Raw genomic sequence first — 142837 nt, forward strand, 5'->3', positions numbered from 1 at the left:
TGTGTATTGTTTTCTTGAAAAATTTTTTCCATCAAAAAAGCAATATGTACAGCGGTTTACAGAAGATGTTCAAGCAACATGGAAGTCTAATCAGTAAGAATGGCAAGTCCTTACAGCATCTTCTTTCGGATGCACATTTAGGGTGTTGGGGTTTCAGGGCCCCAGGAAGCAACATTCTTTCTAGCCTGAATCTTGAACCATTTAAGAATTAAGGTTAATACAGATGAGGCCAGGGGCTCCTGAGTGGCTCAGGCTTAGGTTAAGCGTTGGACTCTTTGATTTCAGCTTGCAGGTTTGTGAGTTTGAGCCTCGCGTCGGGCTCTGTGCTGACAGTGTGGAGCCTGCTTGGGATTTTCCCTTTCTCTCTCTGCCCCTCTACCCAGCTTGTGCTTTCTCTCTCTCAAAATAAATAAATAAACTTTTTAAAAAAAACGTAAGACAGATGAGGCCAAATATCACTTTCATGGGTAATAAAGTCAATCTTGGATAATGTGGTTTATACTTACAGGCAAGAGGGTTTTCTAGCACCGAACTGCAGAATTACATAGACCACCGCCCTGTCACTGGTGATACTGGCTCACAAGGGCAGAGTTGACCTGCAGTGACAGCCTGGCTACAGCAATCCAGTGATAGGCTCTCTGCAGGTGGGGGACCTGTCAAAGGCAAGGGAGGGAGGGGGGAGGTGCAGAACCTCATGCCAGTCCTTATCCTAAATGTGTGAATCACATAGAGCTCCCCCACCGGTGTGTGTGTGTGTGTGTGTGTGTGTGTGTGTGTGTGTGTGTCTGTGTTAGGGGGAGGGCGTTACTGAGCAGGTAGAGAAGGTCAGGAGGGTTATACTCATGGCTGCACTCCTGGAGGAAGGAAATATCAAGGTGGGGCTAAGTGTTCCTCTTCCACATACATTATGTCCTGTTCTCTGGTCCTGTGACAGTGCTTCCAGAAACATCCCTGCATATATTTCATTGAGTCTTTGGGTGAGTATTTCTGGGGCCAAAGTTCTTAAAAATGAGCTCATGTTCATGTATACTTTAGGCGGATACATACAGGGCATTTAGTATGGAGCTGAGAGCTGAAAACATTTTTTCCCCTTTTATTTCTGCTGTGATTTACCAACTGTACCTTTATCAATAGCTTCTTTGGGTAGGGAAGGCTGCTAAGGGCTAGAATGTGTTGTTTTAAGAGCGAGCAGGTTAGCAATCCGACCAGAGGTCAGTCACAGAAAATCAGGGTTAGTTATGGAAGTGTATGCAGACCCAGGCTTTTCCATCTGAACTGCTGAGTCGCATGTACCTGGCAACAGCACTGTCTTCTGCATCCTCAATGCCCTTCTCTGTCAAATGGGCATAATATCTCTAAAGGGGTGGGGGGGAATTCAAGGAGCTGATGTGTACTTAAAGTGCTGGGAGAAAGGGTAAGATAGGAGAGCCAAGAGGAAGGGAGTGGGCACCAGAGCAGAGAAAGAAAAACTTGAATCTAGACGAGCCATTTGAGGGTGCCTTGTACTGAGAGGCTAAAAGCCAGCCTCCAGGCCCTCTGGGCACTCAGACTCAGGGTTGAGCAGGCTACTGAGAAGACCTGCCCCGTGCTTAAATAGCTTCTCAGGGACACCAGGAAGCCACCAGGCGGTTCTCTTCAGCACAGCCACCAGAATTCCTGGGTGTGCCACAGGGTCCCCCTGGGTCTCACCTGGTCACCCAAACTTCCCCTGGGTGACAGCGCCCACGGGCGTGTAATGTCCTACAAGGAGCGTGCACAACTTTAATAATGAATGAAGAAACACAAAGTGAAAATCAGAAATAAAGTGCCAAGTAGCTGACCCACCCAAGTAGATGCAAAGGCATTCACGGAGCACCCGCTGTGCTATACCCACAGAGCACAGGCACAACCTTCTTCGTCCCCTAAGGTGGGTCTCGTTAGCCCTGAGACTCAACGAGGTGGCAGCAAGGTTGCGGCAGGGCTGCCCCAGAACTTCGAGAACTTCGAGAATGCTCTTTCCGGACTCGGGGGTGCTGCAGCGTGGAAGGCTAAGCCAGCATGCCCTCTCCCGGTCTCCTCCGCCCCCGCCCCGGGCTGAGCTTGCGGGAGCCGGCTGCAGCCCCCACCCCCGCCTCCTCCCCTGAAGCACCCCCCCCCCCCCCCGCCTCCTCCTCTGTAACCTCCGCCCCCCCCCCCCCGCCTCCTCCCCTGCAGCCCCCCCCCTCCCCCTCCCGCCTCCTCCCCAGCAGGCCCGCGCGCCGGCTCCCTGCCAGTCGCGGCCGGGTGGAGGAGCGCGGGCGGGCGGCGCAGCGTCCTTATCAATGGGCTGGGCGGCTTAGCGCGCTGCCACCTCTTCCGAGGAGAAGCAGTCCCGGGGCTCGCCGCGGCTTAGGTGGCCCTGCCATGGCTCCTCCGGCCGCGGCTGCAGGCCGGGGCGCGGGACCCTGCGGAGGGCGTTGAGCCCCCGGGCCGGGGGTGCGCACAGGTGCGCGGCCGTCGAGGCGCCCACGGGGAGAGCGCGGGGCACCATGCGTCCCCGCCCGCTGCTGTTGCCGTTGCTGCTGCTGTTCGCCTGCGCTGCGCACACCGTGAGTACCGTGCCTCTCCGCGGATACCCTGCGTGGCGGGCGTGGAGGGGCGCAGATCTTCCTCGATGGAGTGGGAACTCTAACACCCTGTCCCCAGCAAGGATCATCCCTGTCAGCTCCTCTCGCTATAGCCTTCTCTCCCAGGATAAAAACAGCAAGTGAGTCGGGCCAAGGCAGCTGTAAGATAAACCCCCTCGGCCCCCCAAGCCACCCCTTCCTCCAGGCTGCACTTCGACGGAAACTGGAGGCGCCCTGGCGGCGCCTAATGTGTTCTGGGCACCCTCCATCCATAGTTCATTGGAACCTTACAATCGGCTGATATTGTCACCCTCGCTTTAGGGTCTAGGAAACCGAGGCTCTTGGAGGCCAAAAATCTTGCCCCAGGAAAAGGCGATTGGAACCCACATCCGTCTGCCCCAAAGCCTTGACATTTACACACACACACACACACACACACACACACGCATGCACGCACACGCACACAGGACTGCAGAAGGGAAAAACCTCAAAAAGCTCTGGCTGGAGCTTCCGGCTCTGTGGTGGGAGCATTCGCAGCTCCCTCCCTCTCCTGTGGGATTTGGCTCCCTAAAGTCTGCACGTCTGGAGAGTTCTGGGAGTAGCAGTCTCCGCAAACCCGGTCCAGGGAGGAGCTGGAAAAGAAAAGAGAAAGGCAGAGTGGGTGGCTTGTTTTCCTTTCCCACAGAAACTCCTGGGAATCCGGGGTCTCTCCCACTGGGATTTGCGAATGAGAGAGTGGCCGTACTCAGACAGGCTGGATGGAAGGAATAGGGAAGGGGTGTAGATTCCAGAACCACTTCTTCCTCCCAGCATTACCAACTGGCCCTCAAGGCCTCTGTGCCAAGAAACTCCCCAGGAAAAGTGCTTGGGGACCCAATTCTGAGTCTCCAGTCTGTGTCCTGGGCAAGTCCCTCCTGGTATCCAACGACCTTGCCTTCGGTAGTCCTCTCCTGTTTGACTGTAAGAAAAACCTTTGCTTCCAAAGCTGATGGGAGTGTTGATGCTCAGGAGATGCCCCCATCTTTCTGGCAGCTCCGTGACATTCCAGCAGCAGTAAGTTTGGAAGGGTGGAATTTGGGACTTTCGTTCCCATCTCCCGTGTAACCGCGGAGCCTCTTCTCATCAGTGGCAGTGCTGGTACTGGAATATGCTAGAACAACAGTACCCACTCATTAATCTGAATTCCCAGTTTGAGGAAATGCCACCTGGGACACTGGGGACAATTCAAAGCCTCTAGGTATGTTGTTATAAAGAGCCCAGGGATGGGAGAGGCAACAGCTTCCTCCTTGTGACCTTTCCCACCTCCTTCTTAAGTATTTGCAGTAACCCTGAGGTTGTCAGAAGAAATCAACAGGTGTCTGGGCTTCAGGACCGAGGGTTAACTTTTTCATCTCAAAGGGACCCCTAGGGTATGTCAAGAATAAGCAGTGGGGGAAATGAGTCTTCAGTGTGCCTTGGAAGGCTGCTTCCTTATGCTCTGGTCCAATTCCCTTATGGTACAGATGAGCAAACTGAGACCCACAGAGAAAAGAGACCTGCCCCAAATCTGCAAGTTAGTGGTGGAGCTGGGATTAGAACCCAGATCTCTTGATTCTCACTCATCCAGGGCCCTCTCCCTTATGTCGTCTTAAATGTCCTTTTCATACACTCATGTACCGCCTTGTATTATAAGATGGTTTCCTGTGTGCAAGTCTTGGTCCTCCGGGTGTTTTCTGGGCTTATCCAGACCTGAGGTCTCATACTTCTTGGCAAGAACTCCTTTAATAAATAAGAATGGAGCTGACCTACTTTGGTTGGAGTATTTCCCAGGCTTTGAAACCCTGCTTACCTTCTGTTTTTTTTTTACTCTGAGTGGTCACACATTTGATTTAGACTTTTAAGGGCATTCAAACAATTTTTTTATTCATTTGCCCCTCCCCCTTGAGGGAGATCATAGGCCTCTTCCTAATGGGCATTAATAGGCCAAATTGTTGATTGTCACTCCCCACCCCAGTCCCTCACCTTGCCATACAGGGAGGTGTCAGGGGGATCCCTTGCAAATAGAAACCAGAAAGTGATGATGGTTGAAGGGGCCAGTGTTCTGAGACCTCCATAGGACATGTGGGCCACACTCCCCTTTGCTATCCCAGGCCCCGTGTATCTCATGAGGGCTTTTACCCAGAATGATATTGTCATTATTTACTAGAGCATCTGTCCTCCTCCTCCCCAATAAACACACCCTGAGATTTCTTTCTATTCACTCTCTGTCCGTAGAGCCACCCCAGTGTAAGGAGGAGCCCAATGAGTCTGTGTTGGTTGAGTGAATGGGTGAATGAATGAAGGAGTGAAAGAATGAAACAGTGATACCCAAAAGGAGTGTCGTAAGCTGTGGCGCTTTCCTATTAGCAGCGAGTAAGAAACAATGACACCCTGAGGACAATTGTTGCTTACAAAATTGTGCATAAGCGTGTCAAGCAAATAAAAAATAGCCCTTCAAGGTCCGGTTTTTTAATCCGTGGCGTCTGGCAAGCTGCCAACTTGATAACCTTAGTGAGTTAAAATCAAGTGAGGTTTCTTGACACCCCTAATCCCGGATACTAAAGCTGAGTTTTCGGCGAGGGGTGCCAGGAAGGGGGCTATGCCCTCCCTCAGCATGGAGGAAGCGAAAGGGTGGGAATAATGGAGACATGATGGAGAGAGGGGAGCCCCCCAATTCTTTGTTGTGGGGGGCTGGCCTGTGCCTCGTATGCTGTCTAGCACCATCCCTGGCCTTTACCCACTAGAAGCCAGGAGCATCTCCAAGTTGTGCCAACAGAAAAATCTTTCCAGACACTGCCCAGTGTCCCCTGGGAGGCTGAGAGGGCAGAACTGCCTGCGGTCGAGAACCACTGCCTTGAAGGTTGTCCTGTTTCCGGGGAAACGCGTTAGCGGAACTACCAACAGGTGTTCATCGCGTGTTGGATTCGGGGCAGTGGGTTTGGTGACAGGGAACGTGGGCCGAAGACAGAACAAGTGTACCTGATGAAAACCCACTTCCCGACAAGACTTGCACCGAGACTGGACTTGATCTTCTCCAGCCTCCCTCCCACTTTCCCTCCTGTCTCCATCCCGTCTCCGTTGATGGCTGAGAAACAGAAGTCTTGGCACACGGTGTTCCTGCATCCACAGGCTGACAAGCTCTGTGGCAAGCCGGGGAGCAGACTTGTAGGAAGGCCTGCAAGGGTCCCCTGAGGGGTCTGGCTATTGATAACTCCTCAGAGGAGGGTCCCTGGGATTTTCTATGTACCTGAAAAATCACTTTCTCATTTTCTGGGGAAATATTTGTGGATTTCTTTTGAAATCTTTACTCTAAAATTAACGTGAATGACGATGGTGATAACGGTTTGCCTTTTTTGAGCACGTACTTCACACCGGATACTCGGCCAAGTCCTCGCCAGCACGATCCAATGTCATTCCCACATCAACAATTGGAGCCTTTGGGGCCCCCGGGTGTCTTGGTCGGTTGATCGTTGGACTCTTGTGTCCAGCTCAGGTCATGATCTCATGGTTCGTGCATCAGAGCCCCACATCTGGCTCTGTGCTGACCCTATGGAGCCTGCTTGGGATTTTCTCTCTCTCCCTGCCCTTCTCCTGTTCATGCTCTTGCTTGTTCTCTCTCTCTCTCTCCAAATAAACTTAAAAAAAAAACAAAAACGATCATAACCTTCATTGTGCAGAGGCAGAAACAGAGGCTCAGAAAGAGGTGAAGCCATTTGTCAGGGTCGCCTAGCCAGACGTGATGTGAAGACCCAGCCCAGGGATTCCTAACCAGCACAGGCATCTGGTCCCAGAAAGAGGCCTGCACTGGTTTCTGGTGCCCAAGGGGCTGTCATAAAATTCTCTCCCAAGCCTATAAATGACATTAATTTCAGTTTTATCTAATCGTGTTATAAAACATAAAACAAATATTGAATTACACACAGCATTTTATTGAGGCGGGTAGAGATGAGCTTGGGGTCACAAAATCAATCAAACAGGAGGTACACTTCTCAAACTGGTTAGGGGGGTTCCTTCAAGAGATTGCGTATAAGAAGGGGAGGGGCAGAGAAAGAGAGAGAATCCCAAGCAGGCCCCCCAGTGCCAGCGCGAGCCCGAGGCTGAGCTTAAACCTAGAGATCATGACCTGAGTCAAAACCAAAAGTCAGCCGCTTAGCTGAGCCATCCAGGCACCCCTAGGAGGCTGCTTCTCTTAGCTTTGACATCACCTTTCTGCATTCCCATGGAGCCCACCTCCCTCCACCCTGTCCCCCAAATCTCTGGCCTATGACTTCCTTCATGCCATGGGAGGGCTCAGCTCTCTTCCTGGCACCCCTCGCTGAAAGATCAGACTTCGTAACCAGAGTGAGAGTTCCCCGCCACAGTGGGACCCCCAATGTCCCTGATTTGCTCCTTGCTTCCCTGCCCTTAGCAAGCTGAGGTTCCTCACCGCTGACCTTCACTGGGGCTTTGGGACAGCCTGCAGCCCGAGGAAAAACCCACAACACTCAGATCCTATCGACTTGCTTACATTATAAACAGAGGGCTGCTGAGCATTCATGTGGACTCCAGAAAATAATAATACCTGGGGCCCAGCCTCAGCATTCTGTGTCTGACCAATTCCAGAGGGCATTTGGGGAAGGGACACTCCTGCTTGGCCATGTCCTGCAGTCCCAGCCCACCATACTGCCAGGGTTTCCAAGGTTTCCAATCTTCTCCAGAATCCCCACATGTCCAACATCAGTCCCTCCCCTGTGGGCTCTCCATGATGTCCATGGGTCATCTCATGTTCCTGACGTTACCAACCTCTTTCATTTTCAATGGACAGGCTTGCTTCCTATTTCCTGAAAGTCAGAGAATGAACTTACTCTGACCAACACCTTGCCCTCATAGACGTGACTAAATTGTCTGCCGCTCACCACCCTTGCCCCGTCCCCTTCCCTCCCATCTGTCTCAGTCATCTTGGGCTGCCATAACAAATTACCACAGATTGGGTGGCTCAACCAACAGAAATTTATTTTCTCATGGTTCTGGAGCTGGATGTCCCAGATGAAGGGCTGGTAGGGCTGGGTTCTGGTGAGACCTCTCTTCCTGCTCTGTCCTCATCTGAGTGGGTACAGAGAGACAGAGTGAGATCTCTGGTTTCTCTTCTTGTAAGGACACTAATCCTATCAGATCAGGGTTTCACTGTTATGACCTTAACCTTAATTACCTCCCTATAGGCTCTATCTACAAATATAGCCACAATGAGGGATGGGGTTTCAACATATGAATTTGGGGGGGACACATTCGGTCCATAGCACCATCCGAGTGGAAAAGAGGCTCTCCTGCTGCCTGTGTGGCCAGTCCCTGCCCCTGTGCTCCCAATCCTCCCACCCCAATCCATGGGGACCCCAATCCATCCTGAGATTACACAGTGAAGTCACTGTGCCCAGTCTTTACTGTCTTCCTCTTACCTGGCTGTCCCCATCAGCTGGTCAACTTGCCATGGTCTGTCCACCTGGTAAAGAGCCCTCCCTCTGCACTCTGGGCCTTCTAGCCACAGGTCCACTTCTGCCCCCTGATGGCCAGTTACTTGGAAGAAGCATTCATGATGCCTCCCCTTCCACTGATTTCTCAGCCCACTGTAGCCTGCTCGTCCATCACCGCCCCCCCCTCCCCCCCCAACTGACATCAGTCTCTTCATTTTGTGTGGCCTTCATTTTGCTGTCTTCACTACACGCTTTTTGGCCCTGGTCCTACCTAGGGTGACCGCATGATTTAGGAGAGAGAAGGAAGGTTGTAAATAATGATGAGACAGCAGGCATACACCCAAGTGTCCTGGGCAAAGTGGGCATGGGACCCTGGCCTCTCAGAGGCCTCTGGTGTGGGAACCTCCCTCCTCTCCACTCGCCCTTCTGCTCTTCACAGGCTCCTGGTTCCCATCCTGGGCCCCTTGCTGCCACTTTTGGTCCCCTATGATCTGGCCGCTGCCTTCACTGTGTCCTTTAGCTGTCGGCCTCTCTGGACCCTCTTGGACCATGAACTTCAAGAGTAGGAACTGTGTCCCATTCACCTTTACGTCTCCAGTGATGAATCAATTGCTGTCCATAAAGTAGGTGCCCAGTGAATATTTGATGAAATTCTGCATTTTGAACTGGTTGTACGATAATAAGTTTCCTCTTCTTAGTTCTCATTGTATAAACTCGACTAGTATTGTATCTCCTTTTACTTGAAAAAATTGAAAAAAATTCTTTCCAGTCTCAAGTTGGCAGGCAAGTAACTGTATCGTAAAGTGTGTACGCAGAGTGATGCTGAGTTTCTTCACCTTCTTCAGAATTCTACAGAGTTTTAGTTTATCTCCTCCCACATTTTACCTTTTCAGATTCAAGAGTCCAGAGTTAAACTAACAGAACTCTCGCTTGATATCTTTCCTCCCTTATTTTGCTTAGTTATTCTCTCTCGCTGCAGACTGGATTTTTCTCTCGCTTTCTGAAGGATAGAATATGGTTGCCCCATAATTTTCAAGATTACATGCTTTAGGAGTGGGAGAGGTTGACCTTGATCCCCCTCCCTATACCAAATATCCAAGAGAGGAAAGTGCATTGTCCCAAACTGGGTTAAATTTCCTCTAATAGTCTGATCATTGAGATGGGACCTCACAGCATATCTCAGGATGAAGAGATCTTCCCAGGGAGGAGTTGTTGGCTAATAGGTTGAGCAGACACCTCAAAATATGTCTACCATCGGAGCAAATCCCCCTAAGAAATGGACAGTGGAAACTCTTCACAATCATCAAGCCATAGGTATGAACTTATATACTGTAGTGGGCCAGCCATGATTAACTACTAAGTGACATTCAAAGAGTGATACTTGTATAGAGACATTACTAGGTACATAGTCTTAGAACGTTTACAATGCAAGTGACTTTCTAAAAAGAAATTACTGTAGGTTATACCCAACGAAGCCGAAACTGGATCTAAAATATGAGATACAGGGGAGCCTGGCTGGCTCAGTTGGTAGCACATGTGGCCTTTGATCTCAAGGTCGTTAGTTCAAGCCCCACATTGGGAGGCTAGTTTTAAAAAATTAAAAATAGGGGCACCTGGGTGGCTTCGTCGGTTAAGCATCTGACTTCAGCTCAGGTCATGATCTTGAGGTTCGTGAGTTCAAGCCCCATGTCAGGTTCTGTGCTGACAGCTCAGAGCCTGGAGCCTGCTTCCGATTCTGTGTCTCCCTCTCTCTCTGCCCCTCTCCCGCTCACTCTCTGTCTTTCTCTGTCTCTCAAAAAAACAAATAAATGTTAAAAATTTTTTAAATTTTATTTTTTAAACTTACATCCAAATTAGCATATAGTGCAACAATGATTTCAGAAGTAGATTCCTTACTGCCCCTTACCCATTTAGCCCATCCAGTAACTCCTCCCACAATCCCTCCAGTAACCCTCTGTTTATTCTCTATATTTAAGAATCTTTTATGTTTTGTCCCCCTCCCTGTTTTTATATTATTTTTGCTTCCCTTCCCTTATGTTCATCTGTGCTGTGTCATAAAGTCCCCATATGAATGAAGTCATAGGATATTTGTCTTTCTCTGACTAATTTCACTTAACATAATACCCTCCAGTTCCATACACGTCGTTGCAAATGGCAAGATTTCATTCTTTTTGATTGTTGACTAATATTCCATTATATATATATATATAGACCATATGTTCTTTATCCATTCATCCATCGATGGACATTTGGACTCTTTCAATACTTTGGCTATTGTCGATAGTGCTGCTATAAACATTGGGGTGCATGTGCCCCTTCGAAACAACACACATGTATCCCTTGGATAAATGCCTAGTAGTGCAATTGCTGGGTCGTAGGGTAGTTCTATTTTTAGTTTTTTGAGGAACCTCTACACTGTTTTCCAGAGTGGCTGTACCAGTTTGCATTCCCACCAGCAATGCAAAAGAGAGCCTCTCTTTCTGCATTCTCGCCAATATCTGTTGTTGCCTGAGTCGTTAATGTGAGCCATTCTGACAGGTGTAAGGTGGTATCTCATTGTGGTTTTGATGTGTATTTCCCTGATAATGAGTGATGTTGAACATTTTTTCATGTGTCAGTTGGCCATCTGGATGTCTTCTTTGGAGAAGTGTCTATTCATGTCTTTTGCCCGTTTAGTCACTGGATTGTTTATTTTTTGGGTGTTGAGTTTGATAAGTTCTTTATAGATATTGGATACTAACCCTTTATCTGGTATGTCATTTGCAAATATCTTGTCCCATTCTGTCGGTTGCCTTTTAGTTTTGCTGATTGTTTCCTTTGCTGTGCAGAAGCTTTTTATTTTGATGAGCCCCAATAGTTCACTTTTGCTTTTGTTTCCCTTGCCTCTGGAGACATGTTGAGTAAGAAGTTGCTGTGGCCAAGATCAAAGATGTTTTTGCCTGCTTCCTCTTCGAGGATTTTGATGGCTTCCTGTAAAAAAATTTTTTTAATTAAAAATAAAATAAAATAAAGTAAAATAAAATATGGGATACAAAAAAGTGGAGTTTACAAAGGACAGCAATGGGCAGATCAGTTCCACAGTTCTGAAAAAGAGAGGATTTAGTCCGGAAAGTCTAAGGACTCCTTGAAGTCAGTTCCAAAGAGGTTCATAGACAATATTCCACAGAGCTGCTCTATTCAGAACCTTGGAGTGCAACTATGCTATGTAATTGACAAGGTGAAGGCTTATGGATTTTGTGATCAACAAGAAAAAAGAAAGTTGACTTAAAATTCTAGGAAAAGACAAAGGTATATGAAACATTTTGCAGTCTAAATATTTAAAAAGCCAAAGTTTTGACATGATTACGCCAATATTTTTAAAACTCCAGATGTAAAGATGGGCTGAACTCAAAGTCTGAAACTGAAGAGGAAAGTAATGTAATGTGTGTTTCTGTTTGGTTAATTAAAATAACAAAGGGGTGGCTGGGTGGCCCAGTAGATTAAGCCTCCCCTCCTAATCTTGTCTGGGTTTAGGTCAGGATCTCACCATTCCTGGGATTGAGCCTTCTCCTACCCTCCCCTTCACCACAGCATGGAGCCTGCTTGGGATTCTCTCTCTCTCTCTCTCTCTCTCTCTCTCTCTCTCAAAATAAATAAATACATTTAAAAAATAATAAAAATTTTAAAAAGTACAATTTGGTAAATTTTTTTTCTGATAATCTCTTACTGAATTTATGGGGAATACATATTTTTAAAGGTGCTTAGTTCTGAGGTGCTATTTGGTTTTTTAAAAGTGTTTATTTATTTTTGAGAGAGAGCATGAGCAGGGGATGGGCAGGGAGAGAAGGGGACAGAGGATCCGAAGTAGGCTCTGTGCTGACAGCAGTGAGCCTGATGCAGGGCTCAAACCCAAAAACCTTGAGATCATGAACTAAGCCCAAGTGGGAGGCTTAATGGGCCAAGCCACCCAGGCGCCCCCTGAGGTGCTGGGTTTTTTTTTTAAGTTTTTTTTTTAACGTTTATTTATTTTTGAGACAGAGAGAGACAAAGCATGAACGGGGGAGGGTCAGAGAGAGAGGGAGACACAGAATCCGAAACAGGCTCCAGGCTCTGAGCTGTCAGCACAGAGCCCGACGCGGGGCTCGAACTCACGGACTGTGAGATCATGACCTGAGCCGAAGTTGGCTGCTCAACCGACTGAGCCACCCAGGCGCCCCCTGAGGTGCTGTTTTTACTACCAAACAGCATCCCATTCTTGGCACCAACTATTTTGGTATTTTCTGCTCAAAACATTTCACTTATGACACTAAATATATGGTTTTTTTTTTCCCCTCACATTGACAATCAATTCCCCAACTCTCCAGATACCAGCTGGGTGTTCTAAAATTCAATTCAGTTCTGACTCTAAGCACCTGGAATTAGCACAGACCCTACAGGTTGAGGACAGTCCACAAGATGGTTTCTACTTCAGACGCCAGTCCCAAGCCTGGGCCAAGTGCACTTCTGACCAACCAGCTGTACTTTGGGCGCTCCCGTGACCTCCTCCTTGGAATCGATCATTTGCTAGAAGGGCTCCCAGGACTCAGGAAAGCACTTTACTTACCATTACTGGTTTATTATAAAAGGTACAATACAGGGACAGCCAAGTGGAAGAAATGCAGAAAGCAAGGAAGGGGACACGTGGAGCTCCCAGCATCTTCGTGTATTCACCCACCAGGAAGCTCCAAACCCTGTTATATAGGGTATTTACAGGCTTAAAAAAAAAAGTTCATTTATTTATTCTTGAGAGAGAGAGAGAGAGAGAGAGAGCAAGCAGGGGAGGGGCAGAGAGAGAGGGAGACAGAGGATCCAAAGCAGGCTCCTCATGGTCAGGAGAGAGCCCCACGCAGGGTTCGAACTCACAAACTGCCAGATCATGACCTGAACTGAAGTCAGATGTTTAATCGACTGAGCCACCCAGGCGCCCCTACAGAGGAATCATAGGCATGATTGTTGAAATCACTGGCCATTGGTGATTAACTCAATCTCTACCCTGTCTTTCATCTCCTGTGGCCAGAAGGGCAGCCGGAAGTGCCAGTCTCTAACCACCTGAAGTGGTTATCTCTGCTGAAGTTATCTGCGCAACACCCCCCCCCCCCCCCCAGCCACCGATCATCTCATCAGCATTTACAAAGTCACTCATCACTTCGGAGATTTGCAGGGTCTTGGAAGCTCTTGTATTAGAAGAGTCAGACCAAATATTATAACAAAAGATGCTTCTCTCACCCCTACTGCTCCGGAAACTACAAGCGTTTTAGGAGCACTCTGCCAGGAGCCAAGGATGAACACCAAATGTATATTTCTGTTATATCACAATGTTACATGAGGACATCCAGTTTAAAATGGCAGATTATCCACAAGTGTTTATCTGCTCTTCACTTGGGAGCATCCTTAAAATGATAGTAAAGGAATCACAAAGGTATAAGCCCACAAAGTCAAAGAGAACAATATAAGACAACAATGAAGCAGAGATTTCAAGAAATCTTCAGGAATGAAACAATGGTAGCAGTCTGGGAAAAATAACAGTCTACATCCCTGCACCGGGTGGAGGGGGATTGATGACAAACTGATCGGCCTGCATCGCCCTGGAAAGTCTCCAAGCGTGGAGGAGAAACATAAATCCTGACTGGGGGGACCCTCTCAGCCTGATTATTATTATTATTATTTTTATAGCAAAGGCCACAAACTGTTCAGGCCCACAGTGGTTCCAAGGACCTCTTTAGGGCCTCAAGTGTAACTATGGCATTGATTGCAACACAGGGAATATAGCCAATGGTATTGTGACAGTGTGGTATGGGGACAGAGAGTATCTACACTTGTGGCGACCATAGCAATAAGGTACAGGCTTGTGGAATCATTATATTGTGCACCTGAAACTAATGTAATAGTATATGTCAACCATACTTCAATTGCACACACATATATATGTACCTACATATATATATGTAGGTACACACACACACACACACACACACACACACAGAGATACATATGTATGTATGTAGATATGGCATTGAGGAAGGCCTCCAGTGTGAAAGCAAACAAACAGGAGAAAGGAACTTAGAGAAAATGTCGTCCATGCAGAGAGGAGGAAAAGATCACGTGACTACAATTAATATCCTGATATACAGTTCTTAACAAGGATACCAATTTCAAGAAGAGGGAGTGTGGGAAAGAGGGTGCTGGAGAAATGGAATCACCAGAGAGTAGGAAAGGCTGCCTGGAAAGTAATTGTATGATGAGGACAAAACATTTATTAGGAAACTCAACAGCACATCAGGGTGCCTGGGTGCCTCAGTCGGCTGAGCGGCCAACTCTTGATTTCTGCTCAGGTCATGATCCCAGGGTTGTGAGATGAAGCCCTGAGTCAGGCTCTGTGCTGAGTGTGGAGTCTGCTTAAGATTCTCTCTCTCTTTCTCTCTCTCTGTCCCTCTCCCCCACTCATGCTCCCTTTCTCTCTCTCTCTCAAATTAAAAAAAAAAAAGCATATGACACAACGGTAGAAGAGTCAAGAAAGGTGAAAAGATTAGAGGGTCCATCCATGTTGCCCATTATTCAAATAATATGAGTTCTAGGAAGACAGAATAGAGAAGATGAAGGGAGGAAATAATAAAATAAACCACATAACATTTAAAAAATTCCAACACAAAGAACACAAATCTTCAGATAGAAATGGCCCCTGAGTCTCTTAACCAATGAATTAAAAAAGGACCATTTCCTCAAGGAATTTAAAAGCGACTAAAAACAGAAAAATCTGAAATATTTCTACAGAGAAGAGAAAAGTCACATACAAAAGGTTTGGGAGCACAGTTGAGTATCTTGTCAATACAGGAAGAGAGAAGGAGAAATGCCTTCAAGATCTGGAACGAAATTTATTTTCAACCTAGAATTCTCTGCCCAAATTATTCATTTGATAATTAATCAAACTAATAAAAGCTTCTTCACTCATGCAAAGATTTCAAAGTTTATCTCCTACTTACACTTTCTTAGGCGGCAACTTCTGCAAAACGAGGAAGTGAAGCAAGGAAAAAGATGGGGAATCTACGAAATCAAAGTCTAGCCAGAAAAGTTGGGGGGAGGGTACCCCAAGCCACAGCCAGGCATGAGGCCCAGGTTGACACAAGAGGAACGAGGACCGGCAGAGAAGTCTCTGGAGGTAAGACAAGTACAACCGTTGATAGATGTCCCACGGAGCTGTTGGAGGACTTAAAAAAATGAGCCATATGTACAGAGAACGCTAATCAAATGAAAAAACAAGGTAATAATTGACCTCAGGAAAAACAAAATGTACGAGAAGAGACATAATCATTTTACATGGCTAGACTCAGCAGTGGACGATACTTCAGAGTCAAAAGAAAACGTTATAAATACACACCATTCATTTCACTAAAAATTAAATCAGCAGAAGTATATGTAATATATGGGGGAAAGAAGTATATGTAAGGAGATTTAAAAACATCTACATCTTTGTCTTCCATAACAGAGTTTTGGATAATGTCTCAGATTAACAAACCAAGAACTAGTAGTATAAGAACATAATTTTAAAATATGGAGGGGCGCCTGACTGTCTCTGTTCATGGAGCATGGTCTCGGGGTTATGGGTTTGAGCCCCACGTTGGGTGTAGAGATTACTTAAAAATAAAATCTTGAAAAAATATGGAGATAAAAAGGAAAATAAACAGCTAAAAAGAGTTGAAAATGATTGCCTCCGGAAAGCAGGTAAAGGTTAGAGAAGGGAACTGCTGTTTTTCATGATAATTTCTTTGGCACTAGTACAAGTAAAAGAGGAAAAAAAAAGCATGTACAAACACAAACTCAATTTTTTTACAACTGTTTAAGGGTACTTTTTAAGGACTAATAGTTCTGGTTTTGAGGAAAGTTTTAGCAATTCTCTAGTCTTCATTTGCTGTTTCTCCTGTGAATTTTGAGTAAAATTATATTTAATAAGTATACAGAAATATATGAATAAATATACTAATTTTCAGCTACTAATGGCTACTAATTTTCCGCCCCCCCCCCCAGCTTTTCTGGGTTAATTTAGATGGTCAGGGGGCTTGTGTCCCATTTATTCTCCCTCTGATGCCTCTACCAGCTGGTTCCTCCATTGAACACACTCTTCTCAGCCACTCCCAGATACCCGAAGGGCCCCTTTTCTTCTCTACTGGTCACCATCGGGGGCCATGGGCTCAGTCCTTTCAGCAGAATGCTTTTGCTGTCTTTAGCGGGCATGCCACCACAACCCAAAATTATTTTGGCTTATTAAGTTTTATTGGAAGGATCGAGGGTGAAAGAACTGTGGAATGAGCCACTTCACACCCATCAGGGTGACTGTTATGAAAACAAAACACAAATAGGGGCGCCTGGCCGACTCAGTCAGTAGAGCATGCAACTCTTGATCTCAGGGTCCTGCGTTCGAGCCCCACATTGGGGGTAGAGCTTACTTCAAAAAAAAAAAAATACAGTGGATAAAAAACAAAACAAAACAAGGGTTGATGAGGATACGGAGAAAATGGAACCCCTGTGCTTTGCTGTGGGAATGCAAAATGGTGCAGCTACTATGGAAACCATTTGGTGGCTCCTAAAAAAGTAAACATAGAATTACCATATGATTCAGCAATTCTGTCTCTGGGGATACACTCAAAAGAATCAAAAGCAGTGATTCAAAGAGATATTTGCACACCCATGTTCATAGCAGCATTATTTATAATAGCTAAGTGGTCGTAGCAACCCAAACACCATCCATCAACAGATGAATGGAAGAACAAAATGTAGTGTCTATACACAATGGAATATCATTCAGCTAAAATGGAATGAAATTCCAATAGATTCTACAATGTGGATGAGCCTTGAAAACATACTAAGTGAAATAAGCCAGGTATGAAAGAACAAATATATGATTCTACTTACATGAAATACCTACAATAGGCAAATTTGTAGAGTCAGAAAGTAGACTAGAAGTCACCAGAGGCTAGGGAAGGAGGGAAGTGGGTAGTTACTATTCAATGGGTATGGAGTTTCTGTTGCAATGCTGAAAAAAATTCTGGAAATGGATAGTGATGATGGTTGCACACCATTGTAAAGTACATTATAAATGTACTTAATGCCACTGACTTGTACACTTAAACATGGTTAAAGTAGTAAATTTCATGCTATGTATATATCACTACAATTTAAAAAAAGGGTCAGTCGGTTAAGTGTTCAGGTCTTTTTTAAAAAAATATATTTAATGTTTATTTTTGAGAGAGAGAGAGAGCAGGGTAAGGGCAGAGAGAAGGGGACAGAGGATCTGAAGCAGGCTCTGTGCTGACAGAGATCTCAACACGGGGCTGGAACTCATGAAGCATGAGATCATGACCTGAGCCAAAGTCGAACTCTTAACCAACTGAGCCACCCAGGTTCCCCCATTAAACATCCCCCATTAAACAAAGTCTTGATCTCAGGGTTGTGAGTTCAAGCCCCACGTTGGGCTCTGCAATGGGCATGAAGCTTACCTTAAAAAAAAAAAAAAAAAAAAAAATATATATATATATATATATATATATATATATATATATACGTATATATATATATATATATATATATATATATATATATATATATATAAAGCTAAACTGTCCTCTGATTATTATTCTTAAAAAAATTTTTTTTAACTTTATTCATTTTTGAGAGACAGAGACAGAGCATGAGCAGGGGAGGAACAGAGAGAGAGGGAGACATAGAATCCGAAGCAGGCTCCAGGCTCTGAGCGGTCAGCACAGAGCCCGATGCGGGGGGGCTCGAACTCACCAACTGCGAGATCATGACCTGAGCCGAAGTCAAACGCTCAACTGGCTGAGCCACCCGGGTGCCCCGTGATTATTATTCTTTCTATAGTCCAGGGTAAAACTGCCAAGGAAGTTGAACTTTTCTTGGAGAGATGTTCCCAGGATAGGTGTTCTGTCATTTCTAACCTTGCTCCATTGCTCTCAAGAGTCCACTCTGTGGGAGTACTCCTTTCTTTAACCCCACAGTGCAAATCGCCACCCATTTGGTAGAAACTTCAAATCCCTAAATCATGCACCTTGGTGCTGCCTCAGAATCTCTTTCCTACCGTGTGTCATGCATAACAGTCACAAAAAAAGCTCAGGGATATTCAGCAATAAGGCTTTATTTCTCTCATGGTGTTCGCAAGTCAACTAGGGTTTGATTGATCCAGGCTGGGCTCAGCTGGCTTGGCTCCAGTCCCTGGGTTGGGTACAGGTCTGCTGCACGACCTGCAAGATACCCCAGGTGGCAGAAATGCAAGAGAGCAAGCACAGCTGTGCAAACATATTTTGAGCCTCTCTTCCTATCAGATCTATCTAATATACCAGTGACCAGTCACATGGCTAGGCCCAAGGAAGGAAGTATACTCCACCCACCTTGAGCTCATATGTATAAACTCCTATACGGAATTGGGACTGATAATTCTGACTACGATATGCCTCTTTCCCTGTCCTTGACAGTAAATCTCCTAAGTCTGTTACGAGTTACGTTGTCAACGTTAACACCGAAAGGATGCTGTGAAGTGTGGAAATTCACAAGTGCAGTCCCCCATGGGTTTTGTCCTCTGAATCTGGCAACATAGTCAAGCCTGAAGCATTGCCCTCATCCCCACGATTGAATATGGCTCATCACCGTATCCACGCATGAAAGGGGGAAGCATGTCCCTTTTCTTTTATGGGCACGAGATTGCGCTTGCACACGTGTCTTTTGCTCTACTCCATTGCTAGAACCTAGTCATGTGGGTGCACTTTAGTTGCAGGGAAGCTGGAAACTCTAGTCTCCAGATGGGCAACCATATGCCCAGTTAAATTCTGATTGCAGCAGAGGAAGAGTAATTATTAAAGAGACAAAGATCAGTCTCTGCCAGAGAGGTTGCAACTGGAGGTAGGAATGGGAACAGAGCCACGGAATTAAGTATCTACCTTCCTCTATATATTTACATATTTTTAAAAGTGTATTTATTTTGAGAGAGAGGGGGGCGGGGAGAGAGAGAGAGAGAGAGAGAGGGAGAATCCTGAGCAGGCTCTGTCCTGTCAGCACAGAGCCCCGATGTGGGGCTTGATCCCACAAACCTTGAGATCATGACCTGAGCCAAAACGAGGAGTTAGATGCTTAACCGACTGAGCCACCCAGGGGCCCCTACAATGTAAACTTTTGCCTCTGAGAGAATTGTAGACTGTAAGAAATAATGCGGAAAGATCCCCCGCATAGCCTTTTGTCAGTTTCTCCCATTGATAAAATCTTTCAAAACTATAGATAGTACAACATTACATTGATGCAGTCAAGGTACAGAATATTTTTGTTACCCCAAGAATCTTTCATGGTGCTCTGTTACAGTCACAGCCACTTCCTTCCCACTCCCGTCCCTTCGTTAATTCCTGACCACTAATTTGCTCTCTCTTTCTATAATTTTGTCATGTCAAGAGTTCATACAAATAGAATCATATGGTATGTAACCTTTTGGGATTGGCTTTTTTCACTCTGCATACTTCTCTGAAGATTCATCTCCTTTTTATTTTTTTAAATGTTTATTTATTTATTTGTTTTTGAGAGAGAGAGAGAGAGAGAGCACACAGGAGAGGGGCAGAGAAAGAGGGAGACAGGAGACAGAATCTCAAGCAGTCTCCTCTGCACTGTCTTCGCAGAGCCAGATGTGGGGCTCGAACTCATGAACAGCGAGATCATAACCCGAGCTGAAATCAAGAGTTGGATGCTTAACTGCCTGAGCCACCCAGGCAGCCTTAGTTTATTCCTCTTTATTGCTGAGTGGAATTCCGTAGTATAGATGTGCAGTGATCTGTGTAATCATTCACCCATTGGATAAAAACCTCTATAAAGATTCGCGTATTTGTTCTTGCATGAATGTAAATTTTCATTTCCCTGAGATAAATCGCTGGATCACGTAAAAGCTGCATGTTTAGCTTATGTAAAACACTGCCAACCTGTTTCCCAGAATGGCTACACCATCTTACATTCCCACCAGCAACGTATGAGTGACCTAGTTTCTCCACGACCTCACCAGCATTTGTGGTTACTAGTTTTTGTATTTTAACCATTCTGATAGAGTATAGTGATAACACATTGTGGTTTCAATTTGTGTTCACTTAATAGCTAATAATTTTGGAAACCATTTCATGTGCTCATTTGGCATCTGTATATCTTCTGTGAAACGTCTCCTCGTGTCTTTTGCCTATGTTGTAATGATATTGTTTGTTTACTGTTGAGATTTGAAGGGTCTTTATGCATTCTAGGTATTAGTCCTTTCTTGAATATGTGAATGCAAATATTTTCTCCCAGTCTGTAGTTTGTCTTTTCATCTGCTTAACATGAAGTAAAAGGCTTTAAAATTTTTTAAGTTTATTTATTTATTTTGAGAGAGAGAGAACCCATGCACTTGCAAGCAGGAGGAGGGGAGAGAGGGAGAGAGAGAGAGAGAGAGAGAGAGAGAGAATCCCAAGCAGGTTCCACACTGTCAGCACAGAGCCTCATACGGGGCTCGAACTCACAAACCATGAGATCATGACCTGAGCCAAAACCAAGTGTCAGACGCTTCACTGACCAAGCCACCCAGGTGCTCCTTTTAAATTTTTATGAAGTCCACTTTACCTGATTTTCCTTCTATGGATTGCGCTTTTGTTGTCACATGTAACCCTGGAAGTCTGTTCATGCTTTGTTTTGTTTTTATTTTTTAATTTATTTTTTAGGGGCATTTGGGTGGCTCAGTCGATTAAGCATCCGACTTCAGCTCGGGTCATGATCTCATGGGTTCGTGAGTTCAAGCCCCGCATGGGGCTGTCTGTTATCAGCATGGAGCCCTCTTCGGATCCTCTACCCCCTCTCTCTGCCCCTCCCCAGCTCGCTCTTTCTCTCTCTCAAAATATATAAATAAACTTTAACAGAAAGTAATTTATTTTTTAAGGATTATTTTACCGTTTCAATTTCACTTTTTATTTTCGTAAGTAGGCTCCATGCCCAATGTGCGGCTTGAACTCATGACCTCAGGGTCAAGAGTCGCATGCTCCACTGACTGAGCCAGTCAGGCCCTCCAAAGTCTGTGCCTTTTTATTTTCAGTTTAATTTTTCTCTCTGTTGAGCCCTCCCACTGAGCTTTTCTACTTCAGTTATGGTCTCTTTCAGTTCTAACTTCTACATTTGATTGCTTTATATCTTTCATTTCTTTGCTGAAACTTTCCTCTTTTTGCCAAGGTCTATATTTCTACAGTTGTTCCAAGTGTGCCTGTAATTGCTCACGGAAGCATTTTTATGATGGCTGCTTTACAACCTTTGTCAAATCATCGCAGGTCCCTGTCACCTCAGTGTTGGCATCTATTTTTTTTATTATTATTTATTTATTTTTGAGAGAGAAAGAGAGAGAGAGAGAGAGAGTGCCCAAGCTGGGGAAGGGCAAAGAGAGAGAGGGACACAGAGCATCTGAAGCAGGCTCCAGGCCCCAAGCCATCAGTGAAGAGCCTGACTCAGAGCTCAAACTCATGAACCATGAGATCGTGTTCTGAGCCCAAGTCGGACGCTTAACCGACTGAGCCACTCAGGTGCCCCTAGTGTTGGCATCTGTTGATCATTTTTCATTCAGTTTGGTGTCAACCTTAACGTGATGAGTGATCTTTGATTGAAAGCGGGACATTTCGGGGGCACCTGTATGGCTCAGTTCGTGGAGCGTCGGACTCTTGATTTTTGTCTCAGGCTGTGATCTCGTGGTTCGTGGGATCAAGCCCCACATCAGGCTCTGTGCTGACAGCGCGGAGCCTGCTTAGGATTCTCTCTCTCCTTCTCTCTCTGCCCCTCCCCTGCTTGTGCTCTCTCTCTCAAAATAAATGAACCTTAAAAAGATTAAAAAAAAAAAAGAAGAAGAAAGTGGGGCATTTTCTATGCCGTAGGGCTCTGGGTCTTACTTAAACCTCTTTGTGGGCTTTTTCTGATGAGGAAGGGGGTGGATGCTCCCTCATTTCTTCCAGGTGCAAATAGAAGTCCAGCTTCCCCACTCTGCCTGATTTGACACTGACAGAGGAGGAAGGGTCCCCCTTACTGATGAGTGAGGGGTGGGACTATGAGCTCTCCACATGGTCTCATAACACTACAGTGGGGGCTCCCGTCACACTGGTGATGGTGAAAGTGCCGAGTGTCTGCCAGGCCTCCTTGTGTTTAGAGAACCTTCCTTTAGCCACTCTTTTAGGGGAGGATGCCGACAATGTGTTCTTTGAGTTTTCCTTCCCTGAGAATGTCTTGACTTCCCTTTCATTCCTGGAGGTATCTTTTGCCGAGTATAGGATTCTGGGTGGGCAGTTCTCCTGCAGCACCTGGGACACCATCCCGGTGGGGAGATGAAGGGGACCTCCTTCCTTCTGGGCTGGGGGGAGAGTCCAGTCTCCGCTGGCATCACGGGCTGGGGGGACTGTGTTACCACACAGCAGGGATGAACGCGCCAGCTCCTTGCTTGGCCGTCTGAGACACCGGCCTGGCAGGGAGGCTGGGGCCCTGTGTCACAGGCTGGGGAAAGTGGAAGTCCTGGCTCCCCAGCTGACCACAGGCTTTTCTGTGGTGTTTGGCTGGAGTGGGCAGTTATCGCCTATACATTTTCTGTCTTGCTAGACTTCCTCTTTCCTGGCCCTTGGCTAGAGCAAGCAGGCTTTTGTTGGGGCTTTTTCCTCTGCATCCAGCTGCATTTCCTTATTGCTGACTTCTTCAGCTCCAGGAATGGGGTATATGGGGTGAAAAGAAACCTGACAGAACTCACCACTTCCTTGGGTCATGAGGTCTTTAGCCACTTTGCCTTCTCTCCACCTTCCAGAATCTTCTAATGCTTCTTTTGTATATAACGTCCAGGGTTTCTTGTACTTCGCGGGAGCAATAGGAAAAACATACATGTGCTACATCTTCCAGAAGCCCATCCCTTTGTTTTCCGTTATACTTAAAGCTGTCGCAGAATCCTTCTATATAAAGCTTTTGCCACGTACGGGGTGGATTCTCAGAAGTAAAGTCAGTCGGCCAAAGGGTCTGGACATTTTTGTGACACTTAACATATGCTTACATATATACACTTAAAAGATTGTACCTGTTCACACTCCCTCCTGCAGCCTCACCTTTTAAGAGTAATGTTAGCTTCAAAGTGGCACCGAACAGACTGTGTGCCTACTTGAGACCTTTGGCGAACTAATGGCAGCCTGCCAACCTGCAGGTGGATTTTTCCACTCAAGCTCATCTACCGCCTCCGCTGAAAAGCCAGAGGGTGGTGGTGATGATGGGCTTCCGCGAGGACCCGGAGAGAACGCCACAGGGAGACAAGGGCACGAGTATGCGGGGCTGCGTGCCAGTTCTCCTGACAGTGACTATATTCTTAGGGAATGTTTTAACATAAGTGTCTAAATATAAGTCATCACAAGCAAGGTGATGAAGTCATGTGTTGTATGGTCAGGAATGAGATGGAAACTTAGGGGTGATGAACGGGGAAGGAATGAATTTTAAGTGTATTTATTTTGAGAGAGAGAGCGCGCGCGCAGGGGAGGGGCAGAGAGAGAGAGAGAGAGAGAGAGAGAGGGAATCCCAAGCAGTCTCTGTGCTGTCAGCACAGAGCCCGATGCACGGCTCAGACTCGCAACCTGTGAGATCATGACCCGAGCCGAAACTAAGTCTCGGACACTCAAGTGACTGAGCCACCCAGGTGCCCCACATAATATGATTTTAGTGCTGGGCAGACACAGATGGTCCTGCAACAGCTCTGTTGTGGCTGACTGTGGGCTCCGTGCCGGGGGGGTGATGTGTGTGTTTCATGGGGATCACGGATCCAGTCACGTATCGTCAGGGAGTAGCTGGAAGAGAGCAGCTGCTGACAGCTGATAGGTGCTTTCTGACTGCATTAGTGAAGGGTCATGAGATGTGGAAGACCCAAATTAACAGAGAGATCGTCAGATTATTTATGTTTGCGTTTGGAATCGTTTGAATACAGTGCTACCTTAGGTGCCCTTCTCTGGCCCAGAGCTTTTGTTTATTTGGGCCATTTTGGAGCATGGCCTTGTCACCGGGGACTTCTCCCCCTGTTCCATTATGTTGACATTTCCATCCACAAAGCATTTAGTGCAGGGGTGACAAGAGGGTTTAAGACTTGGTCCTTGACCTCTTGGAAGGCCGGTTTCTGAAATTCGGAACCTTGGGTATAGGACCTTGGTCACATGCCCTAACTACTATGGGCCTCAGTTTCCTTTTCTGTGTCTCTTTATGGGGTTATTTTGATGCTTAAGTAAGTTAATGTATGCGAAAAGACTCTAATATTAAAATTCCATACTCTGTAGGGGTGCCTGGGTGGCTCAGTCGGTTAAGCGTCCGACTCTTCGTTTTGGCTCAGGTCATGATCTCACGGTTCATGAGTTCGAGCCCCACATCGGGCTCTGTGCTGACCACATGGAGTCTGCCTGGGATTCTCTCTCTCCCTCTCTCTCTGCCCCTCCTCCGCTCTGTCTCTCAAAAGAAACAAACAAACAAACTTTAAAAAATTTATAAAAAAAATTCCCTACTCTGTAAAAAGTAAAATAAGGGTTCAATTCATTGGTGTTTTGAGTTGTTCCTTCCTTCCTTCCTTCCTTCCTTCCTTCCTTCCTTCCTTCCTTCCCTCACTCACATATTTATCAAGTGTCAGGCACAAATGGAAGAATGGAGCCATGCTCTGGAAATCTACTCTAGGAAGAGCTAGGAAGCCAAGACTGTGTGCCAGTCCTTCTTGTCCAACACATCCCTCCGTCAGTGTTTGCCTGGGGTGGATATATGCTCTCATCTGGGGAACAGGGAGATGGTTGAATGTAGGTTTCAAAGACCCTTGAATCAAAACTTAACTTGCCAAGCCTGAGAAATGAATATGTTGGAATAAACGAAGTCCTGCAGACTAATAGTCAGGTGCCCAGAAAGTAAGGAACTCACCGGGCTCGGGTGTCCTTGTAAACTCAAGGGCAAGATTTGCAGGGGACAAGCTACAGATGGTTCGAGCATCCTGGCCGTCCCAGAATTCAGTGGCCTGAATTCTCTCCCAGGAGTGGCTGCCTCTACCTCACTGTGAAGAGCTCCCTGCTGGATTTTGCCCTCCTCAGTTTGAATCCTCACTGTCTAGCCCCACTCGTGCTCACAGAAAGTCTCTTTGTGGTACAGTGGAGTTAGTGGCACGGATGTGCATTCTTGGTTTTGGACTTGCAGGTGGGCGCCCTCCCCCGACTGTGTGATGTGCTCCAGGTGCTTCGGGAGGAACGGGACCAGTGCCTGCAGGAACTCTCCAAAGAGAAGCCGGGAGACCCGGGTGTGGAGCAGCCGGCCCCAGGTATGTGGCCTACTTTAGTCCACTCTTGGACATGCATTGTGGCCAAACCCACTGCGGTACAGGAGGCGGGGCCAGCTTGGGGACACAGGGGACGGGACTGGCTGTATTCATTCAGACAATCAGCTGGGGGGAAGGGTCGGGAGTGATCCTGGTGAGCGGTTGACTCACACCCAAGAAGCCACATCAACACCACTCACCGTTTCTCTGGGCTTGTGGATACGGCCTGTGTTTTCATTCCACCAACTTCTGCATCATGACTTCACCAAGGGAAGAGTTTGGTGAGAATTACAAGTCAAGGAAGTGCGCCTCTTACCCATTCTTTCGCCTCCTCTGACAAGTTTGTTGTGTGTGGTAGTCAGAGAGGCTGAGAGGGGTCAGAAAAACCTGGGGTCCAAAGTTGGCTCACACTCGCTGGCTGTGCAACCATGGACAAGTTATTTAACCTTCTGAGCCTTGGTTTCTTGATCTATACAATGGAGGTGATAATGTCTACTTTGGATTATGATGGTAAATGAGATAAAGTATGTTAAATACTAGTGATTCTTAAATATTATTAATGTTGGGGCGCCTGGGTGGCTCAGTCGGTTAAGCGTCCGACTTCAGCCCAGGTCACGATCTCGCGGTCCGTGAGTTCGAGCCCCGCGTCGGGCTCTGGGCTGATGGCTCAGAGCCTGGAGCCTGCTTCCGATTCTGTCTCCCTCTCTCTCTGCCCCTCCCCCATTCATGCTCTGTCTCTCTGTCTCAAAAATAAATAAACGTCAAAAGAAAATTTTTAAATATTATTAATGTAAACATTATTATCATTAATCATTTAAAAATACCATTAATTTGATATTTTATACGTTAATTTTATTTTTATTCTGTTTTTTAAGTTTCCCTCTTCTAAGGATAAGGAAGGGTGCAGTATTAAGAAAAGAATCCATTATAGGTCTTCAAACAAAGACTTGTACGTGCATATTCATAGCACAACTAGTCTCAATGTCCAAGAGGCAGAAACAATCCAAGCGTCCATGGACTGATGAATGGAGAAAAAAATGTGGTGTATACACACAATGGAACATTATTGAGTCTTAAAAAGAAATGATGGGTTGATACATGCTACAGCATGGATGCATCTTGAAAACAAGTTAAGTGAAGAAAGCCAGTTACAGAAGACCATGGATTGTATGATTCCATTTATATGAAATGTCCAGATCGGGCAATCCATACAGACAGAAATTAGATTAGTAGTTGCCTGGGGCCAAGGGGAGGGAGAATGGGGAGTAACTGCTGAGCAGTTCCCTTTTGGTGGTGGTGAAAATATCTTAGATCTAGATAGAGGTGATGGTTGCATGATACTATGAATGAGTTAAACACCACTGAATTGTACCACTTTAGAATGGATAATGGTTAATTTTATGTTATATGAATTTTTATTTTTATTTATTTATTTTTTTAAGTTTATTTATTTTGAGGGAGAGAGAGTGCCAGCAGGAGAGGGGCAGAGAGAGAAGGAGAGAGAGGATCCAAAGCAGGCTCCACACTGTCGGAGTGGAGCCCAATGTGGGGCTTGAACTCACGAACTACGAGATCATGACCTGAGGCGAAATCAAGCGTCAGACACTTAAGCGACTGAGCCATCCAGGCACTCCAAGGGTTGTATGAATTTTCAAATGTACTTTATTTTTTAGAGCAATTCACTGCAAAATTGAAAAGAAAGTGCAGAGTTCCCATACACTCTCTGCTCCCCACTCAAACACACAGCCTCTTCCCCCATTAACATCCTGTACCAGAGTGATACGCTTGTTATAATCGTTGAACCTGCATTGACACGACATTATCACCCAAAGCCCATAGTTCACATGAGGATTCACTCTTGGTGTACATTCTGTGGGTCTTGACAAATGTATGACATGTGTCCACCATTATAGTATTTTCTGTGCCTTAAAAATGCTCTGTGCTCCACCTGTCCGTCCCTTTCTCTCCAACCCTTAGCAATCACTGATCTTTTTATTGTCTCCATACTTTTGCCTTTTCTAGAACATTGTACAGGTGGAATCCTACAGTAGTATGTAGCCTTTTCAGATTGGCTTCCTTCACTTAGCCGTATGCATTTAAGTTTTTCTCCGCTTCTTTTCATGTTTTGATAGCACGTTTCTTCTTTTTCTTTTTTTTAATTTTTTTTTTAACATTTATTTATTTTTGAGACAGAGAGAGACAGAGCATGAACGGGGGAGGGGCAGAGAGAGAGGGAGACACAGAATCTGAAGCAGGCTCCAGGCTCTGAGCCATCAGCCCAGAGCCCGACACGGGGCTCGAACTCATGGACCACAAGATCGTGACCTGAGCTGAAGTCGGACGCTTAACCGACTGAGCCACCCAGGCGCCCCGCACGTTTCTTCTTAAAGTAGAGTAATATTCCATTGTCTGGATGTAGCACAGTTTACCCATTCACTTACTGGAGGACATCTTGGTCACTTCCGCATTTCGATAGTTGTAAATAAAGCTGCTGGGTGTGGACACAAGTTCTCAACTCGTTTGGATAAATACCGAAGAGCTTGGTTGCTGGCTCATGTGGTAAGAGTACGTTCAGTTTTGTGAGAAACTGCCGAACCATCTTCCAAAGTGGCAGTGCGGTTCTGCGTTCCACGAGCAATGAAGGAGAGTTCCTGTTGCTCTACATCCTTGTCAGCTTTTGGTGTTGTCAGTGTTTCTTTGTTGTCTTTTTCTTTTTAATTGTGGTAAAATACATATAATATAAGATTTACTGTCGTAATCAGTTTTAAATTTAAAACATCTAAACTTGGGGCGCCTAGGTGGCTCAGTCGGTTAAGTGTCCGACTTCGGCTCAGGTCACGATCTCGCGGTCCATGAGTTCGAGCCCCGCGTCGGGCTCTGGGCTGATGGCTCAGAGCCTGGAGCCTGCTTCCGATTCTGTGTTTCCCTCTCTCTCTGCCCCTCCCCCATTCATGCTGTGTCTCTCTCTGTCTCAAAAATAAATAAACGTTAAAAAAAAAAATAAAAAATAAAACATCTAAACTTTAGTGGAAAACATGTAACATGAAATTTACCATCTGAACCGTTTCTAAAGGTACAGTTGGGATGGTGTTGAGTACATTCACCGTGTTGGGCATCCAGTCTCCAAAACGGTTCATCCCGCAAAACTGAAACTCTATACTCATTAGAACAACAACTTCCTTCCTCTCCCTTCCCTCAGCCCCTGACGGCCCCCATTCTACTTTCTGTTTCTATGAATTTGACTACTCTAGGTACCGCACGTAAGTGGAATCATACAGCGTTTGTCTTCTGGCAATTGGTTTATTTCACTTAACATCATGTCCTCAAGATTCATCAAGGTTGTAGCCTATGGCAGAATTTCCACATTTTGGGAATCCGTTCATTCCTGAAAGGACACCGGACTTGCTTCCATCTTTTATCTGTGGTGAATAATGCTACTCTGAACATGAGTGTGCACGTATCTCTCTCTTCAAGTTTCTGCCTTCCATTCTTTTGGGTGTATACCCACAAGTGAAATTGCAGGATTGTGTGGTAATTCTATTTTTCATTGTTCCTGGGTCCCGTATACCGTGTTTTTCCATAGTAGCCGTACTGTTTCACATTCTTACCAGCAGCACACAGGAGTTCCAATTTCTCCACATCTTCACCAACACTTGTTACTTGATTGTTTTGGGTTTTTTTTAGTAATTTCTTTTAATGTTTATTTATTTTTGAGAGAGAGACAGAATGTGAGCAGGGGAGGGGCAGAGAGAGAGGGAGACACAGAAGCAGGCTCCAGGCTCTGAGCTGTTAACACAGAGCCTGACGCAGGGCTTGAACCCACGGACCGTGAGATCATAACCTGAGCTGAAGTTGGATGCTTAACTGACTGAGCCACCCAGGTGCCCCGTTACTTGGCTGTTTTTTGATGATAGCCATCCTAATGGATGTGAGGTGATATCTCATTGTGGTTTTGATCCGCATTTCCCTAACAATTAGTGATGTTGAGCATCTTCTTATGTGCTGGTTGGCCTTTTGTATATATTCTTTGAAGAAATGTTTATTTCAGTCCTTTGCCCATTTAAAAATACGGTTGTTGTTGTTTTTTTGCCAGGGAATTATAGGAGTTCTTTATATATTCTGGGTCTTACCCCCTTATCGGATATATGATTTGTAAATAATCTCTCCCGTCGTGTAGGATGCCTTTTCATTCTGTTGTTTGTGTCCTTTGATGCACAGAAGTTTTTAGGTTTGATATAGTTCGCTGCATCTAGTTTTTACTTTTGTTGCCTGTGTTTTTGATGTCATATCCAACAAATGATTGCTAAATTTAATCTCAGGAAGCTTTTCCCATATGTTTTATCCTAAGATTTGTTTATAGTTTTAGCTCTTACATTTAGGTCCTTGGTCCTTTTTGAGTTCGTTTTTGTATATGATCTCCACCTTTGTCCTTTTTTTTTTTTTTATGTATGTTTATTTATTTATTTATTTATTTATTTATTTATTTATTTATTTTGAGAGAGAGTGAGCGCCCGCATGTGCGCGTGCCTTCTCTTGGGGGAGAGCAGAGAGAGAGAGGGGGAGAGGGAGAGGATCTCAAGCAGGCTCTGTGCTGTCCATGCGGAGCCCAACATGGAGCTGGATCTCATGAACCGTGAGATCATGACCTGAGCAGTAAGAGTCGGATGCTTCACTGACTGAGCCACTCAGGCGCCCTAGAACGGCTAGAATTTTAACAGATACTTTGTATGCACGGCTCACCTGAAGACAGTTTCCCATCTTTTCCTAAGGGGTTCAAGTCGGCGCTCTTTGCCACCACTGGGTACTGAGGGACGGGGTGGACAGAGTAAGGAAGGGGTGCAGTGCCTTGCAAACAGGAAAGGGAGTCAGCACGCCTTTCAATGGTGATAACTGGCAGTTCATGCTGGGGCGGGGTTGGCAGCTTTATCACTTGGAGTCCCCTTGGGGGCATTTTAGGAGCCAGCACAGAATACACACCTCAAAGTGGCAGAGGATCTGGGATATTTATCCACCAACGCCCTATCAGTCAGAACCTGGGCTGTTTCTGGGGAGGGTGCATGGATTCCCCCGCATTTCCCTTTGCCTGCTGTCCTTGGGGGAAAAGTGGGCTCCAGCAACTGGAGAAAGCCTTCAGGCAAAGGGATCCAGGGGCTAGCATTTGAAAGTGAGGTTGGGGGGGTGTCTGGGTGGCTGAGTCGGTTAAGCCTCTGACTTCGGCTCAGGACACGATCTCACTGTTGGTGGGTTCAAGACCTACGCTGGGCTCCACACTGACAGCGCGGAGTCTGCTTAGGGTTTTCTCTTTCGCCCTCTCTCAGCCCCTCCCCAACTCACACACACACTCTCTCTCAAAATAAATAAATAAATTCAAAAAAAAGGGAAGAAAGACAATGAGGTTATTGTGTGCAGGAGAGGTAGATCAAGGAGATAGATACGAGAGCAAGGTCTTCTCCCGAGAGCAGGGTCTTCTCCCGAGGGAGGTGGAGGTGGAAAGGAGCAGCCGCATGTGAGACCAGTGTAGATGGTAACCCAGACGGGACGTGGGGGTGACTTTGCTCAGGGGCAGGGTGGGACAGTGCATGTCCAGGATAACCCCCAAATGTTCCTTCTGAGCAGCGGGAAGATGGGGCAAAGGAAGACCAGGGATTCTGGGCAGTAGAGACAAAGATCAGGAGGTGAGTGTCAGCTGTGCAGAGCTGAGACTTCGGAGGAGGGGCCAGGGCTGGGGAACCCCTCTGCACAGGTGACAAAGGAGCTGAGGTTGTGCGAGGTGAGGGTGTGAGAGAGGAGAAGAGGTGCCCAGGAGTGGACCTCAAGATTGCCAGTGTGCATCGTCAGGGGCAGCCAAAGGCAGGAGGAAGATTCAAGGAGTCGTGGGCAGCGGGGGCCAAGCGGTCTGGATGTTGCAATGTGCTTTAACCGATTCGCCCACTCTCTGCCTGAGGGACAGGGTCAGGATGACCCTCTCCCATAGTTCCAGCCTTTCTATCCTCTCTGCTGGCTATGAAAGCTGCTTGTGGGGAGGCAGACTATGGTCTTGCGCTGCTCACTGGGGGGCACCACTGAGCCTGAGTCTCCTGATTTCCCAAACCCTCCTGCTACCCTAGAAACTGTTTGGAACAGCAGGAAACAAGGTCTGCCTGCGTGTCCCCAGTGTGAATGCCTAAAATTCCAATGACAGGGCATGGGCTTTTCATTCAGCTCTGAGACATACAGCCTAGAGATGCTAGGCCTTTGGGACAGATATGGTGAGCTTCAGCTCATGCTGACAAGTAAGGGACACTTATTTTAAAAGTCAGCATCTGATGTGTTTAAAAAGTCCTACTGCTCTTCATCCCAGGATAAGGTCCAGCTCCTGACTTGGCCCTTGTCCCGGCCTCCACTCCAAACATGTCCTCTTGGCTCAACCAAATTGCTTACAACTTCATGACTATGTGACTATGTGGGTTTCTCTGTGCCTCCAGGCCTTTGCACATGCTGATCCCTCTGCTACACCACCATTCCCTCTTCTTCACTCGGCCAACCACTCTGCTTTTCAGACTCTTCCAGGAACAATTTCTGCTGCCACCCTGAGTCCTGCAGGACCCTCTGCTCCTCTCCCATGCGGCACCTTGCCCTTTCCCTGGTGCGTGGCACAGGGCTTGCACAGATCGGGTACTCATTGTGTGTTTGTGGACTGACTTACTGAGTGAATGAGTGAGTGCAGATACTTGGCTGAGAGCAGAGAGAGAGGAGAAAACAAAAGAGCTGGCCCGGAGGAAATAGTGGGAGATGAGACAGAGCCTTTGGAGTTCTAAGGACCCCACAGGGGACGTGGATGGCCCTCACCTTGCCCAGCTTGTCACACACTAGCTGAGGTGAGCAGTGTAGCCCATGCTGCTCATGCAGGGGTGCTCTCTGGAGCCTGGCCTGGCAGCAGAGAGGTTGAGCCCTTTGTCCTCCTAGGGCCTCCTATAAGAAGCAATCCGCTGCTCTGCCAGCCCCACTGAGGCCCTGAGTGACCCACCCCACTGGCTGGGCCCCCTGCTTGACATTCTGGGTGTCCCAGTGTTCCTGTCGGCTTCCACACCGCAAGTGCAGATCTGCTCCTGTAACAGCGGGAGGAAGTGGTCGGTGGTGGGCTTAGCACGGGGCGGGGGGCGGGGGGGGGGGAGGCGTGAGCGCCAGGCTGGGGGACAGATGGAGCCAGCCAAGGTGTCAGTGCTGCTGCTTCCTCTCTGTGATCTTGGGCAAGGGGGGGGTTCATCCCTCCACTCCTCAACATGCCCATTTTCTTTTATTTTTATAAAAGAAATAAAATATTAATTTTTTTTAGAGAGAGAGTGAGGGTGCAAGTGAGCGAGGGGCAGAGAGAGAGGGAGAGAGAATTGCACAAGGGGCAGAGAGGGAAAGAGAGAAAGGGAGAGAGAAAGAAGGGGGACTCACCCGAAGCAGGGCTCGTGTCACCTGATGCAGGGCTTGAACACACAAACTGTGGGATTGCGACCTGATCCGAAACCAAGAGTCAGGTGCTGAACCGACTGAGCCACCCAGGCGCCCCTCAACTTACCCATGTTATTTATTTTTTATTAAAAAAAATTTTTGGGGGGCACCTGGGTGGCTCAGTCGGTTAAGCGTCTGACTTCGGCTCAGGTCATGATCTCGCGGTCCGTGGGTTCGAGCCCCGCGTCGGGCTCTGGGCTGACAGCTCAGAGCCTGGAGCCTATTTCAGATTCTGTGTCTCCCTCTCTCTCTGACCCTCCCCTGTTCATGCTCTGTCTCTGTCTCAAAAATAAATAAATGTTAAAAAAAAATTTTTTTTTTAAGTTTATTTATTTATTTTGAGAGAGACAGAGACACAGTGCCAGTGGGGGAGGGGCAGAGAGAGAGGGAGGGAGAGAAAATCCCAAGCAGGCTCCAGGCCGTGGGCACAGAGCCTAACTCGGGCCTCCTGCTCATGAACCCTGAGATCACCACCTGAGCCGAAACCAAGAGTCAGACGCTGAACCGACTGAGCCACCCAGGCACCCCTCAACTTGCCCATTTGCAAATGGGGATATAATCTTATGACCTCATGGCCCTGTTGGCAGGACGCGAAGGCAGGGATCTCGTTGTCGCGGGGAGCTTCTTTCCTGGCCCGGTTGCTCCGTGCGGACAGGCTGGCCTCTGCCATGGATGGGCAGCCTCCACCGGGCCCTCTGTCCCCGTGTGCTCAGCCTCGCCCCAGGAGGTTCCCCACCCAGTCACTCTGTGGACCCCGGCCTCACGCTCCCAGTGCTTGGGGAGGTTGTAAGGGTGCCCTCACTCAGGTTCTGGGCTGACTCGTCTGGAGCAGATCTGGTCATCTTTCCTCCCGAAGGCTCTCGTGGGGTTCTCATTGAGTATCCAGGTCCGAGAAAGCTCAATAGGGACTCCTGCCCTCATTCCGCCTCTAACTCCCTGGGGAGACGTGGGTGAGGCCCTGAACACACCTTGTCTGGACCTCACTCGCCTCATGTGAGAAAAAGGCTGCGTTGGATTTGCAGTATTTGAGACTGTTTAGCAAGGCCTGGCCGGTGAGTGAGAAGGTGGCCAGGATCCTCCCCCTAGCCCCCTCCCCACCACTGCCATCACCTCCAGTCTAAGGAATCTGTGGCTTTGCAAGCCTGGTTTAAGAGCCCTCGAGGCCGAGGATGTCTGAGCACTTGGCCTGCGGGAAAGTCTTCAGGTCTGCTCTGCTGAGAGACTGAGAACGCGGGGTCACTCATCTCCGTTTGGAACGAATGTGTGGCCAAGGGGGAAGAACTCCCTCAAAGACGGAGGGAGAGGAAGACAGAAACAGCAAAGGGGGGGCGAGCCGTCGGGCGTGGGTGTCCGTGTCAGAAACACGCAGGCACAGGGCCTACACGCTGGCCCAGTCCTGCTCTGAAGACTGTCCACGTCCCCACCAGGCCACCCAGGCCCACAGGCCCACGGGACCTCCGTCCCTTGGCGCCCAAAGCAGGAGGGGCTGGTGGACTCTCTGTTGGGGGCACAGGGTTAATGGTTAAGCTGCCCAGTCCTCCCTGGGGAGGAGGTTAATGTTTGATCGCCAGACGAGTCGTAGGAAATGCCACTCACGGAGTTGTCAGTGAGCCCGGCACACTTATCACAAATAAAAAATTAACTCTTCAGCTATTCCGGGTTAGGTGGCCAAGGCCTTCCCAGCATTTTGTGGGAACGTTTCAGGGTCACCCTAATAGCTGCATGGACTGCTCTACTGGGCTATTTATTGCTCTGTTTACAGAAGCTGATACCTCCTCAGAGTTGGCTGGTGGAAGAGCTTTGGCTCTTCACAGGGAAGAATGTTCCAGAGAGTCAGTGTGGTGGCAGGAAAGGTGTGGGCTTGGCAATCAGAAAGACCTGGGCATGTGCATTCCTCTGTCACTTAGGGGCTGGGTGACCTTGAGCAAGACACTAATCCTCTCTGGGCCTTAGTGTCCTCGCCTTCAGAGTGGGTCATTTCCTTTTTCCCAGCTTGCCTCTGCTAGCTGGTTGCCCAATCCTGAAGAACATGGGCAGGAGGGAACAGGCTGACTTCTTTTCAAGGGGTGGGGTGGGAGGGGCCGCTGGGGGTAAGGGGGCAATGAGGTGAAATTCACAGAAGAACTTAACCATCATACAGTGAACAATTCCATGGCATTCGGTACATTCACAGAGCTGTGCAGCCAGCCCCCCTCTAGTTCCAAAATGTTTTCATCACCCCCAACTAACACCTCATGACCTGTAAGTAATCAGTCCTCACTGCCCCCCTCCCCTGCCCCTGGCAACCACCAATCTGCTTTCTGTCTCTATGGATTTGCTGACCCTGGATTTCTAAATGGAATCATACAGTATGTGACCTTTTGTGTCTGCCTTCTTCCAAGTTCATTCACACTATAGCATGTATCAGTGTCTTACACATGCTGGCTTTTAATGCAATTTTCTCTCACAAACATTCCTGGCTCCTGATGGTTTTCCACAGCCAAACACCCACCCTGCCCACAGCTCACCTCCCCCCATTCTTTCCTTGGCACAATGATCTTGGCTCATTTTTCAGAAACAAGCATATGTTCGTGTAACATTTCAGTCTTTTTATTTTTATTATTATTATTTTTGAAAAATTTTTAACCTGTACTGTAAGCACCATTATTGACCCCATTTTACAGATGAGGAAATTGAGGGTCTGAGAGGCTCGGGATCACCCAGATCTGAAACAGGACTCTCAGCCCAAATCTTTGACTCTAAATCCTGAAGATTTTCTAGTTTGCATTCCGGACTGAGCTGTGAATGAGTAATGTCCTCACCCTCCCAAGAAGGGATTTAGAAATCAGTGGGGGTGCCTGGGTGGCTCACACGGTTAAGCAGTTAAGCGTCTAACTTTGGCTCAGGTCATGATCTCGTGGTTCGTGAGTTCGAGCCCCGCAGCAGGCTCTGCCTGACAGTGCAAAGCCTGCTTGGGATTTTCTCTTTCTCCTTCTTTCTCTGCCCCTCTCCACCTTGTGGGCACAGGCTCTCTCTCTCTCAAAAACAATAAATGACTAAACTTTAAAAAAAAAAAGAGGGTCTCCTGGGTGGCTCAGTTGGCTGAACTCAGGTCATAATTTCCCGGTTTGTGGGTTCCAGCCCTGCATCAGGCTTGATGCTGTTGGCACGGAGCCTGTTTTGGATCCTCTGTCCCCTCTCTCTGCCTGCCCTTCACTTGTGCCCTCTCTCTCAAAAACAAATAGACATTTAAAAAAACTAGAAATTAGAAACAAAAAACACAGACTGTTGATGCCAATTAATCCTTAATTAGTGTGAGAAGTGGCTTGAAATGAAGAGCTTTCAGCCAGGGGAGGGGGATTTTGTGAGGCAGGGTACAGTTTGCATAGTGCCTGGGAGGGAAAGGGCTCAGCATACAGTGCTCAGAAGCTGTCTCCAGCTGGCCTCCTGGAGGGGGAGGCGCCAGCCTGCTCCAGGAAATCAGCCTTCGGCTTCAGGCTTGAAGCTGAAGTGCAGCCTCCATGCAACGTCTGAAGCATATCCCCGTCGGCTAATTTCATGCCTCTGTCTGCTTGAATACTTTTAGTGGTGGGAAACTCACTACTCCCAACACAGTTTATCCCGTGGAACAGTTTGTGCTTCGTGGTTTAAAGAGAACCACTGCCCCCTCCCCCCGACTGTCTAGCTGCTCCTCCTGTGCCGTGCTTTGAAACGCCCTTGCCACCTGGGACTTCAGTCTCTCTGACCCCATCCTGACCACTTCTGTGTGTGGTCCAGCCATCACCAGGAGGGCAACACCTTTCATGACCTAAGTACTATAGATCAGCTCGTTAGCAAAGCCAGGGAAACCTCACCGAGTTGCCCCTTGGATGGCCTAGGGATGAGGCCAGGGTAGCTAAGAAAGGCAAAAGGAGACAGCAGGAAGCCAGGGAACAGGCAGCTGCAGGAGCCCTGAACAAGGGCTCTTGGGGAGGAGAGAGGGTGAATGGTGGGAAATGGGGTCTGGAGGCACCTGGGAGATGAATATGGCAGCTGTAGGCGGAGAGAGTTAACACTGCACAAGCAGAAGCCAGGGGACGACCAGAAGGTCAAGGTGAGGGGGACCTTGGGTTCCATTTTGACCTCCATTAACCTGCACAGTGAGCAGCCGGGGGCGGGGCGTGGAGGGACGGCAGACCCACTGCCCGAGTCAGCATGGCCCCGGGCGGCCTGGCTTGATCCTGGCCCCGTGGCCCCACAACCAGACACGTGGCTCCCGAAAGGCTCCCAGGTTATCGTCAGGCCATCTGAGCTCATTTATAAATAAATCAAGGACTGGAAGATTGATGCTCCTGTCTGGTGGGACTCAGGGCAGACGGGCAGTTCGCAGAGGGCCGGGCTGTATTCCAGGCACCGGGCCGGGTGGGGGTTTAGACATGCCACAGGCTGTCCTGCCCTCTCCAGTCACCTGGGCCTGTATTCCAGCCCCTTCCCCATCGCCAGACCTGCCTCTGGGGCCACTCTCCTATGGGGGCAGGGGGTGGGGGAGGACGGCGGGACCAGGATGGCAGGAAAGAGGGAGCTCTGGGCCTGGCGCGGTGCTGGGGGCTTCACAAGAGTAAAGGAGACCAATCTCTGTCCGTCAGCTCCAGTGGGCAAAATAGAATTTCCTCAGTTTCGTAAGTTTAATTCTGACTCCATTCTCCTGGGGTGGAGAAACCTCAGCCTTGATATTTTCTGGATCTTCCTCAACTTGCCCAGGGTATCAGAGATTCACACGGTGCTGGGGTACCTGGGGGAGCCCGTGTGGTCTTGAGCTCTACGGAGTGGTGGCCGACAGACCTCTGTGTTTTGTGGGAAGGCATGGGCGGCACGAGGCTGTCTGTGGTCCTGCTCTAGACATGTCCCCACAGCCATTTATCCTGTGGGCTATCCCACCATCCGGGCCTGGTGGGCAGCGGGGTACCCCTGCCTCTTTCTGGAACCTTATCTGTCCTGCTCATCGCTTGCCCTCCTTACCTCCCAAATCTGAGGGAAGTCTCGCTCCTTTTCTGTTTTCTCCCAAGCATTTTGTTTATACCAGAATTCTTGTCCACCTCCCCCTGCTCCCCTCCCCCTATACCCCAGGGCCTCTGAAACCCCAAGCTAGGAAGATTATAAGTTTTCCTGACCACCTCTGAGAATGTGAACCAGTAGTCTGAGGAAGAGGGACCAAAAAAGGTGGGGAGAAAAACCAGAATGGAGATGAATAGATCAGAAAATATTCTCCTGCACACAAATCATTTAATCCACACCAAAATCCCCGGGTATGTTACTATGCCCATTTTATAGATGAGGAAACTGAGGCCCGCAGAGGTAACTGGTGTGCCCAAGGTAGATTTGGGTCCAAAGCTAGCTCTGTCTCCACCACAACACCACTTCAACTCAGGATCCTGTGCTGTCCTCTGGGGCCATGGCTCAGCAGGCGCCCCCTGCTCCCCCAGATGGCACTTGTGGCCCAACATTGTTTTTTCTTGTCTCCCCACTTGAGCTTCCCCAACCTTCCATCCCATCCCTCCAGCCGGACAATCAGTGGTGACAGTGACCAATCAGAGATGGTGGAGGGCTGCGAGGTTCTCCTGTCACCTGCCCCAGGCCCTGCTGGCCCAGGTGGCAGCTAATTTGTGTGCATTTGAGCCTTGCCTTTCCAGAGGCAGTGAGCCTTGCCTACTGGCTCAGTAACATGAGCCCCCATTTACCAAGCTCCACCAATCTTTTTTATTCATTGGACGGCCCCTCACCTCCAACTCAGGAAGCAAGCGCTGGGGCTCAATATTTAAAACTACCCAGGCTTTGTCCCTTCCCCACCAGAACTCCAGAAGGAACCTAGTGCCAAGACACCCTCCCTCCCTCCCATCCATGCTCCACCTGTGCAGGCCTCCCCGCCCCCCACCTCAGAGCAGGAGCCTGGTGGGAAGTGGGATGTGAGGCCCTCCACTCACACCCTGGAACAGTGCAAGCAAGGGAGGTCCCTGCCAGCAGTCAGGAGGCCACACAGAACACCCTGCTCGCCTGGCCACAGTCCCTCGAGCCCAGCTGCAGCCATGCACAACCTGTACTGGTTTCCTTCATCTTTTCTCTCTTTTTTTTTTTTTTTTTTTTTTTTTTTGACGTTTATTTATTTTTGAGACAGAGAGAGACAGAGCATGAACAGGGGAGGGGCAGAGAGAGAGGGAGACACAGAATCTGAAACAGGCTCCAGGCTCTGAGCCATCAGCCCAGAGCCCGACGCGGGGCTCGAACTCACGGACCGCGAGATCATGACCTGAGCCGAAGTCGGACGCTTAACCGACCGAGCCACCCAGGCGCCCCCATCTTTTCTCTTTAAATCAATTGACTTTTTTTTCCCAGCATGCTGTACATTAGATCTTAGACTTACTCATCCTTCATATGAGGCTTTGTGCCCTTTGACTAACCTCTTCCCGTTTTTCCAACCTCAGCCCCCGATGACCATTCTATTTTCTGCTTCTGTGAGCTCGAATCGTGCAGACTCCACATGAGGGAGGTCCTGCGGCATGTATCCGTCTGTGTCTGGCTTAGTTTATTCAGCATAGTGTCCTCCAAATTCATCCATGTTGTCACAACATGGATGTCTTTTTTTTTTTTTTCTTATTTTTAAAAAAAACTTTTTTTTTTTAACATTTATTTATTTTTGAAAGACAGAGCCAGAGCGCAAACGGGGGAGGGCCAGAGAGAGAGGGAGACACAGAATCTGAAGCAGGTTCCAGGCTCTGAGCTGTCAGCCCAGAGCCCGACACGGGGCTCGAACTCACGGACCGCGAGATCGTGACCTGAGCCGACGTCGGCCGCCTGACCGACTGAGCCACCCAGGCGCCCCTGATTTCTTTCTTTTTTAAGGCTGAATAACATCTCACTGTAATTTTCCTTATCCATTCATCATGTGATGGACACCTAGGTTGTTTCCACACAGTGGCTATTGTAAATAGTGAAACATGACTAGTGAAACATGGGTCAGATAACTCTTTGGGATCCTGATTTCATTCCCTTTGGCTGTATACCCAGAAGTGGGATTGCTAGATCAATGGTATCCTGCTTTTATTTTTTGAGGAACCTCCATACTGTTTTCCAATGGTGGCCGTACCAGTTTACGTTCCTGCCAACAGTGTGCGAGGCCTCCCTTTTCTTTCAATTGACTGTTATTTTTTAACATAGCCCCATCCTAAATAATAATAGCTGTAAAATCACTTTTTAATACATGTTAAATTCTTTCTAAAAAAAAAAATGTGGAGCTATGGAAATGAAAAGCATCCGACCATGTACCCGCTAAAAGAGCGTGCCAGCGAGGATGTGCTTCCTGCACTGGGAGCACTGGGTCTGTCCCCAGACGGCGAGGCTGAAGCTGGGAGAGAGCGTGGCCGTGTCACAGCTGTGTCACAGTGCTCCAGACACGAGCAATGCCACGGGAAAGTAGCATCAGGTCTGCTGCCACCGAGGGTCAGCCGGGAGGGTGGGATCCGAGCTCCACCAGTGCCAGCTCTGTTCCCCCACACATGTCCCTTTGCCTCTTGGAGCTTGCGTCCCACGTCTCTATCACCCCTGCTGTGGGGCAGCGACGTTACCCAATCCCCACGGGGTGCACGATGTCTGAAACGTGCCCGGTGCCAGCCTGGCTGGCCCCTTCCCCAGCCTTTTCGCTCTGCAGGGTTGATATGAAGGGTGTGACAGTGACCCAGCTGTCAGGGGGACCCCAGGCACCCTCAGGGGAGCCGGCTCCCACCTTACCACCAGTCACTCCCCCGCCGCCTTCTGCCAGCACCAGGGCAGTGTCCCTGTGGGCCCTGGGCAGCATGACCCGGGGCAGGACGCCTGCCAGATGACCTGGCTCCCTCCCCATCTGTCTGGCCAGCTGCACATGGGTTGTCCAGCCTCATGGGCAGGAGGTGTGGGCCGATGCTCTGGCCGGCTCCAGCCCTGAATCCATTTCTCCCAAAGTGAGGAAAGAGGCCCCTGAATTTTTCCACAGCTGGGAAGTGCACCAACTGCTTCTACTACAAGAGATGTGGCTCATTATAAATGAGGCATCCTGCTGCCGCGGAGAGTTCTGGGTCAGCCTCACCCCCCAGACTCCAGATGCCAGAAAAAGTCAGAGTAGACAGACACAGTGGGACATCTGTTATGGGCCTTCCCAGCACCGTGTTGCCGTCCCAGGGGCATCTGGGGAGGCCAGAGTCATGGGGTGGGGGTGGGAGCGAGGAGGGGAGGGGCGAGCAGCGCCCACAGCTGGAATCTGGACAACTAGCTGCCTAGATGGCCGTAGAACCCTGCTTGGGTGCTTTGGGTGGGGGGCTCAGATGGAAAGCTCCAGTGGCTCTTTCAGGGCTGGCTGTGAGAGTCGGGGTGAAGGTTCAGGGGCATCCAAGGGGCTGCTCATCTCCCACATTCCTTGAATGACACAGACCCTGGTCCTCAGTCTCCACATACTTCCACTGTCCTGCACAAGCCCCGTCCGAGCCCTGCCTCTGTGTCCACACGCTCTCTCATTCTGCACCAGCTCCCTTGCCCAGGGCCACAGCTGTCTGTCACTTCAGGGGCTTCTCTGCCTCCAGAGCCCCTAGCCAGGCATCCTGACCTCAGGCCTGGCCTCCTGGGGGCAGGGCTCCCACTTCCTCTCTCCCTCTAATCCCTCTGGGGGCTGGCCCTCCTGCAAGAGAAGAGCCCCATCTGCCCTCAGCCCAGCTCTCCGCGCATCCTCCCTCTTTCCCTCCTGTCCCAGCCTCACACCCTGCCTCCCCCGACTCCTGACCTCTCTCCAGCTTCCCTAGCCTGGCTCCATGAGCCTGGCTTCCACTAGGAAGCTGGGGTTGGTGCCCGAGGAGACAGAGCAGGTGGGCAGAGCCTGTGAGGTGGCACCGAGCAGTGTGGCTGGAACAGCCACTTCCCGGCACCTGCATTTCTGGGCTGTGTGACTCCAGGAACCTTCTTCTTTTCACTGCTTATTGCTTCATTTATAAAACCAGGACAGGGCAGGTGCCTTGGAGCACGCTGTGGGTGCTTCCTGTGTGTGAAGCATGCGGTGACTGCCTCCCACTAGCACCAAACCAGAGCTGGTAGGCAGAGGACCGGAAGGCCAGGACATTAACATGGAATTTAGAAGTCAGTGCCCAGATAAAAGCCTGCTTCCAAGGGATGCACGCCAGGGAACGGTACGGGAGCTGGTTTTAACACAGTATTATGCCTGGCCCCCTCCCAATACCGATGAAATCAGGATCCCTGGGTGTAGGGCCCCATCTGTATGTTTTTAAAACTCTGCAGACGGTTCTACTGTGCAGCCAGGATGGAGGCCCGTAGCTGTCGAGTCCTTTAATGCAAACTGAGGCCAAGAGGTATTTCGTCTTCCACTCTAGAGAAATCCACACCAACCCTTAGGAGGCTTATGTAAGATAATGGGTGTTCCTTCCTGCCTTCATGCCTTCAACATGAGCACTTACAGCAGAGTCAAAGATTAAAGATTAAAAGCATGTTAGGGGTGCCTGGGTCGCTCAGTCGGTTAAGTGTCCGACTTTGGCTCAGGTCATGATCTTGCAGCTTGTGAGTTCGAACCCCGCATTGGGCTCTGTGCTGACAGCTCAGAGCCTGGAGGCTGCTTCAGATTCTGTGCCTCCCTCTCTCTCTGCCCCTCCCCTGCTTGCACTCTGTCTCTCTTTCTTTCTCAAAAATAAGTAAACATTAAAAAAATAAAATAAAAGCACATTACATACCATTGGTTCCTGATGTCAAGGGGTCAGGACCTGATGGGAACTCCTGGCAGGCAGGGGGGTTGGGGACGGTGACAAGGTGGTGGAGAAGGCCCTTGGCCCCCGCTCCATCCCTGACTAATGCTACTGTTTCTCTTCACAGGTTGCGAGGGGCTGTGGGACAACATGAGCTGCTGGCCCTCCTCTGCCCTGGGACAGACTGTGGAAGTGGGGTGCCCACAATTCCTCCGGATGCTCACAGGCAGAAACGGTAAGCTCTCAGCCAGAAGGTCTTGGCTGCGAGACAGTGGGTGGCCCTCTGGGTAGGGCCTTGGCCCCGAGGCCACAGAAACTCTAGGGACAAGCAGTGACTGGAATGGTGACAGGTGGTCTTTGTTGGGAATCGGAGGCCTTGCTGGGGGTGTAGGGCAGGTTCCACTTGTGGGGTCCCAAGGAAGGGGGCCAGGAAGCATTGTATCAGGAAGTGACGAAGGAGACTGGGTTTGCTTCTCTCTGTCCCACACCTGCATTTATGGGCTCCCCCACTCCCTTTGACGTTTCTGTCCCCTAAGCAACCAGACCCCTTGTTCTGGCTCCTGGACCTGGGTCCCACCCTGGCACAACCTGACTTTCCAGAAATTTACTTCCTATGTGTCCATTCTGTCAGGCCCTGCTGATAAACCACACCCTCCCTGAAAGCCCCTGGCCTCCTGGGTGATCTCTTGGTGAGGAAAATTGCAGTTTGCAAGGATTTTCTTAATTTGAGGCAGAGAAGTAGGTAGACTGTTTCAGACAGGGGATATTCAGGGACTAACATTAGCTGAAGCTCCCCTACATGCCAGGCATTTTTAAACACATGGGCTCATGCAATCATTACAGCACCCCTACAAGTCACAGACCTTTCTCCTCCATGTGACCCAGTAGAGTGGAGATAACAGGGACAAATAGGGCTCAGCAGTTTGCTTAAGGTTCACAGCTAGAAGACAGCGAAACTAGGATTCAAACCCAGATTTCTCGGACTTCAAAACTATGCCCTGTCCTCAAGGGCATGGTCAAGGTGGGACTCTGGCCCCGTGGTGGGGGTGATGCTGGGTGGAGGCAAGGTCGCTTCATTGCCTTTGGCCCCTGGCCTCAATGAGGTCATTTAAAGTCTAAAGCCTGACCCAGCCCTGCTGCCCTTCTCCCTTCACCGGTTTGCAGCAAGAAAAGCTGGCCAATGAGGCCCTTAACAAGAAGGAACCAACAAAGATGATTTCACACAAAAACCCACCAGCATCCCAAAGCTAGGGATGGAAACCAAGACTGGGTGGTGTGGGAGAGGAGTGTGAATTCCTCAGTCTATAATTCTCTAGTACACATGTGTGCACACGTGTGTGCATGCACGCACATGCACACACACACACACACACACACAAATTTGGGGAGCACACTGTGGTAGCTGGCTGTCCCTCTCAGCCTCATTGGTACCCAACATACAGGAAGTGTAGGGGGACCAGGTTTGAGTCCCCCTCTCCGCTTACTGCTTGGATGCCAGCTGCGGACACAGACAGATCTCCCAAATTTCAAAGCCTTCGTTCACACAGTGCCATCCCCGCCTAAAGTCCAAAACGGGTGCTTCTAAAAATATATTTTTTTTTACATTTATTCATTTTTGAGAGACAGAGAGAGAAAGAGAGAGAGCACGAGCGGGGGAGGGGCAGAGAGAGAGGGAGACACAGAATCCGAAGCAGGCTCCAGGCTCTGAGCCGTCAGCACAGAGCCCGACGCGGGGCTCGAAATCACAAACCGCAAGATCGTGACCTGAGCCGAAGTCGGACGTTTAACCGGCTGAGCCACCCAGGAACCCCCAAAACGGGTGGTTCTGATTAGCAGCAGGCCTGAACGTGACCCCGCTTCTGCCCACATTGCCTCTGCCAGAGCTAAGTCATGTGGTGACATCTAACTGCAAGAGACGTGGGAAAGTGTGGTCCCGCCAGGTGTCAGTCTCTGCCTCAGAGCCCAGGCTACTCATTCTCGGCCTCATTTTTCTCGCCTGTGAAATGGGGAGAATAAACAAGACAGGTCCCTAAGGCCGTGCTTGGAAATGAACTTTAAATACCTTCCTTTATCTTTTCTCTCCCTCTCTTCTCTCTTCTTGCCCTCCCGCCCATCCCCCAAGTCCCCCCACCTGCACACACATGCTAGCAAACTTACCAACAGCTTGACCCCTCCACATCTGTGTCTGGGATCCACAGAACTCTAGAGAGACCCATGAGGTTAATCCACACATGGCTGCCCTGGAGTAAACGCTGGTCAGGTGTAAGGCTAGGACCAGATCCTGGACTCCCTGTCCAGTGCTCTTCCCTCACTGACCAAGTTCTCCTGTTGGAGGGACTAGAAGTTCTCCTCCTTTCCCAGCCTTCCATTCACAGCCTTCCCAGAGCCGCGTTGCCTCTGCCTCCCCCAACACCACCGGTCCTGCTTTTCCGAAGAGCGCCAGGCAGATCCGTGCTCATGGCCAAATCCTCCCCAGTCAATTGCTAGAAACCCTGCCTGCCTCATTAACTAGTAGCCCTCTCACTCCTCTTTCAGGCTCCCCAGCCCTTTCATTGCTGGAGACCTACCAGAGTTCACCCAGGAGTGCAGTTCAGGTCTGCACGCTGTGGGGGAGGAAGCTGGGGTCCTACGCCTACCTCTGTTGCGGTTTCCTCTTGATGACACATGGTGTCGCTGTGGGGCTGCGGGACCCACCCGTCCGCCTGTCCACAGGGACCCTGCACCCCAAGCGTTACCCACACGTTGGGAGGCAATGTCATCTCCCCTCCCCCACCTCCCTACCGCGGGGCCATACCCAGCCCCAGGCCCAGGGCATACCCAGCCCCAGGCCCAGGGCATCGGCCAGTCCAGGAGCACAGGTCAGGACCAGGCCAGCCTGAGTCAGTCACCAAGAACCATCTTCTACCTCCACCCTCACTCCTCATAGATCCTAGCACCCCAGTCTTCTCTCAGGAGGAAAGGCTCCCCTTAGGGGTGTCCTACAGGATTCCAGGGCTCACCCACCCAACCCAGAGAGGAGCACCTGATGAGGACAGTCTGGTATTTTGGTCCAACCCTTCCTTCTGACGGAAGAAAATAATAATAATAATAAAGTAATTCTTTCTCAGGGCACCCACCACCTGGGCCCAGACAGGATGGTTGTCCGTGTGACTGGAGAAATGGCAGGCTGGACTCTGCCCCCAGATATTTTTCTGTGTGTGCCAAGGTCTAGAGTGTTCCCTCCAGGATGCATTCCTTTGATTCTTAATAGGACACTGGTCTTCCAGAGTGCCTCATTAAAAAACACACTTCCCGGGCAGGGTCAGACCTTGGCCTTTCTCTTCTATCTTGGGACTGGAGCCTTAAAGCAGTAGAGGTTCCTAACCTGATTAGGGTCCTGGAGCCTTTTGAGGATTGGATGAAACTTTGGACTGGCTTTTCCCCAAACTGCACATATGTATATGCACAAAAATCCTGACCGTACCCTCAGGGGCCCTGGAGGTACACATTGGTCTGAAATGGGAATCACTGATCTTATCTATTAGGAATTAAACCCAGGGGAAGTGGGTGGGGTTGAAGGGACTCCAGAGAGAGGCTAACCCTTGTCTCTGCGTTTCTGCCAAGGGCCCCGTCAGTAAAGGGCACTGCCTTGTGAGCCACGCTGGGCGCCTGGCCTGGGTCACATTCAGCATCTGTCTTGGGAATCCCCTTGGGTCGGTGAGAAGGGCTCAACACAGGCAGCCCGGCCCAGCCTCTAGGCACACGCTGTCAGATAACCTGTTCTGGGCTCCAGGGAGTGGGTGTTCTCGTAGTTCGACTTCCCATCCCACCAGCCTAAATCTGACCATCATTCTCTCCTGTCTGACAACCTGTAGCTTCCTTGACTTAACTAGAAATCTTCCAGCCCCTACTAAATCCCGAGATTCCAAGCCCCACCGCTCCTGGTCTGTTTGCGAAAGGCCAAAAGGAAAAGGGAGCCATGCCTCGGTGTTTGCGGGTACTCAGCCTGGGCAATTCTGATATGCTGTCGTGCTTCCTGCCCCGTCCTGCAGAGGGGGTGGTTACTCCGCAGGGCACAGAGAAGTCATGCACCCAGGTGACCCCAAGATGACCAAGAGGCGATGCTGGGTTTCAGACTCAGATCTGGCTAGTTCGAAACCTGTGCTCCAGGTCTCGTGAGCCTTCCTTCATAGGCTGGGCATGCCCAGAGTCCAGAGGGCGTGGTCTCCTGGCGCCGGAAGCTGTCCCTGGGACTGCAGGGAGAGTGCCCAGGCGGGAGGGAGGCACAGTGAAGAGTCACGTCCTGGCTGGGCCCTGTGGCCCAATTCCGGGCCTTGGTTTTTGTATCTGTAAAGGAAGCCAGCAGCGCCTTCCTCGATGGGTGCTGTGAGGATTAGATCGGAATCTGTAAATTAGCATAGTGACTGGTTCTAGAAATGCCAGCCATATTTCTCCAGCTCAGTGGAACCCATTTGACCCTGAACCCTGTGAGCCAGTGGTCCACACCCTGAGGCCTGTCGGAGAGGAGCACGGGAGGCCCAACTGGGGTGGTTAAGGCCCCTCCAGAGGGTACCCATTAGAGTAGGTGGCGTGTGAGGGCTCCTATCTCCAGGGCTGTGACCAGCCTCCTGTCACACCCACTGCAGCCGGACCCAGGGACCAGCACTCGGCTCTCCTGGGCATCCAGAGTAGAGGATGCAGCTGGGCTAGTCAGTCCATGGAGGGAAACTCCTCCTGGAGCTCCTTCTTGGACTGGCATCTTCCCTTCCCCAGTCTTCGGGCTCCTGCTCTACAAGCTCCTTGTGGGCAGACCCCCCTGTTCTCTCAACAGAGGAGCTTAGCCCGGGGCTGCTTCTTCTCCACTCAGCTGCTTGTCTAGGCAGCCAGCCACCGCTGGATGAGCAGGGGCTCTGGGCCGGCACTGGGAGCCCTCGGGAGCTCATCATCTGCTGGGCGAGGCAGGGAAGCACAGTGAGCTCTGCGGGAGGACCGCAGTGATGCAGAGAAATGCGGAGCTGGCCTCGTCCTGGTTGCTGGAGGACCAAGAAGGCATTCCCTCCCGTGAGGAGCAGCTATCTGGAAGGTTTCCCTCGGTGCCGCTCTGGTGGTTTGCAGGTGTGGGGAGAGCAGGACGTGAAGTTAAATGTGAAACAGAACTTCCTCGGTGTGGGAGCAGCACCCGGAGCCTGAGAAAAGTTCACTCCGGGAGTGGCCGGGTCCCTGCCAACCACGCCAGATTCTTGGGGGATCCAGCCTTTAGATGGTGGCGGGACCCGGGATCAGGATACGCAGGAGAAGGAAAGGGGATCGGCACACTGTGTGGCTAAGAGTAAGGGCGCCCGGATGGCTCAGTTGGTTTAAGCATCCAACTCTTGGTCTCAGTCCAGGTCATGATCTCACGGTTTCGTGGGTTCGAGCCCTGCATCGGGCCCCGCGCTGGCAGCGTAGAGCCTGCTTGGGATTCTCTGTCTCCCTCTCTCTCTGCCCCTCCCCCACTTGCACTGTCTCTGGCTCTCTCAAAATAAACTGGAAACAAAAAAAAGAGTCAGGGTCTGAGACTCAGGGTTCAAATCCCACTTCCCTCACTTCCTCTGCTGTGATCTTAAGCACCGTATTTAACCACTGAGTGCCTCAGTTTCCCCAACTGTAAAATGGGCACAGTATTTACATGTTATGGTATATTTTATTATAAAAGTAACTGCCTGGTTCATAGTCTCATTAGGGTTAAATGAGCTGCTGCCTGTCACAAGCTTAGGACAGTGCCTGGCACACAGTCATCATCACGTGTAGTATTACTATAGTAGAGCACAGGACTTTGTAATTGAGCAAATACGCAATCATTAGGGAGTGAGATCAGTGGCTTTTTGGTTGGGGGGTGTATCATCGCTTGGGACTGCTGTCCTCGAGCACTACACTTGGCCCCTCGAGTCCTATGGGACATGACAATCCCTTGAAAGAGAACTGGTGTCCTACCAGTTCAAAGCACGAGGACTTATTATTTATCTCCCGTGAACACCCAGGGGTGGGCGAACAGCCCCCTGTTTGGGAGAAACCCTCCAAAAGCCAGCAGTGGCTCCTCAGCCAGTGGGGGTCGAGGATGGGGAGGGGAGGTCCCTCCTGGAACGCTGAGGGATGTTGGAGCTGAGATCGGAGCCGGAAGGGGAGGTGAGGGGTGCGGTGGGAGGGGACGGCCACGGGGCCTAAGAGAGCCCTGGAGTGAGGCTGGGCCTGGGGGCAGCAAGCTGGGCTGGGGAGCTGTGACCGGAAGTTCTGCAGGGGCCTGGGGTCGGGTGGAGGAGAGTCACTGGGGCCGTGGGGGACTGTGACCTGTGTGATAAGGTCTCCCTGTCTGTGAAACCCTGGGCCTGGCACAGAGGGACGGGTGGGCGGGTGAGGCAGTGAGGGCCCCGGGAGGAAGGCAGCAGTGCTTGGAGGCTGGACGGGGTACGTGTTCAGAGCTGGCATGGTTTGTAGATCGAGGCATCAGGGGTCAGCCGGTCTGCCCATCTCTCTCACATGTACACACACATCTGTGTCTTCGCCCTTTCTGAGGCCACCTCCCTACATTCCTTTCCCACCACCTCTCCTTCCTGACTCTTACGTCTTCTTCAAGGATCAGCTGGGGCCGAGTGACAGGGCAGGGCCTGGCTGCCCCTAAGGTGTGGCAGAGGGGACCCAAGACACCAGGCCGTCTGCCTCCGGTCCCCACTGCTCACCTGCAGGATGCTTGGCTCCCACAGGCTCCGTGTTTCGAAACTGCACAGAGGACGGCTGGTCAGAAGCCTTCCCTAGGCCTGACCTGGCCTGTGGGGTTAATGTGAACGACTCATCCAACGAGAAACGGGTAAGCCTGGGCACCCCTCTTTCTCGGGCTGGGGGCCTGCAGGGTGAGAAGCCCCTGGGAGAGGACAGAGTGGAGCCAGCCCAGGGCCACGGCCAGGGGACCGGGAGCTGCTCCTGCCACCCACCCCCTCCCACTCATCAGCCGGGATTCGTTGGGCCTGCCTCACTGCCCTAGTCTGTCAGTCTGGAGACGGTGTTCATGGAGACTGTGGCACAGTGTGAACCGCCCCACGCAGCCACGAGACTGAGGGTGATTTAGTCAGGAAACCAAAAGAGCGCCAACGTGGTGGCTAAGTGCCTGGAGCCAGGCTGGTGAGTCTAACCCTGACGGTGACCTTGGTGGGGGTGGGGGGGACTTAACTTCTCTGTGCCTCACTTTCGCCATCAGGGAAATGGGGCTAATAATGGTTCTGACCTCACAGACTGGCCAAGAGAACCAAATGAGGTCATCCAGGGAGGTGCTGAGAAGGGTGCCTGGTCATAGGAGGTGTTCAGTGAATGCTCGCTCTCAGGAGTCTCGGGCTCTGACGGGAAGAAGAGAGCCCAGCTGCTGCAGGGCAGGTCTGGTTTGAGAGAGGGGGCTGAGCTGTGGGCGGAGCTTCCTCGGGGGCTGCAGAGGCCTCCCGGAAAGTGTCCGTGAGTCTCAGAGAGCCCTTCTGTCCTCACTTTTCCTGCCTGATTCATACACATCCTCCAAGACTTCACTCCCACCCATCAACTCCAGAAAGCCCTTTCTCCCTACCCCCACCCCCAGGGAGGGCCCTCTTGATATGCTGAGTTGGCTCCACTGTTACCTACTACGTTACATGGAATCGTCTGCATGTGCCACGTGCATCCATTTCTCTCACCAAAATGCGAGCTCTTCAGAGGCATTAATTCACTTAACATTTATTAAGCACCTACTGTGAGCCAAGGAGGGGTCTAGATGTGGGAATATGGCAGGGACATATCAGAATCTTATTCATTTGCAGGCCCCCGGTGCCCAGCACAATGCCTGGCGCCTACTAGGTGCCCAATGAATGTTTATCGTTGTACTGAACACCTACTATGTGCCGGCTTCCTGACATACAATCACACTAAGTCCTCAGAAGGATCCATTGTAAGTTCATTATTTTCTCCATTTTGCAGATGAGGACGTTGAGGCTCAGAGGGGTTAAGGAACATACTCAGACAATAGTGGAGGCAGGAGTGAAACCGAATCAGTTCCAAAAAGAACCTGTGCTCCTTCCTCTAGCTTCTGCTGCCTCCCTGGAATGGTGCATGCCTCCCCTAGGAGATGCGCTTTTGCAGTTTCCATGGGTTAAACTCCCCAGTGGGAATACGGATGGGCAAGCACGTTTGTCCCTTGGAGGATGGAGTGGGGTCACGTTAGAGAAGCGTGGGGGGCCAAGGGCAGGGTGAAGGGAGAAAGGCTGAGGTTGGAAGACAGACCGTGCCCACTTCTGAAGTTTTTCTAAGACTCCTCTCTCTAGCCAGTCAGTCCTCTGTGTGAAAGACACTGATTGGGGGACCAAGTTGGAGGCTCAAGTTTCTTCCCTCCAAGGGAAGAACTTGTTATCCAGTTGGGGGAGACACGTGAAGTCTTCAGGTCTGGCCAGAGTGGGATAATTTAATAACGAGACCCAACAAAGATTGATCAGTAGGTACAGATGGTCTTGGGGTGGGGGGAGGTGGATGGGCTCTGATCCCTGCAGGTTACCATTTCCATCACTGACTTACATGAGGACAGGAAGTTTATGTGTATCACGTTGGTAAGATCCATAGAATTAAGAGGAACATTCTTATGACAAGCGGCAGCATGGAAGTTCAAAGGAATGCTTTGGGCTGCAAGAAAGAAATTTCCCAACTTGCCTAATAAACGAATGTGGCTCATGGAACTGGGCTGCAGAGAACAGCCTCCATGGCTCTTATAAAGTGGCACTAAGAAGCTGCCCAAGGACCAGGCTCTCCATTTCTCTCCCTGCTATCCTGATGGCTCCTTCCCCAGGCTGGCACCTCCCTCGATGTAAGATGACTGCCATTGGTGACTATAGCCACAGACTCCCCTGTGCCTGCTTGTCCAGGAGAAGGGATAGCCCAAGTTCCTATGGCTCCTTCCTGAGAGCAAGAAAGCTTATTCTTTTTTTTTTAAATTTTGTTTAAAGTTAATTTATTTATTTTTGAGAGAGACAGAGAGAGTGCACAAGTGGGGGAGAGGCAGAGACAGAGGGGGACAGAGGATCCGAAGCAGGCTCTGGCGTGACAGCAGACAGCCTGACGTAGGGCTCGAACTTACGAACCATGAGATCATGACCTGAGCAGAAGTCAGACGCTTAACTGACTGAGCCACCCAGGCGCCCCAAGAAAGCTTCTTTGCCAAACCCCAGCAAGCTGTCCTCACATCTCAGTGGCCCAGTGACTTGAGCCTGCCCACCCCTCGACCGTCCCTGGCAGGGGGGTGGAATACAGGATAGGCCTAGGCCAGTGGTTCTCAAACCTTTTGGCCTTGGGATCCTTTTATACTCTTAAGAATTGTTGAGACCCCAGGGACCTCTTGTTTTTGTGAGTTATGTCTACTGAAACCACATTTGAGACTCTGTTGGCTTAGACTAATCAGCTGGGAAAGAACAAAACCCAGGGCCTTAACCATGATATCCATCCAGGGTTGAAACTGTAACATCTCCAAACAAGGAACTAAGAGTTAACAAAGGTAAATGCAAAGTTTGGACTTAACTCAGAATATTAGTTGGCCAAAAATAGTGGAAAGGAGACTTACCTTGGCTTCAGCTCACATAAAAAAATTAAAAAATTAAAAAAATTAAAACTCCCGGGGCACCTGGGTGGCTCAGTCGGTTGGGCGGCCGACTTTGGCTCAGGTCATGATCTCGCGGTCTGTGAGTTCGAGCCCCGCGTCGGGCTCTGTGCTGACAGCTCAGAGCCCGGAGCCTGCTTCAGATTCTGTGTCTCCCTCTCTCTCTGCCCCTCCCCCGTTCATGCTCTGTCTCTCTCTGTCTCAAAAATAAATAAATGTTAAAAAAATAAATAAAACAAAAAAAAAATTAAAACTCCCAAGATCGGAAGGGTTTCCAGACCAGCGTGATTTCCTGGTGCCTAGATGTTGGTCCACACACTTTGCCTTTTATTCTGAGGTTTGAATCATCCTATTTCTTATTGTTGAAATGTCTTTTTTCTTTTAATCAAAGGAGGATGGAAATATACATTTGTTGGTTGTCTTTTTTTTTAATTTCCTTACTTGGCACATAATACTCTATTCATTAACAAGAGTCAATAGCGGACTCAGATTAGCAGAAAGACCAGGTTTGCTTACCTGGAGCAGAGTTGGGCAAACTATAGCTCTTGAGCCAAATCCAGCCCACCACCTGCCTGCCACTTTCAATAAAAATAAAGTTTTATTGAAACATAGCTACGCCCATTTGCACTACAAGGGCAGAGTTAAGTAGTTGCAAGAGACCAAATGGCTCCCAAAGTCTAAAACGTTTATTATCTGTCCCTTTACAGAAAAAGCCTGCTGACCCCTGCTCTAAAGGATTTAGAAGGAAAGTGGCCTAGTCAAGAAACGCAGCAGAGACAGGCAACTTGATCCAGGGCTTCTGGACCCGATGCCCTGTGAGGACTGGTGCACCGTTATAGATTATCGAGGGCTGGGGCACTCAGGTCGTATCAAGCCCCCTAGGAGCAGGGCTTTTTCTGGGTCCGAACTTAAAGACATAACACAGGAATGAGTAGAGTTGGCTGGTATCCTGAGGGTCCCCCGGCAATAATGAACCCAGCCACAGGACAGTGCAGAGTAATCAGCCTGAACGCCCCATACTTGTCACCCCATGCCTCACGCTGCCACAGACGGGCCCAAATCTGTTTCTGAACTGAGAGCTGCAAAACCAGGTGTCCTCAGGAGTGAGGCTCATGCCCTCTAGCATGCGGCTCATCCTGCCCGTGGCAAGATTATCGGCTGACAGCTGGGGCCTCTAATTTCTTGACATCTGACTGCTCTTTAATATCCCAAAGTCTAGGCACTATGGATCTAATGCAGCCTTACCACCCTGGGAGGTGGCTCCTGGCTTCTGGGACCGCCGTCACATTAGTGGGGAAGCTCAACGTCACATGACAGCCATCCCATCGAAGGCCACCTCTTGCTTTCAGAAAACTTTCGGGCACTCTGAGTCAGATTTCTTCTTGGTAACTTCGTCCCACTGGAGCTCACCGATTGGGTCTTACGCTTCTACCTGTCAATCATTCTAATCTTTCTCTTCCCTAAGTTTATTTGTTAGTTTCCTCAAGGCATAATGTACCCAGGGTTTTCCATGCCTTCTTCCCTTCTCCAGAAATGTTCCAGTTTATTAATGTGCCTCATAAAATAGCATGATGCCCAGAACTGGACGAAGCACTCCAAACGTTCCAACTTTGTCCGCTGTCCCCACAGCACTTCATTACTGTAACTGAGAAGAGGCCTAATTTTTTTAGCAGCTATCTTATACCTCATAGTTCATACCATAATCTTGGCCTGGTGACTCATGTTGAAGGGTGGATGATGGGGGTGGAGGGTGGAGGTGGGGAAAAATGAACATGCCCCGAGTGTCTTCTAAGTGCCAGGCATTGTCTAGATATTCTACCTGATACTTTATTTGTTCTTCCAATGAGCCTGCAAGGTAGATATTATCCCCATTTTACAGATGAGGAATCTGAGGCTCAGAGAAGTTAAGTAATTTGCCCAAGGTCACACAGCTGGTGAGTGACAGTCGTGGGTTTGGAAACCTTGTCTCTTGGCTCTGAAGCCTGTGTTCTTTCCCTACGGTACATTTCTTAACACCACAGAGCTTGGGCCATTTGAACCTCAAGGTCATTTTCATATGAACAGCTGTCAGCAAGATTTCCCCAATACTATTCTTGTGCCTGTTTTTTTTTTTTTTTTTTTAATTAATTACCCTTTTCTTCTGATTATACCATAGTACTTACCCACTGGAGAAAAATGAAAAAAGTAGAAAAAATACAAATAAAAATAACCACTCTAGCCACAAACTTATCATCCAAAGTTAACCATTATTAACCTCTAACATCTTTTTACATCTTTTTTCAATCTTTTTACAATCTTTTTTCCGTGCATGTTTGAGATCGAATCACATGAAATGGCCAGTATTCAATCATTTGATCTATAAAAAAGGGCAATTTCATGTAATGCAACCTAACACTTTTTTTTAAACATATAGCAGGAATCACACTGTACATGTAAAATTTGTACTCTGCCTTTTCACTTAACATTACACTCTTAGCACATTCTGACCTCGTTTAAAACCCTTGGTGAGCTGCATTTCAATGGTGGCATCACATTAAAATAATTTGATTTGAAATAATTTAGTTAATTGTTTTATTGTTGGACATTTGAGTCCTTTTCATCACAAATCGTTCTGTGATAAACATCTTGATACATAAATGTGCTTTTCCATTTGTGCTTACTTCTTAGAATTAATCCCTAGTGGTAGAAGGGAGGTCAAAAAGAATGCATATGTCAAAGGTTCTCGATACATGCTGCTTTCCAGAGAGATTGAAGCAATTTTTGCTCCCTGTACACCCTCACCGGCATAGAATATTATTACCATTAAGTATTTGTTAATTTGATTGGCAATATACAGTACAGTGTTGGTTTAAATTTTTTTGATTCTTTTTCACATTGTCGTACAATTTATTTTTTTGAACCTAAAAGATGTAGGTCTTAAATTGATCTTTATGTGTCACATTCTTCCATTCCATTGAGATCTTTCTTTTCTGTTGTTGTTGTGTTGTTTAAGTTTATTTATTTATTTTGAAAGAGAGAGAGGGAGTAAGAAAGCGTGTGTGTGCACATGAGCGGGAGAAGGGCAGAGAGAGAGAGAGACAGAGCGCGCGACAGAGAGGGAGAGAGAAAATCCCAAGCAGGCTCTGTGCTGACAGCACGGGGACTCGATCCTATGAACCATGAGATCATGGACTGAGCGGAAATCAAGAATCAGACACTCAACCAACTTGAGCCACCCAGGCGCCCCTCCATTGAGATCTTTCTGAATCAAAGATGAGTCAGTAATGTGAAGGGGCTGTTGGCCACGTTAAGTAAACGCCTGCTTGGCTGTGTTAGTGTAAGTGCAGTGTATGGGTCCGGGGAGGTGATGGTCCCGCTCTACTCCTTCCTGGTCAGAGAATACACTAGATCTTTCCAGCTGTCCGTTCTGGGTGTCTTATTTAGGAAGGGCATTGACAAACTGGCGCATATTAATTGAGCAGAAGGATAAAGGACTGTGGAAAGATACTGAAGACACAGGAAAAATGTAAGGCTGAAAATACGTGTGAGAGATGAGAGGGTAGAAAAGCTGTATTAAGAAATGACAGACCTCTCTAAGATCTTTTCAACTCTTCTATAAGTCCAAAACTATTCTAAAGTGAAAAGTTTATTTAAAAAAAATAATGACAGAGGGGCGCCTGGGTGGCTCAGTCAGTTAAGCTTCCGACTTGGGCTCAGGGCATGATCTCATGGTTCATGGGTTCGAGCCCAGTGTGGGGCTTTGTGCTGACCGCTCAGAGCCTGGAGCCCCACTTTGGATTCTGTGTCTCCCTCTCTCCCTCTCTCTCTCTGTCTCTGTCTCTATCCCTCTCCACCTCACGCTCTGTCTCTCAAAGATAAATAAACCCTTTTAAAAACAATTAAAAAATTAATGACAGGTCTTAGGTACATAACAAATTCAGTTTATTTTAAGTGGCTCCAGAAGCAGAATTGGGACCAATAGCTGCAATTTAAAATAGGTTTTAGTCTCACATGAGAAAAAACTATCTAATATTCTGCCCTGTTGTATACCAGACGAGTTCCTCAAAAGGCAGTGAGCCCTGAATCCTTGGAGGTATTCCAGCAAAGGCTTGAATTCGGGGTGGGGGTAAGGGGTCCTATACAGGGGGTAGAAGTTTCAGTTGGCATCCGATGATCCCCAAGATCTTTACCGAAGCCAAGGTGTTCCGAGTCTGTGAACTGATGTCCGTGGAGTCGGATCAGCACAGCATTAAGAGCTGAACGGTTCAAGCAGCTTGAGCAGGTGCACTCAGGCTGGGACTGATGCATGCCTCTCTCTGCAGCACGAGTACCTGCTGAAGCTGAAGGTCATGTACACCGTGGGCTATAGCTCCTCCCTGGTGATGCTCCTGGTTGCCCTCAGCGTCCTCTGTGCTTTCCGGTGAGAACACACTGCCAGCTCTGTCTCCCCAGCCTTCCGCAGACACAGATTTTGGGTCTTTTTCAGTTGCTCGGGCCAGAGAAAGGAAGGTCTGGGTGGGCCACTTTGTTAGCCCTTGATCTAAATGTTACCTGTGGCAAAACATTGATGTTTCTGAGACCTCGCTCATTCTTTTATGCATTCAACATTGACTCGGTATATATAGCTAAGAACGTAACGCACAGTTGCTTTACATGTACTGTTTCTGATTTTCACATAATGCTCTAAGGTGGGTATTATCAGCCCCATTTTACAAGTATGTTAGCCAGAGTCTTGGGTACAAGAAACAGAAATCCACCCTAAAACGTTTAAGAAGGGGCGCCTGGGTGGCTCAGTCGGTTAAGCATTCGACTTCGGGTCAGGTCACGATCTCGCGGTCCGCGAGTTTGAGCCCCGTGTCGGGTTCTGTGCTGACCGCTCAGAGCCTAGAGCCTGTTTCGGATTCTGTGTCTCCCTCTCTCTCTGACCCTCCCCCATTCATGCTCTGTCTCTCCCTGTCTCAAAAATAAATAAACATTAAAAAAGATAAACAAAAAAGACAGTTTAAGAAAGCAAAGGTGACCTGGCACACATAACTGACAAGTTCAGGGGTCTCTGGCTTTAGGAATGGCCAGCTCGAGGTGGTCAAAGGTATCAGCAGAACTAGACGTGTCTCCCTCCCTTTCTCCAGTCTGCGTTGGCCACATCCTCAGGCAGGCTCTCTGCAGGGGCACCTTCCACCAGCTAGGTAACACCAGGACAAAGAGAGCCTCTTCTCCATTAGATGCAATGAAAAGTCCTGGGGGGAATGGGGGGCGGGGGTTGTTCTCATAGGCTGGGCTTGGATCACATGCCCAACCTGAGCCAGGGGTGGAGTACTGTGATTGGTCAAGTCTGTCAACAGGGTGGGAGGGTGGAGTCGCCCCCACCCAGAGCTGCAGTGGGTTCCCCATAAGAGAGCGTGGTTCTCGTACCAGAAGACGAGGAGCAAGCAACGGACGCTGACCCCTCCAGCAGAGGAGGAAACAAAGTCTCTGGAAGGTGAAAAGGCTTGCTCGAGGTTGTACAGCCCTTGTGGTTCTGGCCCCTATGGCCCTGCATTCTCTCCCTCCAGGAGGCTCCACTGCACCCGCAACTACATCCACATGCACCTGTTTGTGTCCTTCATCCTGCGTGCCCTGTCCAACTTCATCAAGGACGCGGTCCTCTTCTCTTCGGACGATGTCGCTCACTGTGATGCCCACAGGGTAACATGCCTGCGTGCCCTGGGGTGTGGCCAGGCCGGCCTGCTCTCCCCAGCCTGACTTTGGAGAGGGTGGTAGCCACTTTGCCCTTCCCGAAGGTCCCTGCAAGGCTGCACCCAATGCTTCGTAGAGGGCCCAGTACTGGAGCTGGGCCAGGAGGTTTGGGGAGAGTCCCATGTCTCCCCATGCAAGGTCTGGGTCATGTATGAGAGCAGTTTGTCAGGAAGCCCCTGGGGGCTGCCCTTCAACTCCCAGCATCCAGGAGTGGATTAGCCACTGTGGCAATTAGATATATAGCAAGGCTTGTCTTTTCCCTTCATCTGCAGAGTCCTAACTGTAGAGAGATGGTCAAGTTTAAAGAGGGTTGAGGTTGGTGGCAGAAAGAAAAGTATGAGCGTATGCCTGTATGTCTGCACACACAGGTCTGCAGTACAACAATTGTTTTGCTAAATCTAACACTTTTCTCCTTCTGAGTGCTTAGAGAGCCTTATTTCTTAGCAATATCTCTCTGTGTATCAGTTGAGACTCTCTTTTGCTGCATATAACAGAAAACTGCACATCAGTGGCTTAAACAGACAGGAGTTTTTTCCCACATAAGCAGTCCACAGATGGGCAATCTAGAGGTGGCACAGTGTCTCCATGATGCCATGGTGGGCCCAGTCATTTTCCCTCTTTCTGCTCTGCCATGTTTGATTCCATACTTTACACTGCATGTTTACAATACGGCTGCCACAACCCCAGGCTTCACATCCATGTTCCAGGTACAAAAAAAAAAGAGTCAAGATGAAACTTTTTTTTTGTCTTTGGGCAGCTTTGCCTTTTTATGGTGGGAAGGAATCCCCACCCCAAGACACCCATCTACATCTCGTTGGCTAGAACCATGTCATGTGACCACACCTAACTGCAAAGGAGGCTGGGAGATTGAGGTTTTTTTTTTTTTTTTTTACCATCATAGTCTCCACAGCAGAGGCAAACAAGAGAGAAAGGGATTGGAGATTGAGATTGGTTCAGTCAACCTGCCTGTCACTTCCCACCACTCACATCTGTAATTCCTTAACAGATCTGTTAAGTTTGTACTGTTTGTAGTTGTGTGTGTGTGTGTGTGTGTGTGTGTGTGTATTCTGACTCAAACTGAGCCGTCCCTGCAGGAGGGCCCTATCCCTTAGGGAGATTGGCAGGCTGAAGTAAGAGTAACCAGTGGGGGAGTCAGAAGACTTAAATTCAGACCCTGCCCTCTCACTGACCAGCACCGGGAAGTCCAGCAATGCCCTGCAAGGAAACTTCTAGGGTTCTACTAAACATTAGACTCACGAGCCAAGCATGGGAACCTCTGAGAATCAGAGTCTGTGGGTGGCCGTAAGGGAGGAACCACAGCTGGCCAGCAGGACAGTACCAGGTGCCTCTCCTCTGTGGATGTGACCTCAAAGCAGTCCATGCAGCAGCCCTCAGGCCATTCCAGGAGCTGTCCTCTCCCCAGGGGACAGCTCAGTGAAAGGAAAGGGACCCTTGTAGTGTGGGAATGGTTTCCTTGCTGGCGCCGAAGCCCTGTGCTCCACATCCCCCCAGGCATAGCTTCCAGTGATCCTGGCAAGAGACAAGCCTGTAATGTCACTGAATCAAGCAAGGCCAGCCCTGGTGCCCCCATCCGGTATTTAGAGGTCTCCAGAACAGGTGCAGTGTGCCAGTCAGGGGCCATTGTCACCGTCAGTGTTGCCTGCTAACATAATTGGTACATCCCTTCAACCGTTTCTGGGGAAACAGCATGGAAAGCATTTTGTTACCCTTTGCTCAGAAATCCCTTTCCTTCTCCAGGCTTCTTTCCTCATCTGCAAATGAGGAGCTTGGGAGTCGGGCGATATCTGACACAGGTTTACAACTGGCAGCCAGTTCCAGAATTTGAATGTAGTTCCTGCTTCTGTGATGGCCCATTAACCTTTTTGACGGAGCTTGCTGGCATGTTGAGTTCCACCCTCTAGAGAACTCTGTGGGCCTGGTTTTCCGATAATGGAAGGCCACAGGGGATGGCCATGAACCTCAGGGACTCGGTCTGCGGCATACCGTGTCACTTCCTTTGGGGGTGGCCACCAGAGGGAAGCCCATGGTTACCCAGCCTGGGGCTCACCTGCCTCTCTCTGTCCAGGTGGGCTGTAAGCTGGTCATGGCTTTCTTCCAATACTGCATCATGGCCAACTATGCCTGGCTGCTGGTGGAAGGCCTCTACCTTCACACGCTCCTCGTCATCTCCTTCTTCTCAGAAAAGAAGTGCCTCCAGGGATTTGTTGCCCTCGGATGGGGTATGTTTCTCCGTAGGTATAATGGCTGTGTGTATGTGGGAAAGGGCACCGAGTCAGAGGATTTGGTTTTGAGTTCCAGCCCTACACTTCGTTAAGTTAGCTAACTTGTGTCATCTTAGGCAAGTTGCTGCTGCTGCTTTTTTTTTTTTTTTAATGTTTATTTTTGAGAGAGAGAGAGAGAGCAAGGGAGGGGCAGAGAGAGAGGGAGAGAGAGAATCCCAAGCAGGCTCCGCACTGTCAGCATAGAGCCTTATGCGGGACTCGAACCCATGAACCATGAGATCATGACCTGAGCCGAAACCAAGAGTCGGATGTTTAACCAACTGAGCCACTCAGGCACCCCTCGGCAAGTTGCTTCTTGTTTAACCCCCTGGCTTTGGTTTGTTTGTATGTCAAGTGGGAATTAACAGCTAAAATTTAGCCCCAATTTCTGCCATCCAAAGTCTCTTACAATGTGATACCCCCCACCCTTGTTTCATCTTCCTTAGACATTTATTCATATATTTTCATTCTTGCTTCCTTTCTATATCAGGGTACTTTTGATTATAGAAAATCTGGCTTAGATCAGCTTTAAACATAAAAGAAATTAATTGGCTTATCTGTCTGAAAGTCCAGGGGTCACCAACTTCAGGTGAGGCTGGATCCAGCAGCTCAACAACATTTCTTCGTGTCTTTCCACTTTGCCTTCCGGAACATCAGCTTTGTCATTAGGCTGGTGCTCCCAGTGTAACTGCCAGCAGCTTCTGGGCTACCAGCTTCCTTGTTACCTCTAAGGAGAGCAAAAGGCCGTGTCCCAGCATTCGCAGCAAATACTCTGAGGTTCACCCTGATTGGACCACTTTGTCTCATACACATTCCCTGACCTGAGGAATACACTGATTGGCTTAAGCTACTCAAACCACATGGCTTCCCAAAGGAAATTCAGGATTCCTTTGTAGGAAGGAGACGACATAGTAGTAAGACAGCCAACTCAGCCTCCATCGAATCTCTTCCCCCTTCCCTTTCTGACCAATGCAGATGATAACTCCCATTTCTTGAGCACTTACTATGAGCGCGGTACTTTACATGCATTATTTTATTGGCATAACTTCCAGAAGCTTCTCAAAGAAACCTGGCTCAAGGACATGAGGTAATATCCTCAGCTCACACTGCAGACAAGGGCAAACCCAGGATTCAAACCACAGCCTGTCTGTTTCCAGAGCCCCTTAACTCCTATTCTGCCATTGATGGACATCTATCCATCTGTCTGTCCATCTATCTGTCCGTCCATCCATCCATCCATTCATCCATCCATCCATCCATCCATCCACTCAACCATCCATCAACTGTTCATTTGATAAACATATGTAAGTTACCCACTGGGTTCTGGAAAGATAGCCAGATTCTTCTGAGTGCCTCACATGCTTACAAGGATAGTCATGTGTACCAGCCATTAATTTCATTTGTTTTCTTCTTGGTGCCTTTAATTAAGAAGTGCCCCTGCCAGGAATGCTGTCTTTTCTGCCTGTCTAAATCCTTACAGGCAGAGGCCCTATCTCCTCACATCAGGGAAGTCATCTGAGCTAGAGCTCGCTGAGCCCTCCTGTAGACTTTGGCAGCCTAATTAGCACATGACCTTTGGCCAGCGGGAGCTGTAGGGAGGACTCTGCAGATCTTTGGATTTCTGCATAGGCCAGTCATCCCAGAGTGCTGGGGGACCAGGGACTTGCTTTATGCAGTTGACTGCCCCCCAAAAAGCACCCGGTTCAAAACCTAGTTCACTGACCTTGACGCCCAGATCTGCCATGACTTTGCCATATGAACATGGGCATTTTCATTATCTATAATATCAGGATCATAATTTATTCAGCTTTCTTTGAGCACTTCTTTGTGTTCAGAGGGGCTTCTAGAGATTACAAAACCCAAACCAAAAAAGTCCCATCATTCAGATAAGATCAGGCGTGTTCAGTGTGGTATGGCCGTAGACGAAAGTACCATCATTCAAAGGAGTCACAGTCTGGTGGGGAGATAAAATTGCATTGTCACATCTCCATCACAAGTTTTTAGAAAGCCCTCCTTTCTTCCTCAAATATTTACTGAGCATCTACAATATGCCAGACCCTGGGGGTGGAACAGCACATAAATCAGGGGTTCCTCCCCTCCCCGCCTCTCTGCCAGCACAGCCCTAAGGAGACCGTGAAGGGGCTCACGAAGGTCTAAAGTTCTCCAACTGGGAGAAGCCTTTCTCTTGCGAAAGCAGTGGCCCCTTCTCAATTTGTCCGCCAACTTGTCTCCCCAGAGATAGGTTGCTTAAATGAGTACACACGCGCTCACTGTAAGACTTTGCAAAGAAAAAAAAAATTAGAAAAAAACTTAACCTCGGTCCCATCTATTGAACGCTTTGGAAGGGTTTCCTTTCCAGACTATGTTTCCTCCTCCATTTTTTCCCCCCCACATTGTTGTGCTCATGCCGTATGGAGAATTTTGAACCCTGCTTCTTTCCACTAACATGTAAGCATGCTCTGTATCCTTCCGCCTCTGCCGATAACCATTTTTAACTAGTCTATGGGTGTATTTAACCCAATACCTATCATGTGGGCATTTAGGTTGTTTCTGATTTTCCACCGTCATAGGTAACACAGTGATGAATACTTTTATGGGCAAAGCTTATTTCCATGTGTAATACGGAATCCTAGAATTAGGATCACTGAATCAGAAGGAGTGAACGCTATTGGAGTTTTTGACTTGGCCGACACTTTTACTTTTCGCAAGGTGGCTGGGGTGTCAGTCTGTGCCTGGAAAAGGGCCATACCTCTGGATTTTATGGGGACGAATGAATCTCCCACTCACTGAGCTGGTGGTTCTCCAAGTGGAGCCAATATCAAGAGTCACATGGAGGGTGTGTCAAACCCAGCTGGCTGGACCCCACGTTCTGTGCCTCTGAGCCAGTTGGCCTTGCGTGTAGCCAGAGACTCTGGATTTCTAACGAGTCCCCGAATGACTCTGATGCTGCTAGTCTGGGGACCACACTACGAACCCTAAATCAAGGCATTATCGGTTCTCCCGCTTTTCCACCAACTCTGTTAAAAATGGAAGACAATGAACAGGAGGGCTTTCAGAACCCATGTTTTTGCCAAAAGCATTCAAAATTGAGGCAGGAATTTTTTTTAAATGTTTATTTGTTTTTGAGAGAGAGAGAGTGCAAATGGGGAAGGGACAGAGAGAGAGGGAGACAGAGGATCTGAAGCAGATTCCACGCCGACAACACAGAGCCTGACGTGGGGCTCGCACCCACAATCTGCAAGATCATGGTCTGAGCTGAAGTCAGGGGCTCAACAGACTGAGCCACCCAGGCACCCAAAGGCAGGGGATTTTTTTTTAGTGTTATTTTTATTAAAGTCATGCACATACTTGGTTTAAGGAATTAAATAGGGTGAAAAAAAAAGCAGTCTTCTGCCCCCACTTCTGCTCCGCAGAGGTAACACCCTCAAGATTCCTTAGCTGGTCCTTCTAATGTTCACTCTCATGTTTCTGAACAAGATTCTGCTGTTTCCTGATTTGTCCATCTGAGGCGTTACCGGTTGCCTCCTTATGATGGAAGGTAAGGATATAAAGTTCTCCATCCTACCATTAGTTTTTTAGTTTTTGGTTAAGTTCTAGTCAATGTATATATCATTATGTCTGTGTAAGTGTTGTTTACTCTTGAGCCAAGTGATGTACAATGATTTTACCTCCAATGTCTAACCTTTTATTTTTCATGGAGCCACTTTTTTTTTTAAGTTTATTTATTTATTTTTGACAGAGAGAGAGAGAGAGAGAGCGCATGAGCAGGGGAGGGACAAAGAGAGAGAGGGAGAGAATCCCCAGCAGACTCTGCATTGCCAGTGCAGGCCCCACATGGGACTCGAACTCACTAAACACGAGATTATTACCTAAGCCAAAACCAAGAGTCAGACGTTTAACCGACTGAGCCACCCAGGCGCCCCTTCATGGAGTCACTTTTAATTGATTTATTTGTTTTGGGTTGCTGTCATTAATTCCCCTAAATTCTCCACCAGAACCGGAAAACCCTCTAATGCTATTTTCCAAATCAACCAATGCCAACAGGAAATCTATTAGTTCCTATTTGTTTGGTTTCTTCCTGCTGAATTCGTTTCCCAGGGGTTGCCTAACGAATTACCACAAACTTGGTGGCTTGAAACAATAGACATTTATTCTCTCGCAGTTCTGGGGGCCGGAAGTTCAAAATCAAGGTTCTGGCAGGGCTGATTCCTTCTTTTTTTTTTTTAATTTTTTTTTTTTTTTTTACGTTTATTTTTGAGACAGAGAGAGACAGAGCATGAACGGGGGAGGGGCAGACAGAGAGGGACACACAGAATCAGAAGCAGGCTCCAGGCTCTGAGCCATCAGCCCAGAGCCCGACGCGGGGCTTGAACTCACTGTCTGTGAGATCATGACCTGAGCTGAAGTCGGACACTCAACCGACCCAGCCACCCAGGCGCCCCAGGGCTGATTCCTTCTGAAATGCTCCGTGCCTCTCTTCTGGCTTCTGGTTGTTGCTGGTAGTCCTTGGTGGTTTTTTGGCTGGTGGCTGCATCATTGCAGTTTCTGCCTCCATCTTTACGTGGCCTTTTTCCCTCGATGTGTCCTCTCTCTCTGTGTCTCTCATGGCCTCCTTGTAAGGATGCCAGTCATATTATATTAGGGGCCCGGTACAACTGGCATCCTTATACATATGGCCTCTTCTTTTTAAAAAAAATTTTTTTAAACATTTATTTATTTATGAGAGACAGAGTGAGACAGAGCATGAACAAGGGAAGAGCAGACAGACAGGGGACACAGAATCCAAAGCGGGCTCCAGTCTCTGAGCTGTCAGCACAGAGCCCAACCCGGGGCTCGAACTCACAGACCACAAGATCATGACCTGAGCTGCAGTCGGATGCTTAACCGATGGAGCCACCCAGGTGCCCCATGTATGGCCTCTTCTTAATTGATTACACCTACGAGGACCTTATTTCCAAAAAAGGTCACCCTACAAAGTTCTGGGTAGTTATGAATTTGGGGAGGATGCTATTCAACCCAATAGACCCACTGGTGTTCTTCTTAGAGCCTCTGCCCTCCTGCTCTATTTGGGCTGGTGGTTCTTTAGACTTGCTTAGTTCCCTCACTCTCATGCTGAGAATTTCCTTCATTTTCCTCTGCAAATACTATTCCTTTATTTCTTGTCTCCTCCCCTTGGTTTGCTCCCTAGTTGTGTTGGGGCACATGTTCCGGTACCTGTCTAACAAAGAGTGTGTGGAAAGTACGTTTTTGCATTGCATATCTGAAAATATCTTTTTCAACGTTCACACCTAACTTGTGGTTTTCCCAGGCATAGAAATTAGGTTGAAAAATCATTTCCCCCCAGAATTTTGGAGGCCTTCTATTTGGGCAGCTGGGTATAGAATGTGCCATATTATTCTGTTTCCTGAGCATTTTTACTCTTTGTAAGCTACAGAAGCCTCTCTCTGCCCCCCGTGTTTTGAAATGCCGTCGGGATGTGTCCCCACGAGAACTGCCTTCATCCTTTTTGCTGACATCCAGTGGTCCTTTCATCTGCAAACTCACATCCTTCATTTCCTGGACAATGTTCAGGAACATCACCTATTTGATTTCTTTCCCTTTGGTTTTTTTCCTCTCTTTCTGAAACTTTTAATCAGATGGCACACATCCTGAAACGGACCCCTGAGTTTCTCATTTCTTTCCTCCTGCTTTTCATTACATTCCTTTTGTGTTCTGCTTTCTGGGCGATTCTTGGTCTTTATCTTCCAACCCATCTGTGGGTTTTTTAAATCTCGGTTATCATGTATTCAATTTCTAAGCCCTCTTCCTTGTTCTTGGAATGCTCCCAGTTTTCAGCATCCTGTTTGGGTCCTGCAGAGGTGATCTTTCCTCTTATCTCTCTGATGATATTCCCTAGAGTTGTTTGTTCAATTTCCTCCAGCAGCCTGCATGGTCTGTTTCCTCTGAGTTCCTTCTCTCTGATTGTTTTGGTCCTTGCCTTTGATGTAATCAGCTTTCCTCAGATGTTGGTGACCTTGACTGTTCGTGTTTAAGAATGAGTCACTTCAGGGACACCTGAGTGGTTTAGTTGGGTAAGCGTCTCATGTCGTGATCTCAGGTCGTGATCTTACCGTTCATGAGTTTGAGCCCCCAGCGGGGCTCTGTGCTGACAGTGCAGAACCTGCTTGGGATTCTCTGTGTCCCTCTCTCTCTGCCCCTCCCCTGCTTGCATTCTCTCTAAATAAATAAACAGATAGATAGATAAATAAACAAATAAACAAACAAACAAACTTAAAAAAAAAAGAATGGGATGCCTGGGTGGTTCAGTCAGTGAAGCATCCAGCTTTGGCTCAGGTCATGATCTTGCAGTTCGTGGGTTCCAGCCCCATGTTGGACTCTGTGCTGACAGCTCAGAGCCTGGAGCCTGCTTCAGATTCTGTGTCTCCCTCTCTCTGTGCCCTCCCCTGCTCGCCTTCTGTCTCTTTCAAAAATAAAAATAAACACTTAAAAAAACACTAAAAAAAAAACAAAAAAAAAGAATGAGTCACTTCAGAGCTGACTGAAGGCCCTGTGTGTGGAATGGGGGTGGGGGTGGGGGGGTATGTACATGGTATGTCTCTCAGGGAGACTGGCCTGGAAGTGGCCGCTGTGTTGGGGGGTCCCCAGCATCACCATCTGTAGGCCCTTTGTCTGAGGCTGTTTGATTCCTCCAGAGAAAACTCCTTTGATCTCCGCCCTGGGGTAGAGGTGTGTGTGGAGGGCTGGAGCTAGGGTATAAACCTGGCTGCTGGAGGTCTGGAAGCGGGGCAGCCTGGGGACGTGGCTCTTGCCATTCAAGTGCAGACAAGCATGTCCATTAGAAATAGAAGGAGCCAGGGCGCCTGGGTGGCTCAGTTGGTTAATCATCCGACTTCTGATCTCAGCTCAGGTCACGATCTCACAGTTTGTGGGATCGAGCCTTGAGTCACACAGCCCGCTTGGGATTCTCTCTCTGCCCCTCTGCCTCATTCTCCTTCAAAATAAATGAACTTAAAAAGAAATAGAATGGGCCACATATATAACCGAACATTTTCTAGGGGTACCTGGGTGGCTCTGTTGGTTAAGTGTCCGTCTGGGTTCAGGTCATGATCTTGCGGGTTGGGAGTTCAAGCCCTGCATCGGGCTTCCCTGCTTGGGATTCTGTCTCTATCCCTCTCTCTCTGCCCCTCCCCCACTCTCTCTCTCTCTCAAAATAGACTTAAAAAAATAAATGCAAATTTCCAGTAGCCACAGTAAACCCAGTAAAAAGAAACAGGTGAAATTAATCTTAATAATATATTTCATTTAGCCCAGTGTAAAAATACTATCATTTCAACATACAATTAACATAAAAGTTAACACACTTCACATTTTTTTATTCCTACAAATCTTCAAAATCCGGTGTCCTGCACGTACAGCACATCTCCCCCGGGACCAGCCACGTATCATGTACTCACTCGCGACATGTGGCGAGTGGCCGCTGCAAGGACAGGACAGGTGTAGACCATCACTTCAGGCTTCTCGTCCCGGCAGAGGCCCTCCTGAGTCTGGCCCGGGCTCCCAGGAGCCCCGGAGCCCCTCGTGGCCTTCAGGATCCATCTGATACCCAGGGCGTCCCTGCCACCCTTGAAGCAGGAGGCTACCATTTGCACAGGATTTCCTAGGGGGTTCCATGCACCTGTTCACTACTGGGCTGGGGGAACTGTCCTGTCCCTGTGCGGGTGTTGAAAACTGAGTCCCCTCTCTCCCGTCCCTCCCTTTGCTTTTATTCTTCAGGTTCCCCAGCTGTTTTTGTTGCTTCGTGGGCCATCAGCAGGCACTTTCTGGAAGACGTTGGGTAAGCTGCTTGAAGGAGAGGTAACAGGAGAGTATTTTATATCATCCAGCTCTTCGAACAGGATGGACACTTGTTGGGAGCTATCTAGGAGAGGCCTGTTTTTCAAACTGGGGGCCACAGGCGAGTTCTCTGGAGGCATCGTCAGCCTCAGACGTGCTCTGAGTCAGAGGGGAGAGTCGGTTCTGATAGCACTGGGCACACAGCCGCAGTGCTCAGGGTCACCAGCATGGGCCATTCATACGAAGGGCTCCTCAGAGGACTAGCCTTTCCAGGTCAGCTCAGTTCTCCACGCCTAACGGAGCCTGGCTGTCCACAGGTGCTGGGACATCAACGCCAACGCGTCCATCTGGTGGGTCATTCGAGGGCCTGTGATCCTCTCCATCCTGGTGAGTGGCCATCTTCCTGAGCTGGGCTCCAGTGGGAGAGAGGGAAACAGTGACTGGCCTGGACAAAAGGCCAAGAGACAGGGCTCCCTCCTGGTGCGGGGAGGGATCAACCACAGAACTTCCAGAGGTTGGCGGCCCGCAGGAGGGTTTAGAAGCTCCGCCCCCTGAAGAATGGCAGATGGAAGTGGGAGGGGCAGTTAGGAGGTTACATAACTCCCTTTGGTCTGTGAGTAGCCACTGAAATGTGATTAGCCGAGCTCCTTGCCCTAACCTGGCTGGCTCTGTGATGAAACCCCCCCCCACCTTCAGATCCTTTGGGTCCTGTCCTGATCTGTTTTCTAGGCATCCCCTTGTTACTGGGAAGAATCATTGAGCTGGGATCATAGGCAGGGAGCTGAGGAAAGCTGAGTGAGGCATGGTCTTGGGCCCTCAGGGTGCTGTTGGGAGGGGCGGGGAGGAGATACAAGAGTGACTTAGGGACAGGGAACCCAGAGGGTCTCAACTGGGATGCCCTTCAGAATCACCTGGGAGCTGTTTAACAATATTGATGGCCAGAGCGCCCGGGTTCCTCAGTCGATGAGCGTCCGACTCGATTTCAGCTCAGCTCATGATATCACGGTTTGTGAGTTGGAGCCCTGCATCAGGCTCTGCGCTGACAGGCGAAGCCTGCTTGGGATTGTCTCTCCCACTCTGTCTCTGTCCCTCTCCCCATCTCTTTCTCAAAGTAAATCAATAAACATTAAAAAAAAAAAAAAATACTGAGGGCCAGAGATTCTGCTCTCGTTGTTCTGGGGAGGGGCCCGGACACCAATCTCTGGTTTAAGTTCTCAGGTGCTTCTACTCTGCAGTCAGGGTTGGGAGCCCTGGAGCTGAGCCTGTGGGTGTGGATATGAAATAGGGGGACAGAGGACGGGGGACACCCTCGGGTTGTCTCCTGGATGGAATCAGCCCCTCAGCCAGGCGCAGGGTTCAGGGGGGGTACAGGTACAGGACCAGTTGACAGGAGTGCCCTTCATGGGCTCTCTGGGGCGGGGCAGGGGTGCTGCACAAGGCAACAGCCCCTCCTCTTCCACTGGCTGGCTGGTGACCTTCTAGGGGCAGTTGGGGGAAGGGAGCCATCCTGCCATCCTATGACCTCCCTCCTTTTTTCTTTTTTAACATTAAAAAAATTTTTTTGGAGGTGGGGGGAGGGGCAGAGAGAGGGGAACAGAGGATCCAAAGAGGGCTCTGTGCCGACAGGCTGACAGCAGTGAGCCCGATGCGGGGCTCGAACTCACAAACCATGAGATCCTGACTTGAGCTAAACTCGTAGGTGCAACTGACTGAGCCAAGCAGGTGCCCCTTTTGAGCATTTTTTAAAAGTTTGTTTATTTATTTTGAGACAAAGTGAGTGCACATGCGTGAGCGGGGAAGGGGCAGAGAGAGAAAGGGGGAGAGAATGAATCTCAAGCAGGCTCCATGCTGTCAGCACAGAGCCCTACACGGGGCTTGATCCCACGACTGGGAGATCATGACCTGAGCCAAAATCATGACTGAGCCACATAGGTGTGCCCGCCCCCTTTTTCTAAATAATAGACTTCATGTAAAAAGAAAAGTTGGAAGATACAAAGTCTGTTTTTCAAAAGGGAATAAAATCACACATACTTTTAGCACCTAGATACACACAATGGATACACATGTGCTTTTCTTTCCTTTTTCTTTGAGGAAAAACATACTTTTTTCAAAATGCTTAATATAGTTTTGTATTCTAGTTTGGTTTTTCACTTAGCAAGAGATGTGAGGTGTCCCATGTCCTTTGAAATTATCTAATGAACCAATGTGCTATGACTGCATGATATTCCCACAGGAGGGCATTTCCTCATTTAGTTAGGGCAGTTTCCTTGCTATAATTCTGGGAATCTGACAGCCCAGCCCAGGAGAGCCCCAGCGGAGGGACAGTGGGCCCCAGTGTCCTGGCAGATTTCATGGGACTGGGTCTATCTAGTGATTGAATGTTTGGTGGATACTCCTGATGCAACATATCTCCCAACAAGGGCACCTGGATGGCTCGATTGGAAGAGCATGTGAATGGGGCACCTGAGTGGCTCAGTCAGTTAGGTGTCTGACTTCGGCTCAGGTCGTGATCTCACAGTTTGTGGGTTCGAGCTCCATGTCGGGCTCTGTGCTAACAGCTCAGAGCCTGGAGCCTGCTTTGGATTCTGTGTCTCCCTCTCTGTCTCTGGCCCTCCCCACTCATGCTCAGTCTCTGTCTCTCTCTCTTTCAAAAATAAATCAACATAAAAAATAAATAAAGAAAAATATAAAAGGTTTTATCTTAAAAAAAAAAAGAAAAAAGGAAGAGCTATGACTCTTGATCTCAGGGTCATGAGTTTGAGCCCCACATTGGGTGCAAAGATTACTTAAGTAAGAACTTAAAAAAACAAAACAAAACAAAATAAAAACCTCCCAACCAGTTGGTCACAGGGCCTGGAATTTCACTATTTGGGACTCATTCTTGGGACCTTAGAGAATTTTTTTTTTTTTTTTTTTTTTTTTTTTTGCCTTCCAGTGCTCCCTATTAAATTGAATCCAACTCTAAGACAAAAAATAAATGGAAAAAAAAAGCTTTTATTCATATACACCATGCATAGCCAGCTCTGAGCAAGAGGCATAAACAAACAAGCTGAGAAGCATGTTCCTGAAGAAGCAGCTGGGCTAGGAGTCCTGACAGGCCCCTAATCCTTGTCTTGTGGCCAGCATTCCCAGGCCCCAGGCTGTTTGTGTGAACAATGAGGGTGCCCGGCTGGCCGAGCCCACTGATCCCTGCTTCTGTAAATGGTGCTGGAGCCCGTAGGTGGGTGAGAGAGGAGGAGAGGTACCACCGTGTGGGCATCTTTATAACATTCTGGCACTGGGCTCCGGGAAGGCAACACCAAAAGAAATAAACAGACTACATTCCTGTCCTTTAGGAAGTTGGGATTGGGACTGGCAGATACGTGGACACACACAAGTTTGACAGACGTATGCATTTGTCCTCTTTCAAACATTTCAGGTGCTTACACAGTGACATGATCCCTCACTGCAATATATCAGGAAAAGAGAGGTGATCAAGGGTGGCTTCCTGGAGTTGGTGACTGAACTGCAAAGTGAGGCTTTAAGGCTCTGAGGCAGTGGTTCTCAAAGTATGGTCCCCAGGCCGGCAGCTTCACCATCACCTGGAAGCTTGTTAAAAGTGCAAATTCTTGGGCCCCACCCCAGATTTACTGACCTATAGCCTTGGGACCCCACCCCCACCCCCCAGTCAATACCCTAAACCTTAAGAACCTCTGCTGGTGGGGCACCTGGGTGGCTCAGTTGTTAAGCATCTGCCTGTTGGTTTTGGCTGAGGTCATGATCTCAGGGCTCGTAAGTTCGAGCCCCACATCGGGCTCTGCACTGGCAGTGCAGAACCTGCTTGGGATTCTCTCTCGCCCCGTCTCTCTGCCCCTCCCTGTTTGAGCTTTCTCTCTCTCTCTCTCTCTCTCTCTCTCTCTCAAAATAAACATTAAAATGACGACAACAAAACTTCTGCTGGAAGAAAGCCGTGCTACTCAAAGTGTAGTCAAGGACCAGCTTTGACATCATCTGGAGCTTGATGGAAATATAGACTTTCAGGTCACCTGAAACCTGCCTTTTAACAAGGTCCCCAGGGGTTTCAATGCACCCCCAGTGTGAATAATCCCTGATGGCAACTGAGCAGACCTCAGAGCTCCAGCAGCCAGGGGGTAGGAGCGGGTGCCGGGTCAGTCATCCCCTCCCATAGGTTTGCTCCACCAGGACTGTGGGGCAGGTGAGGGGAGGCACAGTGGTGCAATCTCGGGTGTGGCCTGCAGTGCCTTCTCTGCCCTCAGGTCCAGGGGTCAGGGGCCTGGAGGGGTGGCGATCACCTTCAGCCCCACCTCTGTCTTGTGTTTTACAGATTAATTTCATCCTTTTTATAAACATCCTAAGAATCCTGATGAGAAAACTGAGAACCCAAGAGACAAGAGGAAATGAAGCGAACCATTATAAGTAAGTGGAAGGCAAAGACAAGGCTTGCTCAGTCAGCACGTATTTCCTGAGCACCTATTGTTTACCCAACTGGACCTAGTTCCTGGGAGGTTACAAATGTAAATAGGAATGGGGGCGGGGTGAGGGGGGGTGGGATGGGTCCTTTGTGCAGCCTGAGAAGGCTGCCCCAGTGGTGGGAAGATAAGAAATCTTTCAGGATCCCAGGAAGCAGAGATTTGTGCTTGGGGCAACGCCAGGGAGTCTCCTGATGGGTTTCGGGGACCCAGCTTCAGGGACATCGATATAGGTCTGTGTATTGTTCAAGGGAGAATGGCCTTCATCAGATTTTCAAGATATGTGATCCAGAAATACTCTGAAACCTTTAAGATGCTGAAGGGAGATGCTGTACTAGTTTGCTAGGTCTATCATAACATAACCACACACTGGATGGCTTAAAGAAGAGAAACTTACTCGCAGTTCTGGAGGCTGGAAACCCAAGGTCAAGGTGCCGGCAGGACTGGTTTCCTCTGCCTTGTAGATGGCTGCCATCTCCCTGGGTCCTTTTGTCTGTGCTCAAAGGTGTCTCTTCCTCTTCTTAAAAGGACGCCAGTTGATTGGACTAAGGTCCCATCCTAACAACCTCCTTTTAACTTAATCACCTCTTTTTAGGTCCTGTCTGCAAGCAGAGATAGGTATTTCTGAGGTCCTGCAGTTAGGGCTTCAATTTATGAATTGGGGCTGGGGAGATGTAATTCAGCACAGAACGGTTAAAGACAAATCAGTGTCCAGCGGTTCTGAGCTTTGAGAATCCAGCAGTGAGTTGGATTACTTGGTGACAGATTCTCCAGGACATTTTTAGAGCAGTGGTGTCCAGAGTAAGCTGGAGCGGGGGATTCAGGATAAAGCTGCAAGACAGAACACAGGATGCCCAGTTCAGTGTGAATTTTGGATAAACAACAAATGGTGTTTTAGTTACTTACTCAAAAAAATATGATCCTTTGTTTACCTGAAATTCAAATTGAACTGGGCATCCTGTATTTTTTATTTGCTAAATTTAGCAACCCTAATCTGGGAAGAAAAAAAAAGCACATCTCCTTATAGGTATTTATTATCAAAAAAAAAAAAAAAAAGAATCCTGGCTTTGTGAATAATATGTTAAATAACACATGCACATAACTTATAAATAATAAAGTTGTTTGGGTGCGTTTGTGTCCAAATGTTATTTGCCGATAGGGGTGCGTAATCAGGTATTTTGGGGACTGGCCATGGGTGGTGGGTATGTGGGAGTTAGAAATTCTCTAGAATGAAAAGTCAAACCACAAAGGTTGGGGGGGGGGGGGGCCCTCCGCTGGCCTCCTGCAGTCAGGCAGGTTGGGTGTGTGGAGCTGTGCCCTAGGGGAAGGGGGCAGGACACCGCAGCGGGTCTGGGTCTGTGTCTGTAGGCGCCTGGCCAAGTCTACCCTCCTGCTGATCCCCCTCTTCGGAGTCCACTACATCATCTTCGCCTTCTCCCCAGAAGATGCCATGGAGGTCCAGCTGTTCTTTGAATTGGCCCTTGGCTCGTTCCAGGTAAGTTTCGCGGGACTGTGACTTTCGGGAGTTCTCTCTTTCCTTAAAGAGAAGTGGAGACCACAGAGGCGGCAAGCCAGGTCTTCCCAGAAGGGTCCAGCAGGGGGTTTGGGGGTGCCTGCTTTGGCTGACATCCAAGAGAAGCTGGGCAGGACCTCACTGTGCTGTGGGACCCAAGTTCCCCACCAGTCAGATGGTGGGAGGTAAAACTAAGGAGAGAGACTGACTCCAGGGAAGACGAAAGGGAAAAATAACCCCACATACTGCATTGCACACCTCTCCACAGTTTATATGTAGTCAAAATAGCCTTAGTGCTGAGGGCTATGGCTGAGCCATCAAAAAGCAGGGCAGGAAGAGGAACATTGTGGGAATGAGGGAGAGGGCATCTGAAAGAGAATAATATCTTCGTCTTCATACTGGGAAGTCCATAAAAAATGCCCCAAACCGAAAAATCCAGAAGTAGCATCATCAGCATATTCTTCAGAACCAGTGAAAAGAATTCCAAGTAGTTGCCTCTGAGGAACAGGAAATGGGGGCAGGGGTGTTAGGAGGCTGCTGTTGTTTTGTGACAGCAATCATTTGACTCTTTGAAACTTGCATGCATACACAAGTTACTGAGAATAATACCCAACCTAAAAAAAAAAGGGAAGAAAGAAAGTGAGGGAAGAAAGCACCTACCTATTCATTCGAGATGTTGTGAGGCTTAAAAACAGAACAAAACAGTAAACGTGTTTAGACAGAAGGACTCTTAACATGAATCCCAAACGTCACAGTGTTACTTTGTTTACTCATAGCTGTCTCCTTCCAAAAATAATATGATGTAGCTTTCAGGAAAACCATACAGAGGACAAAAAAAGAAAAGAAAAAAAAAAAGGTAGCCAAGGATCAGTGAAAAAAATAAAAATAAAAACCAAAATTGAGTTCATACAGAGAAGCAAATTCAGGAGAGTGCTAGGAAGGTGGGAGAACTTAGAGATTTCCAGTAGCCAGAGCAAAAACAGAAACACAGTCTGTTCTAAGATTTATAATATCCGCAATGGAAACAAGCAAATTCCCAGGAAAAGGCTAGAGATTATAGGCTTCAGGGCCTGAGAGAAATTTCTCCCAGTGGATTTTCCTAAAGAAGCCAGCCTGTTCGCAACAAGATTGATTATCCTGCAAAGTCCTCCTCACTGGGGAGGCTTTGGTCTCAGGACGGGGCTCAGAGTCTCCCTTGTTGCCTGAGTTCAGTTCAGGGTGGGTGAGGCCGGGGTCACTCTTCTGTCACTTTCAGGTTCCGGGGAGGACACATCACTGGGCACACGTCATTGAGTAGAGTCAGATCTTCTCCACACCCTGCCTTCAGACCCTACCCCAGGGCTGTCCCCTCTGCCCAGAGCTCCCTGCCGGTGCCCCAGGCTCCAGAGAACCCAGCCTCTTATGTAATCCACATTCTTCGTTTCTTCATCCAGAGTTTCCGTGTCCACCTGCTCTTGTAATGTGTGGGAAGGCTGGGCTCACAATGGCCCATTCAGCAGGTGGGGGATTCCGGGTCCACATGGGTGGAAGGCCTTGACCTGGCTTCCAGAAGTGGGTAGTGACCTCACTGAGAGCACAGATACCCGTGTCTGCCTCCCTGCACAGAAAGGGAACTTCCTGTCCCCTGGAGTTGGGGCTTGTGGCTGGGGCTGGGCCATTTGGTTTCTCTCTAAGGAAATGGCTTGTCAAGAGAAAACCCAAAAGCACTTTCAGAATGTTCTCATAGAAACATTCTATGTTTACAAAGAAAATGGATCGTTAAGGTTTTTTTAAACTTTGCTCACACACAAACATATATCACTTGATTATCTATTACCCGTGTATATTTTATATAATGTATGTATTTTAAAAATTCTATATTATAGAAAATTTCTTCCATATATTAAAGACAATAGTAGATAATGAGCCCCATGTAGTCATTGCCCACTCAAGGCGGGTATGTTTCATGTCTGTCCCCAGCTGCTTCCTCCACCATGTCCCCCCTCATTTTAATCAAATCAAAGACTGTTTTATTCAAATGTGAATATTCTAGTCCGAATCTCTAAAAGACAGGGGCTGAACGAACACACACAGAACCACAATACATTATCAATGGCATATACTTTTATTTTAATGTTTATTTTGAGAGAGAGAATCCCAAGCAGGCTCTGTGCTGTCAGCACTGAGCCCCACGCGGGGCTCGATCTCACGAACCGTGAGATCGTGACCTGAGCTGAAATCAAGAGTCGGACACTTAACCAACTGAGTCACCCAGGCACCCTGTCATATACTTCTGGCTTTTTCTGATTGTACACGTAAGAGTTGTTGTAGAAAATTTGGAAAATAAGGAACCATTAAAAAAGAAAAAAAAAATCATCCATAATCTCATGGCCCCAGAAACAATCTGCTAAAAATGATGGTGGGTTTACTTCTACGCCTTTTTTTTTTCTTTTCTTTAAAGTCTCTTTTCTATCCAGGAAGACACTTATGTACGCACAGCTTATATAATTGAGGTCATGCTATGTGTGGTTTCCTTTTTTTTTTTTTTTAATGTGTGGTGTCCTATCTTGTGTGTTGTAATTCTCTATCTTCCTGTTGTCTCCACGTCACTAAAATTCTTCAAAGACTTCATTTTTAATGATTGTATAAAAACTGTGGAATTTCTTTTTTTTTTTTTAATTAAAAAAAAATTTTTTTTAATGTTTATTTCTGAGACAGAGAGAGACAGAGCATGAACGGGGGAGGGTCAGAGAGAGGGAGACAGAATCTGAAGCAGGCTCCAGGCTCTGAGCTGTCAGCACAGAGCCCGACGCGGGGCTCGAACTCACGGACCGCGAGATCATGACCTGAGCCGAAGCCGGACGCTCAACCGACTGAGCCACCCAGGCGCCCCAAAAACTGTGGAATTTCTTAAACTCGCTGGCTGTAGGAGGCCTGCCCTATATGTACCTGGGGCACAACTCACTTTCCCTCACCTGGGGCTCCGGCCCTCACCTGAACTGTGAAAATGTGTCTCCGGATCTTGGAGGCCCAGGCACCCCCGGGCCCCATGAGGTGGGCGCCATCCACAGCCAGCAGCCTGACCACCGGCGCTGGGCCAAGCACGGGGCCAGTCCTGCCTAAACCCCTGTGACCCAGTTCCCTCACCTGTAAAATCGGGGTCCTCCCCCTCCCCCCTAGGGCTTTGGCAAGGATTCAATGAAGCCCCTAGAGCCCAGAACCCCATGGTTATGTAGGTCAGACAACTCCACATCTAGTTGTCTCACCTTAAAGCCTGACTTTTCCATCTGCTGACAGAGGCTCCCAGGTGAGAAAGCTGGAGAACCACCTGGGATTTTTTTTTTTTTTTTTTTTTTTTTTTTGAGACAGAGGGGTGGAGGAGGGGCAGAGAAAGGAGACAGATTTTCGGAGACAGATTTTCAAGTAGGCTCCATGTCCAGCACAGAGCCCAATACGGGACTTGATTTCACCGTGTGATCATGACCTGAGATGAAATCAAGAATCAGCCACTTGACTGAGCCTCCCAGGTGCCCCAGTCTGAGATCATCCGTCCTCAGGCATTCGGATTTGGGGTAACCTAGGCAAAAGCTCCCAGGCGATCCTAACGTGCTACAGAAGTTGGAGACTGCAGCCTTGAGTAGGCGTTCCTGCCGTCCACTTCCCCCAAATGGTCTCCGTTCTACGTAGCAGTCCCGGACGCCTGATACTCTAAAGCAAATCCTTGAGTTTTGTCACTGTTAAAACGCCAACAGCCCTGAGCCATTGTATGTATTAAGTCCACCATAGCTGGGCTGGTTCATCATCCTCTGGGGTCCTTTCCAATGTGGTAAGTAGGTAAAGGCAGGTCTGGATGGGACCGGGAAGGGGAGGGGAGCCCCCCTGAGGTCAGCGCTATGGCACGCAGACCTCTGAGGGGAAGGGTGCCCACCAGCCAGGGAAGCTGCAGGGCAGAAGGAAGGGCAGGCTGACCTGAGGGGTCCCTGAGGAGGTGAGCAGAGACCCTGCCCTTGGCTTATGGTCCCCAGCAGGCCTCTTGGCCTCAAACCCTGCATCTCAAGACTGGAGTCCCTGGCCGAGCTCCATGCCAGGACCACTGGGAAAACAGAAGCTGCAGATACTAGTGAGGAAGGGTCCTGACAGGCACAGACCTCCATCGCACCAGGGAACATAGAGTGCATACAGCCCCGAGGCCCCTAACCAAGGAGATATATACGGGGAGGTCACACACACCCCACTTTTGGCAGGCCAGCACCAGCACGCGGGCTTTGCTGATTTCACATTCACGCATTCGTGTTTCAGTGTGAAGAGCTGGCCGTGGTGGACCGCCTCCGGATTTCCAGCTGATCTTGAAAATGAGCCCGCACCAGGCCCAGGGTCTCCCAGGGGCCGGCCCCTCCCCCTACCTGAGGGACAGTGCGCTTTGGGCGCCACCAGTCTCTGCTTCTCCCAGATGGCCCGCCTTACTAATTCAGGGGACTGGCCTGGTCCCCACGGGCCCAAGTTAGCAGCTTCTACTCTGTGGTTGCTGGAACCACAGGTGTCCAATGCCCGATGCTGGACACTGGGCTCACAGACAAAAGGGGTCCTGCTCTTGCCCCAAGGAGCTGAGTCTATGCTGGATGATGCCAGCAGAGCCAGGGGTACAGTAGGGGGCTCAGAGGACATAGCCCTAATTCCCCCTGAGGTGAGAGGTGTGAGAAGGCTCTGGGACACTTCCTGGGGAGAAGTGAGCCTGGGGCTAGCAATTCAAGGATGTTGGGGCGGGGGGGGGGGGGTGGGGGGGGTGGGGGTGGGAAGCTGAAGGGAGGCTGGGTACAGGAGTACCTGCACTGACCCCTGCTGCCTTGCCCCCCCCCTCCCCCCCCCCGCAGGGCCTGGTGGTGGCCGTCCTGTACTGCTTCCTCAATGGGGAGGTGAGTTCTCAGCTGGCCTGGAGAGAGGAGCTTCCTAGCCACTGGATCCCTGTTCAGGAGCTCCCCGGAAAAGGTGGTGGGGAGAGGTGGGGTGCGGGCTGGGTCTCCTGAGCTCACTTCATGGGAACATCGAAGCACCCAGAAGCCTAGTTCACACATTTACTGCGCACGACCCTCAGTTCAGCACAAGGGGGATTCTGTAGGTCTGGGCTGGAGCCTGAAAATGTTTAACAAGCTCTCTCCAGGAGGTTCTTACCCTAGAGCAAGTCCAGGAAAGAGGGAAGTATGGGCACCCCAACAAGAACCCGGGCTCCTGACTGCTCTGCTGCTTTGCCTGGTGAGTGACCCTGCTCACTGCCCACTGCCCTTCAATGGGCCTCAGTGTTCCCATCTGTAAAATGGCGCAGAGGCAGTAACAGCAAATCCATCCTCAAGGACCCTCCAAATGAGTGTTGACTCCTGGAGTGCCAGACACTTACTATGAAGTCTGCTCCTGCGCAGAGCAGTTGGGGGAGGACACACACAGAAGCAGCCCAACCACTAGTTGAATACAGTCCTTCACACAAGTAAGGCCTTTCTAGAACTGTCGACCATCAAACTGGTTTGCCACACTTGAATGGGAATAACCTGTTTTCCAAAACTCAAGCATGAAACCTGGCTTCAAAGGTTTGGGCTGCTACAGCTGGGCACCCTGGAGGACATTTCCAAAGAGCAACTCCCGGGCCCCCAGATTAAGTTGTGAGCTAGGGAGGCTTCATGGGAAGGAGTCCAGTTTGTCCCAGGTGATGACCTGATTAATTCTGGAGTTCTGGAATTTGTGAAACAGCCCAAAGCCCCTTCCTTGGGACCCAGGCGGCAAGATTGAAGGTGAAAGTGTCCAGGAGAGAGGGGCCCTCAATCCCTACTGGATGTTGGGGCTGGAAATGGCCAATCTGAGGGGTTTGCAGGAGAGGGGAAGGTTCGAGTTGTGGGACCATGCTGAGGTCCCGGGGTGGGGGCGGTGAATGGGACTGTGGGTACAAGGTCGGTTCTTCTCTCCTCCACTGATGGTGGTCTCTGGGGACAGGTGCAGCTGGAGGTTCAGAAGAAGTGGCGGCAGTGGCACGTCCGTGAGTTTCTACTGCGCCCCGTGGCCCTCAACTCCACCTTCAGCAATGGCACCAGCGGCCTCACCCACAGCACCAAGGCCAGCACCTCAGAGCAGAGCGGGGGCACCTGCAGGGCCAGTGTCATCTGAGAGGCTGCAGCAGGGCCACGCACGGGACAGAGACCAAGATGGGTCATGAGAAGGCTAGACATTGCTGCAGGACAGTCCGTATCGGTCTTCTCAGCAGACATCATAGGCTTTTCTCCTGTGACCAAGAACTCCCCTCCTCTGGGCCTCAGATTGGGGAGGGGGCTGTGGTGAGAATTCCTCAGAACTGATCAAAGCACAGGCACCGTGGGGCAGGATGAGGGCCCGGGATTTGGGTCTGTTGTGTTACGTGAAGGGCAGTTCAAGGGTTCCAGAAGGCAGGGAAATAAATGGTAGCTGGGATGGGTCTGGTATGTAATTGCCCGCTCTCCTTTAGCCCTCGAGACACAAGGTGAAGGATGCTGAGGCTGGCCTTCCCTACCCCTTCCTGCAGGAATAAGCTCGAAGCCCAGGAAACATGGCAGTCAAGACCCTTGGCCCTAGATGGACCCTCCTTACCCCTCACTACAACTCACCTGTCCAGTAGCTCTTACCCTAGAGCCTCAAGACAACTGGATTAACCTGACCATGTCAGTGAAGCCAAGAGAGACGCCAAGACCCCCAGCTTCCTTTTACTAACCCAACAGGGTACAAGGCACCCTCCCGTGCCTCCTCTTTCACAGTCACCTGCAGCCCAAGGGGCAGAATAGCCAGGAAGGGGGCAGGATTCCATTGGGCCGAAAAAGAAACAGGTTCACGAAGGTCCTGTGACTTGCCCAAGATACTCGGCAAGCAGGGGCACAAGTTCAGTCCAGGGCTTTTGGGTTCAAATCCCTGTGCTCCAAGGCTGTGTCTGTCTTCACTCCTAGGCAGGGGGGCAAGGGCCTGTCTCCCTGTCCCATGGGGATCTGTCTCCCCTTTTTGTCTTTGGACTTTAGTTTCCTGGAACTAAAATTATTGGCACTCCCTCTCCCACCAGCCGTGTGAGGATTAAACAGGACTATTTGAACCCTTTTACAAAACACAGCCTATTAGTGTTCAGGGGAAAGCATTCCGGACAGAAAGCCCCAACATAAAGGAAAAGGCGTCTTGCTGGTGGGTGACCTTGGACAAGTGCTGTCCCCTCCTGGGCCCTGGCCTCCCACCCTTGCATCTCCCCACTGCAGAGACAAGGAAGTCACCCCTTTGTACCTTGTGAACGGTTTCTGGAATGAAAGCCCAGGTGCTTATTTTCCAGGGCCAAGAACCCAGCCTGTAAGGTTGATGAGCTCTGCTCTCTGAAAAACTGGTTGGCCCATGACATCTTTCTTGATCTCCATGGACTCCACATGCATTTGGAAATAGAAGTTTTTAAAAAGCCACAGGGGGGTGCCTGGGTGGCTCAGTTGGTTAAGCGTCTTGATCTGGGCTTGGGTCATGATCTTACGGTTCAGGAGTTGGGGCCCCGCATCGGGCTCTGTGCTGAGAGCCAACGCAGAGCTGCTCAGCATTCTGTCTCTCCTTCTCTCCACCCCTTCCTCACTTGTGCTTTTAAACTTCAAGTTTAAAAAATTAAAAAAAAAAAAAAAAAAAGCCACAAGGGATAGATAGAAGCACCCAGAAAGGGCACCTGCAGTAATAAGGGTGGGGCAAGAGACCAAAAACCCATACAGTGACCAGCAGCCAGGATGGACCAGGTGGAGGGGGAAGGGGCTAGTGTGGAATGAAATGGTTGAAGCTACTGGGCAGAAAAGAAGCTGGGAAGGGGGCAATTGGCTGCACAAAAACGCACATTTGCCAGCAAGGATGGAAGTCTCCACTGGTTCCTGGTCCCCTTCACCTGCACTCATCCCCAGGGCGGGTGGTAATCATTACAAGTGTAGGCAAGTCCCCTTTACCCCCTGGAGTCCAGCAGGTCCAGATATGTGCTCTGGGAGCCAAAAATGGTACCTTGAGGCCGTCTGACCCTTGCCAAAGACAGACACGCACACATGCTCGCCTCAGGGAGGACTGTGTATTGGAAGGTTGGTGGGCCATCCTGGGAAGCTGGTTCGAAGAATTAAGGCAGGATTCCCACAGACAGCAGAGATGGCCGGCTGCTGGCGGCTGAGGTTATTCTTGGATTATGCCCCCCCCCCACCCCCACCGCAAAGGCAGGGTTCAAATCAAGTCAAATGGTTTAAAAACCTATTATGTGCAAGACATTGAGGGAATCCTCAATAACATGACCAAAGCTATAGCAAGGAAAGGTGCACAGAGGTCCTTTGGGCTGGTGGAAGAAAGTCCTAGGCACTGACTGGATATGCTTAGCTGGAAGAATGATCTGCTCTGGGCAACCCCAGGGGATCCCAGGGACCCACCTGCCCCTATCCTGGCACACAGTCAATAAAACAAGGGTGAACTTCACTTAGCTGTGCAGCCAGCCCAGGCACCAGTCACCCAAGCTGCTTCCTAATCTAGTCCCATCCTGGGAAGAAGGATTCAAGAAAAGAGTCTTAAAATGTGTTAACTTCTAAAATCAACATCCTAATAACTTGGCTAAGGCTGTGCAGCTGGTGGCCCTAGGGACGCTCCTGACCTCCGCAGGCCAGCTGCAAAGGCCACTGGGCTGGTTCTGGCCAACCACCAAAATGTTATGGACTAAGCAGCAGCAGTTTCAAGGTCACGGTCCCACCCCTACCCCCATCAGAGGTTACGTGTTGAAAAAGTCCCGTCTTGACCACACTTTCTTGTAGAACCTGACGTCCTCGGATTTAGGAGGGAGGCCTAAAACTTCCTCGGTTGGCTCCAGGGATGGGTGATGCTGTTGACGTGAAGGCCGCTGATGGCATTCAGAAAGAAGAGGAAGGAGGCCGTGAACTCGCACCAGAACATCAGGGTGAAACCAATGAGCGTGACCTGGTTCCAGAGGAGGATCACAAAACTCAGGAGCCCCCCGGACGAGAGGATGAAAGAGATGAGGAGGAGGACACAGCCCACAGCCCACTTGCGCCGTGAGTGGAGGTCTTCACACACCTGGGACACCATGAGGAGCTCCAGGCCCAAAATGGCGACCACCACAGCCAGGGCGCCCACGCTGCGGGCCAGGACCATGCCCACGTCCAGCCCGGGCACGTGGGCCTGACTCAGGTCTCTGAGGCAGCGTGGCCCCGTCTGGTTGGAGGAAGTGCAGAAGTGCCAGAGCCCAAAGAGGCGGTCCTCAGCCAGCAGCCAGTGGCCATCGCAGATGGAGACGGAGGAGAGGACCAGGGCCAGGGCGGCGCACACAATGATGAGGACCCGGATGAAGGATTCCAAGAAGGGCCGCTGGGGCCTCCGCTGGGCCAGCAGCCTCTGGGCCTAGAAGACACCACGGATGGCATGTCAGGGGAAACCCTTGCCCACGCTCCCGGCTTCCCATAGCCTTATTTTCTGTTGCCGTCCCCTGGGAAGCTTGGGACGCCCACATTTGCAAGTAGCTTCCCTCCCTCCCAGCCCCTCCTTAACTTGCAGCACAGACCCGCCTTCTTGGGGAGCCCTTCCCCCACTCCACCTGCTCCCTGTCCTCTGTTCAAGACCCAGAAGCACGGACTGTCCAGCTATTCACCAGGCACGAAGGGTTCCCTGACCTTTCTTTCTCTAACGATCTTTATGAAGAAGAAATCCAAATTCTACTGACCAGCAAGGTGGCAGATCCTAGTCTGTTCAGAATTCAGAAAACTTGTCAGACCAGGCCAGTGTGACCTTGAACTTGCAGCGCCCTGTGGGTTTCTTTGTATGCAAAGCAAGAACCCTGCCTAAAGCACTGTGAAGGTTGTTAAAAGCACTGGAGTATTAGTATTCTTTTTTTTTTTTTTTTACTTAGCCTTTTATTTTTTTTATTTTTTAAAATTTTTTTTAACGTTTATTTATTTTTGAGACGGAGAGAGATAGAGCATGAACGGGGTGGGTCAGAGAGAGAGGGAGACACAGAATCCGAAACAGGCTCCAGGCTCTGAGCTGTCAGCACAGAGCCCGACACGGGGCTCAAACTCACGGACCGCGAGATCATGACCTGAGCTGAAGTCGGACCCTTAGCTGACTGAGCCACCCAGGCGCCCCTTTACTTAGCCTTTTAATACAAGGCTCTGTTTTCCCTCTCCCAGGATTTCCCAGTAGACTTCAGTTTCACCCTACTCTCCACCCAGCTGGTTCTGCACATTCCAGGCTAGGTGTTATTACCTTGTTTTCCTCAGTACCGAAAGCGATGTTTGCACCTTACCCTTTAGTCTTGCTCAGCCTGAACCTGAACCCCACCCAGCGCTGGCCAACTGAACTGTCTAGCAGCTTCTGGGCGTGGGAGAGCCATGGAGGCTCTCCCTCAGCCTCTAGTTGCAGCCGTGGAAGAGTGCACCCACCCCTCTCTTCTGGCAAGCTGGGCCAGGCGTCCGGTGAGGTGTCCCTTATCTCACAGCCCTGGGACACCACCCAGGCATGGGTCCCCTCCTCAACCCAGAAAGCAAAAAATAAAAAATAAAAAATAAAAAGAGAAACACTTTGAAGAATCAAGCTCCTTAAGACACACCATAAGCCCTGCACCTTCTGCCCTGCCTCCCCCTCCTGCTTCACCTCCCAGCACTCGCTTCCTGGCCCCCTCACTCAGACACGGGCGCACTCGTTCTAGGCCCAAGGACAAGCCCAGAACTTTCTTCCTCAGACCTACTGGTCCCTCTGCCTACAAGAGTCTTCCCCGACTGTCTCCTTTTCTCCATTCTTCATGTCTCAGTGGAAATGTCACTTCCTCACAGAGATCTGTCCTGCCTCCCCAGCCAAACCAGGTTCCCTCCTGTCAGGAACCCTGTTTTCTTCTCTGTTCCGACCACCAGTCATCCATTTCCTTTTGATTTGTGCTTATATGTTGTCTAGCTCACACAGACACCGCTCACCAAGAGGGCAGGGCCTCCCATGCAGGCACTGCTGCGTCCCCAGTACCTGGCACAGTGCTTGTCCTGGGCATTCAGTAGGCCTGCAACCACTGTCGCTTCCATCTGAAACTCCTGCCCCAGCCCCCCGCTTTTTTGAAAGTTTATTTACCTATTTCTTGAGAGAGAGAGAGAGAACACGAGAGGGGGTTGGGGCAGAGGGAGAGGGAGAGAGAGGATCCCAGGCAGGCTCCACATGCTGATGCAGAGCAGGAAACGCGAGATCATGACCTCAGCTGAAATCAAGAGTTGGATACTTGACCGACTGAGCCACCCGGGCCCCCCTGGAGCTCCCTTTAAACGAATCTCCTGCCCCGTCATAAATTACCCTCTTGACAGTTCCTATGGAAGCAGGTTACACCCCGCTTTGGGAGGTAAGCAGACAGCTCATGGGGCTCTGTCACTGCTGGGAAACTGAACAGGGACTATGGGGTGCACCCTATACATGTGCAAATGGAGGCAAGTCTGGGTCATGCTTTTCAGGGAGGGACAAGAAGCAAAGCAACGCTCTGGGAGACTCCTGCTGACCTGCCCACCTAAGTGGGAGCCACCGTGAATTTTCTGCCCCAGGGATACATGAATAAGGACCTGATTCCTGCTGACCTGCCCACCTAAGTGGGAGCCACCGTGAATTTTCTGCCCCAGGGATACATGAATAAGGACCTGATTTGCTTTCAGCACTTCTGCGTAAGCAGGGGCTTGTTTTACTCAAACCTGTGAGGTTGGCAGAGTAGGAAGCTCCCATGGGGGCGGGGGGGCGGGGGAGCGGGGGGCGGAGTGGGGAGGTGGCATAAAGAGGGAAACTATGTCACCCAGAGGCCAGATGACTTACCCAAGATCTCTCACCTAAATCACAATAAAGCCTGTTACGGCTGCCTGGACAAACATATAATGTGCAGGATGCATTCAGCCAATAAATACCGACTGGGGCCTTCCAGGTACAGGGTCTTTGGTTAGGGGCTCAGTATTACTAGTGAGAGGAAGGAGTAGAGAATGTAGAGGGATGCCCCAGGGGTCAGGGCCCCAACTCCCCTTGCCTCCTATGCAGGGTTCTAGGTGCCGCAGGAGGGGAATAGGGGAAGCTGAGCTGGCCAGCTCGGGCCCTGTCCTCACTCAGCCACAACAGGTCATTCTTTTTTTTTTTTTCTTTCTTAATTTTTGAGAGAGAGCGAACGAGCACGAGCAGGGGTTGGGGGCGGCGGGGGAGGAGCACAGAGAGAGAGACACAGAATCCGAAGCAGGCTCCAGGCTCTGAGCTGTCAGCACAGAGCCCAATGCGGGGCTCGAACTCATGAACCACGAGATTGTGACCAGAGCTGAAGTTGGACACCTAACCGACTGAGCCACCCAGGCGCCCCCACGACAGGTCCTTCTTACCACCTGGACACATTGGTAGTCCAGGAGTCTGTGTTGGATTTCATCATAAAAAAACAGCTTGACTACTAGGAAACAAACCAAGGAAAATTTGAAACCTCTGTGTCTACAAACCATTAAAGGTGTTTGTCCTTGGGCAGCTTCTTAACCTCTTTGGCCGTTGGGTTTTTCATCTACAAAATGGGGTAGGTGACCGCTGCAGGAAAGCAAGAGCCATGAAGGTACCTGGCCGGGTTACAATGCCCCTAGAAGTTGGCTGGTAAGGTCCTAGGATGGGAGAGCCCTGGAAGCAAGCCTCAATCAAGTCACAGAACACAGGACCAAGAAACCTTTTGACCCTAGACATCACGCTGTCTAGACAACAGGTATGTCCCATCCCTCCCTCAGCCCCTCCTTCCTTGGGCACAGACTGGACTTTAGTCTCCCGGCCCATCACACTGGGATCAAAGAGAAGACAGCTCACGTCAGTTCATTTCTTCCCCCTCCCACCTCAAAGCAGGGCCTCCTTTAAATTCTCTGATCGCCAGGGCGCCTGGGTGGCTCAGTGGGTTAAGTGACCAACTCTTCATTTCGGCTCAGGCCGTGACCTCACAGTTTGTGGGGTCGAGCCCCAAGGACGGCTCTGTGACTGGCAGACAGTGCAGAGCCTGCTTGGGATTCGCTCTCACTCTCTCTCTCTGTCCTTCCCCTGCTCACGCTGTCTCTCAAATAAACTTTAAAAAACAAACAAAAAACAAAGAAACTCTGATCACCAAGAAAACTCCCAAGAATTAAAAGACATCATGCATATAAAGGTGTTGGGGAACTATTGATAACATGAGTAACAATAATAATATATATTGGAGTCTTCATTCCTCACCACCCTGCACCACACTGGTCACTGTTGGCAGCTCCACTGGCCTTCAGTGACCTAGGGCCTGAAACCCTCTCCTGGAGAGGCAGCTCGTAGCAGTGTGGTCAGTGCAGGGCCAGTGGACAAGAGGGAACCAAGGCAGTCGGGTCTTGCCCCCGCCCGGCCCGCCTGCAGCTGTGGGACCTTGAGCAAGGAACTTTAATCTCCTTTCCTCGGAGGAAAAAAAATGTGAGTGTTTCTCTTTTCCCTCTCTAACCCTCAATGATTTCTATGATCTGTAGGACAGGGTCACTTGACGCTCCTGGGCCACTGAGTCCAAGGCTAAGGGCTTCCCTTCCGCAATCCCCCAGGACCCCACCTGCCCCCCTCACTACTCATCGTTCACGTCCCCAGCCCCCGCCTCCATACTTGCCTCTAGTCTCACTGCCCACTCTGTGCAGGCCCAGGCCAGGCCCCTGTCATTATTCACCAGAAATTTCTTCACCAGTTTCCTAAAGAGTTGGCCTGCCACCGTCCTTAGGGCCACAGCCTGGCCTGCACTGGCCTGCATGACCCCCGCCGGCCTGCTTTTTAGCTCTCTGTCCCCGGGCATGTTATTTATCCCCTCTTTCTCTGGGTTTCCTCCCCTATAAATGAAGATAACATCATCTACCTCCGCTGGTTGTCTGGTGGGGCTGGAATGAGCTATCACTTCAAATGCTTACAACAGTCCCTGGGGCTGATTTAAGGGGCTACTAGGCAGCAATGACTAGAGTCATGCTGGGACAGCGCCCCACCCTTGGGGCAGAGGCTCCGGGGTTGAGCCATCGCCCACGAGCTCCCACAGCCTATCCAGCTCCCAAGGCCTATCCCACGGCCTCCCCCTCTTCCTCCGCTTACTAGGTCCCCTCCACCTGCTGCCAGACTTCAGGCCCCTCTGGGCCCAGCACACAACGCCCCTGCCAGTTAATCCAGCTTGCAGCTTCTGCACCTCTTAATTTAGCACTCACTTCCAGATATGTCTTCTAAATCCTTGTTTACAAGGATTTACAAGGATCTGCAGCTGCACCTCACGGGGCTTCTCCTTGAGGGGAGAGACCACACCCGGTCCCACCGTCCTCACTGCCAGTCCCCTTCTTCCCAGGGCCTGTCCCAGATGCTCCCTCATCAAGACTCAAGATTATGAAGGAAAACAAAGACAAGGGACTCGATGCAACCCGCCGTCCTTCTCCAAACGCCTGTGTCCGGGGGCTTGGGGGGTGGCCACGATTTCTCCTGTTAGTCAAAAGTGGAAAGGGCAGGTACGATTTGCAGCCAAGAAGTCCTGTTTTGAATCTCGACTATGTCGTTTGGCTGGCTACCGTGAGCAAGTTACTTCACCTCTGGGCCTCAGTTATTTTGTCTATAAATTGGGCGGAACAGCGTCTACCAGAGTCACAGCTGGGGGCGGGGGGCGGTCTGGGCATTTGCAGGCAAAATCAACTGAGCCTCTCTAATCGTTAGAAGGTTCCAGCCAGAAGACTCTGGGGGAGGCCAGTTGGGGAAATGCCTCCGCGGAGAAGCAGCTTGCTCGCCTGGTAGCTAGCGGTCGCGCCACTGACTTGCCTTTGGACAGCAACGCACCAGAGGGCAGGGGGCAGGAACGCGTAGGTTCTGGGCCAACAAAAACATCTTGCACCAGTGTGAGAAGTCAGACCTTTGGGGATGCGAGTCCCTCTCCCTCCCCTCGCCACAACCTTCTCTCTCTCTTTTATTTTAATTTTTAAAACTGGTTTTTGTTTAGTTTTGCGATAGAGACAGAGTGCGAGCAGGGGAGGGGCAGAGAGAGAGAGGGAGACAGAATCCCAAGCAGACTCTAGGCTCGGAGATGTCAGCACAGAGTCCGGTGAGGGGCTCAAACTCCCTAACCCCGAGATCTGGACCTAAGCCGAAGTCCCCCACTTAACTGACTAAGCCACCCAGGCGCCCCTACAACCTTCTCTCTTAAGTGCCTGAGCGCCCCAGTGAGTCTGTCCCCGCCCCAGCACCCCAGATGCGTTTGGAGAAGTGGAGAGATGGTCTTTCTAGCCCCCCACCCCCGAGAAAGTTCTGGCTTCCCCGGAGTCGCATCTTCATGTTATGTAAGACAAGCCTCACTCTGCAAGTGGACTGTGTCCATCCTCCGCCCCAGACGCGCCTCTCCTTTTTAAAAAGGACCCCTCTGGAAAGCCTAATCATAGTTACTGGTGACCCCAAAGAGAAGCAGAAAAATCCACCGCAAGAGGCTTGGGGGCCTCGGGTGCTAGCAGGGCCCCGAGCGGAGGCCAGAGGAGACCGCGCTGCAGGAACAGCGTGGGGGGGGGGGGGGCAGCGCCCCCAGGTTGCTTCCCGCCCACCTGCCTCCGAACCCCACAAGCTTGCAACAGAAGACCCGCAAGGCGGGGATCCGGGGTTCCGCGCAAAGTCCCTTCCCACCTCCCGGTGGGGCAGACCCCCGGACCGCTCCGGAAGGGTCGGGGGGCAGCCAGCCCAGCGCCCCGCCGGGTTCCCGGGGTTACCTGCACCGCGATGGCAGTCATGCTGCGCCCGTGCTCCGCCGCGCGCTCCTCCTCGCGCCCTCCGGCCGCTCCGCAGCGCCGCCAGCTCGGGGCCCGGCACCCCTCCCGGGGGGCGGAGCGGGGCGGCTGGAGGGCGGGGGAGAGGGAGGGGGCAATCAAAGCGGAGCCAGGGAGCCCGGGGCGGGCGCGTCTGACCCCGCCGCCCTCCGCGACTCGGCTTACGCTGAGTCAGCGCGGGCGGCCCGGAGGAGCCCCCGGGCAGGGGCGAGGAGGAGGGCTCGGGACCCTGTGGGCGCGAACCCTGCCCGAGCCGGCTGGGGTCCCCCGAGAATGAGGGAGGAGCATCCGGCTCTCGGGGCAGGGCCGACCCGGCTGACTTCGGGGCGGGAGTTACTTCCCCGCTTCTGAACCTGGGGCGTCGACATCTGGGACTCTGATTCCTCGAGGGAGGGCCAGGCGGGCGCCGGAGGAGTCCGCCCCAGCCCCAGCTCGTCCGGAGGAGGCGCTAAGGTCCAGAGAGACTAGGCACGCGCCCGGGCTCTGCTGCTTTCAACCACCCGCTGTGTGGCCTTGGGCTGCTTGTTAAACGTCTCTGAGCCAGGGATAATAAGTAAAACATTTGTGAAAGATCGGGGTCTTGCGAGGCCCTCAGTATGTGTAAACGGAGTGGGACCTTCTGGAGCCATCCCTGCATCACTGTTCTCCTCCCCGGAGGGGTATATACAAACCTGCTTCCCTCCTGGCCTCAGGAACCATTGAAAAGGCAAATACAACAAGGCATTGTGCTTCCTCGACTTTTTTTTTTTTTTTTTTAATTTTAATGTTTATTTATTTTTGAGAGAGAGACAGAGTGTGAGCGGGTAAGGGGCAGAGAGAGGGAGACACAGAATCCGAAACAGGCTCCAGGCTCTGAGCTGTCAGCACAGAGCCTGATGCGGGGCTCAAACTCACGAACCATGAGATCATGATCTGAGCTGAAGTCCGTCGCTTAACCAACTGAGCCACCCAGGTGCCCCTTGCTTCCTCAACTTTTGACGGGGCCTGAGTTCCAGAGAAGGCAGCCCATAAAGTCCCCACACCAGAATGGAGTGGCAACAAATTCCAGTCTAAGACCCTTCTTTCCCTCTGCAGTTTTAGGGGGCTGTGTGTTGATGAGGAGGGCAACTTCTGCTTAAGGCAAAGCGAGATCCTCTTTCTCCTTAACTGAATCAGGGATAAATGAAATGATTGGGCTCAATTAGGCAGGCAGGCAGCTTCCTGGTGACTTTACCCAAGGCTATTTGAAATAACTACGTTTCTCCTGGACCTGAAAATTTCTAGATGCTAAGAAAACCCAGAAAGTCATGTGAGAAAGAGGGAAAGTTACAGTGGTCTGAATCTCCCACTTAGATGTTCCTTTTGAGTCCCTCACTGCCAGGTTCTCCTCCCTCCACAGCCCTGGGCTCTAGAGGAGGGATTCACCCAGGAAAGGAGGGCCTGGCCCTGTTGGGGTCCCTTTACAGAGCCCTAGGATGCTCTGTGGGAGGGAACTTCTGGGTTTCTGGGGCCTGAAGAATTTCACATGACCAGGAAGGGAGTGCCTGGAATAAAAATCAGGAAGAACTGTTAGGTTGGGTGATCCAGCCCCATTGTGCGCCTCCAAATGCCTTCTACGATTCCATGTGTGGTCAGGCATGTTTGGGGATATATTGTCTGTTATGCTTTCTTGGTAAGAATAGAAAGTCTTGAATCAGTGGAATTTAGAACAACATGTCCTGTCAGCAAGACAGCTGGAGAAGCAGAAATGGCTTAGGAATAATAAGGAGGAAGTAACTGTCATTTTACGGTCTTAAGAAGGCCTGGACACAGCCAGGAGTCTGGATGGAGTCTGTGCTGGTCCTTTGCATTCTAAAATCCGTGGTACCTTGGTGCCCAGGGCTTGGGACTCAGTGGGTACACAGCACTCCCTTCGTGTACCACTCTACCCCTGGGGAGATGGAGAGAGAGGCAAATAACTCACCAGATGACTGTCCGTCCAGAGGGGCAAGGGTTTCCCCATGCCGTGGGGGCCATGGCAGGGGCAGAGGCAAGGGGTGGGGTGACAGGGTGGGACCCCCAGGAATTAAAACCAGAAACAGCATGGGGGTGAGTGGGTGGCCTCTGGCACAGCACCACCTGCCTTATTCCTTGACTGTCTCTGCCTTTCCTCTAGGTGGTGTGACAGATTCAATACCTGTTCCTCCCTCTTCCCGACTTCTAGGCCTGGCCTGTGCTGGGAAAAGAGGGACGGCGTAAAGAGAGGAAGGAATCGGCTCCCATTCCACCCCTCTGACCACACTTGTTTGGTGGGAAAAAACCCAGGCATTGTTCTCGGAGACTTCCAAGGCGGAGACACAGGTACTGATTAATGAATCAGCAAGTAACAGATCTATTAGTCAGTCAACAAGCACCCCCCCACCTCTGGGCCTTTGGACTTGTTGCTTTCTGTCTGAAACATACTTCCTCAAGATACTCACATCTGACTCACCACCTCACTCTTTTGAAGTCTGGGCTCAGAGATCACCTCGTCAGGAAAGCCTACCGTGACCACCACATCAAAAACAGCCCCCACTATTCCCCTTTTCCTTCTCTTATCACTAATCACACATGCGCTTGCGTGCAAACACGTATCCTCTCCCTCTGTAGTGTAAGCTCCGAGGGGCCAAGGACTTTTCCATCTTCATTGGTATATCCCTGGTGCCTAGGGCAGAGCCAGGCACATAGTAGGTGCTCAATAAATATTCACTGAATACATAAATGAATTGAATACCTACTACGTACCCACCACTGTCCTAGCCAATGAGGGACAAGGAAGAAAAAGACAAAGTTTCTGTCAGTGGTAAAATGCTTGGGTTGTAGGGTTAAAATCTGCTTCCCTCTCATTTCTGCTCCCTCCCTGGCCTCCTCAATTCTGTCTCTATACTCCCTCGCGCCTTGGGTCCAATCCATCCTCCTGCCCATAGGCCTCATCATCTCTGAGCTGGATACCTGTGGAATGGCCTCCTGCCTGGCCTCCCTGCCTCTGCTCTCACCTCCTCTGTCCCTTCATGCGGCTTTCCCCTTTCCCAAAGCCCACGATGCTCGAGGCTGGAGTTATCTGCCCCGTGCCCACCCCTCGGTGCTCAGGTCCAGCTCGGCTGGCCTGCTTGCCGCGTGGGCCCAGGGCAGGAAGCTCCGTCTGGTCTCAGGGCTTCTGTGCTCACTGTTCTCTCCATGTGGCAGGTCCTCCCCCGCTGGGGAGCTGGGGTTGCTGGGCAGGGGCCTCCCTTGACTCCCCAGCCTGAGCAGCAGCCCCCACAGGCTTGCCCCTCTAGATCACCTTTTCATGTTCTTAGTCATTAGCTCAACTTCTCTCTTCGCTGCTTGATTTTCTGTCTTCCGCTCTAAAATACCAGAAGCCCCCTGAAAGTGGAGACTGTCTCACGGCCGCATGCCTGGTTCCAAGGATAGGGACTGTCCGTAAAGCTTGCAGACTGAGTGACCAGGCTTCAGATGCATCCTGGGCCAATCACTTCCCCTCTGTGTGCCTCTCTTTGCTGCCCAAAGGGGAAACGTATCCATCTCGGTGTCCTGAGGGTCACATGCGACAATGTGTGCAAAGTGCCCTGTAGACCGCTCGGCATCCAAGTGCCCGATAACCTGTGGTCACCTCCATCCCGTGTCCCCGACCCCAGGGAACCTCAGATCAGAGAAGGGGCTCAATCCCTGAGTGTCAGCCTGAAGAGGGAGATCCCTGCCCTGGAGTTTTCTCCTCTGAGGGGTTGGCGTTGGGGGGCAGGGGCTCCAGGTCTAAGGGGCAAGGCAGGCAGACACTCTGGAGACCCAGAGGCAATGACAGGGATTCTGCGGTTCGCTGCGTGGCTTGAAAGCTGATGACTAACCCTGCCTGCCCCGTGCCCTGCACTTCGGACCTCTCCAACTCTTGCCTGGTTTCTGGCCTTGGAGAGAGAGCCGCACCACCGGGCTGCCCCTCCCCTCTCCCCTCTGCACCTCCCGCTGCCCTGCCTTCACCCACCAGGTCTTACTCTTCTCCCAGCCCCCTCCTCCTGGCCAGTCTGGCTCTCCCTCCACCCAGGCGTCCTCCTGCCCTTTGCTTCCTCTGCTCTGCACTCCAGCCCTGCATTATGACCTCCTCTCAGGCAGAGGATTGCAACACAGACCTTGTTTACCGCATTCTAGTGGGGCTGGGGGCCAGGGGGTCTGCCTCTGTCTCACCTTCTTTCCAGGCAGGCCTCAGGTGTAATGTTTACCCTGCATCTGAAGAAAGGGCCTGAGGCAGGCTTAGCAAGCCCCATGGCACCAGCTTCTGCTGGGGAAGGTGGGGAGAACTAGCTGTGGTTGAAGCAATGAATGAATGAAGCAGGAAACACACACACACACACACACACACACACACACACACACACACACAGAGGCACATGCTTTTTGAAGGGCGTGGGAAGTGATGTACAGGGACATCTGAGGGTGGGGGTCTCTGCTTTCCAAAGCAAGTCCTTCCTTGAGATGGGAGTCCTCGGAGCCCTCCAGGGCACCAGGAGCCAAAGATTTCCAGGCAGACCTCATACCTGTGCTGGGGAGACTTCTAGCACCTTCTCTTCAGACTTGGACTTTGGACTTGTTGGCACACACCGAGGCACCCAGTCTCTTGGGGACAGTCCCCTGTTAACGAAACACACTCAGAGAGGTTGCATAGAGCAGACTGCCAGCCCATCCCTGCCTGAAAAAGGTGGTGTTCTGCCCTATTCAGGGCACCCCGCTGACATCAAAGTGCCCGCAAATCAAGATTAGGCAGCAGGAATCGGTTGGTGAGCACAGACTGATGACAAGGGGAATTCAATGGTGTAGACACAGCTTTGCCTGAGCTCTGGGGAAGCCCAGGAAATACTCTCCCCCAGTTTATTAGATTTGATGTTTACAAGAAAGGCACGCTGGGTCAAAGGATCTGGGAGGGAGGAGTGATAAAGGAGACAAAATTCTCTAGGGAATTCATGAGGGAGGATTGTCTCCCCAGGAGGAGGGCGGTGGCTTCTATGTGCTGGCCGCTTACATCCTCCGTCCTTGGACATGTTTTGTCCACAAAGTGTTTTTAATTAAAAGCAAAAAAAAAAAAAAAAAAAGTCAATACAAAAATCAGGAGACTTGACACTAAATTCCTGATTTTTAGCTTTGCTAGGAAATACGACAGCTTGGAACCCTGAGGGTCCCTTTTCCACATGGAAACGATGGCCACTGTGGATAGATGTTCTTCGGACAGACCGTGCTCGACGGGCCCCACTCGATCTTACTCCAGGCTCTGTCCACGCCTGTGTGTTGCCTGCCTGGCCCTTGTAGGGTTTCCGTTTGTAAGCCCAGCTCTGTGTTGTGCTGGTAAAGTAACCCAGCCATGCCTTCCAAGTCTGCATGTTTCCACCCCACCACCCCTGGCTTCTCTGGCTTGGCCCTGGTTTTTGTTCCCTGTAACTCTGGCCTGCCCCAGACCCACCCCCGTCTCTCCTGCCCAGACTTATGACCATCCTGCTACAACCCTCACTCCTATGGCAGTGATGTCTCCCTCCCTCGTTCAGGGCCCGGACACAGAATTCCCTTTTTCCAGGAGAGCCAGTCTGCTCAGTTGAAAGAGAATCAGACATCTCTCCCGTGCTCTCTCTCTCTGCCCTCCCCCGGCTCAAAGAATAAATAACATTTAGAGGGAATCAGACAGCCCGAGTGCTCGTTCCTCTGGGGCTAGGGGTCAACCCAGTCCAGAAAAGCTGTGACCAAAGGCTGGGGACAGGGTCACATGGTATAAGATATGGTCTCCTGGGCAGCAAATGCGGTGGGCAAGAAAGGGACGGCAGCAAGGCAGGGTATATACCAACCAGCCAGGCCTCTGATTCATCTCTTTGCAAACTTCCAAGCCCACTGCCTTGTTTTCAGCTGGCATCTCCTTATCGATGGTGAAGGGACCCTTCTTCCTTTCTTCCAAGTGTGCCCTGGATGATATTTTGTCTCTGACCCTTGCAAACTGATTTTATTAATGCATTTCAGGATTTCTAAATATGGCAGGGGTGCCTGGGTGGCTCAGTCGGTTGGGCATCCGACTCTGGCTCAGGTCATGATCTCACGGTTTGTGAGTTCGAGCCCCGTGTCTAGCTCTGTGCAGACAGCATGGAGCCTGCTTTGAATCCTGTGTCTCCCTCTCTCTGCCCTCCTCCGCTCGCGCTCTGTCTCTCTGTTTCTCAAAAGTAAACATTAAAAAAAATTTTGTTTTTAAAGAATTCTAAATGTGGCATTCTCTAGCTCTTACATATCTCTGGATCTTTCCACCCGTCTCTGTTTTTTTGGACCCTGGTTTAGGGCACAATCAACCATTCTGCTCCAAGCATGGCCCGGTGGCATAATCCTTGCATTCAAGATCCTTCTGGCATTTACTTTCTTTTTTCATTTCCCCTCTGGCACCCGCTTTTATATATTTGCTATATTTCCTTAACCATGTGAAGATCCATGTGTGTGCACGTGTGCTTTTGTCTCTCTTAAGTGGCATTGGGCTATAAATCTTATTCAGGGTCCTATTTTTTTTTTCCACCCAACCACCTGATTTAAGACTATCCCTGTTAATGTACCTATAGATCTAATTCAATGTTTTCCAGATGCTAGGTTAGGTTCCAAGAGTGGCTACTGAAAACGATTTGGCAGAGGCATCACCAGCATTTATAAGAAATGAACAGAACTTAACAGAAAATATCAGAGTGGCTCAAACATAATTAGGTAAATCTTATTTCGTGAGGTTTTTTGTTGTTGTTGTTCAAAAATAGATATAGGGGCGCCTGGGTGGCTCAGTCGGTTAAGCGTCTGACTTTGGCTCAGGTCATGATCTCGCGGTTCATGAGTTCAAACCCCGCATTGGGCTCTGTGCTGACAGCTAGGAGCCTGGAGCCTGCCTCGGATTCTATGTCTCCCTCTCTCTCTCTGACCCTCCCCCATTCATGCTCTGTCTCTCTCTGTCTCAAAGATAAATAAACATTAAAAAAAATTATTAAAAAAAATAGATAGATAGATAGATAGTCATGAATTACAACGTGAGAAGTATTTCTTCCTGTGGGTCCCAGTAAGAAAAGTCTGAAAGCTCCTGGTCTAGCTCATTGTTTCTTACTGCTATAGAGTGCTCTATTCCCCCACTGTATTGTATTTGCTTATCTTTTTTTAAAATTTATTTCTGAGGGATAGAGACAGGGCATGAGTAGGGGAGGGGCAGAGAGAGAGGGAGACCCAGGATCTGAAGCAGGCTCCGGGATCTGAGCTGTCAGCACAGAGCCCGACGCGGGGCTCGAACCCACGAACCGTGAGATCATGACCTGAGCCGAAGTCGGACGCTTAACCGACGGGGCCACCAAGGCGCCCCCCCCCCCCGCCCCGGTGTATTTATCTTTTTGATGAGCAGTAGGGTTACTTCAGCGCCCCCACCCCATGCTGACCACTGATGAATATCTTGATTCATGTTCTGTCGTGTGGAGAATTACCTTCATGCTATGAAAACTTCCAGGCACACTACCAAGCACGTTGATCCAAAGATTACAAAATCTTGGACGGCTCATAGACCAAGTTGGGATACCTGACTCACAGGGAGGATTAAATCAATATAAAGCGCACAGAGAGAAGATAAGACATGGGATGGGATACCTGGGACAGGGTGCGGGGCGGGGCATGTGCTACCTGGCTCCTGAGTATGCAATGCTTACATGTCCTATGTCTCCATCTCTCTCTCTGACATTAGCCTTTTCATTGAATGTGAATTATATGGGCTAGAATTGAGGTTTGAGTAAGGGGCCCAGCAGAGAGAAGGTGCCCTGGGGCAAACACACAGCCTTGCTCTATTAGAGTCAAAGGGACAGTGGGCCTGACCCAGCTGTAACTCACCAGAGGTCTGATGAACAGCCCTGGGCTTTATCTGGCAGAGGGACCCTGGGGCAGAATGGGTGCCCGCCCGCATCAAGATCAAGAATGTTAGATGTCTTGGATGCCTTGTGTAGATCTAGCGTATTATAAATAGACTGCGCCCCATGAAAATGTAACATATCAGGAATAGTTCCCATCTTCTCTTCCTTCAACCCCTTTCTATCTATATTCGCAGTATGATCTTTTGGTCCATCTGTTCTGTCCTATCTGTCTGTACTTAACACCTTCCGAGTTTCATCCTTCCCATTTTTCTGACAGAACTGAATGTTCTCAAACAACTTAGCAAATGCACATGCCCTGTTCCCAAGATACTGGGGCATGAAGCATCTGCGTATGTACTTGAAATTGTTAAGTGTGCCCGTCGCTCCTCAGAAGGAGTCCTTGGCGCCTACCAGCACCAGCAGCTGCATCAGACTTTCTGTCTCCCCACATCCTTGTCAACATTGGATTTTATCCTCTTTGTTAAAATTTGCTGTTTTGGCAGACGGCCTCTCCTCTGCTGTCCTGCCTGCCAGTCCCTTGTTGTATATTCAATAAACTATCTCTTTAAAAAAAAAAAAAAATTGCTCTTTTGATGGGTATAAAACAGGGCACTTTCATAGCTTCAAAAAATGTTCAGAGTTCTTCATGATAGTTTCTTGATTGAGCAAAGTACATGTTTGCATGTGGATTCCCAGATTCCTTGCAAAAGCCTCCTCCAGTCTGCTTCCCATGACTGGTGACCACTGGTCTAAACTGTTGACCCTATGGGGTGCCTGGGTGGCTCAGTCAGTTAAGTGACCAACCAACTTTGGCTCAGGTCATGATCTCACGGTTCATGAGTTCAAGCCCCACATCAGGCTCTGTGCTGACAGCTCAGAGCCTGGAGCCTGCTTTGGAATCTCTTTCTCCCTCTCTCTCTGCCCCTTCTCTGCTTGCACTGTCTCTCTGTCTCTGTCTCTCTCTCTCAGATAAATAAACATTAAAAAATTTTTTTTAACTGTTGACCCTATCAAAGAACCATTGTTCTCAATTTTTATCTGTCTGAGGACCTGTTGATGTGCTCTGTGGGGGTGGTGGGGTGACAAGTACGTAGTAGGGGCCCAGAAGGCCCCCAACTCCAACTTTTACACATTTATTTGTAGGTATAAAAAGGTTTTCCTAACCATGGAGGTAATATGTTCCAAACGTTCTCCCCTTGTGATTTTCAAGCTTTCCTCTGGAAGTTTCTTGCTTTGACTGGGGCGTGCCTCTCCTGGAAGTTGGTTATACGTGGTGAACATGCCTGGCCCACTAGAGCTGTATCATGGCCCCAAGGCTGCCATCTTGGAGGACTGGGGTACAGGAGGGGAAGAAGAAATTCTCTTTTTCCCTGAACACAGGCTCAGGTCTCAAAGAGGTTAAGAGTTTCAGACTTGAAGGGATCCAGAATTCACCACTGGGACATCAAAACCTTTTGGAGCGGAAGATATTTCAAGATAGGTTGTTCTGTGTGTTTGTTTTTTTTTTCCTGAATCGTTTTGTCCACCTAAATGCAGAGCTTCTCGAAAGAACTTGAAGGGAAGGAAAAACTTGTTTTCCCTCTACCCATCTTTGGTTCATTGTCTGGGGCCCTGTACATTGGACTGACAAAAGACAGATTAACAAGAGGAAAACACGTTTGTAAGCATGAATATTCCCCACATACACTGGGGAGCACTCAGTGATTAGTAACTCAAAGGGGGGTAAGTTAGAACTTGGCGATGCAGCATTTTAGTAAAAGAACAATAGATTTTCATTTTATTTTATTATGTTTATTTATTATTGAAGTATAATTGACATACAATGTTATATTAGTTTCAGAGGTACAACTTAGAGATTCGACAATTCTTTTTATTTATTTATTTATTTATTTATTTATTTATTTATTTTTTACCTTTATTTTTGAGAGACAGAGCACAAGTGGGGGAGGGGCAGAGAGAGAGAAGGAGACACAGAATCTCAAGCAGGCTCCAGGCTCCGAGCTGTCAGCACAGAGCCCCACGCAGGGCTCGAACCTGCAAACCATGAGATGGTGACCTGAGCTGAAGTCGGATGCTTAATCGACTGAGCCCCCCAGGCGCCCCGAGATTTGACAATTCTATACGTTGCTATACGTTTTTGTTTGTTTTATCATAGATTTACTTATCCACTTTAAAATTTCTATTACAAACATATACTTTATAATATGCATAGTATTTTATAAGTGTAGTATATTATAAATAACAATAAACATTGGAGGTGTGTGCTCAACCTTTTTTCTGAGAGGGCTGTAATGTGAAATATTGAGTAGCTGTATTTCCATGACCCTGGGTACTCCAACTTGAAGACATTCTCTGGGGTTCCACATATGTGTCATAACCATGGTAAGTGTAGTCCCCAGCTGTCACCACACAACACTATTACATATTATCATTATTTTTAAGTTTATTTATTTTGAGAGAGACACCACGAGTGGAGGCAGGTCAGGGAGAGAGGATGAGAGAGAGAGAGAGAGAGGGAAAGAGAGAGAATCCCAAGCAGGCCCCACACGACCAGAGCAGAGCCCAACACGGGGCTCGAACCCACAAATCGCCGAGATCATGACCTGAGCCAAAGTCTGTGGCTTAACCAACTGAGCCAGCCAGGAGCTCCGTGACTTAGTTATTTTACAAGAGGAGGTTGGCACCTCTTAATCCCCATCTCCTATTTCATTCATTTCCCCTGGTAACCACTGGTCTAAACTGTTGACCCTATGGGGCACCTGGGTGGCTCAGTTGGTTAAGTGATGACTTTGGCTCAGGTCATGATCTCACGGTTCATGAGTTCAAGCTCCACGTCAGAGGGTGAACAAACCACCACTTTGTTCTCTGTATTTCAGTCTGGTTTTGTGTGTTTGGTCTTTTTTTTTTTTTTTTTTTTTCCTTTTTAGATTCCACATATAAGTGACACCAAAATGGCAAGACACAGGAAAGAGACGGAGTTTCTAGGGTGGCAAGTACACGAGGGGGAGATTAATGGAAGGTCAGGGCTCGGCCGTAAGCTTGTGCTGCAGCGCCACCTCTGGGCTGGTAAGGGTCTACTGTTGATCAAGTTTTGTTCATCCCTGTAGAGAAGGGAGGAGGGACACCTTTGTGAACTTAAGTTCTGCTTCTAGAGAAACAGGGGGAGGGCGGAGAGCTTTTCTTGTATCTGCTTTTTCTCAGTTGCCTTCAGCTCAAAACCATCCTTAGGCCACCGTGACCTATTTCGGGGTGGCTTCTTCTGCCATCCTTCTGACTCAATTGTCACGAATCCCCTCCCCAGAAGCAAACAGGGAGGAAGGAGTCTTATCACTAGAGACTAAAAATCCACATCCTACCAAAACAGACATTGTCACAAGACCATCTTGTCTCCCATCAGCTCTCCTGAGAGCCTGTTTATCTTTCCAAAAAGTCATTTGTTTTCCCACAAGTGCCGTTTCTCTCCTGTTTCCCCTATTAAGAAGCCAGTTGTTTTTTTCCAGCAAGTACCTTCTTCCCCTCTCTCTCCTCTATTTAGGTGGTATATAAGCTTCAAATTCCAACTATCTCTTTGAATCATATTTTGTGAGTGTGTGTGTGTGTGTGTGTGTGTGTGTGTGTGTGAACTCCTGTTTGTACATGATTAAGCCCTGTCTTTTCTCTTGCTAAGTTGTCATCTGTCTGTTTAATTCACCGGCCCCCATAACAGAGCATAAGAGGGTAGGGGAAAAGTCATTGTCCCCCAACCATATTGGACCATCTTCTTTCTTATTATGAGTCTGCTTCCTGGTGACTTTCTCCCCCCTACACCAGTGGTTCCCCAACCTTGGCTGCTCAATGGACGGAAGTTCAGATTTAATGGTCTGGGCTGGCCAGTTAACAACACTATCCTAGAGTTGCAGCTGGGGCACACCCAGCCCAGGTACCCTCCCCAACATTCTCCAACTTCGCTTTCCCCAACTTCCTTCCCTCATTGACCTGGAACTCAACTGGGTGTGAGGCACTAATTAACATTAAGTAGTAAATGGCCAATTTACTTCCTTCAAGGAAGTAAACTTTTAACATGAAGCTACTGGTTTAGGGAGACAGATCCCTAATCCGAAGACTGTGTGGCAATGTAGAAAAGTGCACCTAGAGAGAGTTTTAGGCTGAGGGAGACCCTAAACTAGGATTGTCAACCCTAACTGCATGGTAGAATCACCCAAGAAAAAAATAAATAAAATAAAATAAATAAAATAAAATAAAATAAAATAAAATAAAATGGCACTCAAGACCATTCTCCACCCCAGACCAATCAATTCGGTGTTTTGGGGGGGGCAAGGCATGGGTGTTCTTCCATAAAGCTCCCCAGATGATATGTGCAGGCAGATAAATAAGGTATCAATGTGTGCTTTGTGTTATTAGGGGCACAAGAATTTGGTAATGACGAGGGAGAATGGGGCAGGCTGAGGGGCAAAGCACAAGCTAGCACCCCCCCCCACCCCCAGGTGGGACGGGTGCCATATTCCTTGGACACTCCCGGCTACCCCCAAACCAGGAGAGGACAAACAAACAAATGGTGAAACTGATAAGAGTCTCCACCAGTTTGCCAGAAAGAGGCAACCCCATCATAGCCTAAAGTTCAAGAACTCCCTACTGTCTTAATGTTAATACTTTGCTAGAGGGAAAAACAACTTTAGCTTGACAACAGCTAGACCTCCAGTAAGTCTTTGCATGTGAAACTCTCTTTGGAGACTCCCTCTTGACTTCTCTCCCATGACTCCATAAAATGGTTATTACCCCCCACACTTGCAGTATAGCTCTTTCTGCCCCTGGGCCCTGTCCCCCCTGTCCCCGCGCTTTAACAAAATCACCTTTTTGCACCAACGGGCATCTTCAAGAATTCTTTCTTGGTCTTTGGCTCCAGCCCCCCCAAACTTCATCAGTAATATTTGCTGAGTGCTTATTATGTCCGGGTGCCACACCAGGCATGCTCGAATATATTGTTTGATTTATTCCTCACATTACCTTTTTTTTTTTTTAAGTTTATTTACTTATTTTGATAGAAAGCATGTGTGAGCGGGGGAGGGGCAGAGAGAGAGGGAGAGAGAATCCTCTGCGTTGTCAGCACACAGCTGAACACAGGTCTCGATCTCATGAACCGTGAGATCATCACCTGAGCTGAAATCAAGAGTCAGTTGCTCAACTGAGTGAGCCATCTCTCTCCCATCGCCCTTTTAAGGCAGGTTAAATACTATTATATCCATTTGGAGATGGAAAACAAGCACAGAGAGGTTAAGCAACTGACCCAGGCACACACAGACAGTAATGGCATTGTGGGGGTTTAAATCTAGGCCTATCTGCGAGGTCAGTGCTCTGAACCTCAGCATGAGACTCACAACCCGGGCTCACTACTCACATCCTGGGTGCCCTGAAAAGGCCCGTGTTTATTTGAAGAGTCTCCTAAGTTTACCACGGCTATTTTCTAGAGATTTTCCAGAATCCCCAGCTGCCAAGATGGTGAGCAGAGAACCAGGAAATGCCTCTCTCTGGGCAAAATGTAATTGGAGACTGGAGCAGGCAGGAGAATTGTGGGTCTGTGGCTCTCGGTCTGCCCACCCCACACCCCTGGGCAGAGGGGCTGGGCTGGGTTCTTCTGCCACTCACCCAGGTCACTACTGTGAGGGTTCAGAACGAGTTGCCCCAGGATGTGGTATTTTGGCTTACAAATTACATTGAGCTGAAAATGATCAAAGCACAGAAGACAGGAAGAAATTTTGGCCTTTCCCTTAATTGCCTAAAAGTATGTAGGTAGAGGGCCTGCTCCAGGAAGGCAGTTATCACCAAAGGTAACTACAGGATGATAGGAACTAGGGGTGACGGAGAGGGAGGGATTTAGCAAAGTCTGTTTGTTAAAATTCCTCTCTGTCTCGTTCCAGAGAAGCCCCGCAAACATTTGTTTACCAGACATTTTGTGAATTGTCTTCCTTTTCTTTGAAGTCCCAGACCCCCACCCACTTCTCCTTAGTTCAGGGAGCCATGCATGCCTCATTCTGCCTTACCGTCTTGGAATCTCGCTTTTAGGTGGGGTCTCAGCATGTACGCATTTAAATTTGACTTTCTCCTATTAGTCTGTTTCATGTCAGTTTAATTCTTGGACCACTAGAACCTTGAAGGCTAGATGAAAAGGTCTCTTCCCTAACACCACCGACAGAATTGCCCCAGCAGGGCATAAATTTGCCCAAGTCTGTGGGCAGAGGACCCCACAAATCCCAGAAAATTACAACGCCTCCCTCTGCTGGCCTCTGCCTGAGATTACAGTCAAAGGATCAGTGTTTCATTCCCCCACCAAAGCCTTGCACCCAACTGCCTCCCATACACACACCCCTTCTGGTTACAGTTCTCTGGGGAGGGTGGTGGTGGTGGGGGGCAGAGAATGACTCTTGCCCACCGTCCATGTCTCTCAATCCCAAAAGAGCCACAATCTCAGAATCCCATGCTCCCTGGCCATGGCAGTGGGCATGTGGCCGAAGGCAGTGACAGTGATGTGCCTGAGTGGTGGACACATAACCCAAACAGGACAGTCCTGGGGCATTATATGTGTGCTATGGAAGTCCCCATTCTCCTGGTTCTCTCCAGCTGGGAGCCTGGGTTCTTTGTGGGCTCGGCTCTCCTCCCACATAAGAAGCCTTGTCTACCACTGTAAGGAACAAGGCCGGTGTGCAGAGAAACCCGCTGGGGGTGGGCGGGAGCCTCACATGAGTTCTAAGATCCAGAGAGAGCTGACCACTGCCTTTATCAAATGCAGGCTTTGCTGTGGGATTTGAAACTTAAGTGGGGGGAAAGGCCCTAAAGGAGGAAGTTGGGAGTTCCTTGGAGGCTTTCCCATCTTCAAACTTCCTTGTGGACGTGGCTGAACTAACCAGCCACGTGTTCCAGGGAGTACCCTGGGTCAGTGAGAGCACTACTTGTTAGATTGGTTGAATTCCTGTTTGTCAAACCCTTCTTCTTATGTATGTCTTTTTGTCCACCCCTCAACGAAAATGCCACATTCTCTCGCTCTCTCCTGAGCTGGGAAAGATGCTTTCCTTCCTTCCAGTCTTTCTGGTCCTGTGTTTTTAAACTGGGAGGGCCTCAAGTCCAGCCTTAGTTTACCTAGTGATGTGGCTGGGGGCCCTATGGCAGGAGCACACCTCCTCCTTCCTCACGTTCACACAGCTGCTGGCTGCAGTGATATGGGAACCTACAGGGGCAGGATTTCCCACAAAGGGCAAAGGCTTGGCTTTCATTGCCCTTAGGGCTGGGGTTCCCCATTCAGCAAGGCCAAAGGAGAGAGCAAATTTTAAGGCCTGCATCATTTCTGTATTCTAGGGATGGTGGCAAAATTCTTCTGCAGGAAAAGATTTCCTATTTTCTTCCTTCCTTCCTTCCTTCCTTCCTTCCTTCTTCCTTCCTTCCTTCTTCCTTCCTTCCTTCTTCCTTCCTTCCTTCTTCCTTCTTTCCTTCCTTCCTTCCTCCTTCCTTCCTTCCTTCCTTCCTTCCATCCTTCCTCTCTTCTCCTCCCCTCTTCCCTCCCTCCCTTCCTTTCTCCTTCCCTTCCCTTCCCCTCCCCTCTTCCTTCTTTCCCACCTTCCTTCCTTCCTTCCTTCCTTCCTTCCTTCCTTCCTTCCTTCCTTCTCTTTCTCTCCTAATGATCTCTGAAGGGTTTGGAACAAGGATTGTTGGGGCTAGACACACTAGGGCAGGACTAAAATGGGAACTCCCATTGGTGGGCCCAGTAGCAAGTTCTGGAATGTAGAAATATGGTGTATCTTTTTGTTTTTGTTTTTTAACAATCAGAAACCTAATTTTTTCCGACATATCAAAAGAGCTGGTGTTTGGGCATCCAGGGTTGATACAGAAGGAGAAGAGTCAAGAGCGAAAGGTGCATCTCAGCCCCCTCTAAAAGGATTTTCTCAGATGCATCATCTAACAACCTTGGCTTTTCCTTAGCCAGAACTGGCCGTTTCTATCTGTGAATAGACAGGAATTTATAGTTTTTGACCGGCACACTACTTTCCCATACAAAACTGATGTCCTCTTGTAAGAAGGAAAGGAGGGATGGATATTAGGTGGGTGAGAGGCAGTGTCTGCCACGGGATCACACTTGGTCCATGCTGGAACGTTCCAAGATACGCGTCGCCCTTTGAGTCTCTACTTAGTGGCTCTCCTCACTGTTCGCATTTATTTCCATTCTCCGTTCAGGTCCCAGATACAGATAGATGTTCTGCAGGGGGCTGGATGGCATTATTAATCTGAGTATCTCATGCAAGGAAGATACATGTACAAGCTGTCCACCCGCAGCTCACAGCCAATAGGATGGCTACTGTCAAAAACGCAGAAAGTAACAAGTGTTGGTGAGAGAAATTGCAGCCCTCGCGCACTGTTCCTGGGAATGCAAAACGGCACAGCCACTACGGCCAACAGCGTGGTGGTTCTTCAAAAGATTGAAAATGGAATTATCGTGTGATCCAGCAACCCCACGTCTGGGTTTGCACCCCAAACAACAAAAAGCAGGGTCTCAAACACATGTGTGCACACCCATGTTCAGAAGCATTATTCACAATAAGGAAAAGGTAGAAGCAACCCAAGTGTCCGTCAATAGATGAACAGATAAACAACATGTGGTGTATACACACAATGGAATGTTATTCAGCCTTTAAAAGGAAGGGCAGGGGCGCCTGGGTGGCTCAGTCGGTTAAGCGTCCGACTTTGGCTCAGGTCACAATCTCGCGGTCCGTGAGTTCGAGCCCCGCGTCGGGGCTGTGCTGACTGCTCAGAGCCTGGAGCCTGTTTCGGATTCTGTGTCTCCCTCTCTCTCTGACCCTCCCCCGTTCATGCTCTGTCTCTCTCTGTCTCAAAAATAAATAAACATTAAAAAAAATTTTTTTTAAATAAAAGGAAGGGCATTCTGACACATGCCTCTGCATGGATGAACCTTGAGGATTTCATGCTACGTGAAATAAGTCAGTCATAGACAAATACTGCATGATTCACTTACATGAGGTATCTAAAACAGAAAAACTCACGGGGCACTGGGGTGGCTCAGTCGGTGAAGCGTCCGACTCCGGCTCAGGTCACGATCTTGCTGTTCATGAGTTTGAGCCCCGTGACAGGCTCTGTGCTGACAGCTCAGGGCCTGGAGCCTGCTTCGGATTCTGTGTCTCCCACTCTCTGCCCCTCCCCTGCTCATGCTCTGTCTGAAAAGTAAATAAACATAAAAATAGCAAAATTCATGGAATCAAAGAGTAGAATTATGGTTGCCAGGGCCTGGTGGGGGAGAGTGGGGGAATAAGGAGTTAGTGTTTAACGGGTATTGTTTTGCAAGATTCAAAAGTTCCAGGGTCGCCTGGTTGACTCAGTCGGTTAAGCGCTGGATTCTTGATTTCAGCTCAGGTCGTCATCTCACGGTTCATGAGCTTGAGCCCTGCATAGGGCTCTGCACTGACAGCATGGAGTCTGCTTGGGATTCTCTCTCCCTCTCTGTCTCCCTCTGGCCCTCTCCTGCTCACACTCTCTCTCTCTCAAAATAAACAAATAAACATTAAAAAAATTTTTTTTTGATTAATAAAAATAAGAAAAAGTTCCAGAGATGGACGGTGGTGATGATCGTAGATCACTGGGAATGTACTTAACACGATTGAACTGTATACTTAAAAATGGTTACGATGGTAAATTTCACGTGATGTATATTTTACTACCATTGATCTGATTTGAGGAAATCTCAGCAGTGTTCACGCCAGCCCCGGGGTCACTCTTGAGCTTTTATTCGTGGCACCCCAGCCACCCACGGAACTGCCCAGATGGGGTGAAACTCCAAGAGAAACAGATCCGTTTCCCAGAGAGATTACTAACTCTCAGACGCCATGTCAGTGCTCTGATTTGGGGCAGGAACTAGTCACCATTCTTTGGTAAGAACTTTCAGGTCAAAACATTGTACCAAACGTTTGTCGAAACTACGGTGTCCCATTATGTCACCGGAACATTTTGGGACCAGCCACTTGGCAGTGTCCGTATGAGCTCTTCTAGGGTGAATGAATTATTTCCTTTAAGATTCTTGGAGGCGTCCGTCTGTCTTTCCAGGCACACTCCATCTTCAGTCACCCACGACACCGAATCTATACCACTGTCACAAGCAAGCCCTGAAGGGGCACGCACGAGTTGTGTTATGTCCACAACATCAGCTGTATTTACTCACAACATCAGCTGTATTACTCAGCAAGGTTAACGTGATTGTAGAGAGGTTTCAGGATTCCAAACTCAATGGCATTGCACCACACATTTCACTTGGCTCCATACGGGTCACACAAAGCAAAGCGCAAGACAAAGTCACACAACAAGCAAGGTACGATAAGGAGTAAGAAGTTAATGACCCAAGCGCACAGTGAGTCTGTGAGCACACAGTGGAGGTGAGGCCCAGATCTGGTCCGATGCGGTATAGCTCAGCAATCCGCACACACTCCTTATTTTCCTCAGGCCGCGGTGGGCCGCTGTTGCATTTGGAGATTCACGGGGCACAGCCTTCGGTGGCAGTCGCCTTTCAAATGCAGCCCGATGGGGAAGGGTCAGTGTCTGGAGGTTCTGACAGGAGGCCGCAAAAGTTCTTCCTTTTTAAAGTTCAGTCAGTGTCGGGCCTTTGCAGATCTCTGGTTCTAGCGATTACCAGCGTTCATCCCTTTCTTCCACGCTCTCCTGGCTTTCTTGGTTACCAGCTGTGGCAGTTGTGGGTGTTAACAGCCTGTGTTGATTTTGCTGCCGTCTCGTCTTAACCGCAATGCCCTTGGCTGCTTACGCAGCTGCTTGACGTGAGTCACTGCTTGACGTGAGTGACTCCATCTTGCTCTCTATAGCCATCTTCAAGAAGTCTTCTGTGAGGCTGTGGTGGTTATAGCATCTGGCCTGAAATGGCTTCCTGAACATTCCTTCAAAATCCAGAAATACGTTGAAAGAACCTCCAGCCTAGGAAAAAAGTTTGCAAGGGTTTGGGAGTTTTGTTGTTGTTTTGTTTTTAAAATTTTTTTAATGTTTATTTATTTTTGAGAGAGAGAGAGAGACAAAGCACAAGTGGGAGAGGGGCAGAGAGAGAGGGAGACACAGAATCCGAAGCAGGGTCCAGGCTCATGAGCTGTCAGCACAGAGCTTGACGCAGGGCTCGAACTCACAAACCATGAGGTCATGACCTGAGCTAAAGTCAGACACTTAACCGACTCACCCAGTCACCCTGATAGATTTCTTTTTTTTTTTTTTTTAATTTTTTTAATGCTTATTTTTGAGAGAGAGAGAAAGACAAAGCAACAGCAGGGGAGGGGCAGAGAGAGGGGGAGAATCCAAAGCAGGCTCCAGGCTCACAAGCTGTCAGCATAGAGCCCGATGTGGGGCTCGAACTCACGAACCGTGAGATCATGACCTGCACCGAAGTCAGATGCTTAACTGACTGAGCCACCCAGGCATTCCTCAAGAGTTTGGGAGGTTTTAAAGAGTGGGAAGATCTGAGTCACTCCAGAGCATCCATTCTTTACCTCTTTTGCAAATCAGAGCCTCTGAAAAAAATCACAAGAAACCTGTTATAATATTATGATTTATAATAAGAAATGTATATTTGATCTTTGTCCCCATTCTGACACAGAGTCCTGAAACCCTTGGAAATTCCTAAGTGGGGAGAGGTGATAAAGGTGTCTTGTTGTATAAATGAGTGAATGCACCTAAGGATGGGGGCTGGATGTCATGAGAACCAACCTTGTGACTGGAGGGTTGGAACTTTCAGTGCCCCCACCCCAGCATCCCAGGCGGGGAGAGGAGCTGGAGGTTGAACCAGTGGCCAATGGCCAATAATTTAATCAATTGTGCCTGTGTAATGAAGCCTTCATAAAAACCCAAAAACAGGATCAGAGAGCTTCTGGGTTGGTGCTGGGACAGTGGTGCAGCTGGAGAGACCATGGAACCCCCCACCTTTTTACACGCCTCACCCCATATATCTCTTCCATCTATCTGTTCCTGACTTACATCCTTTGATGATAAAGCGGTAATCTGGTACCTAAAATGCCTCTCTGAGTTCTGTGAGCGGCCTCTCTGAGGTCTGTGAGTGGCTCTAGCAAATGAATTGAACCCAAGAAAGAGGTGGTGGGAATCTCTGATTTATAGCCAGCGGTCAGAAGCCCAGGTGACAGCCTGGCTGTAACTGACATCTAAAGGGGAGGAGGGCAGTGTTGTGGGACTGAGCCCTTAAGCTGTGGAATCCGATGCTGTCTCTGGGTAGATAGCATCAGAATTGAGTTGAATTGTAGGACACCCAGGAGGTGTAAGAGAATTACTTTGGATGGGAAGCTCCCCGACCTTCCACACATTGAAAGGTGAAGACCTCTAGCCAGATCAAGACCCTTGGGGTGCCTGGGTGGCTCAGGTGGTTAAGCGTCCGACTTCGGCCCAGATCATGATCTCATGGTACGTGAGTTCCAGCCCCACGTCAGGCTTTGTGCTGACAGCTCAGAGCCTGGAGGCTGCTTTGGATTCTGTGTCTCCCTCTCTCTCTCTGCCCCTCCCTAGCTCACACTCTCACGCTCTCTCTCTGTGTCAAAAATAAATAAACTTAAAAAAAAAAAAAAAGACCCATGTGCACTGGTTGTCCATTTTAGTGTGTTCTTTTGGGGAGAGAGGTTCTAGGTCTAGTTAAGCCCAGGTTAAGGGCTTGGGTTCCAACTTCTAAACAAGTGTTGCATAGACAGTGTTCATTTCTCTATCAGGGAAGTGCAATTAACGAAGAGAATCAGAGGGTGGTCGTCAGGAAAGGGTGAGAGATTAGGGAAAGTGGGGAAGGGGATTCTGCAGTGGCTGACTAGTCTGCTGGCCCTTGAAGACCCCTAATCTTCAAAATCTTAGGGCCACTCTTTTCTCCTTCTAGGACCAGCCTTGTCTTATCCTTGAGGTTCAGGAACCAGATCTGCCGTGTTCCCATGGCCATGTATCACCTTCCAGGCGAAGGTGGGCCCCCATCCCCGGGGCTACTGGAGTGGTGGAGACCTAGCTGTCTTAGTCAAGGGTCACTCCTGGTCCCTCAACCCCACCCCAGGTCACATGGTGCCTTTGGGGGACTGGAATCTTTCAACTGCAGTGGAAAGACGGCCAGTGATAAGAAGAAAACCACAGGTCCAAATGGTATCACTTAGGCCATCACCACATCTGGCCAATACCTAACCTAAATGCCGTTTTAACCTCTCCCAAAAACGTAAACCTTAACCTGACAGTCAGGAGTTTTCTGATAAGCACCATCTGTCACTTGGGGCCCTCTCCATCCCCTGAAGGAAGATGAGGTAATCCACATAGTAAGTTCCCCCTACGATGCTATGGAATGCGTGGCATTTTCGCTAACACCGATTTCAAGCCTGCTCTATTCTATATCACAAACGCTTTTAGATCATAAGGTCTGTTGCCCATTCAAGTCCAGGCTCAGTCTGGAGAAGGGAAAGGCCACCTTGGGCTGACAAGTGGAACAAAGTGGAAGGCGCCAGAGAAACCCGCAGCAGCTTAAAGAGGGATTGTAAGAATCAGAGAAGGAAAAAGCTCTCCCATGAACCCCAGGAGGACATAGGGCCACAAAGAGTCCCATGTTTGGTGTAGGCCAACTGTGATTCCTCGCCAGCAAGCACGGAGTAAGGAACGGCTCTTGACTTGGCTATTCTCCGTGTCTCCTGTCTCCACAGGCAGAGCTTTCTGTCTTCCGGGCGCCCCGTACAGCATGAGGTACAGGAGCCTCTGCATAGGGAGCACTCAGTAAGTGACACCTTGCTCTTCACCAAGGCAGCCAGCTTCTGTCAGATTCCATTGGACCAGAGCTGGCCCCTGCAGTCACGAAGGGCCCCATGCTCAGGAGGGCCCTTGCTTGCTTGGTTCAACTTTCGGCTGCCACCATCTTGAAATTCTTAGCAGTGTTTGTACAAGGGGCTCTGCATTTCCATTGGCTCTGGGCTCGCAGCTTCTGCACCCGGTCCTGCTTGTGTAGGAGCAGATACAAGGGCAGAGCAGGGCCAGAGCCAGGACTGGAGAGGTGGGGAATCCAAATCTTTCCTACCCCTTCATTTTGCAGAGGAGGAAACAGAAATTCCAAGGGCAAGAGACCTGAGGGAGTTTGGTTAGGCTCCAAAGGGAGGCTCTCCACCTCCACACCAGACTCCTCAACGTTGAAGCAGCTCCCAGGAATATCCCGGAGGCAAAGGCTCAGTGTCTGCTTCCTGCAGCTGCAGCCCAGAGCCACGGGGCATCCGGGTAGTGGTGTCAGATGGACTGGAATTTGCCAAATGAGCCCACTGACCCAATCAAAGGGACTCAGAGACTCGGAGCACAGTGAAGCAAGGCTTCAATCAACGTTCTTACAAGAGCAGGTGTCTGATGGACAGGCACACTTGGGGCGGTTACAGCAGACAATTTATCTCCCAGCATGAAATCCCTCCCCTGATTCCTCATTGGCTGATACTCCGCAGGTCACAGCCTTGCCAGGAAGTCGCCTATGCCCATGTAAGGCAAAAAGTAGTCTGGTTGGAACAAATGTACATTTCCTTGAGGTGACGCAGAGACCTCAGTTCTTCGGCACATGCTCATTGCAAAGCCTGTGAAAAATAAGCCTGCGAAATGGAGAGGGGAAGAAGAACCAAGAAGTGAAGTGTCTTAAGGGTTTGGGACTCCATTGTCGGGGGAAGGGGTTTGTACATATTTCCAATAGGTTGTAAACCTATTGTTGACTAGACAGCACAGCTTTTATTTGGTATTTCTGAAAATGAGTCCTCTCACTTGCTCCTCACAGAATCCAATTCCTAGCTGTGGAATCTTGGACAAGATTCTTGGTCTTCCTGTGTCCTCATGGGAAAAATGGGAATAACACTCATAGCTGATGCAGGGACTCTGTGAGGCATGGAAGGGGTGATCACACCCTATAAGCCTTTAAACAATTTTTTTTTTTAACGTTTATTTATTTTTGAGACAGGGAGAGACAGAGCATGAACAGGGGAGGGTCAGAGAGAGGGAGACACAGAATCTGAAACAGGCTCCAGGCTCTGAGCTGGACAGAGCCCGACGTGGGGCTCGAACTCACAAACCGCAAGATCATAACCTGAGCCGAAGTCAGCTGCCCAACCGACTGAGCCACCCAGGCGCCCCATAAACAATTTTTTTTTTTTTTTAAGAGAGAGAGAGAGCTCATGATCAGGGGAGGGGCAGAGAGAGAATCCCAAGTAGGCTCCCCCAGAGCTCGAAGTCACAAACTGTGAGATCATGACCTGAGCTAAAATCAAGAGTCAGATGCTTAACCCACTGAGCCACCCACGTGCCTTGCCCTATAAGCCTTTTTGATAAGTGTTAGTTCACCTTGCCCGTGTGCACATAGAGCCCAGATGGCTGCCGGACCCAGAGCATTCAGGGGGACTCTTAGACTCTCAGGGTCTGGGCTGGGTGGCCTCCGTCATGGGCTAGCCCTGTCCTGCACCATGAGGTCTATGCCTGCGTCTCCCCTGGCACCTTGTGTCCAAGAACTGAGACAGCTGCCCGGAGCGGGCATCGTGGAGCAGGGCCCTAGAGGTTCCTTACTGGGTTGGTCTTTACCCTTGGTCACTGGATGTTGAGGACCTTTTGGGAGGGAGGCTGTGGGGGCAGGGGCGGGGGGACCACTAAGGGAAGGGAGGAAGCTTCCACTTACTGCCTGGGTACTAAAAGCAGCTGATCTATCTGGGCTCAGGGGGCGGCTCACAGTGGCAGTCAGCAAATGCTCCCGGAGCTGAGTGAATGAACAGAGAACTGAGTAATATACCTGGGTGGAGAAGAAACACTCCTTCCAAAACTGTGCTTCGGTTTGGGTCTGTATTTCAAAAGCCGAGCAGAAATTCCCTTGAGGCCCTGTATGGATTGGCGTGTGTAGCCGGAGGCGTCAGGAACGAGGGACCTTTGCCCTGCACTGTGGGTGTCTCCAGACTCTTGCAACCTTCAGTGCTTAGGAAAGCACTACCTTATCACTCCTGCTCTCTTTGCCTCTTGCCGCCGCGGGGGGGTTATAGCTCCAAGCTGGTTTGATTTGTTCCTTCCTCCTGGGTGGTGGTTCAGGACAGGTCAGGAAGAGGCAGAAGAATGTACAGCAGCGGTTCTCAAACTGTAGAAAATCTGGCACCATATATATATATATATATATATATATATATATATATATATAATGGAGGAGCCTCAAGTCTATGAGGCTCACACAGAAAAATAGGCTGCCAAATTAACATTCATCATTATTTGCTCAGTTTTCCATTAATATTAACTTGTTCACTTAGTTTAGTTTAGTTCAGTTTTGAAGACTTTATTTTTAAGTAATCTCTACACCCCGTGTGGGACTCGAACCCCCAACCCCGACATCAAGGGTCGCACACTCTTCCGACTGAGCCAGCCAGGCGCCCCTTCTACATTTATGTTTTAATCGGTTGCCACTAAAAAAAAAAAAAAAAAAAAAAAAAAAAAAAAAAAAAATGTGTATGGGAAAGCAGTTAACGTTGAGAACATTCTACTCATTAACTTGGGAAAGCCTTGTTTCGCGGTGGAAAGACCTTGGGCCCCTTAGGAGCAAACTCAGGGTGACCAACCGTTCAGGTTTGCCTGGGGCTGAGGAGGTTTTTTGTTTTTGTTTTTGTTTTTGTTTTTTTAGGACACAGGACTTTCAGTGCTAATACCTGGGCAGTCCTGAGCAAACTGGATGCATGGGTGCCCTATGCAAGCTATTTCTGTCCTCCAAGCCCGATGTGCTCACCTGCTGAACCGCTGTGTTAAATGAGCACAGAGCCAGGAGTGAGGGGATACTCAGCAGGTGCTTACTGTTAGAAGCTGGTCGCAGTGCGGGTTTGGCCTCCACGGGGCTCAGGCATCCTCACTGTTCGGGGTAGTTAAGAATGGCTGGGTTACTTCTAGAAATCTGGCTTCTCAGGGAGTCAGGGAGCCAGCCCAGGGCTTTAGGAGATGTAGAAGCACCCTGGCTTTCCTGAGAGCGGCAGAAATTTGGGGAAAACACAGCTCCTGATGGTGGGAGAGGCCTGGTTCCGTATGGGGAGATTCAAGCCCGGGGGCTGGGCTGCAAATAGGGTAATTGATTCTTCATGTGCCTAGTTTTTAAAATTTCTACATAAAAGCAGAGATAAAACCCCATGTACCTATCCCCTACTTTCAACAATTAGTAACTCATGGCCACTCTTGTTTTATCTCTATGTTACTACCTATTCTCCTTCCCCAACGGTTTTTAAGCAAATACATCATATTTCATATATAAATACTTCTGTGTGTATCATTAAATGTAAATTTAAGAGTTCTTAAAAAAACAAAACAAAACAAAAAAACAAAACAAAAAAACCCACAAAAAACATAACCTAGGGTGCCCGGGTAGCTCAGTCAGTTGAACATCTGATTCTTGATTTTGGCTCAGGTCATGATCTCGCAGTTCCTGAGTTCAAGCCCTGCATTGGGCTCTGTGTTGACTATGCAGAGCCTGCTTGGGATTCTCTCTCCCTCTCTCTCTGCCCCTCCTCTACTCCCACCCTCCCTCTCTCTTTCTCTCTCTCTCTCAAAAATAAACATTAAGGGACGCATGGGTGGCTCAGTCGGTTAGGCGTCTGACTTCGGCTCCCATCATGATCTCACAGTTTGTGAGTTCAAACCCCGCATTGGGCTCTGCGCTGATAGCCTGGAGCCTGCTTCGGATTCCGTGTCTCCCTGTCTTTCTACACGCCCCCCCCCCCCACCTTATGCTTTGTCTCCCTCCCTCAAAAATAAATAAGCATTAAAAAAGAGAGAGAGAGAGAGTGATTTTGTTCAAATTAGGATCCAAACACAGTGGGCGCATTGCACTTGGTTGATTTGTCTTGTAGGGACTCCCCCCCGCCTCTCTATGTTCCCCTACCATGCGTTTATTTGGACAAAGCTGGGTTTTTGCCCTATGGCAACTTGTACATCTGGATTTTGCTGGTTTCAACCCTCTGGAGTCCTTTTACATGTTCTTCCTCTACCTCCCACGCTTCTCGTCAGCAGAGAGTTAGATCCGGAGCCTTGATCAGATTGAGGTGAGATTACTTGCAAGAAAAGACAGAGGTGGAGCAGTGGGTCCTCGTGTGCTGCTCTCTGGCGACAGAGAACTCTTAAAGACGCATGAGTCTAATTTACCCACGTGTGGCAGGACCTCTGGAAACCTTCGCGTCCAAAAGACCAGGAGCCTCAGCAGCTGTCCCTCACAAGGTACAAACCTGGCCTCCCTAGGCTCCCGTGCCCATCCCTGGCCAGGGGCACCCGAATCCCTCTTCCCAGTCACAGTGGTGGGGGAGTCCGCTCCAGGGCGGCTCTTCCCCAGACTCTCCCTGCCCCCCAGGACAGACTGAGGTGGGGACAGGAGGCACTGGAGGGTCCCCGTTTCTATCTCTTGCCCTGGAGGAGGCGAGGTGGCGTATTCGGAGGAGGGCTCTGGGGCCAGACACCTGGGTCACAGCCACTCTGCCGCTTAACTCACTTAACCTTCTGGATCCCCATTGCTTAATCTGTCAGCTGGGGATAATTGCATCTACTCCGTGTAAGGGCTTAGAATAGCCTTCCCAGGACACAGCTGATAAACGCTGCCAAGTTTAGCGGACCTTCTCGAGATCAGCTCTTCCATCTGCCTGAACACCCAGGTGAACCGCTCAGACAGTGCGGGTGGGAAAGGCAGCGGCCTGGGTTGGGAGGGGCCGCGGGGAGGTGGCATCACCCAGACACAGGTTCCCCGGCTCTCTGGTGCTTGCAGGAGGAGTGAGTCATCTCTTGGAGTTAAGCATTGCTTTGTTCCCCCATTTCTCCTTTTGAAAAGCAAATACTCCTAGACGGCATTAAATCCCAAGTAATTTCTGGAGTTTGGAGGGAGGGGAAAAAAAATGCAGAAAATGGAGACTTGGCAGGGAGTGTCTATAAAGGCAGCTCCCCTTCCCATCCTGGGGGGCAGTAACTCACCAGGTGAGAGGGTCGGGGCAGACTGAGCTCAGAAATGAATGGGGCTGTCCCAGGTTGTCCCAGGACATCCTGGAGAACGGCCGCGTGGGCACACAGGCCTTCCAGAATCATTCTTAAAGGCTTGTGTGTGTGCGCGCGTGGGTGTGTAGGGTTATGAAAATCTCCAGGGTGGGATGGAACACGAGTATTTAGCGACCACGTCATATTATAACTTAAGTTTGAGAGAGGAAAAAAGCCCTTCCGAACTGCAGCACCGCCTGCAGAAGTAGAGCCCGACGCAAAGTATCAGTGAAGCTGTGATAAGCTGGTAAGAATGAGGACCCGGAACACAGGTTTCAATGAGGCTGGAAAAACTGCGAGGCTGGCTTGGCCAGTGGAGGTGTCGGCGCGCCCTCTAGAGGCCAGGTGCCCAAAGTACAGCGCGAGCCACGGTCAAAGCGCCCTGCGGCCCCCCGGCTCTGCGGGGCCCGTGGAGCTCAGCTCGCGGAGCGCGGCAGCCTACACGGCCCGTCCAGCAGGAGGCAAGACTTACACAGAAGACAAGGCGCTGGGGGACGAGGCACTGGCCCAGGCAGATGTTCGTCCTGGCTTACCCTGCCATGCCCCCAGTCCACTGAGGGTGGGAACTGAGCATTGGGGGTGGTAACGTGCAGATTAAAGGCACTGGGTTTCTCCTCGTTTAAAAGAGGCTTTTGCAAATATTTAGTTTTCAGATTTAAGACTCTCATCAGGCCTCTTCTCTGAAGGAGTCTTCCCTCCCATCCTTCCTTCCTGGGAGACCAGAGGCTGAGGGTGGTCTCTGGCCTGGGGCTGTGTCTGGGGCACCCCTGGATTCCTTACTGGTGTATGGATGGCTCCAGGAACTCAGGACCTGCTGATGTCTTCGGCCCCAAGCCCAGCACTCCCGTGGCCCTGTGCTCACTTGCCCTCACCTCGTGGTTGCTGGCACTGCTATCCTCGAGGCCTGGTTGCCTGGCTTATAAGTCCTGCCTATGTGCCTCTTCCTCAGATTCCCTTTGCACCTTGCAGAGGGAGTCAGCGCCTGGGTTATCCTTCTGGGACCACGAGCGCCTCTGGGTCCTGGAGCTGTCCCATCCCAGCCCTCAACATGGGCACACTGTTTTCCCTGGCAGAGGCCTTCAAGCCTTCCCAAGATCTGCCCGAGTGCTTGGAAGTGGGGCGGGGGGGAGGGGGGGGGCACCTGTTTGAAGCACCCCCACCCTCAAATACCACAGTATTTTGTGCTTAGGGGACTTGATCTCCCTTCTCCATATTCAGCCACAGGAGGGAGAGAGGAAGAGATTCTTAGCACTCACCTCCTGCCCTCTCACTCTCTTTTGCCAGCTGCCTTCTCCCTCCCTCCTAGACCTACCTAGAGGCTTCTTTTTGTCCCAGGGAGTGAAATCACCCCTTCCTTAGGCCAGATCTGCATTCTCTTTACACTGTAGTTTATATGAATGATCCACTCTCCACCCTCCAAGCTCTGCTGTTGATAAGTAATGGGAGGGAGGCTTTTGGAAATGAGAACCTTTTTTCTCTCCATCAAGTCAAGTTTTCAAGATTGCTGTCTTTTTAGGATTAAAAACACACACACACACACACACACACAAAACCATTAATTTGGAATGTGAGCAATCACACATTCGAAAGACGCTTCTTTTCTAGGTCTATAACTTCAAAAATGACAGCAGAAGATTATTATTTTGCTTCATTTCTATGTACCCAGCTTTTGTACTTTAATACAATTCTGCACTAAAGGCAATCAGGACTCCATTAGAAGGTTAACGGATTCCAGGGGCGCCTGGGTGGCTCAGTCCATTGAGCATTCAACTTAGGCTCAGGTCATGATCTCACGGCTCATGAGTTCGAGTCCCGTGTCCGGCTGTGTGCTGACAGCTCAGAGCCTGGAGCCTGCTTCACATTGTGTCTCCCTCCCTCTCTCTGCCCCTCCCCCGCTGGCACTCTGTCTCTCTCTCAAAAATAAGTAAACATTAAAAAAAAAAAGAAAGAGAGGAGGTAATGGATTCCATGTCCAGGGAGGAGAAGACAGGGATGGGCCTGACCTACCCTGCCGTTGGCCTCCAACATCAGAAGGTTACAGGGATATGGGGTGGGCCAGAGGGGCGGGAAGTGCTAACAGAACAAAGGGTCTGCATGCAACCGTTGGCCACTTATCACAATTTGCGGGTCAAACTGAATAATAATTGTAGTTGATAAGAGCAAGTTTCGTCTAAAAAGACCTGAGGCTATAGTGATATGTGGGAAAGTTTATATGAAGTATATACAAAAAGACAGTGTTTTAAATGTATTTCAGTGGTAGGGAGAGTGTGATGTATGGATCTCTTATTTCTTAAGTCTCTGTCAGTTTATAAAACGATGTTCAACGTGTTCTCTATGCTTGCAAGTGGGGATGGGTGAGTACAGGAAGCGTGAGCAGGTGAGAGGCGACCAGGATGGGTGGCGTTGGGGGTCATGCAAAGTCACAAAGTAGAAAGGAACCTGAGACTGTGTTGCAAGATGAAGGATGAGATAAGTCTCCAGAAGGAGAGACTAGCTGCCTCGATGTTAGTCCTTGAGTTCTGGGAGATGAAACCTCTAGTTATCCTGCTCAATTAAAACGAGTCCTCAGAAAGCAAGGGTGCTTTCTCCCCTCCTCCCTTCCCCTCTTCTCTTTTTCTTACCTTTTCCCTCTCTTCCCCCTCATTTTTCAAGGCCTCTTGCTGTATTCCTAGAAGCTGTCAAAATAATCACCACCATAATTCTTCTATAAAGGTAAACGAAGAAGTGTAAGGGTGATGATTAGAAGATGATCCTGTGGTACTGATATTTATTTATTTGTTTATTATTATTTTTTTTTTTGAGAGAGAGACAGAGCATGAGCGGGGGAGGGGCAGACAGAGAGGGCGGCACAGAATCTGAAGCAGTCTCCAAGCTGACCGACGCAGGGCTTGAACACACAAACCATGAGATCTTGAACCCAAGAACCGTGAGACCGTGAGATCATGACTCACAAGCCTAAGTCGGAGCCTTACCCAGGCTCTGCATGATCAGCACAGAGCCTGACATGGGGCTCGGACCCATAAACCATGAGACCTGAGCCAAAGTCCGACACTTAACTGACTGAGCCACCCGTGTGCCCCGTGGGGCTGGTGTTTTAAAGCACGTATCAATGTAAATGTAGTAGGTAGTTTTGTAGCTATTGGATTTGTGGATATTTTTGTAACAGTCTAGGTCTTTTCCTTTCCTTTTTTAAAAGATTTGATTTTTAAGTAATCTCTATACCCAGTACAACCCCAAGTTTAAGAGTCTCTGTCACCGACCAGCCAGACTCCCTTAGATCTTTTTCATGAAGGGCCCAATAGTAAATATTTTCAGCTTTGCGGGCTACACGGGATGTGTTGCAACTGCTCAGCTCTGCTGTTGTAGAGCAAAAGCAGCCACGGACAGCATTCAAATGAAGGGCGTGGCTGTTGGCCATGAGAGCCGTGTTGTGTGCCAATAAAAGTATTTATGAAAGCAGATAGTGGGCCGTACTTTGTGTATTGAAAGCTTCAAATAATCAGTTGTGATCAGACTATAATTTTGGTTTAAATTGTTTAGGATATTTATTTGTTTGCTTTTTAGAGACAGAGAGTGGAGACTGCCTGCGGGTACATGCATGCACGAGCAGGGAAGGAGCAGAGGGAGAGGGAGAGAGAGAGAGAGACCATGAGATCATGGACCTGAGCCAAAATCAAGACTTGGACCCTTAACCGACGGAGCCACCCAGGCACCCCTAGGATATTTATTGAATTCAGTTTGTAATCAGTGTTCAAACATTTATGAAAAATTATTCTCCAAATGCGGTTTATTTAAATTCTGTTGTGTTTAATAAAAGCGTGAATTCCCATACAAGTGATGGGAAGTACTCCTCTCTGCTCTAAAAAGCCATTCTGATATTAAAATATTCTACCCATGGAAAAGCAAAACATATTCCACCCATGTAAATGACAGAATGTAAAGTCCCACATCTTTCAATTAGTAAAACAATTCCCTTGTAGGTGGTGTGGCAGAGACTGGCTGGCTACAAAGCAAACCCATTTTCTTTCTCTCTGAGCACACACAACCAAAATACATTTCTCCACCTCACCTAGAGTTGGGGTACTGTGGGACTGAATGGTAGTCAATAGACTATCAGCCCAAGTGACGTACATCAATTCCAGACCTGGCCCATAAAAACCTCCACCCTGTGGGGCACCTGGGTGGCTTAGTTGGTTAGGCATCTGACTCTTGATTTCGGCTCCGATCACGATCTCATGGTTCATGAGATCGAGCCCTATGAAGCCTGCTTAAGATTCTTTGTCTCCCTCTATCTCTGCCCCTCCCCTGACTCTCAAAATAAATAAATAAACATTAAAAAAAAAAAAAAAGCCTCTGCCTTGCCTCCCAGGCCACACACTGAATACTGACAACTCCAAGGCTATAGGGGAGGACAGAGCCAATGTCTGGAAGGTGCCATCCACTGAGTGGGAAACCCGCTTCGAGCTTCCCATGAGTGAGCCATAAAATTCTATTGTATTGAGCCACTGAGATTTTGGGCTTAACTGTCACAGCCAATAATGTTATCTTAATTACGGTAATGGCAGATAGCGATGGAGATTTATTAATTTATTCTGGAATATCTTCGAAGGGGGTAGGGTAAACGAAGGCAAGAAGATGGAATTTTGACATCCATCTGTCCATACATGTAACAAGTATTTATTGAGGATTTATATGGTTAAGTTCTGAAGAGACAAAGACAAAGGCACAGCCCCTGTCTTCAAAGACCTCATCCAGGAGGGAGCAGGCAGTTATGCTAACAAATAATTGTTTTTGTGTTTGTGTTTGTTTGTTTGTTTGTTTTTAGTGTATTTACCAGAATGGGGGGGAGAGAGAGGGAGCAAGCAGGGGAGGGGCAGAGAAAGAGGAGAAAGAGAATCCCAAGCAGGCTCCTCACTGCCAGCTTGAATGTGGGGCTCAAACTCACGAACTCCGAGATCATGACCTGAGCCGAAGTCAGACGCTTAGCCAACTGAACCACTCAGGTATCCCTAGCAAATAATTGTAATACAGCACTTAGAGTGTCCTGTGATAGAAATAGATCCATGTGAGTTCGTAGAATAGAGGAGGGAGTTGCCATTTCAGAGCAAGGAGAGACCAGCTTCTTCCAAGGGCATTCATGGCTGCCACAGCCTGGGGCCAGCTGGAACTATAACTTACCAGGGGGAAGTTGGGGAGGGCAGGAGTACCAGGAGGTGGGCTAGAGAGGCAGATATCCCTCAAGCTCCACCAGGCAGGTGGCAAGAGGCAGGTGGTGGGGTCCAGGATTGGGCTCTGCATAAAAATTACAGGATTCAGCAAAAATCTACTCTCACAGCACTACCATCAAGAAAAGGCTGCCAGGGGCGCCTGGGTGGCTCAGTCGGTGAGCGACCCACTTTGGCTCAGGTCATGATCTCACAGTTAGTGAGTTTGAGCCCCGCATCAGGCTCTGTGCTGACAGCTTAGAGCCTGGAGCCTGCTTCGAATTCTTTGTCTCCCACTCTCTCTGCTCTTCCCCCACTCATGCTCTCTCTGTCTCTCTGTGTCTCCTTCAAAAAATAAATAAAAACATAAAAAAGAAAAAAAAAAGAAAAGGCTGCAAGGTGAGCTGGGCCATGGGCTTGGGTAAGCTTGTGGGGACTCCTACAAAGGAAGATGATTAGTACCGTCATAGTTCTTCCCTTGGCCTCCAGAGGGCGCGCCAATGCTTCCTACGAAGGCTCACTCTTGGAGTACAGTCGTGTCCACCCAGCATCGGTTTTTTTGTGCGGTTTCAGTTACCCCAAGTCAACCACCCACCGGAAGCAGCCGATCCTCTTTCTGATGTAGAATCAGAAGGTCAGTAGCAGCCCGATGCTATGTCACCATGGCTGCGTCATTCACTTACTTCCATCTCATCACGTAGCCATTTTATCAGCTCATATCATCACAGGAAGGGTGAGTACAGGACAATCAGATCCTTTGAGAGATAGCGAGACCACATTTACATAACTTTCATGACAGTATATTGTTACAATTGTTCTATTTCATTATCAGTTATTGCTATTAATCTCTTACCGTGCCCAAGTGATAAGTTACACTTTATCGTGGGTATGTATGTATAGGAAAACACAGAGCGTACAAAGGGTTCAGTACGATCCACGGTTTCAGGCATCTACTGGGGACCTTGGGATGTATCCCCCATGGATAAGGAGGGACCACTGTATAAACAGAGGGTCTACTGCGTGCAAGGTGCAGCTCTAATCCCACTGTCTAGTAGGCATGGGACAGCAGATACATAAATAGATCATTTACACACCATGCCTGTGACTGGTCCTCCGAGAGACATGTACGTAGGATATCATAGGATCTCGGAGAAGGGGTTGGCTATGTGTCCATAAAAGGGAAAGACTCCTTTTCCTTACCTTCTGGGGTTAGTACACCAAGTTTTGTTTCCTCCACACAATAAAACCTGGCTGCTTTATGGGGCAGATGCTGAGTGGCAGGCATTTTGTACATCTAAACACATCAGATTTTGTTGAATCCTAATAACAGCCCCCTTTCCGGATGAGTAAATGGAGTCATGGAGAGGTTAACTAGTAAGTGGAGGTGCCGGGATTTGAATCCAGACCTGCCCGCGCTGAAATAAATCCCTTGCTTTAGGCGTTCTGTTCTAGGGTATCCCAGGAGCTGTATGCTTTGCTCATCAGGCCCCCAACTTGCTGACCCAAAATGTCCTCTGCCTTTACCTTGCTTATTACCTTTATTTCTGGAATGCTAGTTGACTCATCATATGTTGTCCCAAGACATGTCTTCCATAATACCTTTATAGGCTTTTAATAGGCAAATATGAATAGGCTTAAAATATAAGATGTATTTAAAGTACAACATTATATTTTCCTCTGATCGCATATTTTTGTTTAAAAATACTAGCCTTGTTGAGGTATACTTTAATACAACAAAATGTACCCATTTAAAGTGTATATTTCGATGGATCTTGACAAATTTATTTATTTATTTATTTATTTATTTATTTATTTATTTAAGAGAGAGAGAGAGGGAGTGGGGGAGAGGCAGAGAGAGGGGGCGGGGAGACAGAGGATCTGAAGCAGGCTCTGTGCTGAGAGCAGAGAGCCCAATGCGGGGCTCCAACTCAACCAACTGAGCCACCCAGGCGCCCCTTGATGAATTTATACGCCATGTTCGACCGCCATAATCAAGATAGAGGACATTCATACTATACAAAAGAATTTCCACGTGTCCCTTCTCAGTCAATTCCCCATTTCCATCTTGGCCCAAGGGAATCACTGATCTGGGTTCTGACCTTATAGATTAGATTTGTCTTTTCTGGAGTTTCATAGAAGTGAAACAAAAAATACCTACTCTTGTGTCTGACTTCTTTCACTCAGCAAAATGTATTAGATATTCATCCCCGGACCAGTATTTCTATATTACTGTGGAACAGTAGTTTCATTGTGTTAGTACGGCACGATTTGCTTTTCCATTCTCCCATTATGGACATTGGAGCTTTCTCGGTCATTGACAAAAAAAACGGCTACGGACGCCTGTGTACTGGGTTTTGTGTGGGCACATGTGTCCATTTGTCTGTAGTCGATACCAAAGAGAAGAATTGCTCAGTCATCTGGTAAGATTTTTAACTTTATAAGAAACTACTAAATTATTTTTTAAGTTTATTTATTTATTGAGAGAGAGAGAAAGAGCATGAGTGGGGAAGGGGCAGAGAGAGGAGGAGAGAGAATCCCAAGCAGGCTCTGTGCTGGCAGCACAGAGCCCGACGCGAGGCTCAATCCCATGAACCGTGAGATCACGACCTGAGCTGAAATCAAGGGTTGGGTGCTTAACCGACAGAGCCACCCAGGTGCCCCAGAAGCTACTAAATTATTAAGTGGTTGCACCATTTTATATTCCCATTAGCAGTGCATGAAAGTTCCAGTTGCTGCACATCTTCAACGCTTAGTAGTGTTAATCTTTTGTAATCTGAGCCATTTTAGTGGCTATGTAATGTTACCTCATTGTGGCTCTAACTTGCATCATTCTGATAACTAATGATGTTAGGCATCTTTTCTTGTGCTTATTGGCCTTTTGCATATCTTCTTTTGTGGAGTGACTATTGAAACCTTTTGCCTAGTTTACAGTTGGGTTGCTCGTCTTTTTTTTTAGTGGGCTGTAAGAACTTTTTGCATATTTGAGATACAATTTCTTTGTCAGATAAATGTATTTGTAGTATCTTTTCCCAAGCTTAGGCTTGCCCTTTTATTTTCTTAACTATGCTCTTGAAAGGGTAAAGGTTTTAATACTAATGAAATGCAGTTTATCAATTCTTCTCTTCTAGGGTTTGTACTTTTTGTGTCTTATCTCAGAAATCTCTGCTTACCCCCAGTTTTCAAATGTTGTCTCCTATGTTTTCCTCTAGTAGTTTTATTTTTTTTAATTAAAAAAATTTTTTTAATGTTTATTTATTTTTGAGAGAGAGACAGAGCATGAATGGGGGAGGGTCAGAAAGAGGGGAGACACAGAAATTGCAAGCAGGCTCCAGGCTCTGAGCTGTCAGCACAGAGCCGTACATGGGGCTCGAACTCACAAACCGTGAGATCATGACATGGGCCAAAGTCGGATGCTTAACCAACTGAGCCACCCAGGCGCCCCTCCTATAGTAGTCTTATAGCTTTATCTTTTATATTTGGGTCTAAGATCCATTTTGAATTAGCTTTTTGTACCTGGTATGAAATACGGGACAGATTTATTCATTTTTTTCCCCCCATAAGGACATGAGTTGTTTCAGGTTCATTTGTTTTAACAAATGAAGGGTAAGGATAGCTTTACCCCCACTGAACTATTTTGGAGCCATTGTCAAAAATCAAATGACTAATAAAACTACAGTAATTAAAAAAGTGTGGTGTTAGGGCCAGATTAGGCACGTAGAACAATGGAATAGAATAGAGCCCAGAAATAAACCCACATGAATATAGTCCATTGATTTTTGACAAAGGAACAAAGACAATCCGATGGAGAAAGGGTAGTTTTTTCAACAAATGGTGCTGGAAGTATGGCACATTCACATGCCAAAATAAATAAATAAATAAAAAATATATATACATATATATGGGTTAATAGAATATATGTAAATATATATAGAATATAGAACTATATATACAAATATATAGAATATATACATATATATATTCTAGACACTGACCTTACACCTTTCATAAAGATTGACTTGAAATGGATCATAGACCTAAATGTAAGATGCAAAATTATAAAACTTTTAAAAGATAATGTAGGACATAAACCTATGGCTTTGGTGAGGACATTTTAGGTACAATACCAAAAACCCAACCCATAAAAGAAAATTTTAAATGCTTGCTTTGTGAAAGACACTGTAAAGAGAATGAAAAGACAAGCCACAACCCAGCAGAAAATATTCACAAAAACACATGTCTGATAAAGCACTTGTATCCAACCCAGACAAAGAACCCTTATAACTCAACAATAAGAAAATAAACATACTGATGCCAATACTACCCCCACTATTTTGCCCAATTAAAAAGCGGGCAAAAGAGCTCCAAAGACACCTCATCAAAGAAGATAAGCAGATGGCAAGTGAATATACGAAAAGATGCTCGACTTCATAAGTCATTAGGCGATTGCAAATTAAAAGAACAAGATATTACTATACACCTGTTAGAATAGCTAAAATCCAAACACTGACTATACCAAGTGCTCACATGGATGTGGACCCAAGGAACTCTCATTCATGGCTTGTTGGGAATGCGAAAATGGTGCAGCTACTTGGGCAGGCAGTTCGGCAGAGGGTCCGAAAGGACGCCTTCCAAATATGATATGCAAATGGGCAACAGGTACCTGAAAAGGCGCTGACCATCACGAATCAGAGAAATGCAAATCAAATCCACAATGAGATATCTTGTCACACCGGTTAGAATGGCTGGTATTCAAAGACAAGAAATAACAAGTGTTGGCGTGGATATGGAGGAAAAGGAGCCCTTGTTCACGGTTGATGGGAATGTAAATTGCTGCAGTCACTATGAAAGCTTTTTGAGATTACTCAAAAAAAATTAAAAACCGAAGTACCATATGACCTAGCATTCCACATCTGAGTATTTATCCAAAGGAAATGAAAATTCTAACTCAAAAGATATATGCACCCCATGTTTATTGTAGCATTATTTACAATAGCCGAGAAGTGCGAGCCAGCCAGGGTCTATCAGTGGATGAATGGATAAAGAAACCGTGGCACCTAACAGATGTCGGCGAGGATGCGGAGAAAGGGAAACCCTCTTGCCCTGCTGGTGGGAATGCAAACTGGTGCAGCCACTCTGGAAAACAGGATGGAGGCTCCTCAAAAAATTAAAGGTAGAACTACCCTATGACCCAGCAATGGCACTCCTAGGTATTTATCCAAAGGATACAAAAATGCTGATTCAAAGGGACACATGCACCCCAATGTTTATAGCAACACTATCAAATAGCCAAATTATGGAAAGAGCCCACAGGTCCATCGGCAGATGAATGGATAAAGAAGATGTGCTATATATATATACATACAATGGAATATTACTCGGCAATTGAAAAGAATGAAATTTTGCCATTTGCAACAACGTGGTTGGAACTGGAATGTATTATGCTAAGCAAAATGTCAGTCAGAGAAGGATAAATATCACATGATTTCACTCATCCGTGGAATTTAAGAAGCAAAACAGATGAACTTAGGGGAAGGGAAGGAAAAATAAGATAAAAACGGAGAAGGAGCCAAACCATAAGAGACTCTTAAATATAGAGAACAAACTGAGGGATGTATGATGGGCCTTAAAGAGGGCACTTGTTGGGATGAGCCCTGGGTGTTATCTGTAAGTGATGAATCACTAAACTCTACTCCTGAAACCGTTATTACACCACATGTTAACTAACTTGGATTTAAATAAAATTTAGAAAGAAGCTGTGGTACATGTGTACAATGGAATATCATGCAGCCATAAAAAGAAGGAAATCTGGCCATTTGTGACAAGGTGGATGGACCTCGAGGGCATTATGATAAGTGATATAAGTCAGAGAAGAACAAATCCGTGTGATCTCTCTCATATTTGGAATCTAAAAAACAAAAACCAACCTCATAGATACAGAGAACAGATTGGTGGTTGCCAGAGAGGGAAGGAGGGAGTGAAATGGGTGAAGATGATCAAAAGGTACAGACTCCAGTTGTAAAATAAAGAAGTTCTGGGGATGGAACGTACAGCAGGGTGGCTATAATTAATAATACTGTATTGTATATTTGAAAGTTGCTGGTTGCCAGAAGCAGAGGATGGTGGGCGGGTGAAATGGGTCAAGGGAGTCAAAAAGGGTAAGCTTCTAGTCATAAAATAAATAAGATAAGGGGATGTAATATACATCGTGGTGACTATAATAATACAGTATTGTATAATTGAAAAGTGCTAAATTTTTTTTAAATGTTTACTTATTTTTAAGACAGAAAGAGAGAGACAGAGCATGAATGGGGGAGGGTCAGAGAGAGAAGGAGACACAGAATCTGAAACAGGCTCCAGGCTCTGAGCTGTCAGCATGGAGCCCGACGTGGGGCTCGAACTCACGGAGTGTGAGATCATGACCTGAGCTGAAGTCGGACGCTCAACCGACTGAGCCACCCAGGCACCCCTGACTGAAAAGTGCTAAAAGAGTAAATCTTAAAAGTTCTCATCGCAATAAAAAAATTCGTAACTGCATAGTGATGGATGTTAACTAGACTTATTGTGGTTATCATTTTGCAGTCTGTACAAATACCAAATCATGTGGTACACCTGAAGCTGATATAATGTTATAGGTCAGTTATATCTCAATGAAAAAAGATTAAAAAAAATTAATTGGTCATATAATCTTAGGTCAATTGCTGGACTCTATTCTCTTCCATTGCTATCTGTGTCTACCCTGATGCTAATACCACTCACTACTGTAGCTTTACAATAAGTCTTAAAGTAAGTAGTGAAAGTTCTCTAACTTACTTTTCTCTAAAGTTTGAATTTCCGTGTAAATTTTAGAATCAGCTGGCAAAGCCTGATGAGATTTTGATTGGGATGGTGTTGAGTCTACAGATTCATTTGGGGAGAACTGGCAGTTTAACGTTGAGTTTTCTGATCCATTAGGATTGTATACCTCTTTAAGTGTTCTTGAATTTGCCTAGCAATGCTTTGAGGTTTTCATTGCACAAGTCTTGCAAATATTTTGTTAAATTCATCTATAAGTATTTCACGTTTTTGGATGTTACTGTAAAAAAAATTTTTTTTTTTACTTTTGATTTTCAGTTGCTCATTGCTAATACATAGAAACAGAAGTGATTTTTTATTTTTAAAAAATTTTAATGTTTATTTATTTTTGAGAGAGAGAGACAGACAGAGCATGAGTGGAGAAGGGCAGAGAGAGAGAGGGAGATACAGAATTCTAATCAGGAGGCTCCAGGCTTTGGGCGATCAGTGCAGAGCCCAACGCGGGGCTTGAACTCACCGTGAGATCATAACTTGGGCTAAAGTTGGACACTTAACTGACTGAGCCACCCAGGCATCCCAGAACTGATTTTTTAACATCGATCTTGTATCCTATGATGTTGCTAAACTCAATTACTACTTCTTGTAGATTTTGATAGATTCCTTAGGTTTTTCTTTGGATACAATCGTATCACCTGTAAATAAAGATTGTTTTACTTCTTTCTTTCCAATCTAAATGCCTTTTATTTCTTTTTCCTTACCATGTGGCCTTGCTAGAAGCCCCAGTGACTGTTGAATAGAAGTGGTAAGAGTAAACATCTCTACCTTGTCCCTGTTCTCAGAGGGAAGGCTTTCAGTCTTTTTCCTTTGAGTATGATGTTAGCTCGAGTTTTATTATCTATGCCTTTCATAAAGTTGGAGAAAATTCTTTCTGGTTTTAGTTTGTTCAGAGTTTGTATTATAGATGGGGGATGCCATCTGTTAAATGCTTTTTCTGCGTTTATTGAGGTGATCACATTTTGTTTTTTGAGTCTTTCAATATGGCGAATTGCAGTGATTCGTTTCTGAATGTTGGGCCAACCTTGTGTTCCTATCATAAATCTCGTTTTATTCTTTTTATATATTGCTGGATTTGATTTGCTATTTTTTTAGTAAGGATGTAACATACATCTATGTTATGTTTTGTCTTTTACCCCACTTACTGCAATATTTATGAGATTTATCTGAATTGTTGTGTGAGTAGTTTGTCCATTCATTACTGTATATTACTCTGTATTACTTATCTGTTCTCGTGTTGATGGACCTGTGGGTTATTTTCAGTGTGGGGCTATTGTGAATAGTGTTGTTATGGACATTTTTGTGCAAGTGTTTTGGTGATGCATTTCATTTGGAATACCCTGGAAATGACTTACTGGGCCCTACGGTATAGACGTGTTTCACGTTAGTAGATACTATCAACCAATGCGTAAGATATTTGAGCTGAAATATTTGTGCTACTAGAATATCAACAGTGTATGAGAGTTCTGACTGCTTTACATCCTTGCCAACTCTTTAAAAAATTTTTTTTTAACGTTTATTTATTTTTGAGACAGAGAGAGACAGAGCATGAACGGGGGAGGGTCAGAGAGAGGGAGACACAGAATCCGAAACAGGCTCCAGGCTCTGAGCTGTCAGCACAGAGCCTGACGCGGGGCTTGAACTCACGGACCGCGAGATCATGACCTGAGCTGAAGTCGGCTGCTCAACCGACTGAGCCACCCAGGCGCCCCTTCATCCTTGCCAACTCTTGACATTTATTTGTCTTTTTCCTTTTTGCTATTCTGGTGGCTGCATACTTGTGTCATATTGTGGTTTCAAATTGCCCTGATGACTAGCAAGGTTGAGCACCTTGTCATGTGTTTACTGGCCATTTGCATAGCCTCTTTTGAGAAGTTCAAGTGCTTTGCTCTTTTTTTCCTTTGTATTATCTGTCTTTTTATTATTGATTTGTGGGAGTTCTTTACATATTCTGTATAGGAGTATTTTGTAGGATAGACATTTTGCAAGCCTTTTTTTCCCTCTCTGTGACTTGCCTTTGGACTCTCTCAATGGCGTTTTCCACTGTTGTTTTAAATTCTATTTAAAGGAAAACGTTTTTTTCCCTGGTTACACATGAAAACTAGATTCCCAGTAAGCCCTAAAGCTTGCTAGTTTTTTTCCTACATGACAAAGTGTCCTTAGATGAGGTGAAAAAAAAAACCTCCCATAAACAATACAAATGTATGAATTCACCTATATGAACTTGTAGAACAGGTAAAACTAATCTAGGATAGAAAAAAATGAGAGCAGCGTCTGCCTCCGGGAGCATGGTGAAAGATATCGCCTGGGAAGGGGCATGATGGAACTTTCTGGATTATAGCAGTGCTCTATATTTTGATAGGGATCTGGGTTGTACAAGTAAATGCATTTGTTAAAAGCTATCAAGTGGTATATTTAAGATGCTTGCATTTGGGGCGCCTGGGTGGCTCAGTCGGTTGAGCAGCTGACTTCGGCTCAGGTCATGATCTTGCACTCCGTGAGTTCGAGCCCCGCGTCGGGCTCTGTGCTGACAGCTCAGAGCCTGGAGCCTGTTTCAGATTCTGTGTCTCCCTCTATCTCTGACCCTCCCCCGTTCATGCTCTGTCTCTCTCTGTCTCAAAAATAAATAAACGTTAAAAAAAAATTAAAAAAAAAAAAGATGCTTGCATTTTATTGGAGATAAATTTTACCCCGAAGACACAATAAAATTGTAAACAAATGTTCAAGCACTCAAGTACATACCTGTTTAAGTATTTAGGGGGAAGCATACTAACATCTGCGACTTACTCTGAAATGCATGGAAAAGAATTCAGGTAAGAGGTGCCTGGGCGGACCTTAGCTCAGCTCAGGCCTCGATCTCAGGGTGATGAGTTCAAGTCCGGCATTGGGCTCATGTTGGCTGTGAAGCCTACTTAAAAAAAAAAAAAAAAAAAAGAAGAATTCAGGTTGCTGGATAAAGGAGTGGATGAATTGCTAGATGATAAAGCAACTGGAGTAAAATGCTGTGCTAAAAGTCTAGGTAGTAGAGACATGGGTGTTCACTGTGAAAGTCTTTCAACTTTTCTGTGCGTTGGAAAGGTTCCCTAACAAAATGGAGAGAAATAAATAGTAAGTCGAACACCCTCAAAGTCCCTTGAAGTTGAAAGGAGGCCAGCTTTTCTTGCTTCCTGTCACCAGCTACTGCAGACCTTCCCTCCGTCCGTGGGTCCCATCTGCTCTGGAAAAGGGTTTCCTGCCTAAGAGCCCCTGACACGTTTCCCTCTGTCCATGCAGGAGCTCAGATTCCTGTGTGAGTGTTTGAGTCTTGATGGCTCCATTCAGAAGGGTGACTCTATCACCGCAGTGATGCCCAAAGAACACCCGCTGTGAGTGGCAGGTCCTCCCTGGTTAATTAACCCTTTCAGGCACACCACCTTGGTTCATGGAAAACCCTTGGCCTTCTGCTCCCTCCGGCAGAATTAGACTTTGGAGAGCGGAGCTGGGACTGAGACAGAGCCTCCAATTGCAAGAAACCATTTTTTACCCTCCAAATTATAATTTTAAAAACGATAATACTCTGGGCACCTGGCTGGCTCAGTCAGAAGAGCATGCAACTCTTGATCTTGGGGGGTCGTGAGTTCGAACCCCATGTTGGTTGTAGAGATTACTTAAATAAATAAAAACTTTGGGGGAAAAAATAAAATGTTAATACTCAAGGCTGGCAAGGATGTAATGATGAAGGGCCCTTTTATACATTACTATTAAGAGCTTTTTTTTTTAAGTTTATTTACTTATTTCTTTTGTGAGAGAATGAGAGAGACAGCATGCATGCAAGCCAGGGAGGGGCAGAGAGAGGGAGAGAGAGAATCCCAAGCAGGCTCCATGCTGTTACTGCAGAGCCCAACTGGTCTTGATCTCACAAACCGGACCCATGACTAGACCCAAACTCAAGAGTTAGAGGTTTAACTGACTGAGCCACCCCGGTGCCACACCAGTAAGAGCTTCTTCTGTACCCAAGGGATACAGGAGTACTGATGCATAGGGGCACTTGTACCCCAATGTTTATAGCAGCACTCTCAACAATAGCCAAATTATGGAAAGAGCCTAAATGTCCATTAACTGATGAATGGATAAAGAAATTGTGGTTTATATACACAATGGAGTACTACGTGGCAATGAGAAAGAATGAAATATGGCCCCTTGTAGCAATGTGGATGGAACTGGAGAGTGTGATGCTAAGTGAAATAAGCCATACAGAGAAAGACAGATACCATATGTTTTCACTCTTATGTGGATCCTGAGAAACTTAACATAAACCCATGGAGGAGGGGAAGGAAAAAAAAAAAAAGAGGTTAGAATGGGAGAGAGCCAAAGCATAAGAGACTTCTAAAAACTGAGAACAAACTGAAGGTTGATGGGAGGTGGGAGGGAGGGGAGGGTGGGTGATGGGTATTGAGGAGGGCACCTTTTGGGATGAGCACTGGGTGTTGTATGGAAACCAATTTGACAATAAATTTCATATATTGAAAAAAAAGAGCTTCTTATGGACATAATTTATATATGTATAAAAAGATTCTATATTCTGAATCAATAAGTTATATCCAAGGATGTACCTATATATAAGTGAAAAATCAAAAATTTTTTAAAGATCTAAATATGAAGATATTTTATAAGTTATAATAATAGCAAAAATGGGATATTACCTATCAGGGTACTAATTAAATGACAATTCAACAATATGTTAGAAATACTATGCAGACATTTTTCATGACATACTCTTTTTTTTTTAAATATAATTTATTGTCCAATTGGCTAACATACAGTGTGCAAAGTGTGCTCTTGGTTTTGGGGGTAGATTCCCGTGGTTCATTGCTTACACACAACATCCAGTGCTCATCCCAACAGGTGCCCTCCTCAATGCCCGTCACCCATTTCCCCCTCTCCCCCACCACCCTCATCAACCCTCAGTTTGTTCTCTGTATTTAAGAGTCTCTTATGGATTGCCTCCCTCCCTCCCTATTTGTAACTATTTTCCCCCTCCCCCCCCACCATGGTCTTCTGTTAAGTTTCTCAAGATCCATATATGAGAGAAAGCATATAATATCTTGTCTTTCTCTGACTTATTTCACTCAGCATAATACCTTCCAGTTCCATCCACGTTGCTGCAAATGGCATGATTTCATTCTTTCTCATTGCCAAGTAGTATTCCGTTGTATATATTAACCACATCTTCTTTATCCATTCATCAGTTGATGGACATTTAGGCTCTTTCCATAATTGGGCTATTGTTGAAAATGCTGCTATAAACATTGGAGTACATGTGCCCCTATGCATCAGCACTCTTGTATCCCTTGGGTAAATTCCTAGCAGTGCTATTGCTGGGTCTTAGGGTAGTTCTGGTTTTAATTTTTTTTTAATGTTTATTTATTTTTGAGAGTGAGAGAGAGACAGAGTGCAAGCAGGGGAGGGGCAGAGGGAGAGGGAGACACAGAATCTGAAGCAGGTTCCAGGCTCTGAGAAAGCTGTCAGCACAGAGCCCAACACGGGGCTCGAACCCACGAATCACGAGATCATGCCCTGAGCCAAAGTCAGAGGCTTAACCGACTAAGCCACCCAGGTGCCCCTATTTTTAATTTTTTGAGGAACCTCCACACTGTTTTCCAGAGCGGCTGCACCAGTTTGCGTTCCCACCAATAGTGCAAGAGGGTTCCCGTCTCTCCACATCCTCGACAGCATCTGTTGTTTCCTGAGTTGTTAATTGTAGCCACTTTCATGATATTCTCTTACAGGAGAGAAATGAGGTTATAGAACTTTATACATGATGTGATCCTCACGATATGTTAAAAGATTATGAGAGATTATTTGTTCTCCTTTTTATAGTTTCTGGTATTTTCCTAGTTATCTGTAATACATGCACACTGTTTTCAAATTAGAAATGGAATTTTATTTTATTTTATTATTATTTTTTAAAATGTTTGTTTATTTTTGAGAGACAGAGTGCAAGTGGGGGAGGGGCAGAGAGAGAGGGAGACACAGAATCCAAAGCAGGCTCCAGGCTCTGAGCTGTCAGCACAGAGCCCGATGCAGGACTCGAACCAACAAACTGTGAGATCATGACCCAAACTGAAGTCGTATGTTTAACCTACTGAGCCATCCAGGCACCCCAGAAAAGGAATTTTAAAGGCAGCAGTCTGAAACTGGGACATGAAAGAGAGTCTACCGGGGATTCATAATGTGATGCATTTAAGGAAACTGTACCTTGAAAGGTTTGTTTAAAAACTCTTAAAATCATTTGCAGAATATTTTGCTTATAATATGAAGACAGTGCCGGTCTCCATTTAGGCTCATTTTGATGGAAATGTTAAGTCAGTGGGTAGAAGGAACAAAGATTACCACTGACGAGCAGAACTTTGTCTGCATTGGGCTGGAGCAAATGCGTTACAAAATTCCCAAGAGTATAATTGCAAGCAAGGAACTGTCCGTAGTGCCAAAGGTTGCTGCCATTGCTGTCTTGCCACATGGATGGCATTAGCTGCAAATTCCTACCATCCGCAGAGGAAGTGAAGGGTCACTGGAAGGGAAGGGAAGTAACTTTCACTTAGAGAGTCCCTAGAGTTTGCTTCGTGATGTGAAGTTTGCAAGCATTGTCAGTCGTCTGATCCTTAGAGCAGCCTTGTGAGCTGTGCATTATATTGTTGTAGCCAGGAAGTGACAGAAACCCACATCAAACTAGCTCAAGTAAAAAGGGGATGTAATGGTTCAGTTATCTAGGAAGGACAGCTTGATGGAGGCCTCATGTGTTAAGGTCATGAAACTCTGGCAGGTTCTACTCCTGCTAATGGCTGCAACCGTGTCTTCCAACGATGGGACTTTGACGCTTCTTCCATTAAGAAATGGGGCTTGTGTTCTCTCTCCTTGAAATTGGGTGAGCTTATGATGATGGCAGAGGGGATGCCGTGTGACTCTGGAGGCGAGGTCGTAGAGATCCTGCCAGCGTCTCTTGGGACACTCACTTTGGGAACTCGTGCTATGAGGAAGCCAACTCCAACTCCAACTATGAGGAGATGGCTGGGTAGGGGTGCTGGCTGACAGCCAGCGTCAGGCACCGGGTGCGAGCCTGAGTGAGGAGGCTCTCAGAGGACTCCATGCCCACCATGGAAAACCAGGTGAGCCATTCTGAACGACAGCCATCCCGTGGAGCCCAGTCAAGTCCAGAACATGGAGAATGAGAATGACATATTGTTGTCATGAGAATGACATATTGTTGTTATTTGTAGCCACTAATTTTGGGAGTGACTTGTTACACACTAACAGAAAAGTGTTTTCTGGGGCACCTGGGTGGCTCAGTCGGTTGAGCATCCAACTTCGGCTCAGGTCATGATCTCGCGGTCTGTGAGTTCAAGCCCCGCATTGGGCTCTGTGCTGACAGCTCAGAGCCTGGAACCTGCTTCGGATTCTGTGTCTCCCCCACTCTCTGCCCCTTCCCTGCTCATGCTCTGTGTGTCTCTCTCAATAATAAATAAACGTTAAAAAAGAAAAAGAAAAAGAAAAGTGTTTTCTTTCAGTGTCCAAATGAAGTCTGAGGTCAGAGCTAATCTGTTGAGTCATGTCCACCCTCGGTAATCACTGTGGTCCAAGGAGTGGAGTTCTGTGACCAAGGTTGCCACCCGTACATTCTCCCCTTCCCCTTTTAATGACACCTAGTTCTCTTTGGGTTGGCCAGGTGCCCAGCCTGTCTTATAGCTAGGCAAAGCTACGTGGCTAAATTCTGGTCAATGAGATATAGGCAGAGACGTATGTGGTTCTTTAGGGACAGATCCTGTATTTGTTTCCTATAATCCTGCCTGATCTCCTGTTGCTTAATAATGTATTACAAATTTAGTAGCTTAAAGCAACACAAATTTATTGTCTTACGGTTCTGGAGGTCAGAAGTCTGACACGGATCTCACTAGGCTAAAGTCAAGGTGTCAGGGGGTCTGTATGTCTTCCGGGGGCTGTAGGGGAGGCTCTCATTCTTTGTCTTTTTCAGTTTCTAGAAGCTGCTGCATGCCTTGGCTCATGACCCCTTCCATCTTTAAAGCCAGCCATACTACGTCACTGTGATATTGATTGTTCTCTCTCTTTCTTCTACATTTAAGGACCCATTGGGCCCAGCTGGATAACCCAGGATCCTCTCTCTATTTTAAGGTCAGCTAATTAGCACTCTTACTTCCATTTGCAACCTTAATTGCTCTTTGCCATGTAGCCTAACATATTCATAGGTTCTGGGGATCAGAACATGGACATCCTTGGGGTCTCATTATTCTGCCTACCATAGATGGTTAGAGGAGAGTCGGTGTCCTTTTGTCCTTTCCTCCCCCTTCCTGCTATCTTGAATGGGCTCAGATATGTCCACTTCTGGGATGAGGTACTGTGGTTGGCAGCCTGCCAGAACCACTTTCAGCAGTCGCTCAAATGAAAGAGGGAAGGGATGCTGGCTGGGCCAAAACACCAAATGTCCTCTGTAAACATCTGCTACAATAATGCTGCATAACCAACACCTCCCCCCCCCCCCAAGATCTGACGACATTTATCATCAGTGGGTAGTAGCTCACAGGTCTTCAGCTGGTGGTGGCTCAGTCAGGCTTCTCTGCGACCAACCGGGCTTAACTTTAGGCTGTGGGTTAAGTTAGGTGTGATCTATCTGTCTCTCATCCCCCTGGGACAGCGGCTCCTCAGGAATATTCTTCTCATGGCAGATGGCAAAGCATATGAGGGCAAACCAAGCCAAGTAGGCCCATTTACAGCTCTTGCTTGCCTTGTGTCTGGTCACATTTCATTGGCCAAAGCGAGTCTCATGACCACACCTCGTGTCAATGGAGTGAAGGTGAAAATTCTGGCCATTTTAGTGGGAGGGTCTTCAAGGTGAGGCAGCAAAGTTGCAGGGGTATGTAATTCTCTTCTTTCTCTTTTTTTAATTTTTTAAAATGTTTACTTATTTTTGAGAGACAGAGCATGAGCAGGAGAAGGCAGACACAGAGTCCAAAGCAGGCTCCAGGCTCTGAGCTGTCAGCTCAGAGCCCGACGTGGGGCTCGAACTCATGAACTGTGAGATCATGACCCGAACCAAAGTCGGATGCTTAGCTGACAGAGCCACCCAGGCACCCCTGTAATTCTATCCATGAAGGATACAAAGGGTTGGGAGCCATCATCCACTTGGCCACGATAGTATAAAGCAAACCATTTCCCTCACCACTGGGGGAGGCTTGGAGGGATTTTTCTTTAGGTCCACTTGACCTGAGGGACTACTAAAGTAATTTCTTTTCCTCCCACTATTTAAAAAAAATACATAAAACATATAGAGAAGTGCAGAGACTAATATATCACATACTGGAATATGTTCTTACATCCCAAATTTGAAAGATCATTTTTACTCAAAAGAATCCCCTAGATTCGTATTCTATTCTTTATATACATATATATATACATATATGTATACATATACATATATAGTTATAATTTAGTATATATATTTCATATATAATATATACGTTTTTAAGTGGGTTCCACATCCAACATGGTGCTTGAACTCATGACCCTGAGATCAGAAGTTGCATGCTCTACCGACTGAGCCAGTCAGGTGTCTCTATTCTTTTACTACTCCTGGAACATCAAATTTTTGAGACCCCCAGATAATAAATGCATTAGTTTCTGATCCAGAATCCTGGTTCCCATACACTGTAATATTACCATACTTACTTTATGTGGACGTAGTCCTGACTATTCACGGTACCTGTGTCACTTAGGAATTGTATTTGGCTGTGAGTAATAGTACCCTGAAAAAAAGGTGACGTAAATACACAAGGGATTATTCTTTGACAGAAGGAAGTCTTCAGGTGAGCAGCCCAAGGATGATCCAATACTTCTTCAGAATCATCAATCATCAGGAATCGGGATCCTTCTCTGTTTCCATTCTCGAGATTTCCTCATGGTCCTATATGGCTGCTAGAGCTCCCTCTATCATGTCTGCTTGTATATCTTTTTTTCTCTCTCATCACTCCCTGTGTATTCTTCTAAAATTAGGTACTTGGTTGGAGAGGATGACCTTTGTGGACCCAGGAGAATGTCCTTTGGTCAAGTACATTAGTGGTGGAGTACATTTGTGACCTACAACTTCCCAGATTTCAAACCTATTCTCTCCAGCTTACTGTTCCCATTTTTTTTTCTTCCTCCCTATAACAGAATTACATATCCATGTTCTTTGCCAGGAAACTCTGTAGTGCCTCCCATTGGAGTAAGCAGAGTAAACATTCCTGCCCTGCTGCCTTTGGACTTGGCCATGAGACTTGTTTTGATTAATGAAATGTGAGCAACTATGACCCAGGCAGAATCTTTGAATGTGCTTGCATGCCTTGGTTCTGCCTCTCGAACTTTCTGCAATCTTCTAGGAGAAGAACACACTCCCAGATACCTGCTAGTTCAAGAATAAGGAGATATATGGACCAGACCCAAACCCAAACCTCAACCTGGATTCAGGCTCAGCTGATCTCAGGGAAGCCCATCAGGATCATAGCTGAACAGCAGACCCATGAGTGAGAAGTATTTGCTTATTTTTATAAGACTGAGTTTTGGGAACTCTTTGTTACAGAGCATTACAATGACAAAAAGTTGACTAATACATCCACCAGGCAGGTCAACTCAGGAAAAAGAGTTAAGGATACTATTTTACACCTTTTGTGTTGAAAGTAACAAGAAGCCAGCACATACCAGTATGAAAAGGGAATGTATGGCTCACATTTCTGAAAAGCTCAGGGGTAAATCTGGCATCTTGCCAGCTGAATACAGAACCCAGATGATATTGCAGAGCTTTGTGTTTCCTTCTACCTCTCTTTTGCCCCTGCTTCTCTTTGAATATTAACTTTAGTTTTTGTTATGGTAAATAATTTCTAACATGCTGCTGGAAGCTCAAGCTTATGATTGGGTATCTCTACAGCTAGAGATTCCCAAGGATGGGGGAACTTTCCATTGAGACCTGGCCAATCAAGGTGCTTCATGCTCCTGGCTATGGGATTGGTCCACTCATGGTCAGGTAGCCCAAGAAATCATTCTTGCCTAAAATTTTCGTGCTGGGATCCTTAGGAAAAAGTATCTGTCCTATATTCTAGGGTTCTATTGAGCTAATTCCTCAGGAATAGTGGAGCAGAGATATTTCCTCAAAGAAGGGATGCTGGTCCAACTACACATGAACACAAAAGATACACAATTTAAGACTGGGAAGAGTAGGCTACTTCAGTCAGAACCTCTCAAATCCTAAAACCCTAAAAAAAGATGAATTCATTCTTTATTCAAAACTCTTCTGTTGACCAATAATAGCTATCATGTATTAATTTGTCTTTTGTGTATTAGGCATTTATTCAATCCTCGCTCGTAGAGATGAGGCAATTTACATTTTTTTCCAACATTTATTTATTTTTGAGAGACAGAGAGTGAGCAGGGGAGGGGCAGAGAGAGAGGGAGACACAGAATCTGAAGCAGGTTCCAGGCTCTGAGCTGTCGGCACAGAATCTGACATGGGGTTCAAACTCGTGAACCCTGAGACCATGACCTGAGCCAAAGTCAGAGGCTTAATCAACTGAACCACCCAGGTGCCCCAAGATCATCCTATTTTATACACAAACTATCTCGGGCTCAGAGAAGATAAGAAACTTGCTCAAAGAACAAAAGTGGTCACACCGCGATTCAAATTCAAATCTGTCTGCAAAGCCCAGGCTCCTTCCTCCCCAACATATTACCTGATGTACTGGCAGGGCCACACTGAGGCAAGACCGTGTTAAGGGTGGGGTAATCACCTCTCCAAAACCCCTCCCACTTTGCAGTCCTCCTTTTCTTTCGGCACCTCTCCTACTCAGTGGCGATGCTCTGGGGCTGGTGGGTGAATTCTCAGTGTGGTCACCTGGGCAGCAACTGAAGCTCTACCTGTTCGTGATAAAACTGCTAACCCCCATGCTTTAAGGCCCTGGATCTCTAACACAGATGAACCCAATCGAGTGTTCCCAAGAGAGTCCTCCAGGTAATGGTGTCACATTTGCACTTGACAAAGACCTTCAGGGTCTTACTTCTAGAGGGCTGCCGGTGGAGGGAACCAGCCCACAGGCAGCCACACAGAGTGGGCAGGCACATTAGTTTCCTGGGGTTCCTGCAACAAATCACATAAACTAGGTAGCTTAAACCAATAGAAATTTATTCTCCCATAATTCCGGATGCCAGAATTAAAAAAAACTTCTTTTCCCCCAAGGGCAAGAATGTCTTTGTTGAAGTGGGATGCTGGGGCGTGGGGGGGGGTGGGGAGGGAGACTCTCAAAGGCCTGGGGCTCTCCCAGTACTCAGCTGCATGCCCCAATGGGGCTGGCAGATCCAAGTGGTGGTGACAGCCCCGGGGCCAGCAGCCAGGATCAAGGGCCCCAGAGATTACCCCTCCCCACAGTGCTGTGCCACATGCTTGCTTTCTCACCAATTTCCCTGGAAAGACTTTATCAGACTTTACAGCTACATACAAAAGGAAAATATCCGTTCATTCAAATAACGTTCATTCATTACTTAGCAAGGATACTCACCCCAAATCATAAAATGAAATGCCCAGAGTCTAAGAGACCCCCAAAAACGAACCACCAGAGTCCAGAGTCAAAGCTAAGCAGCAAGGGTCATTTATTGCAGGTTCGAACCTGGACCTCTGCGCCCTCGTTGCCGGTGACGCCAAGAGGTCCTGAGAGAGGTTTTTACACCCCTTTTATAGACAGGTACAAACAAGTCATGGGGAAATCAGGAATTTTCCACAGTTACAGAGCTGCGATTGGTTGGTGTTTAAAGTTGGACACTTAACAGTATTCGATTGGTTCCTGCCTTTAGGTCAGACCACAACCGGGGGTACGGGTATCACAATGATTGATCAGGAGTACACGGATGTGCCAAGTAACAATGGTTGATCAGGAATATACGGATGTGCCAGGCAACAATGATTGATCAGGAATACATGGGCGCGCCAAGCAATTGTACAGAAGCGGAACAAGCTGGTTAAGCTTGGTTAGGTTTCAGTTTCCCGTAACTTAAGCTTTTAAGTTTTAATTTTCTCAGGCCTCTCAAAAACATTAAGAAAAAGCTATCGGTTGGGGCACCTGGGTGGCTCAGTAGGTTAAGTGTTCGACTCTTGATTTCGGCTCAGGTCATGATCTCGTTGTTCGTGAGTTTGAGCCCCACGTTGGGCTCCACGCTGACAGTGCAGAGCCTGCTTGGGACTCTCTCTCTCCCTCTCTCTCTCTGCCCCTCCCTCCCTCATGCTTGCTCTCTCTCTCAAAAAAAAAAAAAACAAAAAACTATAAAGAAAATTACAAAAAAAAAAAAAAAAAAAGGAAAAGCTGTCAGTTGATCAATTCCTGGTCTTCCAAGGGTTGAGTTGTATCCAAGGCGGGGCAGTGGTGGGGGTGGTGTTGCAAAGCAGGGGGCGGATTCTCTGGATGAAGGCAGAGAGGGCATCCCAGGGCACCTCTGTTGCCCTGCAGTTTGTGGTTTACAGATCTTTCGAGGCGAAGATGGCACCTGAGCTGTCTTTAAACTCTAGACTCCTGAGGGAGCTTTGCTTATTTTCTGGTCTGTTCTTAGCTACCCCTTGTTCTTTCAAAAGAGAAGTCATGCAGAATCACACAAATAAATAAGAAAGGAAACATTCTGATCTCTTCCTTGGGAGCTGCCAAGGGCAGAGGCGTTGTCTTGCCTTGACCCAGGCCCCAAAGGCAGAGCTCTGCTAAAGCCTGCCTCTGCTGGTTATTCTTCCTGCCCTGTCCTCAACTCCAAACACCTGTAATTTAATTTTAAACACCTTTAATCATCTGGCTACTTAAACCACCCCCTCACAACTTCCCAGCCTGACTCACATCAAGGCAGGCATTTCCGGTGCCTTCTCTTTCCCCTCCTATGGCTTTCCTTCCTGTTTATTCTGGACAATGCCCTTCTGCTCAGCCTCATTTTATTGATGAAGGAACTGAGGCATATAGTGGCAGAGCAAGTCCCTTATTGATC

The 142837-nt window shown here is 48.4% G+C and overlaps 2 protein-coding genes across 2 annotated transcripts; one reads left to right on the forward strand and one right to left on the reverse strand.

Annotated features, from left to right (window-relative positions):
- Positions 1 to 2335: 2335 nt before the first annotated feature.
- SCTR (secretin receptor) lies at positions 2336 to 80474 on the forward strand. Its single transcript, XM_042954217.1, has 13 exons — positions 2336 to 2567; positions 25289 to 25409; positions 42744 to 42851; positions 49336 to 49439; positions 56531 to 56628; positions 57761 to 57893; positions 60031 to 60184; positions 68000 to 68060; positions 68377 to 68446; positions 72384 to 72475; positions 73897 to 74023; positions 78892 to 78933; positions 80000 to 80474. Exons 1-13 carry the CDS (start codon positions 2508 to 2510, stop codon positions 80168 to 80170), a joined length of 1341 nt encoding a protein of 446 aa, XP_042810151.1. The 5' UTR covers positions 2336 to 2507; the 3' UTR covers positions 80171 to 80474.
- A 1617-nt stretch (positions 80475 to 82091) lies between these two features.
- Positions 82092 to 89830, reverse strand: TMEM37 (transmembrane protein 37). Its single transcript, XM_042952192.1, has 2 exons — positions 89770 to 89830; positions 82092 to 83425 (listed from the first exon to the last, which is right to left on the reverse strand). Exons 1-2 carry the CDS (start codon positions 89788 to 89790, stop codon positions 82853 to 82855), a joined length of 594 nt encoding a protein of 197 aa, XP_042808126.1. The 5' UTR covers positions 89791 to 89830; the 3' UTR covers positions 82092 to 82852.
- Positions 89831 to 142837: the final 53007 nt, after the last annotated feature.

This window comes from Panthera leo, chromosome C1 (genome assembly GCF_018350215.1).
Source record: "Panthera leo isolate Ple1 chromosome C1, P.leo_Ple1_pat1.1, whole genome shotgun sequence".
NCBI lineage: Eukaryota > Metazoa > Chordata > Mammalia > Carnivora > Felidae > Panthera > Panthera leo.

Bases quoted from the DNA above. Each gene is read 5' to 3' on its own strand.
- SCTR (XM_042954217.1), top strand. From the start codon at position 2,508: ATGCGTCCCCGCCCGCTGCTGTTGCCGTTGCTGCTGCTGTTCGCCTGC. The intron at 25,410-42,743 runs GTATGTGGCCTA...TTCTCTTCACAG, and splicing joins TGTGGAGCAGCCGGCCCCAG to GTTGCGAGGGGCTGTGGGAC. The intron at 78,934-79,999 runs GTGAGTTCTCAG...CTCTGGGGACAG, and splicing joins ACTGCTTCCTCAATGGGGAG to GTGCAGCTGGAGGTTCAGAA.
- TMEM37 (XM_042952192.1), bottom strand. From the start codon at position 89,790: ATGACTGCCATCGCGGTGCAG. The intron at 83,426-89,769 runs GTAACCCCGGGA...GGTGTCTTCTAG, and splicing joins TGACTGCCATCGCGGTGCAG to GCCCAGAGGCTGCTGGCCCA.